The 127,714-nt window shown below is 32.1% G+C and overlaps 9 protein-coding genes, 2 long non-coding RNA genes and 1 other non-coding gene across 26 annotated transcripts; 9 read left to right on the top strand and 3 right to left on the bottom strand.

Moving 5' to 3' along the window:
* Window positions 1–7,056: 7,056 nt before the first annotated feature.
* Window positions 7,057–20,106, top strand: LOC103494146 (uncharacterized). Of its 14 annotated transcripts, none has more exons than XM_051081010.1 (5): window positions 7,165–7,241; window positions 7,452–8,115; window positions 13,639–13,850; window positions 13,980–14,147; window positions 14,232–14,558. In XM_051081010.1, the coding sequence occupies exons 2-5, from the start codon at window positions 7,467–7,469 to the stop codon at window positions 14,496–14,498; spliced, it is 1,296 nt and encodes a 431-aa protein (XP_050936967.1). In that variant the 5' UTR covers window positions 7,165–7,241; window positions 7,452–7,466; the 3' UTR covers window positions 14,499–14,558. The 14 variants fall into 14 exon arrangements, with proteins under 14 accessions (XP_008453438.1, XP_050936967.1, XP_050936965.1 ...); XM_051081013.1 differs by lacking the exons at window positions 7,165–7,241; window positions 7,452–8,115; window positions 13,639–13,850; window positions 13,980–14,147; window positions 14,232–14,558 and adding exons at window positions 16,278–16,389; window positions 16,620–16,644; window positions 17,821–18,681; window positions 19,342–19,509; window positions 19,643–20,106; XM_008455216.3 differs by lacking the exons at window positions 13,639–13,850; window positions 13,980–14,147; window positions 14,232–14,558 and adding exons at window positions 8,557–8,724; window positions 8,839–9,469 and having other exon boundaries at window positions 7,057–7,241; window positions 7,429–8,327.
* Window positions 20,107–39,661: 19,555 nt separating this feature from the next.
* On the bottom strand, window positions 39,662–52,817 carry LOC103494150 (uncharacterized). The gene is made up of 5 exons (XM_008455222.3): window positions 52,653–52,817; window positions 50,442–51,287; window positions 50,187–50,345; window positions 49,890–50,067; window positions 39,662–39,788 (listed from the first exon to the last, which is right to left on the bottom strand). The coding sequence occupies exons 2-5, from the start codon at window positions 51,276–51,278 to the stop codon at window positions 39,706–39,708; spliced, it is 1,257 nt and encodes a 418-aa protein (XP_008453444.2). The 5' UTR covers window positions 51,279–51,287; window positions 52,653–52,817; the 3' UTR covers window positions 39,662–39,705.
* LOC127148121 (uncharacterized) lies at window positions 45,716–49,424 on the bottom strand. The gene is made up of 2 exons (XR_007818781.1): window positions 46,381–49,424; window positions 45,716–46,285 (listed from the first exon to the last, which is right to left on the bottom strand). It is a non-coding gene; the product is annotated as an uncharacterized LOC127148121 (long non-coding RNA).
* A 13,132-nt stretch (window positions 52,818–65,949) lies between the features above and the next one.
* LOC127148312 (uncharacterized) lies at window positions 65,950–67,959 on the top strand. Its single transcript, XM_051081797.1, has one exon. It carries the CDS (start codon window positions 65,950–65,952, stop codon window positions 67,957–67,959), a length of 2,010 nt encoding a protein of 669 aa, XP_050937754.1.
* A 234-nt stretch (window positions 67,960–68,193) lies between these two features.
* On the top strand, window positions 68,194–69,173 carry LOC127148311 (serine/threonine-protein phosphatase 7 long form homolog). Its single transcript, XM_051081796.1, has 2 exons — window positions 68,194–68,993; window positions 69,074–69,173. Exons 1-2 carry the CDS (start codon window positions 68,194–68,196, stop codon window positions 69,171–69,173), a joined length of 900 nt encoding a protein of 299 aa, XP_050937753.1.
* Window positions 69,166–69,916, top strand: LOC127148310 (serine/threonine-protein phosphatase 7 long form homolog). Its single transcript, XM_051081794.1, has 2 exons — window positions 69,166–69,628; window positions 69,710–69,916. Exons 1-2 carry the CDS (start codon window positions 69,260–69,262, stop codon window positions 69,914–69,916), a joined length of 576 nt encoding a protein of 191 aa, XP_050937751.1. The 5' UTR covers window positions 69,166–69,259.
* Window positions 69,917–80,109: 10,193 nt separating this feature from the next.
* Window positions 80,110–81,398, top strand: LOC127148120 (uncharacterized). Its single transcript, XR_007818780.1, has 2 exons — window positions 80,110–80,795; window positions 81,091–81,398. It is a non-coding gene; the product is annotated as an uncharacterized LOC127148120 (long non-coding RNA).
* Window positions 80,338–80,519, top strand: MIR156B (microRNA MIR156b). Its single transcript, NR_120748.1, has one exon. It is a non-coding gene; the product is annotated as a microRNA MIR156b (primary transcript).
* A 3,704-nt stretch (window positions 81,399–85,102) lies between the features above and the next one.
* LOC103494152 (uncharacterized) lies at window positions 85,103–88,497 on the bottom strand. Its single transcript, XM_008455224.3, has 2 exons — window positions 87,710–88,497; window positions 85,103–85,882 (listed from the first exon to the last, which is right to left on the bottom strand). Exons 1-2 carry the CDS (start codon window positions 87,869–87,871, stop codon window positions 85,322–85,324), a joined length of 723 nt encoding a protein of 240 aa, XP_008453446.1. The 5' UTR covers window positions 87,872–88,497; the 3' UTR covers window positions 85,103–85,321.
* An 868-nt stretch (window positions 88,498–89,365) lies between these two features.
* Window positions 89,366–95,196, top strand: LOC103494153 (probable protein phosphatase 2C 8). Of its 2 annotated transcripts, none has more exons than XM_008455226.3 (10): window positions 89,366–89,831; window positions 90,140–90,248; window positions 90,795–90,831; window positions 90,930–90,974; window positions 91,685–91,737; window positions 92,340–92,501; window positions 93,539–93,622; window positions 93,948–94,037; window positions 94,150–94,197; window positions 94,810–95,196. In XM_008455226.3, the coding sequence occupies exons 1-10, from the start codon at window positions 89,524–89,526 to the stop codon at window positions 94,918–94,920; spliced, it is 1,047 nt and encodes a 348-aa protein (XP_008453448.1). In that variant the 5' UTR covers window positions 89,366–89,523; the 3' UTR covers window positions 94,921–95,196. The 2 variants fall into 2 exon arrangements, with proteins under 2 accessions (XP_008453448.1, XP_008453449.1); XM_008455227.3 differs by having other exon boundaries at window positions 89,377–89,831; window positions 94,793–95,196.
* Window positions 95,197–97,073: 1,877 nt separating this feature from the next.
* LOC103494154 (WAT1-related protein At3g18200) lies at window positions 97,074–99,928 on the top strand. Its single transcript, XM_008455228.3, has 7 exons — window positions 97,074–97,455; window positions 97,549–97,611; window positions 97,699–97,815; window positions 98,235–98,481; window positions 99,160–99,318; window positions 99,449–99,600; window positions 99,691–99,928. The coding sequence occupies exons 1-7, from the start codon at window positions 97,262–97,264 to the stop codon at window positions 99,839–99,841; spliced, it is 1,083 nt and encodes a 360-aa protein (XP_008453450.1). The 5' UTR covers window positions 97,074–97,261; the 3' UTR covers window positions 99,842–99,928.
* A 16,980-nt stretch (window positions 99,929–116,908) lies between these two features.
* On the top strand, window positions 116,909–125,274 carry LOC103494155 (DExH-box ATP-dependent RNA helicase DExH3). Its single transcript, XM_008455229.3, has 19 exons — window positions 116,909–117,633; window positions 117,811–117,965; window positions 118,071–118,158; window positions 118,306–118,554; window positions 119,293–119,388; window positions 119,478–119,666; window positions 119,766–119,925; window positions 120,051–120,181; window positions 120,882–121,055; window positions 121,174–121,446; window positions 121,573–121,767; window positions 122,088–122,291; window positions 122,443–122,512; window positions 122,600–122,748; window positions 122,937–123,245; window positions 123,434–123,493; window positions 123,653–123,805; window positions 123,904–124,014; window positions 124,142–125,274. Exons 1-19 carry the CDS (start codon window positions 117,238–117,240, stop codon window positions 124,625–124,627), a joined length of 3,648 nt encoding a protein of 1,215 aa, XP_008453451.1. The 5' UTR covers window positions 116,909–117,237; the 3' UTR covers window positions 124,628–125,274.
* Window positions 125,275–127,714: the final 2,440 nt, after the last annotated feature.

Here is a 127,714-nt window from a genome sequence, read left to right as displayed (position 1 = left end):
TTAGATTTGATCTATTATCTGTTGACAGTTGGGAAGTGTACGTTCTTCTTGTAAAATGCCTTACAAATTCCATGGAAATTCAGATTTAATTAGTTTTATCAAAATAAGTTTTCTAACCCTTTTGCTAACTTCCATACAAATAGACAATCTTTTTTACTCGTTTGTTTTTTTTCCCTCTTTAATTTTTATTCATTTTCATTTTATCTTAGGTGTGTTTAATTTATTTTCAAGATTCGAAAATTTCACAATCTAAAAAAATGTACGTTAAAAGTATTAGGAAAAAAGGACAATGATACCAATGATATATATTTTTCTCGAAAAAAAAAGAAATAGAATAAGAAGAAAGTAGATCTTGTGATTGAGAGATGAGGGACAATAGGAGAGATGAAAAAGAGGGAAGAAAAAAGTATTATAAATTGTGTCCATAAGGAATTGCTTTAAGTGTTGAGTTGAAATTTGAAGTTTGAAGTTCATATATATCTATATTTGGGTAGGGTTGATAACGTGATGAAGGGGTCCCTATCCTTCATTAAACATTCTACAATATTTAAAATTGTAAGATAATATGGTCGTAAGCAAGTATCATAGTTGCAAGATGAGATTATTTAAGGTTTTGATAGTTGCTTAGTTAAAGCATGCACTAGTTTTAAGTTGGAATAATAATGAATTCAAATGCATGTTGATGTAAGAGGTCCTTCATGGAATGGATTTGAGTAAATATATCATGCATAATTAACGTATACTTTCACTATTGAAGATAATATATGTTACTTATTAGTCTCATATCAAGATACAAAAGGTATAGATCGAGCACATAATAGACGACATGGATGAAACATTCTCAAAGATAGAGAGATGATTAGATATATATTTCACCAAAAAAAAAAAAAAAACAAGTCAAGAGGAAGAGAATCAATAACTTTTGAATTGACATGCTTGACAACGTTATATGTACAATATGATCGATGATAAAATTCATTGTTCGAAAAGTCCTTAATAACTGTGATAACTTTTAATTGCACTTTATTTCAACTTTTCTAGTTTAACTAAGTCCAAAGCCTAAACTATTTTTTTCTTTCTTTTTCCAATAATTAAATATATGCTTTTAATGCAATATCATATTCATTACTAAAGTAACTTTTCTTTTTAATTATCAAGTATATGCGTTTAATCCAATGTTGTAGATAAATTAAGGTTTTGTGTTAGTAAGCATTATAAGAAAAGTATTTGAGTGCATTCTAAATTACACTTACCTTTTTGCCATTCACTCTAACATTCATCTTTCCCAAATATATATAGTTGGTATTGAGTTAAGGAAAAGATGGAGTTGCACAACCGATGACACATCTAAATTGCTTATAATAGGACCAAAATAAATAAAAGATGAACGTGCTTCATATTTTTATACGATATATATAATATACCCACACAAAAAAAATTTAAACTTACCTACTAATAAAAGTATATAATTAAAATATCAGATGGATTATAAACATAAATAAGCATGTAAATAGAGGCAAGAAATTCAAGTTAAATCCTCCATCAATATCAGAAAAAGAATATACAAGTAAACATATATATATGTTTTTGAAACATGCACCACAAAGTAAATATATCTTAGCACATTTGAGTGCAAAATTATCCCATCTTTATGTTTTGGTAGAACAATAGATGATTGAACAACAAATAACCCAAGGAGATTTTGGAGATGATATAATAATTACTAAGCTTATAACATTAACCCTAAGATTAAACACAAAAAAAAAAAAAAAAAAAGAAAGATTTACCATTGTTGAGGAAACACAAACTTGTGGGCAAAACAAAGCATCATTGCTTCATAAGTAGCTATGAACCTCTTCAATGGCAATCGGCCTAATTTTGCTTTTCCTTCCATTTTCTTCCATAACTCTACAAGATTATTACTGCTTCTTCTTCTTCCTCCAAGTGTTATAGTTGTTGGATTATTCTTGATCTTGTCTTGTTCATGATCAACCAATTCACCAATATTATAATTTTCACTTCTTAGCCTTTCATATGATGATCTTCTTGATCTCCCCATATCCCCAATGGCTATATTATTATGCTTTTTGGGTCTCTCTTCAATAACTCTTCAAGTAAATGCCTCTTTTAATTTCTTTCTACTTTGTGGGTTTGGTTTTTCAAGGAAATGAGAGAGAGAGAAGTGAATCACATTAAATTTGTATTTAATGGCTAGCTAGAGTCTAGAAGGGAAAAATGAAAAAGCAATAATGCCTAGTGAAATTTTTTATCATAATTAATGAGTGGTTATATCCATGGCCAACCACCAAAATTAGTATCATTTATTTACCTTAATAAAAAAATACAAACGATAATTATATTGTATAACTTCTATTGGTTGGTTTGTTTCATACGTTTTGCTATGTTTATTGTTTTTTTTTACCATTAAACGTGAGTAGAATAGAATCGAGTGATGTTCTCAACGTATATATTGATGTCAGTTGAACTAATTTCTTATTGACTTGATAAGATAAATATTTAAATATCATATATATTTAATATTCATATTAATGAAACAACATACGATCAAAAATATTGTAAATGATTTATTGAAATTAATTATGCAATCATAATAATTGAAATTAAGTGTTTCTAATTAGTGCAGAGAAAGTATTTATATTAATATTAAAATCAATCCAAACAAACCCTACGACAATTTTGATAATGAATAATTAATTATATATAGTTTTTCATGTTCGTGAGTTTTTCTATTTTTTGTTTATGTATTATGAGTTTCATCTTTATTTAATTTTAAGAAGAAAGATAAAGTTTGTGGAAATAATTATTTCTTTTCTAATTTTTAAAAGTTTGATTTTCGAGATCACGAATAAAAAATATATAATAGAAGTACGTTGAAATAATATTAATAAATTTAATTTTCAAAAACCAAAAATCATACCGTCGCATCTAATATTAATAATAAAGAAACGAAACTTAATTTATACGATACAAAAATTAAATAAAATATGGAGTGTATAAAAGTAGGTGAAAACTTCACCAACTTATGGTGGATGGCATTTAAGAAGAAAGGATTTAGGCAGGAAATGCATAGCAGCTAAAAACCAGCTTTTAAGAACTTCATGTTTGACAATTTGAGTATTTAGGGCTTTAGTGTCCGCTCTTATTTTTCGAAAAAAATTTCTAGCATTACGATAGTATATATTATTATATTTATTGAATATTAGTTATTATATTAATTTATTAAATATTTATTGTGTTCATGACATTTGATACGTACTTATCTCGATTGGTTGACATATCATAGTGTTTTTAGTGCACACATATCAGATCAAGTAAAAAAAATTAAATACGGATACATAATAGTAGTTATGTACACAATGAACTAAAGGAGAACTTAAATACAAAAACAATGATAGGAAGTCTAGAAAAATACGCTATTCGATCAACTAACTAGGTATTCAAACATAGTTTCTTCGTTCATTCCAAAATATAATACGATTACTATAACCGTACCAACACATGCATTAACAAAATTCAAACGACTTTTACATATACCATTATCTTTTTAATTTCACCCACATCAACACAAGCTTAATTATAAATACAATTTTAATTAGCATTCAATAATATTAGGTTTTTTCTAACAAACCCTAGACCGCATCATGTGAAGCAATAAGTTTGGTAATTTATGAGTTTGGTTAACCATGTAATATGAGAAAGAGACCCATAACCTAATATGATTTTGCGAAGGATCATATTTGGAAACAAGAGTCAACATTTCTTTATTATTGATTTTGATAGAGCTTGGTTGTGGATACCAAGTTGACATGCCAACAACGTATCCATATCTTCATTCCCTACTTCAATTCACTTCCAATTCCCATATATTGGAGTTTGAAGAACATAATACCCTTCCTTCCTAAATACAGTATATATTTCATTATTATCCACAAATGAATTGATTAAGTTGTTTAATTACTTCTAGAAATATGAAGATCAATGATTAGGGAATTTAATTAACACATAATAAAGAAAAACAATTAACTAGTACCCTCTCCATAAAGAAGTGTTGAACCAAGACCACCAATTTGTGGATGAGCCATTCCATATATGATATAGCCACTACAGCTGGGAGATCAGAATTAGCCTCACCATTTTAGTATAGCATCACATTCATCATCATCATCAACGCCTTGTTTCTTGGAGAGCAAAACTTTACATTATACTCCACCAGTCCACCTATATACAAAACCACATAAAACCATCGCTAATACATTGAGTCTGATTAAAATTATAATATATCATTTTAGTTTCAAAATGTACATGCTCTATTTTAGAAAAATATCTAGCTCATTTATACGATTTTATCAGATGTTACCTAAATATATTCATTTCACTCTATGAACAAACAATATACTAATGTATATATTAGATTATGAGTTCTAAAATTATTATAAAAGGAGTAATAGAAATGGTTGACTTACAAGATATATAATTGTGTTCTTCTGAAGCATCGTGTTGAGTCAGTTTCATCAAATATATAAATCTTAAGAGGAATGACAAATTCATCATTCCAATCCACCCACTTCACTGTATACTATATTTCACATACAATTTCCTTTCCCCTTCTTCCTAACATTCTCTCACTTTACATTGTGTTTGATCATAACATCTCAAACCTCCTTTATGATCATCATCTTTCAATTCATCTTTGGTAACGTTATACAAATGGCATTTACATTCAATATGCAACCAATTCTATCCTTCAAACCTCTAGTATCAATGACATGAATATTAAGAATGCCCATTTCTCTTAATACCCTAAAAGAACTTCCTTTTCATTCCCAACTTCAATTTCAATATGGGTTTGAAAGAAAATTTGATGTTTTTGTTGGAATTTATGTCCTAAAACTCGTAGTTTGTAATCATATTCTATTCAATAAAGTCGTTATTGAGAAATTGAATACTATAATCTTAAATCCAATAAACTAAGATCCTAAAACTATTTTATGTAAACTTGAACTTTATGTAGAGACATAAATATGAATTAAGTTCGAGTAAATAACCTAAATAGTCTATAGTATATAAATAAAGGTTGGACGCTTTATTCAGAGATACTATGGGTGCGGCTTACTTTGTAGTTAATACAAACGATGTAATCCTGAATCGTTCATATAGAGACATGAAAGTGGGGGTCTCCTATGTAAAAGGTTTACATAAGACAGAACCATGAAATAGTCACTTTTACGTTATAACGCCGTTTACTGTTTAAAACTGATTATCTCGATTACTGATGACCAAGGTAACTTAATCTTAATCCTGAGCTAACTGTGAACTCCTGTTCACATGAGATTATCCTTAGATCTACATAGGTGAGGGCAACTCATTAGCGTTGGCCCAATAAGCCTCCAAGATCGGGTGGATAGTTGGGAACATATGGTGCAAGACGAAATTTACTCCTACCCGCTTTAGGGTTAGTAAATAGGTTGTTCTCTTAAGGACTGAATCCAAGTCTTGAACAATGGGGCCCCACCCTCTCATTGGTTCGAGAGGGATCGATTTATAGGTTGTACCTTAAAGCAATTGTTCAATAGTGGATCAGTGGGATTTAAGGAACAAGTTGTAGCCTCGGAGGTAAAACGGTCTTTTGACCCAGCCGAGATTACGAACAATTTGTGAAGAATTAACTTATTGATCATGGTTATATCAAATGGACACAAATATATCTATAGTAAGGGGAGTGCAACTACGAGACTTTAGTGGAATGACCCATTAGTTAACGAATGTTGATTAGCTCGGTTTAAAAGAGTTTAGCCTGTTAATCTCGGATCGTCGGAGCCCATGATCTATAGGTCTATTAGGTTCCCCTGCTAGCTCATATAGAATAAACTTAGAACATTATGATGGAATGAGTCGAATTGTTTGAATTAGGAGAGGAGAGAGAAACTGACAAGTATATGTGATATAGCCGTCGGTGTTAAATTACTAATAGAGCTTTATGTTTAAATATGATTTAAATATTAAAGATATGAATGTATATTCATACTCGGAAGCTCGAAAAAGATGAAAATAGTCAAAGTTGGAAAAAGTCAAAATGTTGAGAAAATAAATGTGGATTCATGCTCGGAAGGTCAAAATTAGTCAAGAAGGACAAAATTGTAAAAAGTCAAAATGTTAACTTTTTGGTTTGAAAAGTCAAAGTTTGACTTTGACCAAATAACAATTTTACCCTTTGACTAAAGTTAGTGGGAAAATCCAACATTTTGTTGGATAAACCCACTAACTATAATGGACTAGGTGTTAGCAAACTATAATGAGAAAATCACATTAAGCCCACTAATGGTTAGTGGATTATGTGTTATGAGTCCAGAGAATAGTAGGTCAGTCCTAGTAGTGGTTCAAGCATCAATCGGAGCTTCGAACGTAAGTTTTTCGTAAAAATCCTATTTTTAATTTTTTATTCGGTTTAAGGTTATTTTGTTAATTAATTGCAATTAGAGTAATTATCCGATCCTATTTTCGCTGAATTTGTATGCTTTTCTATCAGTTTTTGTTGGATCTACCCCAGTGTGCCATAGAATTGTGGAAGGGCATGTTTTTGGCACACTCCATTGTTGCCGACAATAATTATGAAATTTGGTTCTTAAGACTTGAGTGAAAGATACATTGGTGTTTGGATCTTTTGCATCTTTTTTTGTTGGTAATACGGGTTGAAAATTAATATGTTTACTGTATTTGATAAACGCGGTTTCATCTCAGAATCAATTAACAATAATAGGATTACAAATACTTGATTTCCTCATATACGGTCTCATCTTAATTTTAACGATATAAAAAATTAAGTATAAAATTAAATATTAAAATAATTTTGAATAGTTAAAAGCATATCTAAAAGTAATTTTCATCATTCAAAAATCACTGACAAAGCATACATTCACAGTGAGCAGTAAGAGTAACCAATCCCTTCATGACTTCTATACCTAATCCCATTACATTTACAGTCCAAATATTGATAAAGTCTAATCTCACAGTCAGGTGTTCTAATAATATTAGTTAATATTTCTTATGCCGATCATATGTGGTTGACAGAACTCGAGATTCACGTGGGAACCAAAATGCCATTTTAGATCCATTTAAGAAGAATCGAGTTCAATCAGAATTCGCACCTATCAACATCAGCAAGAGGCAGCTTCGGGGCTCTGCTTTAACACCATCCAACCTTCATTAATCTTCTCAAATATGTAAGTTTTGTTTAATTTCCATATTTACTATTAAGCTTTCCCAATCTTATTTAAACCTCTAATTTGTTATGATCATTCTTTTTTTTTTTCTGTTACCACAATTATTGAGTTATTTAAGTTTAATCCACCTTAACGAGTACTTTTGAATTATTTGTTATTAAGAATTATTTCTGTTTGCTGGGGAAAGATTCCCAACTCGTGCATTTTTAGACTTTGCAGAGTAAAATGTGGCTTCCTTTGGTACTTGTAATGATGACGATGATCTCATGCTTGGAAGCTGTCGTTGGAACAAACAATAACAACAATCCCATGAATATGGTAATAAAAACTCAAACTTTTTCATCTCCATCATTCACCATGACACCTGGTTTAGTAATCGAGAAATACTTCTACGATATCAACTTCCCAAAATCCCACATTGCCATAAAAAGCTTTGATGTTGAAGTTGTAGATGAATCAGGCAATCAAATCCCACTTCCACAAACTTACCTTCATCATTGGGCACTTGTGAGATATTACCAACACAAAAATGCAACAAACCCAACAATAAATACTGTCTATAGCGAGCTTCAAGAACCGAACTTTATCATTGCTAGCAACAATGGAGTCTGTGGACGGAACGTTTTAACGGCCTACTACGCCATGGGATCCGAATCAAGAAAACTATCCACATTTCTTCCACACCCATATGGAATTGAAGTTGGGAATCCAAAAGAAATTCCGGCAGATTATGAAGAGAGGTGGAGTCTCAATGTTCATGCAATTGATACAAGAGGAGCAGAGAACAAGTTGGGATGTATTGAGTGTCATTGCCATTTGTATAATATTACAAAAGATCGATTTGGAAGGCCATTAACGGAAGATTATAAAGGAGGTTTGCGCTGTTGTTATGATAAAACAAAGTGCAGAGTGAATGTAAGTGATGGAGAAGATTTCAAAGAAAGGAATTTGTTTGTGAGATATAGAGTGAGGTGGGTGGATTGGAATGATTTTGTGATTCCTGTTAAAGTTTATTTATTAGATGTTACTGATACTTGGAAGCCATTGTCAGACTCAAAGGAAGCTTCTCAACAACATAATTGTCTGGTAAGTTATACTCTATTGATTACTCCTTTGGATCCCAAATATTATTTTAAATGTTTGAGATAATTCAATTTTGTGTTGAAATTAGAGTGTGTCATCGTTAGTTGCTCTATTTTCCGTCTAACATCTATATGTCCTTGACTTATTCATTATTATTTTTATATATAATTTCATAGATGATCATATATCTAAGCATTTATATTGTTTTCTTGTATGCATATAATGTATATAGATTGAGTATGATGTAGAAGCAGAGTCTTGCTCCCACACAAATAAGGTTGATGATGATAAATGTAATGCTGTGAAGAAGTCGAAGATAATGTTTCCATCAAGTGGGTATCTCATCTATGGAGTGGCTCACCAACATATTGGTGCAACTGGTGCAACATTTTATGGAGAGGTAATTAATTAGCCAATTATTATGTTTACATATTTGCTTTTGCATTCATAATTAACATTTGGTTTCTAGTTTTTTGTTTTTGAAAATGGACCTTAAACACTTTGTTATTATCAGGATGGAAGAGTTTTATGTTCTTCATCTCCAATTCATGGGAAAGGAAATGAAGAAGGATACGTGACTGGAATGACAACTTGTTATCCACAGCCCGGCTCAATGAAGATCAAGAAAGGAGAAATGGTAACTTTTGTATCCAATTATAGTTCCACAATGACCCACAGAGGAGTTATGGGTATCTTTCATATTTTTGTTGCTGACAAAATATTCAAATCATCATCACCACTTTCGGAAGAAGTTGGCAATAACAACACCATCGTCATGTAAAGATCTAAATCTAAAGCTTAGTTTGGATTGTCGTAGCTTTTTGAATAAGTGATATACAGTATAGTAGGAAGTATATTAATATTTGGTAAATTTACGGTTTAGATATTAAAAAGTGGACGTTACAGCTGTTTGCTATATAAATATTAGATTATTATATTTTGTTGAGAATTCCACCAAAAAAAATTAGTGAGACTTCTCTCTAGGGGCGTAAGAATAACCCGAACAACCCGATAACCCGGACTACCCAACCCATATTATATGGGTTGGGTTGGGTTAGTTTAAAATGTGGATTGGATTGGGTTGAAAATTTTGGTTTTTTTCGGGTTGGGTTGGGTCTCGGGTTGGGGGTTGAAAAATTTGGATCAACCCAACCCAACCCGAATTAATAATTTTTATATATATTTATTTATATTTATATTATAGATATTTTATTATTTATCTAATATTTATGGATAATGTTTAAAATGTTGAACTTTTATGGATATTTGAAACTTTGGATATGAGTGTTTATCGACATCGTATAACAATTTTAAACCGTACAAACATCAAGAATGAAAAAATAATAATACAACCCGATAACCCAACTCAACCCATATTTTAAGGGTTGGGTTGGGAATATAATATGAGTTATTTGGGTTGTCAACTCAACCAACCCGAAAATATGGGTTGGGTTGAAAATGTCCCTCAACCCAACCCAACTCAACCCAACCCAACCCGTTTACACTCCTACTTCTCTCATTGTCAATTAATTTTGAGATGAAATTTCATACTATTAAATATGTTTCAGACATAACAACTAAATAAATTTACTATATATTTAAGATATAAGGTTATGAAATTGCCACAAACATATTTTCCCTAACACAACATCATACATAAATTGTAATGATCATTGTTCCACTAAATATCTAGAGTGTCTTTATTGTTGTATATCTTCTGTCATCCAATGGTATTATGTTTAAATGAGGTTTGTTAATTTGTCATTTCTTGTATTTCAAAATTTTCAAGAGAGATGAAAATCAATTTAAATTTACGTTTTAAAGGAAGACGCAACAAATCAAAGCTATTTTATCAAAGATTAGTATATCTATTTATAGTGATAATAGTGAAGTGTGTATAGCCACACATTTTTAAAGATCAACTAAAAATATAGCAAAAATCTATTAACTAATGATAGATAATTAGATACTAATATATTGTAAATAGACTACCATTGCTAGCTAATACATTAAGTTTGATTGAAATTTTAATTGTAAGTGGCTCTACGACATCACTTTAGTTTCAAAATATACATGCTCTATTCTAGAAAAATATCTAGCTCATTCGTATGATTTTTTCAAATGTTACCTAAATATATTCATTTCACTCGACGAACAAACAATATATTAATCTATATATTAGATTATGAGTTCTAAAAATATCATAAAATAATATAAATGGTTGACTTACAAGACAGTTGTGTGTTCTTGATCTGAGGTTCATGGTGAGTCATTTCAATCCACCCACTTCACTATATATTTCACATACAAATTCCTTTCCCCTCCTTCATAAACCTTCTCTCACTTTACATTGTGTTTGATCATAACATCTCAAACCTCCTTTATGATCATCATCTTTGGTAACATTATACAAATGGCATTTACATTCAATATGCAACCAATTCTATCCTTCAAACCTCTAGTATCAGTGACATGAATATTAACAACGCCCATTTATCTTAATACCCTAAAATAACTTCCTTTTCATGCCCTACTTCAACTGATCCATATGGGTCTGAAAGAAAATTTGATGTTTTTGTTGAATCTGCCCCAGTGTGCCATAGAATTGTGGAAGGACATGTTTTTGGCACACTCCATTGTTGCTTGCAATAATTATGAAATTTATTTCTTGGAACTTGGAGTGAAAGAGAACTTGGTATTTGGATCTTTCAGATTTTTTTTTGGTTAGTAATACCGATTGAAAATTAATATGTTCACTATATTTGATAAACGCGATTTCATCTCAGAATTAATTAACAATAATATGATTGCAAATACTTGATTTGCTCTTATATGGTTTCATTTTCATTTCGACGATATAAAATATTAAATATAAAATTAAATATTAAAATAATTTTGAATAGTTAAAAGCATATTTAAAAGTGATCTTAACCATTAAAAAATCACTAACGAAGCATACATTCACAGTTAGCAGTAAGAGTAACGAATCCCTTCATGACTTCTATACCTAATCCCATTACAGTCCAAATATTGATAAAGTCTAACGTCACAGTCACATGTTCTAATAATATTAGTTAATATTTCTTATGGTGATCATATGGGTTGACAGAACTCGATCGAGATTCACGTGGGAAGCAAAATTCCATTATAGATATCGATTTTAGAAGAGTTGAGTTCAATCAGAACTCAGACCTCCCAACATCAGCAAGCTAAGGCAGCTTCAGGGCTCTGCTTCAACACATCCAACCTTCTTTAATCTTCTCAAATATGTAAGTATTGTTTAATTTCCATATTTACTATTAATTAAGCTTCCCAATTTTATTTAAGCCTCTAATTTCTTATGATCATTCAATTTTTTTCTGTTATCACAATGATTGAATTATTTAAATTTAATCCACCTTTACGAGTGCTTTTGAATTTAACAAGCCTCTGCCTTTTCTAGACCTCTCCTTTAGTCTGTAAGCAATGAAGCACAATCAGATACATCATAGATAACGTAGCAATAACCCAGATAATTCCTAGATGGTATTTGATATTCGATTTGGCTTTCTAAAGGGGGGAAAAATCAAACTCTAGAATCATTTAATCTACATCTTTAAGTCTCAGTCTTCACAGAATCACGTTAAAAAGAAAAAGGAAAAAATAACCCACTTGAATTTCTTCAATACCCACTTGAATTTCTTCAATAGTTCAACAAAGAAGTTCTTCGTTTGTCTAATTGTCTGGGTACCTCTCCCTCTAATCTTATTCTTTGATCCATTTGTCTCTAGTGCGCCACCAACTTTCTATTCACACACGTATTTCAATATCTGTGATTGTTTCTTTTTGTATGGTATTCTAGGGTTTGTATTGTACTTCGTACTATTCTTATTCACTTGGCTTTGCATGTTTTTTTGGTGGATTGCATTTAATATCTTTATGTCTAATTTAGATATATCTTAAATTTGTTGTATTTTTCAAAAAAAACGTATCCTCAATGTATTTATAACCCAATTTTTAAAAAAATTGATGTAGTATTGTATCATAGTATTGATATTTATACTTCATATATAGCTGAATAGAAGTTCGGATTTTTAAGGAACTTTGGGTTTTGCATCATGACCCCGATCATAGTGGGTTTAGAGTTTGAATCCAAATAAACCAAGGGAAAATTGTGAAGTACAAACAGTGTTTCACATTGGATAGAGTGGGAGATCTGTGATATAGAAGTGGGAATAATTATATATGATACTTCAGTAAAGCCTCGAAGAACTTATGTTCATTGTGACCAATAATCATACTATCAGAGATATCAAAGAGATATGTGGAGAGTTTGTTATCATTGTCAATACTTGTTTGGAAAATGATAAGAGTACTATTTCAAAATGTAGAATATCAAAATACTAAGTTTTTTAATTCCACTTTCATAAATGCTGAAGAGATCGCATTCTAATGAATAGATCACCGAAACAATAGTAACTTTACAAATTTACACATAATATATTGGAACAAAGAAAGACCACAAAGAGATTCTACATCTTCTTCCTTTGAGTTAAACTATGACTATGGCAACCACAATATAATATAACTATCTTTTAACATTATCTGATTCTTGGGATTGTTTGTTGTTAAGAATTTCTGTTTGCAGGCGAAAGATTCCTAACTTTTACATTTTTAGACTTTGCAGAGTAAAATGTTGCTTCCTTTGGTACTAGTAATGATGACAATGATCTCATGCTCGGAAGCTGTTGGAATAAATAATAACAATCCCATGAATATGGTAATAAAAACTCAAACTTTTTCATCTCCATCATTCACCACAACACCTGGTTTAGTAATCGAGAAATTCTTCTACAATATCAACTTCCCGAAATCCCACATTGCCATAAAAAGCTTTGATGTTGAAGTTGTAGATGAATCAGGCAATCAAGTCCCACTTCCACAAACTTACCTTCATCACTGGGCACTTGTGAGATATTACCAACACAAAAATGCAACAAACCCAACAATAATACTGTCTTTAACGAGCTCCAAGAACCAAACTTTATCATTGCTAGCAACAATGGAGTCTGTGGACGGAACGTTTTACCGACCTACTACGCCATGGGATCCGAATCAAGAAAACTATCCACATTTCTTCCACACCCATATGGAATTGAAGTTGGGAATCCAAAAGAAATTCCCGCAGATTACGAAGAGAGGTGGAGTCTCAATGTCCATGCAATTGATACAAGAGGAGCAGAGAACAAGTTGGGATGTATTGAGTGTCATTGCCATTTGTATAATATTACAAAAGATCGATTTGGAAGGCCATTAACGGACGATTATAAAGGAGGTTTGCAATGTTGTTATGATAAAACAAAGTGTAGAGTGAATGTAGGTGATGGAGAATATTTTCAAGAAAGGAATTTATTTGTGAGATATAGAGTGAAGTGGGTGGATTGGAACGATTTGGTGATTCCTGTTAAAGTTTATTTATTTGATGTTACTGATACTTGGAAGCCATTGTCAGACTCAACGGAAGCTTCTCAACAACGTAATTGTCTGGTAAGTAATACTCTATTTATTTTTTGGATCACAAACATTGTTTTAAATGCTTGAGATAGTTAAATTTTGTGTTGGAATATACAAGATAATTTTATAGATGATGTTTTCTTGTATGTATATGATATGTAGATTGAGTATGATGTAGAAGCAGAGTCTTGCTCCCACACAAATAAGGTTGATGATGATAAATGTAATGCTGTGAAGAAGTCGAAGGTAATGTTTCCATCAAGTGGGTATCTCATCTATGGAGTGGCTCACCAACATATTGGTGCAACTGGTGCAACATTTTATGGAGAGGTAGTTAACCAATTATTATGTTCATATATTTGCTTAAAAATAGACCTTAAATAATTAGCTTGATAAATGCTATGTTATTATCAGGATGGAAGAGTTTTATGCTCTTCATCTCCAATTCATGGGAAAGGAAATGAAGAAGGATACGTGGTTGGAATGACAACTTGCTATCCACAGCCCGGCTCAATGAAGATCAACAAAGGAGAAATGGTAACTTTTGTATCCAATTATAGTTCCACACCGACCCACAGAGGAGTTATGGGTATCTTTCATATTTTTGTTGCTGACAAAATATTCAAATCATCGTCAGCACTTTCGGAAGAAGTTGGCAATAACAACACCATCGTCATGTAATGATCTAAAGCTTAGTTTGGATTGTCGTAGCTTTTTGAATAAGTGATCTACAGCATAGTATGAAGTAAATTAGTATGAATGATCTACAATATAGTATGACGTAAATTAGTATTTGGTAAATCTACGGTTTAAATATTAAAAAGTGGACGTTACAGCTGTTTGCTATATAAATATTAAATTATTATATTTTGCTGAAAATTATACCAAAAAAACTAGTAAGACTTGAAGTATTTTTCTTATTGTCAATTGATTTTGAGATGAAATCTCGTACTATCAAATATGTAACTAAATAAATTTACTATTTGAATTCTTATTTTTATAAATTTAGTATATATTTAAGATATAAGGTTATGAAATTGTCATGTATCAATCACTAAATGCATAAGGTGCAAACATATTTTTCCTAACACAACATATCATGCATAAATCGTAATAATTATTGTTTGAGTAAATATCTCGAACTTTTTTATTGATTATCTCTTCTGGCATTCAACGACATTATGTCTAAACGAGGTTTGTTAATTTTTCATTTAATGCATTTAAATTTTTTAAGAGATGCAAATCAATTTAAATTTGCATTTTAAACGAAGATGCAACAAATCAAACTACTTTCTCACAGATTTTTCATGTATCGTTCTTTTTTTTCGCTCTTTTTTCTCTTTTTGACATGAGCAAAATTAAAAAATAGTGGCCTTAATTATAGTTTTTTGATATCACGTTAATTAAGCATGAGCTAGCTTCTTCATTCTTAAAATTTTGATGGACAATTAGAGATGTTCCACCCACATATACATATCGTTTTAAAGATTTGCGAGGTCTTATTTTTATATATCTTATATATAACTTTTGCTTTAATCGATTGAAAATTACCTATCAACTTGATAGGTAATTGTTAAAGGTGTTCATGAGTTTGGTAGACCTAAAGTACTTGTTAGAGTCAGCCCAACCATTGAGGTTGTAAGTTTATTAAACCCGAACTAACCTTATTAAAATAATGAACCAACCCCAAATCAAACCTATCAAACATTTGGGTTAGATTTGTTTAAATTATTACTCGGGTCATTATTTAAATTTTTGTTTTTAATTAAATCATTTTACTTGTTTATGTGATATTTGTAATTCAAAGAGGATTTTATACACTTGTTTATGTTTTATGGTAAAGTTCGATGAAAATTAATTTATAATTTAAGATCCAAATTGGTACCAAAATTAGGGTTTAAAACTGATTTTTAATTCAAGGCTTTATTCATTTCATCATCCAATGTGCATCTCAATATTTCCATAATCTAACCCAACAACCAATTCCAGAATTTCAAACTAGACGAAAGCTCTATCCTCTATCACAGATCAACCGATTCCCAATGACCCATTCAATACTGAAAGACATGTTTATATGAATGATTCGGTCACATTTGAATTTCGACAATTTCATAATCATTTCAAAAACTATTTTTAATCTTTCGAAATCAATATTTGAAGGTATGAAAAATTAAGTGTAGAATTAAATATTAATTTTTTTTTAAATAATTAAAAGCACATATGAAAGTGATTTTAACCATTTAAAAATTAAACCGTACAAAACATGGATTGAATGAGTAGTAAGAGTAACGACCCATCCCTCTTCAGACCTTCTTTACCTATCCTATCACAGTCCAAATATTCATAAAGTCTAATGTCACAGTCAAGTATTTAATAATATTAGTTAATATTTCTTATGGTGATATGTGGTTGACAGAACTCGATCGAGATTCACGTGGGCAGCAAAACTCCATTATAGATAATCCATTTTAGAAGAGTTGAGTTCAATCAGTACTCAGACCTCCCAACATCAGCAAGGCAGCTTCAGGGCTCTACTTCAACACATCCAACCTTCTTTAATCTTCTCAAATATGTAAGTATTATATTGTTCAATTTCCATATTTACTATTAAGCTTCCCAATCTTATTTAAACCTCTAATTTCTTATGATTGTTCATTTTTTTTTTCCTGTTATCACAATTATTGAATTATTTAAATTTAATCCACCTTTACGAGTACTTTTGGTATTTGATATTCGATTTGCCTTTTTGTTTTTTTCTCTCAATACATGCACGTGTCTCCTGGGATGTGTTGGACCTTCAAGAGAAAGAAAGAAAAAAGAAACTCATGTAATCTTCTCCAACCCAAAACTATGTATATTGCCTATTGAAAACGTCCACTACACCAACCCAAAACTAAAGTGGGAAAAAGATCAAACCCTAGAATCATCTAATCTACATCTTTAAGTTTGAGTCTTCACAAAGTCACGTTAAAAAGAAAAAGGAAAAGGTAACCCACTTGAATATCTTCAATAGTTCAACAAAGCAATTCTTCGTTTGTCTAATTGTCTGGGTTCCTCTCCCTCTAATCTTATTTCTTTTGATCCATTTGTCTCTAGTGTGCCACCAACTTTCTATTCACACACTATTGTATTTCGATTTCTGTGATTGTTTCTTTTTGTATGGTATTCTAGGGTTCGTATTGTACTTTGTACTATTGTCATTCACTTGGCATTACATTTTTTTTAATGGATTGTATTCAGTATCTTTATGTTTAATGTAAATATATCTTAGATTTTTGTATTTTTCAAAAAAATGTATCCTCGATGTATCTTTATCCTAATTTTTTAAGATTTGTGTATTGTTATATTGTATCGTATTCATATTTATACTTCATAGCTGATAGAAGTTTGGGTTTTTAAGAAACTTTGGCTTTTGCCATCATGACCCCGATCATAGTATAGAGAAGAAAAACAAATTTTCGGATTGGAGTCAAATCCAAATAAATTACCAAGGGAAATTTTTTAAAGTACGAACAATGTTTCACATTGGATAGGAAGAAGGAAGATCTATGATATATAGAAGTGGGAACAATTGTATATGATACTTCAGTAGAGTCACAAAGAACTTAGGTTCAAAATGGACAATAACTATACACTATGAGAGATATCAAAGAGATATGTGGAGAGGTTTTTTATCGTTATCAAATACTTATTGGAGAATTTCAATGTAGAATATCAAAATACTAAGTTTTTTTAATGTTGAAGATCTCCCATCAGAAAAATGAATAGATCTCACAATCTTTGAAAGAATAGTAACCTATAAACTACAATATATTAGAACAAAGAAAGACCACAAAGAGATTCTACAACTTCTTCCTTTTACTTAAACTATGACTATGGCAACCACAATATAACTATCTTTTAACATTATCTGATTCTTGGGATTGTTTGTTATTAAAAATTTCTGTTTGCAGGTGAAAGATTCCTAACTCATACATTTTTAGACATTTCTCACTCTTTGCAGAGTAAAATGTTGCTTCCTTTGGTACTTGTAATGATGACAATGATCTCATGCTTGGAAGCTGTTGGAACAAACAATAATTACAACAATCCCATGAATGTGGTCATAAAAACTCAAACTTTTTCAACTCCATCATTCACCATAACACCTGGTTTAGTAATCGAGAATTACTACTACAATATCAACTTCCCAAAATCCCACATAGCCATAAAAAGCTTTGATGTTGAAGTTGTAGATGAATCAGGCAATCAAATCCCACTTCCACAAACTTACCTTCATCACTGGGAACTTGTGAGATATTACCAACACAAAAATGCAACAAACCCAACAATAAATACTCCCTATCACGAGCTTCAAGAACCAAATTTTATCATGGCTAGCAACAATGGAGTCTGTGGACGGAACGTTTTAACGGCCTTCTACGCCTTGGGATCCGAATCAAGAAAACTATCCACATTTCTTCCATACCCATATGGAATTGAAGTTGGGAATCCAAAAGAAATTCCGGCAGATTATGAAGAGAGGTGGAGTCTCAATGTTCATGCAATTGATACAAGAGGAGCAGAGAACAAGTTGGGATGTATTGAGTGTCATTGCCATTTGTATAATATTACAAAAGATCGATTTGGAAGGCCATTAACGGAAGATTATAAAGGAGGTTTGCAATGTTGTTATGATAAAACAAAGTGTAGAGTGAATGTAAGTGATGGAGAAGATTTTCAAGAGAGGAATTTGTTTGTGAGATATAGAGTGAAGTGGGTGGATTGGAATGATTTTGTGATTCCTCTTAAAGTTTATTTATTTGATGTTACTGATAAGCCATTGCCAGGCTCAACGGGAGCTTCTCAACAACATCATTGCCTGGTAAGTTCTACTCTATTAATTACTCCTTTGGATCACAAATATTATTTTAAATGTTTGAGATAATTAAAATTTTGTATTCGAATATACAATATAATCATAGATTTGAAAGTCAAATATTTGTGTTTGTTTTATTAATTTTGTGTATAGAAAGTGAAAACTAAATGTAAGAGAAAAATTCAGCCATTAAATTTAGCATTATTTAATATATTGTTGTATTTATTAATTTTTAAATCACTTAAAAAAATAAATATGTTTATATTAAATATAAATTAAACTATTTAACTAAATTACCAAAATAATTAAATTAATTGATAATATGAAATAATTATTTTTCATAAGTATGGTAGGTTTTAAAATTTCTTTTCTAAATAAAATCAAGATATATTAAATATAGGTTTGAAATCTCTAAGAGGAACGATCGATAATAGATAAATTAAACTTTTTAATTATGTATCTAATAGATGCCTAAACTTTAAGATTAAAAGTTTGTCATCGTTACCTTGTATCCAATTTAAATATAATAGTTGCTCTATTTTCTATCTAATACGCATGTCCTTGGACTTATTCATTATTATTTTTATATATAATTTCGTAGATGTTGTTCATATATCTAAGCATTTATATTGTTTTCTTGCATGTATGTAATGTATATATATATAGGTGGAGTATGATGTAGAAGCAGAGTCTTGCTCCCTCACAAAAAGGCTTGATGATAGTAAATGTAATGCTGTGAAAAAATCAAAGGTAATGTTTCCAACAAGTGGGTATCTCATCTATGGAGTGGCTAGCCAACATATTGGTGCAACTGGTGCAGCATTTTATGGAGAGGTAATTAACTAATTATTATGTTTATATATTTGCTCTTGCATTTATTAGCATTTCGTTTCTAGCTAGTTTTTTTAATTGGTTTTGGAAATAGATCTCAAATAATTGGTCTTGATAAATGCTCCGTTGTTATTAGGATGGAAGAGTTTTATGCTCTTCATCTCCAATTTATGGCGAAGGAAATGAAGAAGGATATATGATTGGAATGACAGCTTGTTATCCAAAGCCAGGCTCAATGAAGATCAACAAAGGAGAAATGGTAACTTTTGTATCCAATTATAGTTCCACACTAACCCACAGAGGAGTTTTGGGTCTCTTTCACATTTTTGTTGCTGACGAAATATTCAAATCATCATCATCAACACTTTCGGAAGAAGTTAGCAATGACAACATCATCGTTATGTAATGACGATCTAAAGCTAAGTTTGGAATAAGTGATCTGTAGTATAGTATGAAGTAAATTAGTATTTGGTAAATCTACGATTACCTTTGTTTGCTATATAAATACTAAATTATTGTATTTTGTGGAGAATTCCACAAAAAAAAAACTAATCATGCTTGAACTTCTCTTATTGTCAATCAATTGATTTTAAGATCAAATCTCATCTATCAAATATATTTAAGACATAATAACTAAATAAATTTAGTATATATTTAAGATATAAGGTTATGAGATTGTCATGTATCAATCACTAAATGCATAAGATGCAAACATATTTTTCCTAACACACTATCATGCATAAGTTGTAATGATTATTGTTCGAGTAAATATATCTCGAGTTTCTTTATTGTTGATCCCTTCTCCAACCCAACGACGTTACGTCTAAATGAGGTTTGTTAATTTGCCGTTTCATTCATATATTTCAATTTTTTAAGAGATGCAAATCTATTCACTACAAGAAATTTGACCTTTAATGTCGGTTTAAAACCGACATTCAAGGGCTTTAATGTCACTTGACAACCGACATCTTTGCGAGCGTTATTAAAGGCCTTTAATGTCGGTTGGACTTTAATGTCGGTTTAAAAACGACATTAAAGGCCTTTAATGTCGGTTTGGCTTTAATGTCGGTTTTAAACCAACATCTTTGATAGTGTTATTGAAGCCCTTTAATGTCGATTGGGCTATGATGTCGTTTTAAAACCGACATTAAAGAGGCCAATAATGTCAGTTTAAAACCGACATCAAAGGCTTGTTTTTGTCCATTTTTAGAAATTTATATTTATTTAATTGTTGTATTATTGTCCATTTTTTATAAACCAACATTGAATCCAACAAGTGAAATTAACTACAAACTTGAAACTACAAGTCACATTCCCTTGGAAACCATATTATTCAAGTCTGATTCCACCAACAATGAAAATGCTATTAGCACTTGCACATAAATCCCATTCATATCTTAAAGCAACAATAAATCCCATTCATATCTTAAAGCACATAAATCCCATATTATTCAAGTCTGATTCCACCAACAATGAAAACACGCTTGTAAAATTAACTGCAACCAAACAGAATTATATAAATTCAAAGATCACGACATTTTAAAGGTCTCGAAAATGCTTCTTCAAACAATTATTAATATTGGAAACAGGCACCAAATGCAGCAAGGGCTTGACATTCCTCTTCCTGAACTGTAGCTCAAACCTTATCTAGAAACTTATCATCCTCCTCTAGTAGAAAATGACCTAGAAAAATATACAGTTATCTACATTCAATCAAGCACGACAAAAACAATTGTTATCTACATATAATATCGGAACGCTCAAAGAACACTATTGTACAAATATCTAAATGATATCAAATATCTAAATCAACCAAAAACACTCTAAATCTCTTTAGTGGTTATAGGTAAATGATATCATCAAAGAAATTAAAGATGTAAATGTTTTGAGAAGCAAAATCTATAAACACTTACCAACATACAAGACAGTTATGAAATTGCACCAGCTACTAATCACAGCACCAACCCACAAGCTTACTATGGCCTGGAAATACATTCACATTAAAGTATCCACAAAAAAGTCGTCCAGGTTAAGATGGTTGTCACAGACAGCTTTCTAGTAGAATCATAATCCAGAACTTTTTACCTTGAGGGCAATTTGACGAACTTGGCCATTTAAATCTAAGCTTCGTCCCAGAATCCTTTCCCAATACAACTGAACAATACCACCACAAATGTTGGTATCTCCGGCACCAGCAGCAACAGGTACACTTTGGCCACTCTCCACAGTGTCAGGGCCAGCTCCATCACCAGCTTCATCTGTTCCCATTTGACCTTCCGCGTCAAGAAGGTAATCATACATATTTTGCAATGCTTGCATCTGCCCAGAAAAATAATTCAATCGTATGCCCATAACACTCAAGGACAACCAGAGGATATTATCCACTCACCTTAAGACGAACATCAGAACCAGATGACAATGATTCCTCTATAATTTTCCCAACATCTTCTTGAAGCATAAATTCAGGCCTCGCAATAAGAACAAATCCCAAAGCCTACAAAATATATACAAATTAGGATGCCTCAATACGGAAACAGATCAGAAATAATCCAACAGAAAATAACAAGTGAGAGGATACCTACGGCGCTCTAACCCTAATAACCAAATCCTCCGTCTGTAGGTACATCTTTAACAAGCTGAGGCTCTTTGTAATATCGACATTCTTATTGCTAGAATTGCTCAACAAAGGACTACCATAGCGAATAAGTAATCCAAGACAGAAGAGTGAGCGTCCTACTAACTGCAATTTCATAATTCAAATTTATATAACTATTATCTTGTATGCAAAAATATCTACTATATACACATAGAAAATCATTGCACCTACGAACTTCATAAAATTTGTTCTGATAGTTATAGCCAAAAGTATTACAAATAAAAACACAGTTATACTATAATTTAATTAAACAACATAATAAATGCATGTATAATAACCAATGTCATGGCAGACCTACACAATGGTGATAAAGAAAATCAACGGAAATGCAGGAATGACAAATCACACTTCAATCTCAACCATGCAGTCAGTCATTGCAATGTGACAGACCCTGAAGTTCATCCCAAGCTACTTAAAGAGACCTAGCAGCGCACTAGGCCTTAACAAGCAAGTACACAACGGGAGAAGAACTATAGGAGGGAGTTTGGAATGTTGAGTTGGTTATTATAGTATGTAGGTTATAATAGTTTGTAGGTTATAATACCAACTTTTATTAAGTGTTTTAAAAAACAAAGTCAAAGCTTAAAAACTAAAATTGATAGTCTTTACAAACTTGTTTTTGTTATTCGAATTTGGTTGAGAATTCAAATCTAGAAATCATGTGAAAAAAAGTCATTAGGTAAAAACCAACAATTATAATTGTAAAAGAAACTAAATGATTATTGAATAAGACCTAAGAAATTTTCGATCCTAACTTAGAATTTGTTTCCATATACAAGCGTTGGGAATGAGGATACTTACCAAGGTTGAGAATCTTGAACAGAAGGTGAACTTTAAACTTCTACTTCCATCCATCTTAGCAAACTGAAGGTTAACAAAATGCTATAAATTTCAATGCACAACCAATTGACTCTGTAGTACGCCATAGCCTTGATGGTATATGCAGATGAGTTAGAGACAACAGCTGTCGAGTTGACTTACAATCACGGTGTGACACAACATTCCAAGGGAAATGGATATTCCCAGGTCAAAGGCTGAGAAATATAAAATAAATTTGGAAACAAAATAGAATTCCATTAAGCTCTTTAAGGAGGAAGCAAAGGACTGTATTCTTTGGAAATTTAAATTACATTCTCCAAATTCCATAAGATCGAGAACTTGCTCAGAAGAAGCAACAATCTCTTCTCGCAAACCAGCAACATAGATTCTGAAAAATTACTTGGTCCACAAATGCATATAAATAAACTATCTACTCCAAAACAATAAAAGGGAAAAAGAAATTTCATACCTTCTTCTTCTTCTTCTTCTTCTTCTTCTTCAAGTTTTGTTTTGCAAACCGCAGCCAAAACAGCTGCTTCTTCTCCCATCCAATATATATTCCTCCAAATCTGCAAAGCCAGTAGCTAACAATCCCGCAAACCCAATCGACAGCATCCAAAAATCCCAAACAGAGTGGAAATGAAAATCCAGAATCTCGTAAAAAACTTAATACAATTCCTTAAAGCCTGCGAATTCAAATGCTAAACTTCAAAAAAACTAAGAAAATTCCTCAAAAAAACTAAGAAAATTCCTCAAACTTCAAAAATCCCAAAAAAACTTAATACAATTCCTCAAACTGTTGAGAATATGTGGTCCGATTGCCTTAAGAGTGAACTAAGAAAAAATAAGAAGTGATAATGTACATCTATAAGATATAAATGGCAACATTTTCGTATAGGGGTGAAAAACTACTCGACAATCAGCTTAAGTGAATTGATAAATGAAATTGGATGAGAAACTAGAAAACAATGCAAAACAGTTTGAGCTATATTGAATGAAAATAAATAAAAGTGGACGAACTTTTTAAGCTTAAATTTTGTTGAGGATCCCATACAAATTATTATCCAACAATTTACCATCTACAAACAAATTAAACAACATACCATAACGAAAGAAGCATCAAACAACGTATTATCTTTTTGGAGTTTCTATTTCTCATAAACTAACTTTGTTCTGCTTATTGCAACATCCCGGCTCATCCCACTCTATATGTGAGAAAAATTGTCAAACTGAGAAGTGGAGAAAGACATCAACACTCAATAAAGAAAAAGAAAAGGGTTGGACTTAAAACAATTCTCCATAATTCACTTGAAGATTTTGCCACTTGGTACCTGGCCATCTAAGTGTATCTAAACTTCAAAAAAACCTAAATTCATCAAAACAAAAAAATAAAAAAATAAAAGCATCAGAAAAACATCAATTCTGAATAACCGCCAGCGATTATCATCATCATCCAAAACAGAGAGTTAACGAGTAAAAATTAAGAAATCTAACCTCTAACACCTTTCTCGAAACCTGAAAATGAAAAATCCGATGAGAACAACTCGAGAATCAAAGGAAATGCGAGATGAAATCCAAGCCACGAACAAGAAAGCCACCAACTAAATTCGTAAGAACAACGGATCTGAGATCTGGGCGGTCAGAAACAGATTTCAGGTGTATAGAAAGTAGAATCAGATCGGAATACGACGAGGGGCGGATTAGTTAGGACCGAATTTGCTTGATGTCCAGTTTTATGAGATGGTGAGACAGTATCGACAGCGACGGTGATGGAGATGGAAGATGACCCATTGACGATGAGACAGTATCGGAGTAGTCGGAGCCATTGACGGCAGCGACGGTGAGACAGTATCGGAGTAGTCGGAGCCTCTGGAAGGCGGATTTCACGGCGGCGATGGTGAAGGTGGGGAATATGAAGGTTTTGACTGGAAGCCAAGGGGAGATTAGAAAGTGATGAGATTGAGAAAGGAAAAAAGGGAAGAAATGTTGAGAGAAAACCTTCTTTCGTAGGGTTTGGTAGAGAAGAAAGGAGAAAAGAGTAAAGTCTAGGGTTTGGTAGAGAAGAAAGGAGAAAAGAGTAAAGTCTAGGGTTTGGTAGAGAAGAAAGGAGAAAAGAGTAAAGTCTAGGGTTTGGTAGAGAAGAAAGGAGAAAAGAGTAAAGTAAGAGAGAGAAAAATTCAACTTTTTACAAAATTAAAAAAATAAAAAATAAAATAAAAAAGACCTTTAATGTCGGTTCTAAAAAACATGATGTTTAATGTCGGTTTTAAACCGACATTAAAGATAAAGCTTTAATGTCGGTTTAAAACCGACATTAAACATCCACCTTTTGAAAACCGACATTAAAGCTTATTTTTCATTTTTTCCACCCGACATTAAAGACCAGATTTCTTCTAGTGATTTTTCGTTTTAAGCATATATGCTACAAATTGATCTATTTTTTTTTTATAGAGTTCTCATGTATCTTGTTCTTTCTCTCTCTCTTTTTTCTTTTTTGATATGGGCAAAAACTTGGAAGTAATGGTATCACATCCAGGTTTATATGCGGTTTTGTTAAGAGAGAGATGCTCTCCTCCGTTCTCTCTCCTCTTCCTTTCCACCTACACAAACAGTTACTTCTTTTGCCAGAAGTTACAGAGTCACCTGCTACTGCTACTCAAAATGGCGGCTTGTTCCTTTAATTCAACCCCACCTGAATTCAGCAGATGCATTAAATCCAAATCTTACCTTTTATTTGCTGATAAAAGGTCCCCTTCAACATCAGTTCTTTTCACCTTTATTCACTTTCTCTTTTTGTCTTCTACCTACAATTTCACAAAAGATGGCCTACTTCAAATCACTTCCTAGATCATGCAAAATAGAAAGAAAGGAATTTGTCCTTCTCCTTGATAAATACGCGAAACACACTCACTACTGGCTAACCGAAACAGGGGCTCACAAAGCTTTTTCCATTGAAGTCTCCCCAAGGGATTTAGATTGGATAAGAAGCACCCTTAAATCACTGATTGAAACCCCAAGCTCGAATCGCTTCTTTCTTGAAAATCGTGATTCTGAGCATTGCATTTGGATCAGGAAAACAAGGAATGGAAAAGGATGTACTGCAGAAATCTTCAGAGTAGATCATAAAAATAGAAAATCTTGCATCCTAGTCCCGGAAGGCCCTGAGAAAAGTGGTTGGGTGTCATTCTTGTCTATGATCACTCCAAAAGTGGAAGTAAAAGCAAAGACAAGACCAACCTTCCTACCAAGAAGCAGCCCTGAGTTTCGTTTATCACCTCTCATAGATTACCACAAACGCTAATATGCAAAGGCAGTCTCTGAAGGAAGATCTTCCATTTCTAGTGACTCAAGCGACTCTTATGCCTCAAACGATTCAAGTCAATCTTCAGGTAATAGCCCCTGCGACTCCCCCTTTCCTGCTGTTCTAGAAAATACAGTGGTGTTAGTAAGACGTTTTTTTCATGATGATTGGCAAAAAATACTACAAAACTTGAGGAAACAAACAGAGGAATCTTTTACATACCATGCCTCCATGCTGAAAAGGCCCTGGTTCATTTCAACTCAAATGTACCCGCGAATCTTCTTTGTCAAAACAAAGGGTGGACAACCGTTGGGAAATACACGGTCAGGTTTGAAAAATGGGCCCCTGCCTCCCATGCCTCTCCAAAACTCATTCCTAGCTATGGGGGATGGACAACCTTTAGAGGAATTCCACTACACTTGTGGAATATGATGACCTTTCAACAAATTGGGAAAGCGTGTGGTAGTCTGGTTAAAGTGGCTGAGGAGACAAAAACAGCAAGAAACCAGATAGAAGCAAAATTAAAAATCAGATACAACTACTCAGGCTTCTTACCAGCTTACGTGAAGATTTTTGACCAAGAAGGAAACAAATTTGTTGTTCAAGTAGTCACTCACTCAGAAGGAAAATGGTTAATGGAAAGAAATGTTAGATTACATGGTACCTTCAAGAGACAAGCTGCGGCTTCTTTTGATGATTTCAATCCTGATGCAGAGCAATTCCTGTTTGATGGTCTGGAGGCCATTTCACCGGATCTCCTGAACACCATCTCCGGCAGCCGTAAAAGCATTTCTCCGGAACAGCAATCTGCATTAAAATCAGTCATCATTAAACCTGCCAGAGATGCCACGTCGCCAACTACTTTAAATGAAGAGGTAGTTAATGATAACAGTTTGCATGCAACGACTATTAATTCGAAGTTGAAGATCTTATCTGGGATATCAAATGATGGCTCTTTGGATAAAGGAAAGCAAAAGGTTGACATTCCGTCTCAACTAACTTCAGCATTTATTTTTGACAAACCCAAAAGAAAAGTCTCCTTTAATTCCCCCAATAATAAAACCACCTTTTTTAATCCGGATTCTGCCCCAGCCAATCATTCCCCTCTATTGAGCTCCCCTGAGAAAAAACAAAGAGTCAGTAGAGAGAGAAGTGTTAAAAAGAAATCATTAACCATTCAGCCTAAATCAAGAGCCAATCAGGGCAAAGGTGATTTAATCACTCAACCTCTTCAAGTTGTGGCACATGATCTGGATGCTTCCAAAAAAGGTCTCTCTCTCACAGTGGATTTGGGAAATCTGCCAGCTTTAGATCCGAGTAAATCCTGCGAAGATCATCACAGCTCTGACAATGCAGAAGTCATAGACATAACTAACACCGAAGTGGTTACAGAGACACCTGAATTGAAGATGACAGATCCAAAGAAATCAAACTCCTCTCCGGAAGTCAACTATAGGAAGCAAAAACATTCTCACCGAAGAAGACACTACTATAGGAAAAAGGAAGGCAAGGAGAAGGACACAAATTCAGAAGCCTTCAAAAATCAACTTGTTACTTGGCTAAAGGAAAATGGGCTGAAACTCTCTACAGATACAGACTCTTCTGGTGCAACAACTTCTACAAATGCTTTGTTTTCTCAATTGGGTTCCAGGTTAGATCCAAAGGGGGATGGGGCCCCGGGGACATCAAATGTAATATGAAACTTCTTACTTGGAATGCAAGAGGTTTAGGCTCTCCTTCTAAAAGAGCCTTAATAAAAAATACTATAATTTCCTATTCCCCCGACTTTGTGATTCTTACTGAAACAAGGCTCAAAATCACAAATAAGAGAATTATTAAGTCCCTTTGGCCTTCTAATAGCATTAATTGAATTGTTAAAAACCCTATCGATAGCTCAAGAGGAATTCTGATTTTATGGGACGCTCAACATCATTCTCTTTTAAGTCAAGAGGAAGGGAAGTTCAGCTTATCAGCAAATTTTTTGTCCTTCAATAATTCTTGGTGGTTAACTGGTTTATATGGTCCAGTCAAAAGAAGGGAAAGATTAAATTTTTGGGCAGATTTACATAATCTCCTCCATCTTAACTCTTCTCCTTGGATAATAGGGGGAGATCTAAATGTGGTCAGAATGAGAGAGGAATCTACAGCAGTCACTTCCTCTTCCCACAGCTCCAACATGCTAAATAACTTCATCTCCAACAATCTTCTGATTGACCCTCCTCTAACAAATAACAGATACACTTGGTCAAACTTGAGAAATCCTCCAACCTTTTCCCATTTAGACAGATTCTTGTACAACTCTAGTTGGGAGATTCTCTTCAATCCTCATATCACAAGGACTCTCCCGAGAACTACTTCTGACCACTTCCCCCTAGTCTGTGAAGATTCCACCTCCACTCTCAGATGGGGCCCTGCTCCATTTAGATTAAACTCCATAACTTTAAATGACCCTGAATTCAAAAGAAATATGGAAAGATGGTGGGAGCTCTCAATTCAAAATGGTCACCCCGGGTTTTCCTTCATTCAAAGACTCAAGTCTTTAGCAAACCTCATCAAACCATGGCAAAAGGAGAAATTTCACTCCCTCACTACTGCTAAAGAAAATATTATTAGGGAAGTGGATGCCATTGATAAGAATGAGTTGGATACTCCGTTGTCTCAGGAGGAAAGCAACCGTAGACTTGCTCTAAAAGCTGAGCTCAATGATCTTTCCCTTAAGGAATCCCAATTTTGGTTCCAAAGGGCAAAAAAGCTTTGGATTAAAGAAGGAGATGAAAATTATGCCTTCTTTCATAGAATTTGTTCATCAAGACAGAAGAGAAATCTCATTCACGAAATCCAGAATGAAGAAGGCTCGATTCAGAATACAAACAATAATATTTCTCTTGCCTTTGTCAATCACTTTTCAAGAATTTACAGATGTTCCACCAAAAAAGACCCTCTTTTCATTGAAAATCTTGAGTGGAATCCAATTGATTACTCAGATTGGTCTCTCCTTTGTGCCCCCTTCTTGGAGGAAGAAATTAAAGGGGTCATCAAATCTTTTGATGGAAATAAGGCTCCTGGTCCAGACGGATTTCCTATTTCATTCTTTAAGTCTTATTGGCATCTTCTAAAAGAGGATATCATGGACATCTTTAAGGATTTCTTTGAGAAGGGAGTGATCAATAAGAATATGAACAACACCTACATCGCGTTGATTGCAAAAAAGAAGGATTATTCTCATCCAAAAGATTTCAGACCAATCAGCCTAACAACGTCTATCTACAAGATCATTGCAAAGACTCTTTCCAATAGGCTAAAGCTCACCCTCCCAGATACTATCTCAGGTAACCAACTTGCTTTTATCAAAAATCGTCAAATAACAGATGCTATCTTAATAGCGAATGAAGCTTTAGACTATTGGAAAGTGAAAAAGATCAAAGGTTTTATCTTGAAGCTGGATATTGAAAAGGCTTTTGATAATCTGAACTGGGATTTCATTGATTTCGTTCTTGAGAAAAAAAATTACCCAACTTCCTGGAGGAAATGGATAAGAGGCTGCATAAGCAATGTCACCTACTCAATCGAAGTCAATGGAAAACCACAAGGGCGAATTAAAGCCAATAGGGGTCTGAGACAAGGTGATCCCCTTTCTCCCTTCCTTTTTGTTATTGTTATGGATTACCTCAGCAGGCTCTTAAGTCATTTGGAGTCCACTGGTGCCATCAAAGGGGTGTGCCTCGCCAATGATTGCAACATTTCCCATATCCTCTTCGCTGATGATATTCTACTTTTTGTAGAAGATAATGACAACTTTCTGAATAATCTTAGAATGGCTATTTCTCTGTTTGAAAAGGCCTCTGGGCTCAAAATAAATTTGTCAAAATCAGCTATGGTTCCAGTTAATGTCTCCTGGTTAAGAGCTTTGGAGTGTACTTCATCTTGGGGTATTTCGTGCCACACTCTTCCTCTTACTTACTTAGGAGTCCCCCTTGGTGGCAACCAAAAATCCAACCTTTTCTGGAGGAATATTGAGGACAGAATCCAAAAAAAGCTTAGCAACTGGAAATATGCCCACATCTCAAAAGGTGGAAGACTCACGCTAATCAAGTCTCACTACTACAACTTTGGGTTTCAACGACGCAAAATATGTGTCATAAAGAGTTTCAACGACACACTTTTCGCGTCATTGAAGCCACTGTCAAGAAAAGCTCTTTAACGACACTTTGGAAAATGTGTCGTTAAATATGATTCGATGACACTAAAATTGTGTCATTAATACCTTCACCTTGACGCAATAAATATGTCGCTGTCATCTATAAAACGACACCAATATAGTGTCATTAATACTCTTACATTGACGCAAATTATGTGTCACCGTTATCTATACCTTGACAAAAATATATTGTCATTAATACACTTACATTGACGCAAATCAAATGTCGCCGTTATCTATACCTCGACACTAATATACTGTCATTAATACTCTTACATTGACGCTGTAATTGTGTCATCGTTATCTATACATTGACACAAATATATTGTCATTAATACACTTACATTGACGTAAATCAAGTGTCACCGTTATCTATATCTCGACACTAATATACTGTCATTAATACTCTTACATTGACGCTTTAATTGTGTCACCGTTATCTATACCTCGACACGAATATATTGTCATTAATACCATTTTATTGACGCTTTAAATGTGTCATCGTTATCTATACCTCGACACGAATATATTGTCATTAATACCCTTATATTGACACTTCAAATGTGTCACCGTTATCTATACCTCGACCCGAATATATTATCATTAATACCTTTATAACGACACTAATATATTGTCATTGTAAATGTTTCGTTACACATAGTTTTTGCCAAGAAATGTGCTTTGACGACACTGTTGCTGTTTACTAAAGGCTTATATGTCGACACATGTTTGGTGTCGTTATTATTCTTTTTCGCAGCACGTATTTCCTGTCATATATTTCTTCCTTCAAAATAATTAATTACTACATTTTAACATTATGCACATTTGTTTGGAAAGATATTTATATTGATAATAAAAAATGTAAATTACATTGTCGGTAAAGGTTTTCCAATAATCCAAAAGATAAATGACTAGAGGATTTGGATACCGACCAGAAATGACTAGAGGAAATAATGTGGACCTACAACCTCAATGTTGGTGCAACACTTCCATCTAGCTATTATTGGAGATAATGCCTTGTGGCTTTTGCTTTTTTCTCTACACTGCAGGCTTGGTAAGTGAAACCATTAAAAGGGTTTAATTTCTAACCATCTCAATTGTCTCTCTGAAAGTACTAATCCAATTTCTGTCCTGTCAAGGTCAACTAGCATTTCAGGTTCAAGAAGAAGTTCCAACCAAGACATCTTTGTCTCATAAAGAGGGTTTTAATAATTACTCGAGTAAGAACAGAAAGCGAAGGTTCTTCTTAATGAAGAGTTTAATATACAATATGCTTCAAAGAGTACGGTTCTTGAAAGGTTAAAGAGAAATTATATTTTTCACAGAAAAGAACAGTACATTTATTAAAATCAAGTGTAATTATCATTCAGCTTCCACATTAGATAATAAAGAAACTCAAAACTCGAGATTGAGTTTCCAAAAACAAATTCTTTGAGAGCACAATGACAAAAAAAAAACCTCTTTTGACTTTCAACCATCTCAAATCAATCATAAATCATAAACTTAAATCGATACCCACGTCTAAGACCCAATAACATTTTCTAAGTTACACAAAACAATGCTCAAAGAGTTTACCGGAGCTATCATTTACTCTGAAACCATCTCAAACCTCATTCTTATAATACGAACCTAAACACAACAAAAGTTTAAAAGTTGGACCGAAAACCACATCAACAATAAACTCGAAAGGGATCAAAGTCTCGATACTCACCGAGAATTTACTAATTGAACCTTAACCAGGACAATATACTAACACCATTCAAAACTCGATAACTCGAATCTTAAGACACAGTACCATATGTAAATAAAACGAGTCAAATGGACTGTAGGTAACAAGAAAATAGCGAGAATAATGCTGAAACGCCACAACACGAGCTGGACATGGAAGATTAAATGAGATTATGAAGCGCGAGGAAGTTAAAAGATAGCAATTATACATTTACATATTGCCATCTTACTTTTAAAAATGAAAGGAAAAATAAAACACGCATTTTAGAATACTATGAAAAGTTCACACTGAAGCACCAAAGTTTAGAAAAGTTTCAATAGTCTTATTCTTCATACAGAAGAGAAGATAATCTTTGCATGCATCAATCACATTAGTTTCCAAGATGGTAAGTTCAATATAACATCAAATAAAAAAATGTGTCTAATGCATGAGCTGATGAGCATGATCTTGGCAGTTACTTTCTCTTGGATGGAAAATTAGAGTTTCCTTGGATGCTGGGAAACTATAAGAAACTATAAAAAGAAAGTTCCCAAAGAAGTAGAGGGGTAAATTTAAAACTGAAAACAAAACCCCGTATTAGCGTAGTTCATACGGTTAATAAGTGATGGTTAAGTTAACTATACAAGTTTAAACCGAGAATATTTCAGTTTATAGCTAGGAACCAAGCTATCATATTACTATACACCCTTTTGAACACCAGATAAGCAGAAAAACCATATCCATCTCAAGATCTTTGACAAATGTAACAACCAAGTAAATTTTCGCCTTTTTGGTGATGGTAAATTCAATAACACATTAAACCAAAATACAATGAATCTGTGACAAAGCTTTAGCATAATCTTCGAACTTGGATCATAGAAAACAAAATAACAGACCCAAAGGATGAAGCCAAAATAAGAATGATGACAACCACAATTGATCCACTAAATATGAGTGATGATCTAATGCAACCAAACACCCTGCATTCCAAGGAAGCCTTAACATGTTTGTGTAACCTAATTCCAGTCACAAGGAAGCCTTAACATTCCAAAGAAGCTTACCGGGTAGTCGGAACCAAATGCTAAGGATGCTTTGCAACTTAAAAGTGATCTAAACCAGAAGATGTTCGGGCTGCCAAGAAAAGATTAGATCATCAATAACCACATCTACTTTCATCAACTTTCATGTTTGTGTAACCTAATTCCAGTCACAAGAAAATTAAATAAATCAAGCAAAAGTATTTGAGTCATTCGGGCCAACTTCTCTTAAATCTAATTCTGGGAGTTGAAGATCTTTTTAAAATATGTATCTTCATATTACAATAGCATGCATAATTAGAGATATGAGCCGAAAGAGAACATCAATGGCATATTGAAAGAGAACAACATTGGCATCATAACATAACCTACTTGAACACCTTTAACTTATGCAGAACATAGTTATCAAAGAGCAGAAAAACCCAAATGAAAAAGAGGAAAAAACGAGATCTTAATTATCAATTACTCAGGCTAACTATTACTACTCAAGGTGGCAACATTCTTCTCTCTTATCTCTATCATTTGCAAGTGCTAGGATAAAGAAGAAAGTCAATTTTCAATATTTAAAAGTAAACGTATATGATAAACATCGTGTAGTAATCATATATGAACTTAACTTTCAGCATAAAAAATGCCAATGGGAGAAAAGAGAATGATGGAAACGAACCAGCAAAAAGGAGCGTTCTAGGAATGAGGATGAAAGTAGCACAGCTACAGGGAAATCGAAGAGAGGATGAACCTTATTATCATGTTTGTTTTCAGTCTCCTTAAAACCAAGATTCTGAGAGTTTGAAATTCCACTTCAAGTGCATTGTCAGTTAGCTATGTTTATTATATTGTGGTTTCGGGGAGAGGGAGGGAGGGAGAGAGGAAGGGAGGGAGGAAGGGAGGGAGAGGGAGGGAGAAGGAGGGAGTGAGAGGGAGGTAGGGAGAGAGAGGGAAAAAACCTATCTTCTTTTGGATTTATGAAAAAAGGTTTTGCATACCAAAGGTTCCTAGAAAGTACAAGGTGTTCCTTTAGTCTGCTTTCTTCAAAGGGTTTAATTCGATATGATTACGTTCAAGAAGTATCACCTCTTATTTGTATCCAACATAACCATTCTTTCCCAAAGTACACACCTCTTCTTGAACTCCCATATCTCTAAGGCTATAGGCAAAATTTACAAAAGTCTCGAACTTTAGTTTTGTTTGCCCTTATAATGTTATGGATTCTCTTCTTCCAATGTTGGTTGTTCAAAGATTAGGAGAACCTTACTTCATGCACCTTATATTCCAACTTTGAAAGACCAAGGAGAAAGCTTCCAGCCAAAGCACAAAGCCAAGGTTCGACACCTAGGGCCTCAATCGATGTGGCCATCCTTGCTACATTTTCAGACCAGCAAGATATAATAAGATTATTTCAACAAACAACTTTTCAATCTACAGAGTTATCTTCCTAAATGAGGTGAAAAGAGAGGGATCAAACGTACTTCTATTGAAATTCTTTTAAAATATAATTATTCCCTTTCAATTAATGGCGTGACTAAATCGAAAATATTAAATCTATTTGTGTGTAATGGTGTGACTAAATTGGAAATATTAAATCTAATATGTGTAAAGTGTGAACTTTGTGGTTCCTGACAAATGAAAAATGTACTACACTAACATTATAAATTTATTTTGTAAATTTGTTATTATGGTACAGTTAAATAATCCCCTCCACGTATTTAGAAATGTTTGTTTTCTTCACAGGAGAGTTGGGAACAAGGAATGAAAGAGTGGTCACAGCAAAAAATTATCCATAAGCAGAACTTTTCTGTTCCATCTCGTGGAAATACAAATCTTAAGGCTAAAGGTCTTTTTATTTTAATAATATGTGGCACATAGGAAGTGTGTTTGTTGAGCTATGTTGATCATTTTGCCAATCTTGATATCAAAAGTTCAATTACCTAACCCAAGTATTGCCAAATATGTGCATACATATATATATATATTGTCGTGAATATCCTAAGAGCTACAATCTTTTCTTCATTTTCTGAACGAGATTATTGATATCAACCATGACTACAAGAGATTTTAATAAGAAAGAAGGTTAGAAAACATGATCATAACTAATCGATTGACTCGATCTTAAACAGAATATCTATACAACAAACCTCAGCCGAACCACTTAGTTTTAGTTTCACACAAAACAAACACAAGTCAAAACCGAGCTCCTAGCTAGACCAAACCCACTACGAATTTTGGTCCATGTGATCGGATGTTACTCGCACTCTAAACTCAGCTATTGAAAATTGCATTAATTAGAAAAGGGTGTCAATAGATTTTGAAGAAATCCAAAAAAAAAACAACGATGAAAAACAAAAATTGCAGCCATAAGAGAAAGGTAACTAAGAAGAAGGGGAAGAAGAAGAATAAGAAGAAGAATAAGAAGAAGAAGAAGAAGAAGAATTGTTAAAATTATTATAATTTACCTTAGAGTTGAGTGTGGGATTACGAAGAAGTTGATAGAGGATTGGCATTTTTAATTTGCGGGATAATATTATGCTCTATACACAACCTTATAATTTACCTTTGCTTCCTTTTATACACAAATTTATAATTATGTATATGTGAATGAGAAAGGTGCTGTCTCACAAAGAAAACAACCACTAACTTACAAATTAATTAATTTTGCGATGCCTTGATATCTACATGGGATGAAACTTTGAATAAAAGATAAAGCATCGAAGTTAATTCTAAAAACGACAAAACAAGCAACTACACCAACCTTAGTTCCAAAGGGGCCAACAGGATGATTTATGTCAAGTATGTCTTTTCCCTGCAAACGTTAAACCAACTAAAATGAGACTTGCATCCAATACGAAAAACACATCCATCAGAAGCCAGCTTATAAAAAATATGAACATAAACCGCTCAGTTTTTGGATTGAGAGAGACGACGTCGGCGGCCGGAAATCAGATGCGAGCGGGGGATGATGGAGGGAGAAAACGGCAACGATCGATCGGGTGGTGGAGGGAGAAATCGGCGACGATGGTGGAAGGCTTATACGGCTGAGCTCGATCGGTTGGTGGAGGGAGAAAACAGCAACGATGGTGGATGGGAGGGAGAGAACGGCTGAGGTCGGACGACTTTGAGAGGTGGGTGGCGGACGGAAACGACGGCTAAGGTATGCGAGTGGTGGAGGACGGAGGGAGACGACGGCGGAGATTGGATTGAGAGAGACGGCGTCGAAGGCAGGGAGGCGGCGCGAATGGTGAAGTTAGGGCTTTTTTTTGACACTTGTAATTTGTGTCAAGAAATATTTTTTTTTTTACTAAAATTTGAATAACCTTTTAATGACACTTTAATTATGTCGTTAATTAGCGACGCAATATTTTTGTCAAGGAAAATTGTGTCAAGAATTAATAAAATTATTTTTTTATTTGAATAAGTTTTTAATGACACATAAATTTTGTCGTTAATTAGCGACGCAAATATTTTGTCAAGAAACATTAAATAACAACGCAAAAAATGTGTCGTTAAAAAGTCTGCATTTGTTAGTTTTAACGACACATTTTTCTTCCACCCCACTCTTTTTTACTTTTAACGACACAATAATTTGATTACTAGTGTCGTTGAAACTCAAATTTGTAGTAGTGTCTACTCTAAGCAGTCTCCCAATTTATCAACTATCTGTCTTTCAAGCTCCTTCCTCCACGTATAAAAACATCGAAAAAATTTGGAGGAATTTCCTTTGGAAAGGTAGCGGTGGTCTAAAAGGGTCTCACTTAATCAACTGGTCAATAGTGACTAAGCCTAAGGAGGAGGGTGGGCTGGGTATATCGAGACTCCAAGTAACAAATCAAGCTCTCTTATCTAAGTGGCTTTGGCGCTACCATTCGGAGCCTAATTCCCTTTGGAGGAGGTTAATCCATATCAAGTATAAAGGTAAACACCCAGGGGACCTCCCATCAAACATTTCCTCTAGCTCCTCTAAAGCCCCGTGGAGATCTATCATCAACAACATTGACTGGTTCAAAAGTAATCAAGGTTGGAACTTGAACAATGGAGATCAAATCTCCTTCTGGTATTCTAACTGGTCTCCAGAAGGATGTCTCTCTACTGCCTATCCCAGACTTTTTGCCCTCTCTATCGACAAAGAATCCTCAATCAAAGATGTGTGGAACTCAAACAACAATCAATGGGAAATAACTTTTAGAAGAAAGTTGAATGATAGAGAACTTAGCACATGGCAGAAAATTTTAGAGAATCTTCCTATTCCGAGAACTAACAGAGGGCCAAGTAAACCTACCTGGATTCCCGACAGCAAGAAATTGTTCTCCATCGCCTCTGCTAAAAGTTGTATCTCCCACCAGCCGGATCGTCCGGTAGCGAATCCTCGAGTAAAGCTGCTTGAATTAATTTGGAAAACTCACGTTCCTATGAAGATAAAATTCTTCATGTGGTGCCTGGTTCAAAGAAAGTTAAACACTATGGAGGTCATTCAGCAAAGAATGCCAAATACGCTTCTACAACCAAATTGGTGCGTTCTCTGCAAAAAAGATAGCGAAACGGGAGCTCACCTTTTCCTTTACTGTGATCGGGTGAAGCCCCTGTGGTCCCTCCTCCATCGATCTCTCAATTTCGCACCCATTTCCGACGACTTTGAAGCGATGTTCTCCTTCTTCCTCTCCCTAAACCAATCCCTCCCGAAGCACAAGGTCGTTCTTTGTGGGCTGATAGCTATTCTTTGGGGTATTTGGACAGAGAGAAATAATAGAATTTTTTATACTTTAAGTTATCAAAAATCTATTGCTAACTTATGGGAAGGCTGCAAAATTCTGATAGGAAATTGGTGTAGTAGAGATCCTACTTTAAAAAATTATTCAGCAGCTACTATTGCTCTTAATCTTAACGCCTTCTGTAATTAGCGTTCGGGCTTTTCTCTAGCCCTTCATTAATAATATTCTAGTCTGGTTTTAGGTTTGCCCTAAGGCCTAACTAGCTGTTTCCTTTTCAAAAAAAGATATGGGCAAAAACTTGAGGGGATGTGTTTTTTCTTCTTTTGTACTTGGAGGGCAACAACATAAATTAGCAAAAGATTAGTAGACAATTTTAGTTTTAAAGGGCAGGCCACAATTTTTTTTCTTACTCATATATCAAAATCAACTAATAGAGAAATTATTATGAATAAACAATAGCACAAGAATTGAAACTATTTATAAAATATAACAAAATTTTCAAATGGACTACAAAATTTTTTGATGAGTTTCGCTATATCTTATAAATAATTTTAATATTTTGGTATTTTTAAAAATTTCCCATCAAATTAAAATATTTAACCGATAATCCTCCAAATGTGTTGTTAGTGTAATTACAATTATCATATTATTGACAAATATTTTTCCTTTGTTTAAAAAGAAACATCAACAAAGAGTGCATGTAGAAGAAAAAATATTCTCAAAACTATTTGGCGTGATGAAATATTTATAATTCATATATATTATTTTAAGGTCTTTTCAAAAATATAAAAAACGATAAAATATTTACGTTGTATAGAACAATTTAAAAAAAAAACTCACAAACCCACAATGAAAAATACAAAAAATATCCCGTCAACAACGCTCATAATATATTTAGTACACGATCGTTTAGATTTAGTATTGTTTGGTACACGATCGTTTAGGTTTGACGTTTAGATTTGGATAGCCAAACCTAAACAATTTTTTTTCAAGAATTCTTTGTACACGATCATTTAATTTGGTTATACCATCCTATAGATTTGGGTAGTCAAATCTATTTGGTACATAATCATTTACATTATTTGATCATTTAACTAAATTTGACTACACGATCGTTTGGATTTGGCTAAATGATTTTTTCAATATTCTTTTAGATTATATTTGATTATAATTTTTTTAAAGATTATTTGATATACGATCATTTATATTTGGATTTAGCTACTCAAATCTAAACGACGTTTCTTTAGAATCTTTTATATTTAGTACACGATGTTGAACAACCAAATAACAGTTTGAAAAAAAATAAAAAATAGATATTTTATATTTGATACATGATCTTTAAACCAAATAAGAGTTTGGAAAAAAAAAATAGAGAAAGAGAAGAAAGTTGATGGAAAGACAAAAAATCACAGAGGAAGAAGAGAAGAAAGACAATAAAAAGAAAGGGCAGACATGGAATATTTTAAAAAAAATTGGTCACCTTCATAGATTTTTTTCATTTTGTTACACGGGCCGTAAATATTTTGTCGATTTTTTATATTTATGTTTATATATTAAGCATATTTATAACCTTAACTCAAAGTCATAATAATAAAGTAAATATGTAGATAATTTATATATATACATACATAATACATACACACATATATATGTATATATATATTTAATAATGATATTATTAAACACAAGCCAAATTTTACACGAACTATCATATATGTGAATACAATAAGTTTCACATGACTAAGGATTTATTTTATTTCTTAGGGTGTGACTAAAACTAAAGATTTGTTCGTACTTCCATGTGAGACAATGAGTTAGGTAATTTGGTAGCAACCACAATACTAAATATACCCATAACACCTGTGTGGTTTTGTGTATGATCATATTTGGATACAAGACTCCCTATTTCTCCTTTACTAATCTTCACATGCCCTAACTTTGGATAACAAGTTGACATTCCAACAACAATTACCCATCTTCATTTCCTATTTCGTCTCCTTCTCCATAAATTGGTGACGAGGAACATAAAACTTTTCCATCCTGTTTCATAATATCGTAGGACATAACTCGACTATTTAAAGATAATTAATTGAGTATGTGTAACTTAGGTCAAAATAAATCATTTGATTATGAAACAAAGTATAATTGATATTTTAGATCACATACCTCTCCGTAAAGGGTTGCACCGATTGCACCAATGTGTTGATGAGCCACTCCATACACAATGAATCCATTGTCTTGAAACATCACCTTTGACCTTTTGTTAGCATTACACTTACCATGCAACTTTGTTTTTGAGGGAGCAAGATTCTACATCATACTCAACCTATGTGCATATGCATTGAGAAGTTAAGTCACTAAAATCATAGTCAAATAATTATGAAACTAACGAGAGATCAAAATACGTATAGTTAAATATTGATGACGTACCTGACAGTCATGTTCTTGAGATATTAATCCCGATGAGTCAATTGACGGCTTCCAAGTATCAGTCACATCAAATACATAAACTTTAACCGGAATCACAAAATCATCATCCCAATCAACCCATTGCACCGTATATTTCATATACAAATTCATTTCCTCTCCGTTAAAACCTTCCTTCAATTTACATTGAGCTTTATCATAGCAACATTTAAATCCTCCTTTATAATCATCATCCATTTTATCTTTGTTAACATCATACAAATTACATTTACACTCAAGACATCCAATTCTATCCTCCACACCTCTAGTATCAATGGCATGAACATTAAGAACCCATTTCTCTTCATACCCTAAAGGAACTTCCTTTTCATTTCCAACTTCAATTACATACAGGTCTGGAAGAAGATTTGATGTTTTTCTCGATTCGGTTCCCATACCATAAAAATACGGCAATGAATGTGGTTGGCAAACTCCGTTATTACCCGCAATAACGATAGAGTTTGCAAAATCGTCATGTGATTCGTTGTTGTAGTTTTCTTGTGTTGGTAATATCTCACGAGTGTCCAATGATGGGGATATGTGTCAAAAAGCGAGACGGGATTACCTTGTTCGTCGACGATTTCAGCATCGAAGCTCTTTATTGCAATATGGCCTTTGGGAAAGTTGAGATTGTAGTAGAATTTTTCAATTACTAAGCCAGGAGTTAAAGTGAATAATGGGGAGAGAAAAGATTGGGTTTTTAGGGTTTGGTGGTTTATTTGAATGGTTTCCAAGTTTAGGAATAGTGTCACTATGAGTGTAAATTGGAGAAACCAATGATGGAATAACATTGTTTTTATCTGAAAAAATAACAAAATAGTAAAACAAGGCAGAAGGTCACTAATTATCACATCAAAACAAATTATTAATTATGATAAACAGTGGAAAATTTTAAAATGGTATTTAACTATCTAATGGGAAAAACTTCATTAATGTAAATATTTTATGTCAACAAATATACATTAGTTTCTAAAATTACAAGTAATTAATAATATCAAAATAATCAAAGAATAATAGAGGGCACTAATTACAAAAAGGTTGATCTCAGGATGAAACAATAATATCAAACAAAATAATACTAATAATAATACTATTATTATTATTATTATTATTACAATAGGGCCACTATATATTGAATATTATATGATGAACCTTTACTTTTACTTTTATGATTATATTAGTTTTTGTTTGAAATTTAATCTTTAAACTTGTAATTTAATTTGTTTCTGCATAAATACTTGGAACTTTTAATTGAAATTTTTGGGTCCTTTTAGATACGATATATATATATATATATATATATATATATATATATATATATTATTACAATTCAATATTCATTTAATAGATTTGATTTGTAAGTTCAATAAAATTTAATTTCTTATCTAGACTTGTTTAGTTTAAAAAATATCGAATATGTTTAGAGGGATTTATAAAACACAAAACTGAGAGTTGTTGAATAATGCATTATTATTTCTCTATTTGACACAAAATAGATTTTTTAAAAACAAAATAGTAAAGTTGGGAGACAATATACGTATATGAACATCTCACTTAAACCTAAATTGGGACGAAACTAAAAGTTGATGAACTTATTTACTTCTTGTTTCAATTATTAATTAAGTTATTTTATTATATCCCTATATAATATAGAAAAAAATGGTATATAGTTAAGCCTCTATTTCCTAAGTTTTGGAATGCTTAAACAAATTATTTTATTTTTTACTTTGTTTTACTCTTTCTATTTTTCCTTTTTCTCCCTTATCTTCTTACTCTCATTTCTTCCTAAATGAATACAACTTTTCTTTCAAAAAAAAAAAAAAAAGCAGAGTAGCTTGAGAGTTTGTAATTGATACCAAATCCAAACTTAGAGGACCAATATCTATAGCATAATATATATATATAGTTTAGAGCCAAATATAGTATAAAATTCAGTGATATAGCTCTTTTGGTCTCTTCTCAATTTAGTTCTATCGTTTCCAAAAGTACTCATTTTTTTTTTATTATTTTGGCATTAAAAACATTTTGATGGGATAATTTATCATAAAAAAAAAGTACACATAAATTGAAATTAAGAAAAAAAAAATATATATATATATATATATATATATATATATATATATATATATATATAAATATATTTGTTGTGTAAGTAAGTATGAATTGAGCAAAAATGAAAAAAGTGATGAGAAATTAAAATTAGGGTTTTAAACGACATACCGAAGACATGAAAGGAGAAACCGAAGCACAGATAGAGAATTTATATAATTCATCACTTTTTGCTTAATTACTTTTCCTTCTTAATTTTCTTTAATGGCTACAAAGTAGTATTTTGTCCCACTAACTATTGCCCTCTCTAGCTTTTGTCTTTTGCCCATTTTCTTTCTTCTTTTTCAATGGGAAAATGTGATGGGTCAATATGAAATGGGAGAGAAGAAAGAGGAATAAGTCAATAATAACAATCGTGAAAAGATGTATTTTTTGACATTTAAAGATTGAGGGTTTAAAATCATCTCTTTTCTATAATTAGCATTCAAGAATTAAAATCTGAAGTTTTAATAATGTACAATTTCTTAAAATAAATCTACTAGTACATATTAGTGCAATGGAACTTCCTATATGTAAAGCCATGATATATATATATATATTCTCTAGACATGGGTTACAAAATATATATCGTAGAGAAAAAAATAAATTAGGTTATATACTATTTTGGTTGGGTAATTGTTGAATTTTAATTATTGCTTTTTAGTAATTCTTAAATTTAGTTAATGGAATTAATTTTTTTTTATCTATTAAATTATTATTATTATCTTCATGAAAAAACACACAATATGTGAATAATTTATAAAATTTAGAGTGAAAATGGAAAATGCTAATGAAAAATTCACAACAAACTAATAGTGTATAAATTAAATTTAAGATTTATTACAAATACAAAGATAAATAATACCCCTTGAAAATATTGGAGCAAAAATTGAACACACTTCCAACCACTTTTATATGAATCAAAATGTTATTTTAATCATACAATTAGCAGAGATTAATAAAGTTCTATCTCAATGTGTTTTTTCTTTTAAGATAATGTTTCTTTATGTTCATAATTAAATTAAACTTGATATCATATTTGAAATTAGTATTTGGTAAATTTTCGGTTTAGATATTAAAAAGTTAACGTTATTTGCTTTATAAATATTAGATTATTGTATTTTGTTGAGAATTTCATCGAAAAAACTAGTTAGATTTGAACTTCTCTTATTGTCAAGAAATTTTGAGATGAAATTTCATCTATCAAATATGTTTCGAATATAATAATTAAATAAATTTACTATTTGAATTGCTATTTTTATAATTACTGTGTAGTCATGTATCAATCACTAAATGCATAAGGTGCAAAAAAAAATTTCCTAACACTAACATCATACATATATAAATTGTAATCATTATTGTTTGAGTAAATATCTCTAAGTTTCTTTATTGTTGCATCTCTTCTGCAACACTCGATGATATTTTCTTGTTTTTGGAAAAGATACTTGTGATATGGAGGCTCAAGAAAGCCACCAAACCACCGATTTTATTGAAAGATATTAGAGGTTACACAAGTTGGAGATAAGCCCACAATGAAGAACAAACCTAGTACAACCATGCTTTAATATTTAAGGGAATTGTGGCCTAGCTATAATCCTTAAGAAGTTTGTTTTTGGAGGACCAAATGCTAATAAAATTGTAAATGTTTTCCCACAAGTTCTCAAAGCTCAACCATAGAGTGGCCATTGCAGCGTTGAATTTGATTGTGTTCTTGACGTTATTGCATTGGATGCCACATAGAGAGAGACACAGATCTTTGGCACTTGATAAGTTCATAACCAAGCCAATTTCCAGTTGGAGTTTGCTCCATAGTTTTTGAGCCTCAGAGCATTGGATAAACAAGTGATTTAAATTCTCATTAGATGTTTTGCAAGAGATACACCAATCTGGGCTAAGGCACATATTTGAATTTCTCCTTTGAATAAGGTCAAAGGTATTTAGCTTTTGATAGATAACCGTCCACATGAAGAATTTGCACTTCTGTAGAATATAAGATTTCCAGAGGTTTTTGAAGGCTTGTGAAGGAACACTAGCATTTGCAATTAAGGAATCTTCAATAACAGCTCCTTTAATCGAGGCTACTGAAAAAGAACCATTTCCATTCAGTTTCCAGCATGGTTTGCTATAGCCTTGTCAATTGCAATCCTTGGAAGGGAACTTTTTAAAATTTGCCACTAAATAAATTCTCTGTCATTGAGCGGTCTTCTAGGCATGAATTTCCAGTCATTTAGCCTTAAGTCCCAAGCTTCTTTGACAGTAGCATGTTGGATATTGGATAAGGCATATAGCCTAGGAACTTTATGTATCAGAGGAATGTCATCACACTAGTTGCTATGCCAAAAGGATAAGGATGAGCCATCAGTTGGGATCCACTGCATTTTTGTTTCAAACCACTCCTTCCATTTTATGATGGCTTTCCAAGGAGCTTTAGCACTATTGAATTTTCCATCAATTGGAATATCTCCAAGAAATCTTTTGCTATACTTTGCATTAATAAGCCTTTTCCGTAGAGAATTAGGATCAGTGTGATATCTCTATAGCCATTTGTAAAAGAGGACTTGATTGATATCTTTAACTTTTGTGATTCCAATGCCTCCCCTATCTTTTGGAGATGTACAAAGATCCCACTTGATTAACTGTGCTTTATGCTTATTTGAGGTTCCACCCCAAGAAGTGGGGTGACTCTCAACGCATAAATACGTCGACGTAAGTGTTAATAACGTCAGGAACTGAATTCTCAATGCAGAACGCAACGTCAGGAAGATCGTCAGAAGAAACGCGTAGGGAGAGAGATTCTTGATGCGTCACCAACAAAGGCATCGAGAATACACTTCTCCCAACATTATCATTATCGATGTCTACCGTGCATCGACGACAAGGCATCTCTGACATCCATAGTTCCAACGTTAGCTATGCATCGAAAATGACTATTCTCGACGTTTTTATATCCAACGTCCTCCATGCGTTGACAATAACCATCCCCGACGTGACGTTTGCACTATATTCTCAATGTATGTACTGCATCGAGAAATATTTTAAATATGTATTTTTTTTATTTTTTTTCTGAAATATTTCCCTGTAATATTTTCCTATAAGATTAATCTTCCTGAAATATTCGCATTCGTTTTCGATTCAATTAAGAAAAATTCAAAATAAATTAGTAAATTAGTAAATTACGAGATACAAATAGAAATTCAACAAAAAATTAAATGTTCATAATATAGAGAAACACAAAAAATGTAACAAACTTCATAATAGAAATAAAAAACATTCCTCATTCCAAAAAAAGCACAAAGAAAGTCGTACGTCTCCTAACGAGCCTCGTATGTACGCCATTCTACACCGCGGGTCCTACAACGATACAAAAGTGACTAGGTTTATTACATAATGTATATCATCACTGGATATTGTCATTTCAAGAACTTAAGAATAATGGAAACATATATATGTATCGTAAGGCTAGGGATCATGTGGTGGTCCTTGCTGTGCCCGACTCATGTCTTCTTTGAGCTTCCATATTCGTTCCACTTCTAAAGCTAATGCATCATGATTTCTTTTCTGTTCTTCAATCCGTAGCATAGCTTCATCAAGCGCAGCTCGTAATTGGAGCTCTATTATGGATTGCGAACATGAGGCCATGGCACTGCTCGCACTGGTCGTCCTGCGAGCCTTAGGCTTGAATCCTCAACCAAGGCCTTTTGAGTAGCCCGGTCGTCTACCCAACACCGTCTCGCATATCTCATTCCCACTGGGGTAGGCTGGGACTGGAGTTCTAGCATTTGATTTTGCAACAAATTTAGAAACTAGCAACAAATTTAGAAACTATCTTAGTAAGTAAAGAATATATTATATATTAAAGAGGACAAATAAGAGCATAAGTGTTGCTTGAATAACTTACATGCGTATCTTCTGCGGCCTGCAACACAAACGTCTCGTCTCGAACGTGTGTTTTTCGTAACAACTCCATACAGTTGATTGATTTTCCTCTTTGCTTAGCAAGCTCGTACTGTCATTGTAGAAACGACTTCGACCCGCTGATAAAGAGTTCAGTTGCTCACCATAACTTAATTAACCACAAACAACTTCAATCTTCGCATCCTACCTACACCTTTCAACAACGCTACCTACAAGCTACCCTACTACCACCTCTTCAAACCTTTAGAAATACAAACAAATTCAAAACAAAAAAGACTACCATAACTGGAATCGAACAAAGTTATTCAAAACTAATAAGAAATAAACTACTAGAATCGAACTAAAGGCTATCATAACTGTAAGATGGTCAAAATGAATCTTAACATAAACTACATAATTTTTAAAACTGTAATAACCCTTAGGGCCCCCCCCCCCCTCAATTTTCAACCTATGCCCTTCAAATATTCAATTAAACCTATCTCACCTCCTTAAAAAGTTCAATTTATCAATTCCCTTTCAAAATTCCAATTGAACCCTCTATCCCCCTCCACACAGTTCAAAAATTCCAATTCAACCCCCCTAAATCAAAATTCCAATTCAAACCCCCTCTATTTCTTAACTCACCAACCAAATTTCTCAAATAAACCCTCCTCAAATTTTCAACCTACATTCCAAAACTAAGTCAATATCCTAAAACTAATTCAATATTCCATCTTAAACTAATTTCAAAAAACAAAACTATAAACTAACTAACCTAAACTAATTTCTAACTCATACTAAATTCAAAACTAATAATTGCTTTAAACTTACCAGAAAAGGAAGAACGCGGCGGCGAGGGAAAGCTTGGACACGACAAGGGCGACGGTTGACTCTTATCTTGTCTTCTTTCCTTCATTTCAGTTCTGTCTTTCACAAAACTGAAACGAAATATAGAGAAACTCCCGACGCACCACGAAGATGTCGAAAGTTCCACTGTATACCCAATGCTATTAGTGATGCGTCGAGAATGTTTCAAACTATTCTCGACGGTCACTAATGGCGTCGAAAATGGGTAACATATTTTCCAACACCATGCATGGACCGTCGGGAACCCCTGCTCTAACATAATTAATATACAAGTGTTTTCTGACACCTATGCAAGTCGTTGGAAAATATGTTACCAATTTCTGATGCCAGACGAGAATCATAGGGAACAAGTGTCACCATTCCCGATGGCTTGCATGGGACATCGGGATAAGTTAAATATTTATTTTAATTGTGAACTATTCTTGACGCCGTAAGCCTATACGTCGGAAATATCTTCTTCGACACCCTTCGTGAAATGTCGGGATAACGTAATATTAAAATAATGTTTTCGACAAGTCTTGACGTATGCAAAATGACATCGAGAACAGGTATCTATCCCCACATTCATTCTTCCGACGTCATTTAGTGCACGGAAACCCCCCGATTTCTTGTAGTGCTCCTTTCCAAAGAAAATTTCTCCAGTGTTTCTCTATTTCTTTAGCTTCTTATGAAAGTGTTCAATGGTTTTGCTCCAAAATGATTTTAAGTTTGGTTTGCCTCCCAATGGAACTCCCAAGTAGTTAACCGATAGAAGCTGAGAGGTTAAACCACGGAGATGAGCGACACTTTCAACTCTAATTGCAGAAACATTAACAGGGCTAATTGTAGATTTTGACAGGTTGAATTTTAACCCCGAGGCTAACTCAAAAAGAGAGAGAGCAACTTGAAGATTTTTGATATAGGTGTCGTTATCTTCCATAAAAATAAGTATGTCATCTGCAAAGAGCAAGTAAGAAATATTACAATTTTTGTTAAGAGAAGCTCCTTTTATAGCTTTTCTTTCTTCAAGATGGTGGAGCAACCTGCTTAAGTAGTACATGGATAGAACAAAAATGAAAGGGGAAATTGGATTGCCTTGTCTAATCCCTCTTTGAGCTTTTATTTTTCCATTTGGTTTCCCATTGATAAGAAGTCAATACTGAACATTGCAAATGCAGGCTTTTATCCAGCTTTTCCATTTGTTTGGAAAGTTTTTCTTAAGGAGCATATAGTCAATGAAACCCCATCCAATTTTGTCAAAAGCTTTTTCAATGTCCAACTTTAGAACAAAGCCTTTGATTTTCTTTGTTCTCCAAAAATATATAGCTTCATTTGGAATGAGAATAACATCTGTTATTTGTCTTCCCTTTATGAATGCTATTTGATTCTTTGTTATAGTATCAGCAAGGGTGGATTTGATTCTATTAGCAAGAGTTTTAGCAATAATCTTATAGAGGGAAGTTGTGAGACTGATAGGTCTGTAGTCCAAGGGAGTGATGCATCTGGTTTTTTTTTTTTTTTTTACCAATGAAGGCAATGTACGTATTGTTGACATTGTCGTTGATGATGCAATTCCTATGGAAATTATGAAAGAATTTCATCAGATCTTCCTTTATAATTTGCCAGTGTTTCTTGTAAAAGAGCATAGTGAAACCAACAGGTCCTAGAACTTTCCCATTGTTGAAGGACATTATGGTGTTTCTGACTTCAGTCTCAGCAAAAAGCCTACACATATGGAGTGCTGGTAAGAGGAAATAGGCTTCCAATCCAAATTATATATCAAAGCTTCCTCAGGATTATATTCATCATTGAGAATAAACCATGAAACTGTGAGAGGAAAACGTACAACACCCGACAGCATTACGTCTAAACGAGGTTTAAACGAAGACGTAAGAAATCTTGAGGGGATGTGTCTTTTCTTCTTTTTCCAAAGAGAGATGCAAATCTATCTAAGTTTTCGTTTTAAATGAAGACGTAACAAATCAACCTATTTTATCAAAGATTTTTCATGTATCTTATTCCAATTTTTCTCTTTTTTCCTTTTTTGACTGAGCAAATTCAAAAACTCGAGGTGATACGTCTTTTTCTTCTTTTGTACTTTGAGGGCAACAACGTGGATTAGCAAAAAATGGATAGACAATTTTAGTTTAAAATGGCATGTCACAATTTTTTTCTTACTAATATATGAGAATATTTAATCGATAATCCTCCAAATATGTTGTTAGTAATTATTAATTAGCATAGATTATTGACCATGTAGAGAAAAAGTATATTTTCAAAACTATTTGTCGTGATGATGGAATATTTATAATTATATATATTATTTTTTCTTCCATATTTTGAAGTAGTTTATTCAAATTTAATTTATATACTTCTAACACACATACAAAAACACATAAATAAGCATATTTATAACATTAACTTAAAGAGATAAAGATAAAGTAAATATGTAGATAATTTTTATGCAAATATAGATATTATTAAACACAAGCCAAGTTTTACACAAAATGTCATATATGTGTGAATACAATAATAAGTTTCACATGACTAAGGATTTATTTTATTTAGTAGGGTGTGACTAAAACTAAAGATTTGTTCATACCTCCATGTGAGACAATGAGTTAGGTAATTTGGTAGCAACCACAATACTAAATATACCCATAACACCAGTGTGGTTTTGTGTATGATCATATTTGGATACAAGACTCCCTATTTCTCCTTTACTAATCTTCACATGCCCTAACCTTGGATAACAAGTTGACATTCCAACAACATACCCATCTTCATTTCCTATTTCATCTCCTTCTCCATAAATTGGTTTCGAAGAACATAAAACTCTCCCATCCTGTTTCACATCATAGGACGTAACTCGACCGTTTAAAGATAATTGAGTATGTATGAATTAGGTCAAAATAAATCATTTGATTATCAAACAAAGTATAATGGATATTTTAGATTATATACCTCTCCATAAAGGGTTGCACCAATTGCACCTATGTGTTGATGAGCCACTCCGTACACAATGAATCCATTATCTTGAAACATCACTTTTGACCTTTTGTTAGCATTACATTTACCATGCAACTTGTTTTCGAGGGAGCAAGATTCTACATCATACTCAACCTACGTGCATATGCATAGAGAAGTTAAGTTACTAAAATCATAACCAAAATAATTATGAAACTAACGAAAGATCAATGTAGTTAATTGATGACGTACCTGACAATCGTGTTCTTGAGATATTAATCCCGATGAGTCAGTCGACGGCTTCCAAGTATCAGTCACATCAAATACATAAACTTTAACTGGAATCACAAAATTATCATCCCAATCAACCCATTGCACTGTATATTTCATGTACAAGTTCCTTTCCTCTCCATTGTACCCTTCCCTCACTTTACATTGAGCTTTATCATAACAACATTTAAATCCTCCTTTATAATCATCATCCAATTCATCTTTGCTAACATCATACAAACTACATTTACACTCAAGACATCCAATTCTATCCTCCACACCTCTAGTATCAATGGCATGAACATTAAGAACCCATTTCTCTTCATACCCTAAAGGAACTTCCTTTTCATTCCCAACTTCAATTCCATATGGGTCTGGAAGAAAATTTGATGTTTTCCTCGCTTCGGTTCCCATACCATAAAAATACGATAATGTATGTCGTTGGCAAACTCCGTTATTACCCGCGATAATAATAGAGTTTGCATAATCGGCATTCATCGTGTGATTCGTTGTTTTGGTTTTATGGTGTCGTTGGTAATATCTTACGATTGTCCAATGATGGAGATATGTGTCGAAAAGCGAGACGGGGTTACCTTGTTCGTCGACAACTTCAGCATCGAAGCTCTTTATTGCAATATGGCCTTTGGGAAAGTTGAGATTGTAGTAGAATTTTTCAATTACTGAGCCAGGAGTTAAAGTGAATAATGGGGAGAGAAAAGATTGTGTCTTTAGGGTTTGGTGGTTTATTTGAATGGCTTCCAAGTTTAGGAATAGTGTTACTATGAGTGTAAATTGGAGAAACCAATGATGGAATAACATTGTTTTTATCTGAAAAAATAACCAAATAGTGAAACAAGGCAGAAGGTCACTAATTATCACATCAAAAAAAATTATTAATTAACAACAAATAGAGGAAAATTTTAATAGTATTCAACTGCATAATAGGAAAAACTTCAATTAATAATGTAAATACTTGATGTCCACATATATATTAATATTTCTAAAATTACAAGTCATTAATAATATCAAAATAATCAAAGAATAATGCAGACGGCACTAATTACAAAAAGGTAGATCAGGATGAAACAATAATATCAAACAAAATGATAATAACAATAATAATATTATTATAGGGCCACTATATATTGAATATTATTCAACGAAGAACCCTTTACTTTTACTTTTATAATTACATTAGTTTTTGTTTAAAATTTAATTTTTTAAACTTGTAATTTATTTTGTTTTTGCATAAGTTACTTGGAACTTTGAAATTGAAATTTTTGGGTCTTTTTAGATAAAACGGAAATATATGTTTTATTACAATTCAATATCTAATAGATTTGATTTGCAAATTCAATAAAACTTAATTTCATGTCTAGATTTGTTTAGTTTAAAAAATATCAAATATATCCCGAGGGATTTATAGAACACAGGATTGAAAAGTTCAAGAATGCATTATTATCTCTTATTTTATAAAGTTTGTGAAACTCTTTGATACAAAATTGATTTTTTAATTAAAACAAAATACTAAAGTTAGAAACAATAGATGTATATATATATATGAACATCTCACCTAAATTGATACCTAAATTGACACGATTGAAAGTTGACGAAGTTATTTACCTTTTGTTTCAATTATTAAGTTATTTTATTATATCCATAATATAGTATAGAAAAAATGGTATATTGTCAGGCCTCTATCTCCTAAGCTTTGGAATGCTAAAACAAATTATTCTTTTAATATTATTTCACTTTTACTTTGTTCTACTCTTTCTATTTTTCCTTTTTTCTCCCTTATCTTCTTCCTCTCATTCTTCCTAAATGAATACAACTTCTTTTCAGAAAAAAAGAAAAAAAAAAAAAAACAGAGTAGCTTGAGAGTCTATCAATGAAAAAAAATCTATAACATAATAAATAATAGTATAAAATTTACAACAAGTTTATATGTATAAAATTCTTAGATTAGAGCTAAAAATAGTATATTTTTCTTTATTATTTTGGCACTACAAATATTTTGATGGGATAATTTATCATCAATCAGTTTTCGAAAAAAAAAAGATAAAAAAAAACCAATGATGAACACAACAACTAAACTGAAAAGAACAAATTATAAATAGATTTGTTGTGTAAGTAAGTATGAATCGAACAAAAATGAAAAGGTGATGAGAAATTAAAATTAGGGTTTAGACATACCGTAGAGATGAAAGGAGAAACCGAAGCGCAGAGAGAGAGAGAGAGAGAACAAAAGAAGAGATTTTAGATATCAATGGCTGAGATAGAGAATTTATATAATTCATCACTTTTTGCTTAATTACCTTTTGTTTTTAGTTTTCTTTAATGGCTACAAAATAGTATTTTGTCCCACTAATTATTGCCCTGATCTCTAGCTTTTGTCTTCTACTCATTTTCTTTCTTCTTTTTCTATGGAAAAATGTGATGGGTCAATATGAAACGGGAGAGAAGAAAGAGAATAAGTCATTAATAATAACAAAAGGATGGGAAGATTTTTTTTTCTTTTGGACATTTGATGTGTAATGGAGGGTTAGGTACAAATGTAACCACCCTAATAAACACACATCAACAAAATTTTACATTTGGGATAAGAAGGTTTGTTATTAATATATAATATAAAGTTACCATAGTTGGGTTATTGTTAAGGATGAACATCGGTAAGTTAGAGTCGATTTTTCGATCAAATTGTCATCGAATCGAATAGACGAAAGATAGAAAGTAAAATCTCAGGGTGCGTTTGGGGGAAGGGTTGATTTAGGGAAGGGTTAGTGTTAAGATAAAACTAGTGTTAAGTTAAACCTAGTTTTATCATAACCCTTGTTTGGGGTAAGGGTTTAAAAAGGTAGTTTTATGATAATATGTGTTTGGGGGAAGGGTTAGGTGGGAAGAGTTAATGAGGATTTTATGATAAAATGTGTTTGGGGGAAGGGTTAGGTGGGGAGGATTAATGGGGATTTTATGATAAGATGTGTTTGGGGGAAGGGTTAGGTGGGTAGTTTAATGGGAATTTTATGATAAAATGTGTTTGGGGGAAAGGTTAGGTGGGTAGGTTTATGTGGATTTTGTGATAAATTTTATTTGGGAAAATTGTTAAATGGGTTGGGTTAATTAATTTTTTATGTGGTATAATATTTTTAAATTCAATTGTAAATATCATAAAAAAATTATTGCATATTTTTTTACGAAATCCTCGAATCCGTATTATTCTCCTATTTTATTTGTTGTATGTGTAATGTTATTAAATTAATATATACAGTTGGCCAAATTAAAATAAATTTCTGAACATATTGTGATAAATTTATTACAATTAATTTCTTATAAAGATAAAAAAATTATTCAATATTTCTAATCGGCGATAGCGAAGTCATCCAATTTTAAACCTATATAAATAGTCGTTATAACGCTTTTGGAAAATTGTGACTATTTTCTTTCATTTAAAATAAACATTACCAATGAAGAAAAGAAGTTTTTGACAATAGAAAATGCATAAATAGTCAACATGATACAGAAAAAACGTAAGGAAATAATAAGCAACACAGGTCACTACAAACAGAAACTATCTCTCTATGTCTATTTAAATTACAATGTATGTAAAGTTCCCTAAAAACATGTACTATTTAAATTAGTACAATATCGATATATTGTGAAAAGATATGTAAACTTAGTAATATCCATATTTAGTAAAACTATAAACATAGAACAAAAAAATTAGATTATGACTGACGAGAACATTGAAAACCGAACAATAAAGAAGGTTATTTCAACAATTTTTACAATCTATTTTAGTTCTAAAATAAGTATTTTAAAAATAGAAATGAAATTGGTTGAAAAAAAATTCAACAAAACATAAAGAAGGTTAAAATAAAAGAAAAAAGTATGTGGTGAAAACATATTAATAAGTTTGTGGTTAAAATACAATTTCATACAAATGTGTGAGAATAAAATAACTTTAGAAATAGTTGAAGTTTCATTAGTTTTAAATTAAATATAAAAATTGGTATTAAATGAGGCTTAAGAACATTAGAATGGAGAATAGGAAAAATGTTTGAAAATCACCAACATTTATTTTCTTTCTTTAATGTCACAATATGCTACATAACCTATTTTCTTTTTTCTTTTTAGGAAAAAACCTATTTTCAATGTTTATATATTTTTTAACTAAATTAATTTTTAGATGAAGAGAATATTTTTAACTAATTTTAAATTATTTAGAATGTATATGAATTTTTTTATGACTTCTATATTGCTCATAATTACTAATCTCAATATTTGATCTTCAAATATAAATTAAGAAAATACCAAATATTTGAAGTGAAATAAATAATATATCATTTATGTTTTTTTATGAAAGAAATAAATACATTTTCCTTGGAGAGTTTTTGTATCTCTATTTTCTCAACCCATGTCCATTTTATTAGGTCTTACAACTTGCAAATCTTTTTATAAGGCCACGAACTCTCAATTGTATATACAATAGTTTTTATTAGACTTTTTAATTATTTGTTGGTAGAAAAATAAAAGTTAGAATTTATGTTTAAAACGCTTTGGACTAAATTATTAAAACAAAAAATGTGATTAAACTTTGGAACGTGTGTACTAAATTTTCAAAGCTTCAAACACATTTGTACAAACTTTATTACTATATAGAAAAAAAATTGTTAAAAAACAGAAAATTAAAAGGATACATTATGTAACAAAATTAACCCGAATGTTCTATATACAAAATGTTAATTATAAAATTATACAAAACCGAAAAAAAAAATGAACAAAAATAAAATACATTATCAAAGCCTACAAACGGCTATTACAAGAGTACCTCTTCAAATAATTTCGAACTCCTTCGTCGCAACGTCCTACATAAGAGAAGAATATGATTATTATTTGTAATTAAAACACAATAAAAAACGTATGAAAAAAAAAATTAAATATACATACCTTTTTAGGACGAAAAATTAAACTCCAAATAAAGATTCAATCGGGAAACCGTAAAAATAAGATTGATTTTAATTTAGTAGCCTCAGAGTTTTGATTCCATTCAAAATAATGAATGGAATTCCATCATAGTTATAGAAAAAGAAATAAAGGACAGAAATGTATAGAAAACATATCGCAAAAACCATACACTAAAAAGACATGGAAGAGACAACCTACATGGTAACGGTAATGAATACAAAAGATAAGTTACAAGCAGATAGAGGGTACAAAAGATACATGGTAACAGTAAAGAAGAAGAGGACTTACAAAATATAACTTAGAACCACAGAGATGATACAAAGAGGGAGAAGAATGCAGTGAATCAAAAGAGGAAAGGTGGCAATATATAGGGGAAAGATGGGGCAAGTTGATAGGACTTGGAGGGAGGTCAACAAAAATATAAAGACCAAAATAGCAAAGTACAGCCAACTATCAATAAAATACAGGCCCTATCTCTCTGCTACAACTGACATAAAGCATAGCATAGTCAAAGGCTATATACTGAAACCTATACCAAAACCATACCCTACAAAAACATGGAAGAGACAACACTGGACAGAAAAGAAGAAGAGACAACACTGGACAAAAAGAATACAGAGAAATAAATTAACAATGTAACAATACAGACAAACCAATTTTTGTAAATTAAAGTAAATGGAAGTAAATGAACAGAACAATAAAACAGAATAGAAGAGTGAAATAAATTTTGTAACCAAATGTGAAGTCAAATTCATACACTAAAAAGACATGGAAGAGACAACAGTAAAGCAATAAGACATGGCAAAAGAATACAAAGAATACATATAGAGAACAATACAAGAATTGAAAAAGAATGTAACAAATTTTAAAATGAAACAATTGTACACAGAGAGGTAATAATAAAACAATTGTAAAAAAAAACAACAATTGTAAGAAAATTGGTAAAAATACATAAAAATACAGAGAAGACAAGAATTGCAAATTCAGTATTACACAAATTCGAACTCATCATGGCCGGAACTACATACATTCATTAAAAAATAACACATAGGTAAAAAATTCAGAACACAGAATACATAGGTAAACAATAGAGAACAGACAACACAAAGGTAAACAATACAGAACACACAAGACATAGGTAAACAATACAGAACACACAAGACATAGGTAAACAATACAGAACACACAAGACATAGGTAAACAATACAGAACACATAACACATTGGTAAACAATACAGAACAATTCAGCACAAATTCGAACTCATCATCGGCTTTAAAAAAAAAGTGGATTGAGAACTCCAAACCTCCCTACCAAGCTCCAATGGCAGAGTGAAGAATCTGTCCTATTGCCAATCGAAGGACCCGAGAGCATAAACGAACCACGGCGGCAAGGAGGTTTGAAAGAGCCAAAACCCACGATTCCAAAAAGGAAATCGTGTTCGGAGCCAACGAATTCGTCGGCTTCAACGAACACAGAAGCCCTTTCGGAGTGAGAGAGACGGATGAGAGAGATTTAGAGAGAGATTCGGCGTAACGAAATCCGGTTTCATCGCGAAAACGCAAGGGCAGAATGCATTAAAGGTTGAGGGAGAAGACGAAAGGAACGATGGATTAAAGGATGAAACGGAAAAAACCAAAATCGACCAGACAAAAGAGAAGGAACAGAAACCCTAGAAAAGTTGAGGGAGAAGACGAAACGATCGAATGGATTAAAGGATGAAACGGAAAAAACCAAAATCGACCGGACATTCGATGAACGAACACAAACCCTATAAAACTTGAGGGAGAAGACGAAACGAAACATGGTTTCCATGAGGGAGATCACAGAAAGAAAGAAAAAGGAAAAAATATCGAGGAAGAAGGGTTGAGAAGAAGATGAAATCGGTTTGAAGGAAAAATCGAAGACGGATTGCGCTGAAGGACGAAACCGGATTCACGAACACGCGTATCGCCGTTCAAAGGGGAAGAGTGAAATCGTGTTAAGGAAACCCTAAAACTAGGGTTTCCTTAACATTGGGCCCAAACGGGGGTTAGGGTTGGGCTAACCTAACCCCACAGCCCAAACCCTAACCCCAAACACTCTCTCAGTAATTTGTATAAAGTTTTAAATTTTTAAGTTACTTTTAATAATTTATTAGTGATTTGACTAATTTGAAAAGGAAGGAGTTGGTTCGCATGCATGTCTACGATTATATAGAATGAATTCAAAAATGTAAATAAACTAATATAATTTAATTTAATCATAATTGTGTCACGTACAATTATTTATTTATAGTCTCTCCTTCTTTAAAAGTCGAAACACGTTTAATATCTCATTTCTATACAGTGAAAGTTGAAAAATGATATGATAACATTCAACAATGACTGTAAGAAAAGGTTGGAAGTTATCTTTCTCTATCTTAGATTTATTCAAAGATTTTGTATGATTTGAATTTGAAGAAATATCTTACCAAAATATTCTATGCCGTACATTTTAGATGGCAAATTCATGTAGTATGAAAGATACACTATATATATATATATATATATATATATATATATATATATATATATATATATATATATATATATTTATAAGTGTCCAAATTAATTAGAATATCTCCAAATTAATCAGACCTCACAAACTTCTAATTAATTTCAGTCCAAAATATAGGTAATGGCCAGTTTTAATAATGGACAGTTTCTTAAAATAAATGGAATAATAAGGGATATAGTATGCTTTTCATCGGTCATTTTAGAAAATGGCACAATCATTTTTGTTTTGATTTTTGGAAATAAGAAATTTTGGAACCAATCACATATTGCCACATCATTTATATTGCCACGTCATTTTAGTATTTGGGATTAATTAAAAATTGTCATGTGTCCCAAATTAAATTTAAAGATAAATTAGATAATTCTAATGATGTAATGTTTCTTTATTATGACAATTTGATCAAATTAATTATTTTGGTTCAATTAAATATTATTTACTTAGGCTAAAATTCATTTGAGCCCAAAAATAAATTTAATTTAACCCAAAATAAAATATGACCCAAATGCATGTGATTTGACTAAATAACATTAATTAAATTGTAATTTCTATCTATATTGGTTTGATGTCTATAATTGGATGTTCATGTGATTGAAGAAATAACATACCAACTAACATGATTTCAAAATATCAAAATATCCACATTCGCGAACCGTAATTATTTCAATATATGTGGTCTTATCAAAAGTCTCTCATCGTATAATTAATTGGTGATAAACAACCACTATCATAACCTCTTCCTAATATCTCGGGATTTAACAATTTTGTTGAAAATTAAAACAATTTTATTCATTTTTTATTTCAAAATAACCATTTTTTTTATTGGCTAAATCTCAACCATTTTTTATATCAAAATAACATTGAATCTTTCAACCTTGATAATTTGGAAATTAAAATTAGTTTTCTGATTAGATCTTAATTTATTTTTTAAATTTTAATTTTTTTTCCAACAAAATAGGTTAAGATATTGTGTTTTTTAGATAAAATCTCTCAAATTCCATGTACATTTTATTAATTAAATAATATAAATAATTTTTAAAAAAATCAACTAAAATTTTCCTAAGAGACAAAGAAGATGCAACTTTTATATCTTTGTTATTTGTTATTTCGGGTGAAGGTTTTTGTTCTTCCATCCAAAGTGTGATTGCAGGTTGTACACTTGAAAATCAAATATAGAAGATGAAAAATAAAGATAGTATTTACATGCTTGAAATGTTTATGTTCTTCTTCTTGAAAATGCATGATCGATGAAGTTGAAAATGAAACTGTAACTTCAAATGGAATGGAAATTTGCAAAAGGGATGGTGGAGATTGGGGTTTGCCCTCTTTAAGGTGGAAAGATTAGGGTTTGTTCGCTTGAAGAAGATGGGAGACAAGGAAGATGGAGAATCTTAAAATAGAAGATGGAGAGTCGAAAAACAAAAATAGAAAATACAGATCATTGCAATGGGTCTGAAAAATGGACAAGTATATAGCTGTGTAATTATGTTTCAACATTTATTAAAGTGTATTTATTTTATTTTAGCTTAAGGGTATTTTGAGTTTTTGCAAATTTTTATATATTGTTATTTTTTTTTCATTCTGCTATTTTTGAAAAAAAAAGGTTTTGCTATTTTTCAAAATGATAATTTTAAAATTGCTATTCTTCTAGTTGACCCTAAATTTATTAACAGTAGAGGTGTGAATGGATTGGGTTGGGTTGGGTTAAAAAAAAATATGAAAGTGGTTTTATTTTTACTGCTTAATGTGGGGCAAGGGGCTTGTGATTCATATCCTTATGTCACTTTGTTGCTTATTCTATAGCATTATTAACCTTCGAGTTTGATGACCTAATTAACTTTTGTTGTGTGTAGCTATTCCTGATATCATTATTTGAGCTTCTTTTTGCAACTTCTCAAACAATGAAGTTCATCTTGTTGTATAAAACTTCTCAAACAATGGTATAAAACTCAAACAATGAAGTATAATATAAATCACACAGGTTAAGTGATTTGAAAACCCATTCCCGATATAGTTGAACTAAAAAATTTGTAACTGGACTTAAGAGTCTTACATTTTCAACTTTTTGATTAAAAAACCTATTTTGAATTTTGGATTTCAGATACTTGATTATTGTTTATGATTTAATTAGCAATGTGTACACCCTCTTCTTGATTGGTTCTAGAAAATGTATGCTACCTTGTGATTTTTGGACGTAGAAAATTTCGGAATCTTTTCTTTGCAAATCTGGCATTTGCTTTGTTGTATCTGTCCTATTAAGAGATCATTCCTTGCCCACTTTTTTCTAACATTCCAAATACTAGATCATGTTAAGTTCATTAAATAATTATTGGTAGATAAACTTTTGGTCCCATTTAATAAAGGTTTAGTTTTGAGTTTTCTACTCTTGAAATTTATGTTTATTTCCAGCCAAAATGTCCTTACTATGATTTTCACATTTCTTTAAGAAACTGTTAGGTATTCTCTAGTATGGGGTTAGGGGTATAAAGGTAATTAGCTAATCGAACCAGCTTGTGAGTTTTACAAATCATGTAATTTTTTTTCTTTTTTTTCTTTTTAGTGTTTGTAAAAGGGAATATTATTGGAGTTTTGGTGTTGTGGTAGGAGGTGGAGAAAATGGGAGAGCAAACAATGCAAAATATACAAGGGAATTCTTCTAATGGATTCGAACGTGTTTGACGTGGGTCTTTGTGTTTAGTTTTTGTTGTTTGTTCTTATGCCTGCAAAGTGTTTGAGAAAATGACTGATAGAGTGTTTTTGGTCAATATGCTTTTGGGTAACATTCAGTTTAGTGACATAGTGAGCATTCTACATTTTTCTTCTCATTTGTTCTTCAAATTTGACTAGGTTGAGCACAACGTATGATGAGGTTATTGTGTATTCTATTCTTGCAGCATTTTACCTTGTCAAGAATTTGCTCCAGGTTTGTTTTTGCCCTTTTTAAAGCACTTTTATTGTTTTTATGTGCCAGTATTACATTTTTGCTTATGTGGATGCACCGAGTTATCAGATATTAAAGAATTTTAATATCATTAGCACTGGTATTTTATGATTATGGCGGGGAGTAGGAAGAAATTTTCCATCCTTTTGTATGAGCCATCTCAATCCAACTTCAGTAATTCTTCTCATACCTAATTTGTTAGTCTCAAGGTATATGAGAACTTCACGTAACAAGCAGCCATAGGTATGCTGCAAAACTCGTGGTCCACTTTGTGTTCCACTTAATTATATCCAGTGTTTCTTCCTACAAAATGTTGTCAATTTTTAGATGTTGTAATGCTTCATTCAATTGTTTTGTGGTTCTTTTTTCAGTGCATTATCATTCAATGTTTTGTGCTTGGTCTTGAATATATTCTTTTTCAAGAAGTTGTTCAAGGGAAGGGTTGAGAAAGGTGAAAAATTAATTATGGAAGATCTATGCCTTAGTAAAATTTTAAGTCTCGTAATATATATTTTCTATTTGATTTGGGTTGAGGAAATGAGTGATTTTGTCTTACTTAAAAGAGGTAAGAAGATGGCTAGGACATTGCCAATTGAAATTAGTGGGCTTTAAGTTTTGTTAACATAATTTTGTTTTACTATTTATGATTGACATATTTTGCTTTGAATTCTGCTATTCAGTACAATTTCTTGTAATTAGTTTTTGTTGTATGCTAGCAAGATATATCATTTGGAGTGGTTAGAAAATCTTTGGAGCGTCGTATTACATTGTCCTAAATTTATGTTATTGCGTTTTAGCTTTTTAATTGATTTTAATTAGGTTTTTGGATTCATGGGTTTGGATAGAATGCTTCTTGGGGTATTGGGACATTTGGATCTTTGATGTAGAAAGTTGGGACATTAGTTATAAAAATTGGTAAAAGTTTATGGTGTTTTGAGTAGTTTTGGGTTGCTATTATTTGGAAGTTGATTAATAATGTTTCAAGATTGAAATGGAATATTATTGAGTATTAACATTGTCTAATAGAATGCGTGTTTTTTTCACCTGTAATGATTTTCAAGCACAAGGTTGTGTGGTAGATATCAGCTTTTGACTCATTTCTTAGGGTGATACTAACCATTATCTGCACTTAAACAGTGTGTTGATGGTGAAACCTTCCTATTCAATTTTTTTCCAATAGTATTTTTTAGTTATGTACATAATATCATAGTTGGATTGACATTATTGTTTCCTTCTCCTTTTACAATATCATAGTAACTTGACAACGACCACCATTTTTCATGTTGGTTCCAGTACTCCTTGGCACACATTGTTTCCTTCTGCAGTTGATCTCTTGCTTCATCTCTTTCTTCATATGATGTCTGCAATAGAAGAAGTAAGCTCTTCACTTTCTCTTTGTTCTTAATACTTTCTTCATTTTCTTCCATGTAGTGGAATGTTATGGATCAAATATTTTTTTGTTTGCTTCATTTGCTTTCTTCATTTTCTTCTCATTTTTTTCGCTTTTCGATCTCGGTTTATTGTTTTTGGATTTTATTAAGTGGGGTTTCATTTGTTTCTTGGTTGCTTTCTTCAAAATACCTTGATAAATTCACTGCATCTGTAACTGTTAGCCTGGTTGTAGGGTTGTCATTTGTAAATGTAAATGTTTTGTGGAAGTGTTTATGTGCTGTGTAGTTGAAGTGAATATGCTGTATTGTTGAATCAATTTTGTTTCCTTTTATTTTCTTACTAGGTTTTGCCAGAATCCATTGGAGCAACAAAGCCATATTTGCGGCAATTCATTGATGTATAGGCATTTTTGTAGGTTTGGTAGGAAAATTTCTAGTTTAAATGTAGTTATTTAAATAGCTTGTTCGTAACAAACCATGTATGTACCAACACTTAAAACAATATTATAAAGTGTATGTTTGATCTTTATATTAAAGCGTTCCCCGTTTCTTTCCATATGTGATAGTATTGGTCTGTGTAATGGTAGAGCAATATGAAAAACAGGATTTAATAAAAAATAGTGCAAGAAAAAAGGTGACTAAAAACAAAATTATGACATTTAAATGTAAAAAAAAAACTGTCATCGAAAAATTTTTATTGACAGTTAATTAATGTCATGGAAAGTGAAATGATGACAGTTAATAAGTGTCATAAAAGATAAATAATGACATTTAATATCTGTCATACAATATTAACAATGACAGTTATTCGCTGTCATAAAATAAAAACAATGACAGTTATCCGATGACATAAAATATAAACAATGATAATTATTAACTGTCATCGAAAATAAATAATGACAGTTATAATCTGTCATAAGATATTGAATTCGTGACATTTATTCTATGTCATGAAAAACCACATTTCGTGACAGTTTGGAGAACTGTCACAAATACTTTCATGACTATCGCATCAATGACTGCAAAAAACTTTCACGAAAACTTTTAATGACAGCATTTAACTGTCACTGTAGGCCATTTTTCTACTAGTATGGGTTAGAGAGATTTTTGGTCCTTAAATGTTTGGATTGATCAAATTTTAATCCAAATAACATTTTTCATCTAACTCATGTTATTTATTTATTTATTTATTCTTATTTTAAGTATATTATTTATTAACTTAAAATACTTGAATTTATTTGCACCATATTTTAATAACTAAAATTTCATAAAGCTTAAATGAAACTCAAATGTTATATATCAAAATTCAACATATCTATTATAAACTTCAAAAAAAACTTCATAGTAATAAGTATGAATTAAGTTGTAATATAAATTTTAATACTATTAGAAATTCGAGTTGGATTGGGTTGGGTCAATTCAAATTTAAAAAAAAATGTAACTTGAGAACTCAATATTCATAACCCGAAAAAAACATAAAAAAAAAAAATCAAACCAAAGATAAAAACTAATCCAACCAAATTTTTACAATTTGAGTCGGATAGTCCGAATTGTTCAAGTTATTGGATTATTTAAACACCCTTAATTAATAAATATTAGTGCAACGGAGTTACCTATGTGTAAAGCCATGATATACCTAGATACTTATATATATGTATCTCTTTATTAGTTTGGTTATGTAATGATTGTATTTTTAGTAAATCCTAAATTATTATCATTTTCGTAAAGGAAAAAACCACATAATATGTAAATATAAGGATGATTTACAAAATTTATATAATATATAAACAAAATTAAAATAATATGTTTGATAGTGTGTATAAATCGAAATGTTATTTTAATCCTACAATAATTAGCAGAGATTGATGAAGTATCCATCTGATCAACATGTTTAAAAAGTGATTGTCTGTTTATGTTCATAATTTAAATAAACTCTGATGTGATATTTGAGATTACATCTTAAAATTAATTGGGAAATATACACACAAATCATAGACTATAAGATTCTTTCCCCATCCTTTTTATCATTTACCATTTTATTATTTAAATTTGAATATGATGGAGATATTTTGAAGAATTTTTTTTTAAATAATGTAGTTTATAAAAATATTATCAAAAATAGGGCCAATCGAAAAGAATTGTCAAAAATGGGGTAGTGAAGTCGTGTACCCGGTACATGACTTCACCAAAATCGTAAGTCGCGTACACGATTTGGGTCGGCGTCGTGAACGGGGGCCACGACAAATGACTGGAGTCGTGTACGCGATACACGACTTCTGACTGGAGTCGTATACCACGTACACGTTTTCCTGACACGTGGCAGTCAACATGACTGTTGACTGCCAGTTTGTCGGCTAGCGGAGAAATCGTGTACGACGTACACGATTTCCGTACTGCAGACTGACAAATGGCAGTCAACAGTAACGTTGACTGCCAATTTGTCTGGTAGTGCGGAAGTCGTGTACACCGTACACGACTTCCTTCACGTGAACTTCCACGTGTCGTTCATGCAGGAAGTCGTGTCCCACTTACACAACTTCCCCGCCTATAAAAACCCCCCACCCGATTTCATTTCTTCATCCTTCATTCCATTTAACAAATTTCCCTCTCCTCTCTTCCTTTTCTTCACTATCTTCCGAAACTTTGCTCCATTTTCCTCTTCTCTTTTACTCCTCAACTATCTTCTCTACCTTTCTTCTCCATCCAACTCCATCAAAGTGTGAGGTAAGTTTTATTATGTTTTATATATTTATTTATTAGTTATATATTATTTTTAGATATTTATATATTTGTATTTATTAGTTATAAATTGATTTTAGGTTGTTGTATATTTTTAGAATATTATTGGAATAATTATTATTAATTATGTATTGTTATTAGGTTGTTATATATATATATTTTTCTTTATTAGTTGTATATTATTTTTAGGTTGTTATATATTTTAGGAATATTATTGAAATAGTTATGTATTGTTTTTAGTTTTTGATATATTAAATAGTTATTATTATGTTGTTTTTATGTTGTTATAATAATAATAATAGTAATATATTAATAATAATAATAATAACAACAATAATTAAAATAATGATGATAATAATAATAATAATAATAATAATAATAATAATAATTACAGTAGTTGTAGTAATAATAATAATATATACTAATATAAATAATACTTTTCAATAATAATAATAATAATAACAACAATTACAATAATAATAATAATAATAATAATAATAATAATAATAATAATATATAATAATATAAATAATAATAATAATAATGTATAATAATAATCATAATTATAATAATAATAATTATAATTATTATTATTATTATTATTATTATTACGGTAATAGTAATAATAATAATAATATATAATAATATAAATAATAATAATAATGTATAATAATAATCATAATTATAATAATTATTATTATTATTACGGTAATAGTAATAGTAATAATAATAATAATAATAATAATAATAATAATAATAATAATAATAATAATAATAATAATAATAATAATAATAATAATAATAATAATAATAATAATAATAATAGTAATAATTACAATACTAATTACAATACTAATAATAATAACAATAACAATAATGGAAGGTCTGATGGAGTTATTCATATTGAACAGCTAATTAAATATGTCGTTGCGACTTGAAGATTTAGTTATTCTTGAACCTGGTAATCACGGAGATAGTGATATAGAGGTAGAAATTGATGAACTATTTGGTAATGAAGAAAATATGGAAGAAGAGAATGAAAGGATCCCTTCTGAGATATTTACACAGATAGATTGGGATATTACGAATTCTGTTTGTGAACAAGGGTCTACGTTGGCAAATAGGGATGAATTTGTAGACACATCATGTTTAATTCAGAAGGGAATGTTATTTGACTGCAAGAAAGATCTTCAATTAGCCGTAAAAAAGTACTGTGTCACCCAACACTACGAAATTGTTGTAGTCGAATCGAACCAAAATATTTGGTCTGTTCGATGCAAACAATGGAGTAATGGTTGCAACTGGAGGTTACGTGGAAGTAGGCGTAAAAGCCACGGATTGTTTGAGATCAGTCGACTGGAAGGAGAGCACTCATGTCTGTACTCAAACCTAACACAAGATCACTCACAACTAGATTCTAATTTTATGAGTATTGAAATTCAAAACATAGTCAGAGCTGATCCTAGTGTTACTGTGCTCATGGAAATGATAAAACAACAGTATGGTTACACGGTTAAATACAGACAGGTGTGGCAAGCGAAGAGGAAAGCTTTGGTTGCTGTTTTTGGTGATTGGGACAAATCGTACAATGAGCTCCCGTACTGGTTGAGTGCCGTTGTACATTATAATCCAGGAACTCGAGTTGATTGGTTTTTTCTTCCATCTGATGTACCTGGGACAACCATATTTGGACGCGTTTTCTGGGCATTTGGTCCTGCAATAGAAGGGTTCAAATATTGTAGGCCATTAATTCAAATCGACGGAACCCATTTGTATGGAAAGTATAAAGGCAAAATGTTAACTGCCCTATCTATCGATGCAAATGGTCATATATTTCCTCTTGCATTTGCTATTGTGGAAGGGGAAAACGCGTCCAGTTGGTCATGGTTTCTTTATGCATTGCGCCAGTACGTTACTGATCGAGATGGCATTTGCTTGATCTCCGACAGGCATAGGGGCATTCTTTCTGCCATTAATAATGAGGAGATAGGTTGGAGTGAACCACGAGCATTCCATCGATATTGTCTTCATCATGTTGCTAGCAACTTCAATAATAAATACAAATCGAAGCAACTAAAAGATTTGGTGTTTAGGGCAGGTAATCAACACCAAAGGCGCAAATTTATAAGAAACATGAAAGAAATAAAACAACTGAACCCAGAGTGTCTTGAATTCTTTGAAGATATTGATCTACAAAAATGGACACAGTCTCACGATAATGGGTATCGATATGGGTGGATGACAAGCAACGCAGCTGAATGTATGAATGGGGTATTTAAAGGAGCTCGTATGTTACCCATGACATCTTTGGTTAGATTAACATTTTATCGCACAATTCTGTATTTTGAACGCCGAAGAGCTGAGATAAGTGAAGCAGTTGACCATGGCGAAGTTTATACAGAATATGCGATGAAAAAGCTAAAAAGATGGGAAACACGGGCTTCTGCACATTCAGTGACATCCATTGATAGAGAAACCCAGACGTTTGAGGTTCACACGGGTATGAGTATGATTTCTCCATATAAAGGCCAGCACACACAGGTAGTGAGTTTGATGGAAGGGACCTGTTCGTGCAACAAGTGGCAATCTTTTAAGATACCATGCTCCCATGTAATTGCAGTTTGTAATTACATGCACTTGACGTATGCAGCATACATTGATGAATGCTACTTGTTGTCGAACTTCAAACAATGTTATGCCGGTCGATTCCATCCAATCCAACACCCAGATTATTGGCCTGAGTTGTCATTCACCGAAGTTCGCCCAAATGCAGACTTACTTAAAGGACCCGATCGACCGAGAACAACAAGGATCCATAATGAAATGGATTGGAAAGAGTCTGGTCAATCACTCAGATGCACTATCTGTAAAGTCGAAGGACACAACAGACGTACCTGTCCTCAACGTGCATCTTCTTCTTCAAGACACTAATTTTAGGATGTATTATAGGATTTTATGATGTAATTGTTTGATGTAAATGCTTCTATGTAATTTCAGAAAGCTTTAATGAACTACTTCTGTATTTTTATATATACATTTGGGTATACTTTCATAATAAATGTAAATTAGGGTTTAATGTATACTTTTGTTTTACTGCAATTACATAATGGTCTTGCTTTTCTTCTTCGTGTAATTAATGACATTATTTTTTATATTATTTGCAGAATGGATCCTGGTCCAGTTGATGATAGCCATCTATATCTACAGGCGACCCATAGATCACAGAGCATATGGGATACCTCCTCCATCGTCGTGTTGAGTTGTCGGAGGAGAGAGGCAGCGTCTCAGCGCACCATCCCCTTCGACCAGCGTATTGCACCCTACTTAGAGGCTGCTGGATTCCTCGGGGTTTCCCAGGTTGGGTTCATGCAGTTAGATTGGCATTTAATTACTGCATTGGTCGAGCGTTGGAGACCAGAGACCCACACATTTCATATGCCATGTGGGGAGTGCACGATCACCCTGCAGGATGTTGCAGTACAGTTGGGGTTGCCAGTGGATGGGGAGCCTCTAACAGGATCATTAAGGTATAATTGGATGCTTATCTGCAATGATTACTTGGGAGTCGTACCGCCTGACATGAAAGGTCAGCGACTGAGTCTTCCGTGGTTGGCAGAACAGTTCGAAGAATTGCCACCAGATGCTGATATTGTGAGCATTCAGAGATATGCTTGTGCCTACATCATGCAGTTGATTGGGGGCTTTCTTTTCGCTGATAAGTCAAACACCCTGGTCCACTGTATGTTTCTTCAATTCTTATTTGATTTTGACCAGGCTGGTACGTATGCGTGGGGCGCTGCGACTCTCGCATGGTTATATAGGGAACTCTGTCGAGCGAGTAATGCACAGTCCTTAGAGATTGCTGGCCCATTGATGTTGCTACAAGTATGGGCATACGACAGATTCTCCATTATAGCTCCACAGAGAACGTTGCAGCATTCAGATGGTCGACCTTTGAGTTTCAGGTACTATTTAATATATATGTTGTTTTTTTAATAAAATTTGCACTATCTATAATTTATTAATTGTTTATTTCACAAATTAGATGGAGCGATGTTCAAGTTGCATCTGAACAGTCAGGGAATATGTTGCTCATATATCGATGGACATTTGATCGGCTGAGTCGGTCTCAGGTTAAATATTAACCAAATGTTCTATAATTTTATTTTTTGTTGACTACTGACGTTTGTTTTTTGAATAGATTAATTGGACACCATACACGCCCGACATTATGGCATCGCTTCCTGTTAGATGTCAGAGTGGTCAAGCGGTTTGGACTTACGTGGGTCCATTGATTTGTTTCCATCTGGTCGAGAAACATCAACCAGATCGCGTATTGCGACAGTTTAATATGTTGCAAACGCCACCAGCGATTAGCTACACAGATCAGAGGTTGCATCAAATAGATTTAAGGGGTAAACATGATCAAGATTGGCGTCGGATTCATGCGGAACATATCGGAGTGTGGAATTCGCGATATGATTTTCGGGTTGAAGCACCCACTACAAGCGAACCGACGATATCAGAGAACTATTTTGTTTGGTATAGGTCGATTACCAGACGCTTTATCACCCAAGAGGGCGCTTTCTATCATTGCATGGTAAGGATTTAATATGCTTTGTTTTATACATTTAATCAAAATAAAACAATAATTTGGTTTGTATTACTTGCAATCTTTCAGTATGATTTTGTTGACGAAGTACAAACTTTCTCCGTGGAACACGATATAGAAGCTTTAGGGCAAATATGTGATAGAACCACAGAGCGCGTAGATCACATTATTCAACAGACTCGACGACTTACTGTTGCCGACACAGATCGTAGACGCATGCGACGTAGACGACGACGGCAAGGCGATGATGTCGTAGAGGGTGATGAGGATAATTAAAAGTTTGTAAATTAATTTTGAATTCTTGTTAATTTCAATTAAAAATGTATAAGACATTGTTAATTAATTTTTTAAATGTCTAACCTTTTTATAAGTATGGTAGTTTTTTACTAAGAAATTTGACTATAAACTCTTGAAAACTTACACATTTAGTACACAAACAATTTATCTCGATTCAATTGAAATTTATAACATATCGTTTACACCGAAATTATATTAAAATCTTCATAAAGGAAACTAACACAAGTATTTGCTAAACATAATTTGAGTTGTCATCCAATAATAATTCTAATTCTAATTCTAATTCTAATAATAATAATAATAATAATAATAATAATAATAATAATAATAATAATATTGATAAAAATAATAATAACATAACAATTACAATAATAATAATAATAATAATAATAATAATAATAATAATAATAATAATTACAATAATAATAATAATAATATATACTAATAATGATAATAATAATAATAATAACAACACTAAACATAATAATAGTAATAATAATAATAATAATAATAATAATACTAATAATAATAATAATAATAATAATAACATAATATTAAATTAAAACAAAGAAGTCGTGTACCTGGTACACGACTTCTTGCCACGTTGGACGGGACTTGGACGGTCAACAAGTCCAAGCTGATGTGGAAGTCGTGTACCCCGTACACGACTTCCATGCAAGTCGTGTATGAGGTACACGAATTCATAGTAAATCGTGTACCTTATACACGATTTCCTTCCAAATTTCCAGATTCACTCTATTTTTGACAATATTTTGCCCCATCACCCTATTTTTGCAATTTCTTTTCACCTCACCCTATTTTTGTCAATAATTTCAAAAAAAAAACCATATTTCTTAAAACACCCCTATTTTGAATAGAAAAAAATGAATTTAGATTATTTAATATTATCACTACTCCATTTTTCTTGTAAACATAAAAAGAAAAAGAAAAAAGAAAAAAAGAAAAATATTTGGATATTTCTATCTTCTACCTCGTTGGTATCACCATTATGTTTCCTTTTCCTCTCTATCTTCGTTCACATTGTGTCTAGCGTTGGCAACGGGGTAGGTGCGGGATGGGGCACTCTCCATCCCCTGGGAAGTCTCCATCTCCATCTCCATCTCCATCTCCATCCCATTCTTTGTTTTAAAGACTTGGCCGGTTCCAGGCAGGAGAATCTTCTTTCGGAGATCGGGACCTCACGAGGAAAAATTTCCCTCTTTTTTTTTTCTCTTTTAAATTATTTTTCAATTAAAACAAAATTGAATTAATAAGAACCACATTTCAACCATTTCTTATTTATAATTTAAGTTAATTTGATTATTAAATGAAATTAAGAAAAATACAGAAAAATGTGGCCCTACTCTAGGGGTGTACATAAGTAGCCTCGTAGGAAAGTTATGGACCAATCAAAAATATTCGAAAAAAATGAACTCTATTGATTCAATAGGTAAGGTCAACCCAATTTTAGGTTGGGTCAAGTTGGATTGGTGGATTTTTTTTTCTTCTCTCCATAATTTATTTAGACAAATTTTTATATTATTTTTCAATATGCAAAGCCAACAAATTGTTATTCAAGGTACAAACATATATATATATATATATATATATATATATATATATATATATATTATATATAATCGGATTGGGCTGGGTCAACCCTACCCCTAACTTGCACAATTCTGACAGCCCGATTCAACCTGTTTTTTCTTCAATTTTTTTAATCCCAACCCAATTCTTACGGTTTGAGTTGGGTAATCCGGATTGGTCGGGTTATCGGTTTTTTTAAACATCCTTACTAGTCCATGAGGATTTTTGTCTATCTGTAATTGTGTCAATGTGTCATGTATTTCTATTTATGAACTTCTCGTAACAATTTGACAATAACAAGAATTGGGTAAGAAGTTTTAATTGAGACATATTTGACAAAATGCATGAAAAAAACAATTTGTATAATATATATCGTCATGCATTAGTATATGTTATGTATATTTAAATTTTATTAGTACATTTGATATATACATGTGCAGTAATATTCGATTTTCAGCTAGAAATATAGAATAAAATAAATAAATAAAAAAAGAAAAATCTAAAATAAAAGAAAATATTAATTTGAAAAATGCTACATTAATTAAAGATTAAATATCAAGTAAAAGCTAAGCAAGTAATAACATGATTCAATGCTGTGGTCTTTGGGCTTCTTTTTCTCTTTCCTTTTTTTCATTGCCATTCTACAAGGCCCAATTATAAAGATCAACTAACTTTCTTCCCTCCTTTTTTAGAAAGAATTTCTACACATATATCTCATTTTAAATATCCTATTTTGTTACTCATTCCAATAAATTTATGGGGGAGATTTTGAACCTCGGATCTCTCGGTCGGATATACATATTTATTATCGGTTGAATTATGTTTATATTGATAACATATTGGATACTTCATATTCAAAAGGACGAATTTATTTACGGTACTTTACATATTTTAATTATATAATAGAAAATATAGTGGATGTATTAGTGAATTTAAACGGTCTAAAAAACCAAATCGTCAAATATCACAAGGGTCTATTTGGTAGCAATAAGAGAATTCTATTTATTCATTGAGTTTGATGAATTAACACACATTTAGTAGATGGTTTATATTGTTTATTTAAATTTTTGTTTTTAAATTTTGTGATCTAAATAGTGTAGATATGAAACAAACACTTTTAGGGTTCATATAAGCGTATTATAAAAGACGTTTTGAACCATCTTTAGAATTTCGTTTTTGTAATTACTACCAAATACGTATCTGAAAAGGGCATGGAATACTTTTGGTAACTATTTTAAATGCCAAAATTACTAAAAATATTTTTAATTATCAGCGAAAGATATCCATAGACACTATAAATTACTATCATCTATCGTTGTTTCTTAGTGCTAAATACTGATTAGCCGTCTATATAAGTGTATCGTTATTTACTGTTGATAGACGATAAAATTTATTTGAACAACCATTTTAATTTATGTTTTAAAATTAAAATGTGTTTTTAGAAAGGTAATATGTTTTTTTCTAACAAAAGATATTGGAAAGAAATCAACACATGATTTTAAAAAACATCAAAATTTAAAAATTAAACGATCATGAAACCAAACCATATAACATCTCACATGTAATTGGTTTTCTTATACTCTCATCCAAAATGTATCAAAATGTTGTCCCCCTTCCTTTTAAACATGTATGGCCAATGTGAACATGGGGAAAAAAAGGTGAAAGAGAGGTTTCATTTCCATTTTTGTTTTTTGTTTTTTCTTTTCCTTTATATACGTTAAAATAGTTTGAGAGTCCGAAAGAAATGATTCATTAAAGTCGTCGCAATATAGCAAAAAAAAATCTCACGTTTTATTATTGAGAAAGAAATTAAAGAAAATCTTCAAGACATTCGTTTGATAATCTTTTGATTTTTTGTTTTCTAAAATTAAGTTTGTTCACTCTTAATTTCTTATACCACGGTTTTCATGTTACTGAGTTAGATTTATAATTAAATAGAAAAAGAAAATTAACTTAAAAAATTACTCTCGTAGGTTCTCGTTTGGTAAAATTTTTACCAATATTTTTCAAAATCAAAAGCTAATTTAGTTTAACAAAAGCTGCGCTTGTTTTTTGAATTTGGTTAAGGATTCGTCACTTCTTTTACTGAAGAAAAATGCAAACAATGGTAAGAAATCGATAAAAAAAAATAAATTTAATTTTCAAAAACCAAATAATCAAATCATTACCAAACGGAACCTTTGTTTTTCTATTGGTAAGATTTCCAAAATAACTAGATAACATTTATATAGGATTTTATCTTAAAAAACCGAGAACTAAAAACTCATATCGTTATCAACCACGATCTAAATATTCTAGATCTCGAAAGATTACAGTTAATGAGACAGTTTTAATTCATTGAGACAATTTCATTAAATAATTTGTTAACGATTGTGTTGGGAGGAGAATCAATTAGGTTAAGTTTGATTGGACATAACTTGAAAAGTAGAAAAGTGAAGTGAATAGAAAAGGGACGACCTACATCCTTCGAAGAAGGTATAGAAGAGACTAAAGAATATAGAATTATACGATTAGGGTTTATTGGGTATCTATTGTATTATCTCTCTATAGGAAAAGTTTAGACAAACATTGAAAGATTTGATAATGCATTATTACCAATTTTGAATATATAGCCAAAAGAATGATCAAATCAAATGTCTATTTCCAGGACTGGGAAACCAAAAAAACAACTAATTAAAGTGCCCTTATCAATTAGTCAAATCTATATATTCCAAAGAATGGGAATATATCTCATCAATTTAATTAATCAATTACCAGCTCCCATGATCAACAATAATATGGATGATACCAATTTGTAAGAGAATAACAAATATAAATGTTTGTTGGAGGAATTGTGGGGAAGAATGGGTGTGTTCGGTGTTTGAGTTATAAATGTTAAAATGTAATCTCTTAGTTCTCATATATTTATAAGAATAGCCTTCTTTGGTTGTTAGAGTTTTCAAAACGTATTTCTTATTTTTCGAATTTGTTTTTTTAAAAAAATTATTTGAGTTTAAAAAAAAAATTAGTTTTATAGATGATATGATTTTTAAAAAAATTGTTATTCTAATTTAAAATGTCATATAATTATTTAAATAAAAAAAATCAAATTTATTTGAGATACTAAAAATATATATTTTGAAAACTCGATCCCACATTTGTCATGTTTATTTTGTGTGGTTATCTATTAAGTTCTTTTTGTCATAATATCTTTCTAAAATTAGTCATAATAACTTGTTAAGAAAAAGAAGAGAAATTCAATATTTAAATAAAAGATTATTAGTATATATATATTCTGTAATTACAAAAAATTTGGATTCAAATCTATTTAAATAGTTGTGAAAGTGGAGGTACAACAACTGCGCTACAACCATACTTTGTTTAAAATAGAGCATTATTTATTAACTATTGTAATCCAACACTTCAAAATTAATATTAAAATACAAAAATCAATAATCTGAAAGAGGCACGGGATGCGACCTACATTATGTTTGGGCCACTTTACAGGGCCAAAATTGTCCAAATCCGATCGATAACCATTCCTTTGAACTTTACAATGATCAAATTGGACACTTTGGCTATAGTAATTGATTGGAGATTGACATGTTTGATCGACCAAAGATATATCTCATTACAAGAAAATTTTGTTTCAGATGGCAGCTTACTATTATTGAAAGAAGCCATTTTGGTATTATTGTTGCTCAAACACATGTTTAGCTGCGAAGTTATGATGACATCCCATGCATTATTTTTGATATGATTCCTCAAATCAATACTTATTTTTTAAACTGCGTGAAGACAGATTATAAATTTAACGAAGTCTTATATACCTATCTTTCTACTATATCTTCTATGTACCCTTCAACAAATGCACTAAGTTCAATATGATCGAGAGTTATAAACTCAAAACAAAACCCAATCGCTATTAGATGATTTATACAGAAATATGATCAAAGGAGAGATGTTAGGCTTTGTGTTAATTATGATGATCATTGTTGAATATTTTTGTTTTAATTTGATGTTATATGTGTAACTAAGCTATCAATGGTGTACTCATTGTGAAGGGGCATATGAGTTGTTATATTATGATGAAGGGGTGAAAGTGGGGTGTCGACACGTGTTGTGTTGGAGGTTTTGGATCACCATCGTCTTCTTCTTTCTGCTTTCTTCTTTCTTCTTTCTTCTTTCTTTCTTCTTTCTTCTTTCTTCCTTTTCTATATGGTTTATATATGTATGTGAAAATGACACAACCCCACCATTTCCACTAATTTATTCAATAAGGCTATGTTGTGATTAATAGAAAGACAACATATCTATATATCTTAAAAATCAAAGGATAAGAAATGTGTGATAATTGAGTGGGAATTGAATGAGCCATTTTGAATCTTAAACTTTTCTTCTTTCTTTGGTTTTTGTCAATGTTTTCACCTCCCAAGTTGCTACCATAGGGAATTAATCCATAGCTATACATATGATGTATGATATATCTCTCTTTGTCTCTACTTAATGGGGGAGGAATGTTACCTTCATAAATACCCAAAATGCCATAATGTTTCCAAAAGAATATGTATATAAATGTTTTATTTTTAATGCCGCTTGAAAATTGTCAAACAACCGTGCATTTTTTTAAAAAAAAATTGAATTGAAAACCTCTTGTCCGCGAGAACATATAAATTAAGCTAAGTTCATATGGGCAATAACCAAACATTTAGATATTTATTTTTTAAGTTTTAAAAACTTAATTTTTATTTACGATAAATATGTTGGCTATAATTTTAGTCATAAAAAAACAAAAAGAGATTCATCGGCGAAATTAATGTTTGATAAATTCAATATTAAGAATTTCAAAAACAAAAAATTCAGTCAATATATCGGTTTTTTGTTTTTGGATGATTCGGAAGCTAAACATATAAACATCTCTTCAGCCTCTTGTTTCGAAATCTACTTTTTAATCTATATTTTTAAAAATTAAGTCAAATTTGGCTAATAATGCGACTCTTCTATTTTCTTTTTCAGCTTTTTAATACAAGCTAAAGTAAGACAACGAAATTAAAGGAAATAGTCTTAATTTAAATAAATAAAAAAAAAAAGCAAAATGGTTATCGAAGGGACTGTACTTTGATGAGTAATGGTTTTAAATTGCAAATCTGAAAAATATAATTATTTATCGGTATCTATCATTGTCTATCATATAAAGTGATATCATTATTTATTAATATCTATCATTATCTATCATAGAAAGTGACATTTTACGAAATATCCTTGCTTTGGACTCAACGACGTTAAGTTGATAGAAAATTCGTTTCGAGATTTGTTGATACATTTTACCACCTTAATGAGAAGGTGAATTGGTTGAGTGTTGTTAAACATAATTTGGAAAATAAAACTTAGTCAAAGTTTAAACCTTGAGGGAGAGTGATTTAACATGACATTCCCCACTACACATAAATCTCTTTTATGAAAGCATATAATTTGAGTATTCAATGTCACTATTCTTAAGGTCTCCCACTCGTCACAAAAGAATATTTATAAAAATAAACAAAAACTTAGAACAAAGTATAATTGAGATACAGGGTCTGATATAGGTTTCTAAAAACTTCGAAAAATTATCTTTTTAGTCGAGTTTTTGAAGAATATATTTGTGCTTGGTCCTTAAATTTTAAAAATATATTTTTTAATCCTCAAATTTATAAAAATAGACTCGTTTTCGTTTCCAAATTTTTAAAATATATCTCTTTACTAATTTCAGAATTTTATTTTAAATAATTATATAACATTTTAAATAAAAAATATCTCTTTTTTTTCTCTAATTTTAAATATCGTCTAATTGTTTTAAAAAAATCAAATGAAAATACTTTAATTGATTTTTAAATTTGAAAATCAGATGAATCCATTCTTATCTTATCATCGTCACAATAAGATTTTGAAGCCAAAAGTTTTAAAAAAAAAATCATAATCCCCCGTCTAATTTCTCCATCCACCTTTAGATCCATCACCACCACCTCCCCTATTGTCACACGTCCACCACTATAACCATCACTATCTTCAATAAGTCTATTTTTACAAACATAAAAAGGACTAAAAGGGTGTGTTATCTTTAGAACTTATAGGTTAGACGGAGTCGTATTCTCCCGAGCTTAGACTTTAGAGAAGTACATTTTTTAAATTTTATAAATAATTTGGTAAGGGGTTTTTTAATATCCAATGTTGGAGGTGAAAAAAAGAATTAAAAAATAGAGAAAAAATATGATTAAGGGTGTGTGTGTGTGTGTGTTTTAATTAGTGATTATGATGTGAAAGTGACAAGTCCAACCATCCAATTAAAGATATGATAGGTTGTTGTGGGTGTGATAGAATGTGGCTGTGTCCAACACACATTTTAAAGTTGATTTTAATTAAATCTATGCTTTCTTCAAATAACTAAGGTCCCTTTCTTCTTCTTCTTCTTCTTCTCCTTCTCCTCTTCTTCTTCTTCTTCTTCTTCCTTCTTATTCTTTAATTTGAAGGAATAAATTCAAACACAACATGTCACATTGTATATATATATATCCTCCTAATTCACTCCCTCCCTTTTTTTCCCTTTACTTTTTCTACAATAGTATTCGTATCTATTATAATTTCTTTCACAATTGTTTAGTATATATATATATTGAATTTTGTATGTATTCAATTGTTGTTCTTCTAAGTGTTGATTTAACTAAATTTACCGTGATCTAAAATTCTAAAAGTAAATGTTAAGATTTGATTATCGTTCAACCTAATTAGGAGACATTTTCTTAAAGGGTGCTTGTTGAGGATACTATATACAACGAAAAAAATATATATCAAAAAACTTAACCATAGTTAAATTTCATTCAACCCACGAGATGATCAATAAGGTTAAATGGTTGTTATCGTTAAATTTAAAGGTAATTGTCTTAAATGTCAAAACCTTTTGAAAATATGTACGATAGTTGAATTTTACTATATTTATAAATAATTGAACTCATTTTACAATATTTGAAAATATTTCATATGTCTAATTAATTTTCTCAAATATATATCTTTAACATGAAGAAAAAAAATACTAAATATTACATTTTCTTCTCATATGTATCTATTATAAGTATTTCTATATAAAAACCTCAAAATAGATGTTTGATTGATCTCTCCTTGGGGATAATTTAAAAAAAAAAAACCTAAATTTCTTCTTTTAGACCTAAAAAAAGGTACAATTCACGTAATAAACCAATCAACCCTATTTTCTGAAACGAGGGATACAATCAAAATTTAACCTAATGGAAAGTGTCGAAAAAGCATATTAAAATTTGTAGTATAATATATTATGGACAACTTTGTTCTCTTCTCTAGATTAGATTTAACAAAAAAAGTTGGCTCGATTCCGACTCGACGACTAGCTAAACCCTAAAGTTAGGTTTTGGATGGGAGGGAATGAAAATGTGGGAATGGGTAAGTAATTTTAATTTGATTGTTGGAGTAAGAACATTAATTGAAGTGGGTCTCACTCACTGCAAAGAATGAGTCAATAGAAAAAGAAAAAACAAGATGAGAATCATAACAAACTATATTGGATCAGATTTTATGGCAAAACTCTCATCAATATAATCTGTACAACTCATAGTACAATTCAAGATTTTATATCTTATTATTCTCTCAATTTTTTTTTTGAAAAAATAAATTTAATTAAACCCATTTTTTCCCTCATATTTTTCTTCTCTCACTGCCTAATTTCCCGATTGTTATTTCTTCTCTACCAAATTATTCATAAAATTAAATAACTTAATTAGAAAAAAAAAAAACGCACACACAAGGATTTGGTAAGATATATAATTTAAGAAAGAAATATATATATATATATATATATATATATATATATATATATATATATATATATATATATATATATATATATATATATATACAGGGTTTGGGGTATCTTTTAAATATATGGAAAAAGGAAAAATATCTTTTTGGTAATTAAGTTTTTAGTTTAATTTTTATTGGGTCCCCTAAGTTTTAAAATATTGCATTTTTAGTCCTTATTTTGAGCTAGAAACTATATATTGTTATCATGTTAATTTGAGTTTTAATTTTTTCTTTCCACTTGGTCCTTAGGTTACAAAATTAATACTTTAAACGAACCTTTAATGCAAATTAAATATTTATTAATTTATTTAAGACAATTATGAAAGTAAAATTCTAAAGTTAGTTTTAATAGGGATGATTTAAACATAATTAATTATATGTATTTTAAATTATTTTATTATTAATTAATAGACAATAATTACATGAAATATTGAAAGTGGGTATCTAGTAAAAAAAAACTCTGTAAATCTGAAAACTAGAGACTTAAATTGAAATAAAAACCGAATCTTGGATAAAATTGTAAGTTTTAATTAAAAATCTAGGGAGTAAATTGAAATCAAACTCAAAATTCAAGGATTAAAAGTGCAATATATAAAAACTTAGTGGACCAAATCGAAACAAAACCTAAAATTCAAGCATCAAACAAGCATTTTTCAAAATAAAATATCTTTGAAGCGAAATATATATATATATATAACCATTCTTTTTCTTTTTTTTTTCTCAAATTCTTCTCAAAGTTTCCTATAAATAGTGACCATTTGTGTGGAGACCATTAATAGGCTCTCGATTAATCATTCTTTTCTCTCTTTCTTTCAACAAATATCTCTTTTTCTTTTCTCTTTTATTCTCTCTTTTTTTCCTTTTCTTATTTATTTATTTAGAATTATTGGATTTATTTTTTCCATTTTTATTTCCCTAAAATGAAGTTTAATTTTGTTGGGGGGCAAAAGAAGGAACATATGTGATATATGTTGTTGACAGAAGATAGAGAGCACAGATGATGATATGCAAAAATTTCATCAATCATTATTATTAATATCATTCTTTGTTTTTTAGGGTTTAGAACTTTAGAGAGAGACATTATTATCCTTATCACTATGCATTTCACTCCATTTGTGCTCTCTATGCTTCTGTCATCACTCTCTTCACCCCTTCCTTTTATATACCCCATCCCTTCACTACTTTTAATTTACTTATATTTTTCTAATCTCCTTCCCATTTCTAATCACTTATAATTTATAAATCTTCTACATATATACAGCCCTAAGAAATGTGTTGATTTTTCTATGTGTTTAGGTGCTTTGTGCAGCAGTTCAAACAGCCTAGGGCAAGGGAGGATGAGAAGAATTATTAAGAAATATGCTTAGACGTTGAGGTATTCGGATGCGTCTACTCATCTTCGTATTCTTGTTTCCTTTAATTGGTAAGGTTTTTTTTTTTTCTGTTCTCACGTTCTTTTTACTTAAACACTTTCCCTTTTGATTAACTACTCTCAAAAAATAAATTATAACTTTTTTGATAAAGCTTCAAATTTTTAGAATTAGATTGAGAAGAAGAAGCTAGAAAAAAAATTAACTGACTTTTGGGTAATTAAATTCTGAAGAAAAAGGTCTCATTTGATATATACTTGAGAAATTGATGAGCACCAGGAATAATTTTTCCTTAAGAATGAGTTATTACTGATAATAATATTGTTCTATTTTTTGAAATTAATGCAGGAAACTAATGAAATTATGATGAAGGGGTTGAAGATATATGATAATTACCAATTAAGATGCCTATATGCCAATGAGATATTAAAAGAGTAAAGTGAATATTCCTCAAAGAGGGGGAAATGAGGCTCACAACTGCCACTTGTTTGATTCATTTATATTTGTGGGTGAGAATGGACATTACTCATCTTCCCAACATTATGTATAGATATTGTGTTTTTTGTAATACCAAAAGTAAATAAATATGGAGGCAAAAATTAAAGGAGGGGTTTGGAATAAATCCTCACCTAAAAATGAAGCCATTACTTTTCATACATTCTCATAGATTATTATTCCATTTATATATTATTTTCAGTGTACATTCCATAAATAAATTATATCTTCTCTCCTGATCTCTCCTCCCACTTTGGTCCATTGGATTTTAAGACATGGGATTGAATTAAGGAACAAATTAAAGCTTGGGTTTTTATGGTGTCATAAAATTGTATTCAATTTTGGATAATTACCTACATTTAACTAAATGATAATGTCTCACAACTAATTGTTATATTATGTGGGATTGAGTGATGCAATAATCTAATTATTCTTTGTTATAGTAAAATTAAACTGGTGTTGTCCAATTGATTTTGGTTTTGTTGTTTTTTTTTGTATGTTATTATAGGAAAGCACCAACTTAAGAATATTTGGGCTTTTATAAACAATAATGTCTAATAGATCAAAGGCTTGAAATCCCTCAACCTCACAGTACTTTTTGGCTAAGAGAAATAAATATTATATGTGCAAATTTAGAAAGTAGAGAATTTCATGTTGAGAAAGGGCTAAAAAGAGGCTTTTTTTTTCTCTTTTTAAACTTGGCATATATGATAAAAACCCTCAAACATATACATATGATCAAGCATTTATATTGTGTTGTGATTAAAGGGAGATAAATTCTTAATGTGAGTTGGTGTGAAGATCATATGTAAGTTAATAGGCTGATTAACTTTAACCAAATCTTTCAACCAATATAGGCAAAAAAAGAAAGATGAAAAAGGTGAAAACAATCCAAAAATGATTGGATTGACATGATGGTAAAATATCTCCAATGGGAGAGGAGAGAGATTGAGGTACTAATTTAAGGGGTGGGTGGGCAAGTGGGGCAACAGTATTTGTGTTCGTATGTCTTTTTCTTCTCTTGAATAAGGCATCGAAATATTATTCGATCAAATTATCTTTATCAGCAACAATATATTTGTCTAAAGAGTGAGTCATAACATTACAACGGAAGAACACAATTCCCTAACTTTAAAATAACTATGTCACCTCACAATAGATGACACCAAAAGAAGAGAAAGAATTAGATAAGATCAACGACACCATCCATATTTCTTACCATCACCCCCAAGCCAAGCCCCCCTTTGAATGAGGAACATCATCAACATTAATTTTCAACCAACCATATGTATTTATGTTTGTTCATTGCACATAAAACGGCGTTATATTTTAGAAGTCTCTTAAGATAGAAACAACCCAACTAACTACTCCATCGATCAACTCCTTGTCACATCGATCAACTCCTTGTCACAAACGAGAGAGTACAGAAGATACAATCGAGAAAGACATCTTTCCACATCAAAGGACATGAGAGGGAACCAAAGCTATAATATAAGCATATTTGTTTATGATATCTCAACAAAAATAATATTCTCGAAGCATCCTTTTTATTAACAAGATTGATTGCTTCCACCCTATATCGACGTATCGTTGGTTTCGAGCCATTCTCACTCAGTGCGATCACCCCTCGTGCCCTGAGTTGATGAGGGTTCACAAGTTTTTTGATGGGTTGATAGGTAGTTTATAGGTTTGACACTGACAGCCCATGTCTTGTGGAAGTAAAGAAACACACAAAAGAGGAAAGATTCCAATTGCACTTGCCCTTGGGTCTCCCCCTTCCTCCCACTTTCAACCAGCTCTCTTAGATACACACATATACCCTTTCCAACTCCTATCCCCACATTAAAAGTTTTATCTTTGATCTTTTTTTCTGGGAAAATGATGCTTCATAGCTTATATGAAGCAAGTGAGTACCAAACAAACTAAAAAGAATAAAGTTAATGAGTGCCAAATTAAGGGCGATATAAGAATATATGAATAATTGAAGGGAGGAAGTTTTGAAAACTAATAAAATGGTAAACTTCCAAATGGTGTTTAAGGATCTTAAATTGTTATTAAAAATGTGTCGTTTTATATGAGTTGTCTACTTCTTACCTTGGAGGAATTTATTTTATTTGATGATTGTGAACATAGATGTATGAGAGATATGTCAATGTTTTGAATCATATCAGTGTTTTATATATTAGTTTCGATCATGACAACCCTTCTTGATTTGCCAAGAAAGTTTCTGCATCGAAAGTAAATAAAGAATTCGATTAAATTGTTTTCACAATTGAGTTCATGCTACATGGCGTGCAACATTAAGACACCATCTTAAATAGCTTATTTAAGATTTCACTTCAATATTGATCTAGTAATGAGTCTTCGCTATGTATACAAGATTCTTACGAATTTGTATACGGTCGATTTGGCATTAACGCTAAAAGCATCACAATCAAGGTCTTAACCAGAAGATTTAATCATGAGTTTCAAATGACACCTTAAAAGTTAAACGATAAATTTTAAATAATACTAATAATATACATGGAGAAAGATGGGCTACATATGTAGGTCAACAGAAAAAAATCAATTATGAATGTCAACTCCCTTTGTTACTTAAATTCATCAATCGCCAAACCTCTTCAAAATCTACAATAACTGCTAGTTAAACCACAATGATACATCTTGCAAAATTGGCAAATGGTCTTACCCAAAAGTTCTCATTTGAGTTTCCCATATTTTAACCCAAAAACATTAAGTGCTCCACTATCTAGGCAAACACCACAAAAACAACCCTCAATATCAGAGTTCCACTCCCAACTACACATATTACTATTATACCTAGCATGCAATACAATATATTCAAGAACTTGGGCCACTCCATGAAAAAACCTTGAAGATGATGATGATGATGATAAGAGCGACAGCCCTAAATGGACTTTGTCGAGTCAGAATCACAGAGAATGTGTTTGATCCAGGAGAAAAGGATGAATAAAAAAGCTTGACTATTTGGCTCCCCACAGGGGATTGTCAACGCCATCTTATTGGCCCTGCCAAAGCTGGCTGCAGTGTACTGTGGCACACTGTTGTCAACCACAAAACCTGAATGGCTGCATTTGGCCATATTAGGCAGTTGGTTAAACTTTATGGAAATGGAAAATGAGAGAGAATTCAACAGGATATTTCTGAATTGCAATAAAAGAAAAAGAAAAGCATCCAAATTGACTTCCACCCACTTCACTGTGTTACTCACCCAGTTATGTCCTTTAAATCACAAACAAAACACATTATGTTGTGTTATTTTCAGCTTACCTGGCGTCTCTCTCTTTGTCTCTCTCTTTGTCTTTGTGCTTTGACAATTAAAACAGATGTTACTGATCTGTACAAATTAAGCTTGGCCATTATTGAATGTCTACTACAATATAAACCAGAATTCAATGGGACAAAATGTTACCAAATTACAGCCATAGCTTACCTGTAATGGAAGCACGATAAAGATATGATGACTCTCTTTTGAATCATCAACCGTACACGAACAATATTCATTTTGTAGAGATGTTGGGCAAAGGTTCAAGAGGTAATTAGTGAGTTTGACTTTGTGTTAATTAAGGTGTGGGAGTTCAGATTCATATCCTTAGAATGAATTTAAAATTAACAAAATTAGTGCACGACTTGAAAGGTAGATTCCAAATTTATTAAGTTCGGGCATATAGAAACATCATTAGCAGGCAATGAGCTTCCTCCGATGGATGATAGAAGGTGTGATAGCAGAGGTAAGGGATAATAATGTTTTACTACAGGGAAAAATGAATGATACAAACAAAACTAAGTGCAACTTGAATTAGAAACGTTGAGAAAAAATGCATTCAAATATATTTCATTCCAATTTGGAGAATAAAACCAGCCCTTCATTTATTGGCACTTCGTCAAAAGTTGTCATTATATAGACAAGTTAATCTATAGTCTTCAGCAATCAGGAATTCAGCTGAAGCAAACATATTTAATGACTATATATTAGACTATGTTGGATATAGGTTTGGAACATTGAAAGATATATATTCATAGAACTGCCTAGATCAAGGGTATTACGAGACTCAAACAGTACTTACAACACCTGACGAGGTGATTCCAGATCGACTTCCTGGTCCTCCTTCAGTGATCGGCTGTGAAGTTGCCGTGTAAAACTAGTCGTTGTGTCCAAGAAATAAAGAATACATAACATTATACAGCAACAAGCAAACATAGGAATTGGCCCAAAAATCCACAGAAAGAGAGGGAATGAGAAGTAAAATGCTCGCAATCCAACGGACCAGAAGTGGCTGCCTCGATTCAAGTTTCTGGCAACATACTGAATAGACTCTTTCTGATCTCTCCACGTAGGAACAGTGGCCAAGAAACTTATATGAGCATAGTATCTTATTGACTGCACATTGCATAGAAAAGCAACAAGGAAGCACAACAAGATTGAGAAGTACTTGATTGAAGTACAAAGGGCAGACTTGTTGCCATAAATTAGATGCAATTTTGCATTACTCATGTCAGATGAGCTGCTCACAAAAACACCAATTAACGAACTGAGAGTTATTGCTGTTGTTGCTAAAAGCGTAGATGCCATTATGTTGTTTCGTATTGTCTGAACAGCTAAAACACCATTCTTCAATGGATCCTGAAAATCAAATATTGCATCATGTTCAAGCCTCAAGCATACAGAACAGAAACCTTGAACTGAAGAAAATAAACTGCCATTATCTAACATACAGATATGTGTTGGTTATGTGAAAACAACAATGCAAACCGTAGTCTCTGCAAAAAATAAGTGATTCATTGAATGGTGAAGAGTTCTACTTTAAAGGAGCATAGACCTCTGTCTAATAGTACAATTTCTGCACAAATAAGGAGCGTCTAAACTTCTAGCTTGTTGTTATAGAACTAAACTTAGAAGGAGGTCAAGTTAGAATTGCATTGAAGAACTTTCAGTTTTCACATGAACTTGTGGTTTTACTAAAGAAAGGAAATATCCACTCAAGAAGATGATTTTCCCATGATATCATCTGTATTTCATAAAATTATGGCCTTATAAGACTTGTTTGCTTGATAGTGCCTATAGTTTCAACTTACATGTGTATATTGCTCCAAGGGTAACAAAAAAGAACGAGAGAACGAAAGTAAAAGAAAATTATTTATGTATGATAAATTAGAAGAAAAATATGGAACAACAAGAAATGTGGAAACATAGTGGGATGTATTTCTCGAACTACACCCCTTGTGTCATTTATACGAAAGAGAGCCATAAACACCTAACTCAAAGAAAAAACAAAATTAGACTCCATTAACATAGAAGGATAAAAGTTGTATACTTTCTTCCAAACTACTCTTCACATCACAAGTGTAGATAATAACATTTTTTGTATTAGCCTGATCTTCCATATATTGATCTTATGTTCAAACAAATTGCATCCATCGTCAAAAAAATCCAAATGAAGTCACTTTTCTCATTTCACTGGAGCATTTTGAATACTAAAAGCCTGAGTTTTTCTAATTGGCCAGGTTGACCTGATTGAAACTTGTATCATTAAAGTTGGTGGCAGTTCACATGGAGATCCTCTATGATAATTAAACCCCTAAACCATCATGAGGGAGAAACATATTTGAACTTATGTACAAGATGTTCTTTGACCGGGTGTTACCATCTAATTAAAAGTCTAACTTGGTCAATGCTGAATTTGAGTTGCCAAAATGAGCATTGTGCTTATAGTATCAATCTCAAAGTCAGAGGTTCCATTCTCCTATAACAATGAATTTGCGTTCAAATTAAGCAATCAACATATGAAGCTGAAGTTCATGTTCTATACTCTTTGGGAGTTGGGGAGAACTCAATGCTTTTTGGACAAGGATAATAGGCACTTATGGCTTCAACACGGGTGTATTTCATTCCCATTTTAGTCTGTCACATGGAGGAACGGTCCTAGCTAAAGCAAGCATGCTATAGAATTGAAAACAGTAGCATAATTTTGGAAAACTCCGCTGATAAAGACTGGTCAAAACTGGAGTTTTTTAAAAGTTCCAAGCTGACTCAACCTAACAGCTAAAGATGTTGAACTCAAATAACAGAGAAATCAGTGTTGAAACAGCGTACTGCTACAAAGAGGACATCCATCTGTCTTTATCTCAAATACAATTTCATGACTATAACAGTGACCACATGAGCATGAAAGAAACCATTGTCAAGTTATAGTGATCATTCAAGTGATAAGATTTCCATTTGCTAACCGTGCAAGGAATTCCAAGGACGTGCTCAGTACCAATGCCCCACCAAAAATAGAATCAAATCATTACCCAGCAGATAATATACAGTTTACCCATCACAATTCAATTGTCAAGGCATCTAATTCTCACATAATTGTCTAATTAGATAAAGATAGTATTCATAACCCACAATTGCGAATAACAATTCCCGCCCTCCAAAGAAGTTTTTGAAACTCAGGGAACTTACAGTCATCACGCAAAACACCCATTGGCGGCGAGACTCGGCGTTGAGACCAATGACCGTCCGTCTGGGATTCCGATAAATGGTAAGAACCAACCATAAGTGATAGACCACCAACAAACAGAGACCTAAAGGAACCAGAAGAAAGTCAATAGCAGCCTCCTCCATTGAAGCTCAACACTCAGCTTTCTCTTCTCGCTTCTAATACCCGATGGAACCTAAAGGACGCCGAATAGAATAGACTGAGATTGAAGCAAAGGAAAGACAAAGGAAAGACAAAGCAGAGCCTTGCAGAAAAAGGAACTCGAATAGTTCCTATCAAGAGGTCTCAATTCACAGACAACGGAATCAGATCCAGCAAGCTCGAACAAGAATCGCCTATATTTAAATTTGGAAAAGAAAAACGTACAAAACGATTTTAGTTTTAAAATAGTGATGATGAAATCGATCCTGTTCTATAAAGCTATCCACTACAAGTAGTGGAGGTATTTCATATTTGGACACAAGTATCAATGTTGCTTCTCCACGCCATTTTTTAAGAAGTAAAGAAGCTGAGTACTGTTTTTATGGCGAAACCCTAATGTTGATGATCTTCAACCATGACAATGAAGGAGAAGAATCGGAGGGGAACTTCCCCAATTGGTTCATCAGTGGCTGACCTTTAGCTGCCCCCCCATTGGATGATGAATCAAAACATTATACTTTTGTCATTTTTTTTAGGGACAAAACAAAAAGGTGTATTTTAAATAAAAACAAACTGTAATCGAAGAGCTTTGATTAAGATCAAATTTCTATAATCGAATGTTATTAAACACTATGAACTGATTGCATAGATGATGGATTCCAGAGTGATCATAGTGTTAGAGAGAGAGAGATTTGTTATTTTAAGGACTCAGTTCAGTTGTACATTGTTATGTTATACCATAAAACAAAGATAAGGATATAATGTTTACCCCAACTTTCTTAACACACACATCTAAATGCTCAAACCATTTTAAGTTGGAGCTTCCATACACCTTTTAAGTATAATTTTTGGTGGATGGACAAAGCAGAAGGAAGTCATCTCGATCCTACTCCCACCTCGTTTACTTCTCTAATTCAATTTTATTTGTATTTATTCAAAAAATACTATTTGAAAAAACATATTTCTAACTCAAACGTCGACTATGAGAGAAGACCAAAGTTACTAAAGCATGAAAAAAATGTATCTTTTGGTGACTAACTTATACCATGTGTCACCTTATTTTCGCACATTCTTTTTTCTTTTTTTGTCACAAATCAACTTTTTAGATAGTGTTTGGTGTAAAATGTTAACAGTTGAATTATAATAGTTTAGGTTTAAGATACAAATTATTACAATTTGAGTTATAATATGTAAATTTCTTTGACTTAGAAAAATATAGTAAAAATTTTAAATAATAATTAGTAATTTTTACAAAAATAACAAATGATTTTATAAAAATAGAGATCATGTCATTACATTCTTTAAATTGTAAAAGTAACATATTGAAAAATGAATAACACTTGATAACTAGCGTTTGGTAGCCATCATATTTGCTATATTCACGGGGCTGTTTTTTCAAAAAAAAAATTGATGCAATTTCTCTGATATTTATGAAGAGTATATAACCAATAGTGTAATAGTATTATGATTATTACACTGTTGGTTATGTTTTAAAGCAAATAAATAAATGAAAACGGCCCTCTCCGTCGCGGGAAGTCATTGTATTAAATGATTTCACTTCTCCGGTGGCGATCCTGAGATAGGGTTCTCCATTTTCTTCTTCACTTTTCTCGAATTTTCTTTGTACTACAATACAATGGCCGATACTGCTAAATCAATTCTCGAAGAGGAGACTTCTAAGTTCGAACCCAAGTCCAAGCGCGGCGCTGATGTCGAAGATGCTGATGTTACTTTGAAGAAGTTTAAAACTGAAGCTGCTGCCGATAAAACTGGCGCTAGGAACTTGGAAGCTGTTAATGGTGATGAGGAACTTAAGGTCATCAAGAGGGAAGTCGAGTTTGTGATTGAAGCGGATGCTGCGGAGGATAAAGGGTCTAGGCATACAATGGAAGATGCCTGGGTTTTGCTCTTGGATGCAAGCTTGGATTTTCCTGGGAAATTGAGGTTCTTAGTTGTTTATTACGGTTTTATTTCATTTCTGTGTGCCCTTACTGAGTTTTTATCATATGTTTCATGGGTATTATCATGAATTGACGAACTGGTATTAGGACGAAGTTGCTCCTTTTTTATACTGTTGATGGAATTGATTAAGAGTATTGTTTTTAATAAAAAAAAATTAGTGCTTGACAACCAATCAGAATACTTTTGAAGTGTATTTAACACCAGTGCTAAGACGCGGTACATTATGAACTTCAGTGGTTTATTCTGACAAATTGTGAAAATTTTCAATTAGTTCTTTGTTTCCTGGTCAGATGTGCACATTTTGCTATCTACGATGGACATGGGGGTCGGTTAGCTGCCGAGCACGCTCAAAAGCATTTGCATAAGAACGTTCTCTCATCAGGGTTACCACGTGAGTTGGTGTGTTTTGCCTAGTCTGTTTTTCAGCATATTAGATTAGTTAATAGAAACAAGGACCTCGTAGGTTGAAGCTGTTTTAAACTGTTTATGTTAATTCATGCCAAATGAAGGAACAGTGGCTAATTTAGTCCATGATGTCCATCTAGACGTTAAAATAGATATTAGAGAATATACTTAACATGTTGATTAATTTCTATCTAGCAGATAGCATTTTTTCCAGAATAACCTGAATTAACTGCAAAATAGTTGTACTACTTTGATAAATAACTCAAAAGGCACTACGACTCACATGCTAGTACTTTTGGTGATGACATTGTTTTTAATCACCAACTTCAATTTTTGGGTACGCTTTAGTTGATATCTGCCTGGCTGGCCATGATATCCTATAACTTTTTATCACACTATCCATTTCCTTGGCAGTTTCTTCACATGCATTCTAATCTTGGTATTGAGATTTTTATGTCATCTTGTCCTGGTGCCCTGCACCTGACTATATCCATATTGTCTGACTCCTGCCTCTATTTTTACTTGTTCATGTCGATCCAGTTGGATGTAAAAGCAACAAAAAAGGCAATACTTGATGGTACGAATGGTTCTTTTTGTTTTTGTTTTCATCAATGACTTGGGATTTGTTGTATTTGCAACTTGATGTATTTAATTGCCTTTTTCTATATATTGTAGGGTTTCGGAAAACAGATGAGTCTCTTCTTCAAGAAAGTTCTGCAGGTGCTTCTAACTTTTGAGTTATGTGGGCTGGTTACTTTCATAATTATGTTTATACTATAAAAGAAACCTTAGCTGTTCTATTTGTATCAATGGGAGTATAGAAGGGTTCAGTCTAATTGTCTTCTAGTAATAATCATGTATATAGGCCATGGCTTTTCATTTTGAAAAAAAAAATTATAATGATAAGAAGAATAACTCATCAAGTAGGAAGACAAGATTACCCATTTCTGAGAAGGCAAGAAGTTAAATAACTACAATTCATTTGGATAACAAAAAGGTGTAGTTGAGTGAGGCCCCTTTCAAGTCAAAGAGGTTCCATTCACAATCTTGTGAAATTTTGTGCTTCTTATATTAAAAATAAATAAATTAAGTTAAAGACACAATCCTTTGTTCACTAAAAAACATCTGTGTGCGAGTCTAGGCTAATTGTATACAGGCCACACTTCCCAAAGCACATGTCTCTTGACTGGTCTGCAAGACTTTTAGTTGACATGAAAACCACGGCTCAAAGGCAAAGGCACTTGCAGCAGAAATCAATTTTAATTTAAGCAATTATTTGAAAAATAAATAACATGCTGTTGCATTACTGTGGTTGAAGATAGAGATAAGTTCCAATCATACCTCATGAGAGCAAATCCAGGTGCTTGGAGATTTCTTAGGCTATGGTTAAGAGCCTTAATTACATCTTGTTGTTTGACAAATTGTTTCAGGGGGATGGCAGGATGGTGCTACTGCTGTTTGTGTTTGGGTCTTAGGTCAAACAGTAAGTTCATTTACTTTTTTACTATTGACCTGCTGGAAAGCTAAATATTTTGAGATAAAATCCATGTATTTGATTCAGATGGTTATTTTAAATTTGAAAAGGTTGGATGGTATGTGTTAAGTTGCTTTAAACTAGAGCTTTTTAAGTAGATCTTTAAAACTATTTTCCTTGTATGATTGTTGCTACTTGAAGACAGTCTGTGTACTATGTTCTTCTTAGGTTGACTTGGATACTCTCTCCTTTTCAATCAATTCCTATTTTCTCATCATCACAGTTTCTCCCCCTTCCTCACAGAAGGATTTGGTTGAAATAATTTGATAAAATTAGGATAAAGTTGAAAGTTTTTAACAGATAAGGACGAATTTGGACAACACCGTATATATAAGGCCTAAGGGACCAATCTATATTGTGCCTAAACGGTTTTTGTAATTTCTTTTGCAGGGCACATGCTTTTAGAACGGCCATTTTGTAATGATCATAAATGTTGTTGTCGTTTTTTCCTTTTAATGGTCCAACAGCTTGCTTAAGTTATTGTTCTTTTTGTTTTTTATTGATTTCTTTGATTTTCAAGATAGTGTTTTTCTGACTAAGGGATTTTGTAGGTTTTTGTTGCTAATGTTGGTGATGCTAAAGCAGTTGTAGCCCGATCTTTGACTACTGATAAATCAACAAATAACTCTAATGGTGGAAGCTCTTTAAAGGCTATTGTTTTGACAAGGGAACATAAGGCAATCTACCCACAGGAGAGAGCTCGCATACAAAAGGTAAGAACCTTTATTCTTTTAAAGAAATAAACATTCAAAAGGTAAGAACTATGGAGATCGATTATATGTGTTACTAAAGAAAAGAACAATAAAAGAAAAGAAGGCACTAACTCGAAGGGTAACAGCGAGCTAGACATACAACACAGTGAAGGATTTAAGGTTCAATAGCATTATAATCTTTGTGTGGTCAATGAGAGATATCATCTGAAGATTCAGAACTATACCACACTAATTTGATAGTTGGAGCGTTGTATATGATATCTTATCATTTAAATTTAAAGATTCCTTTTATCAGAAACAAGAAAGGTTCGGAATGTCTTTCAGCCATTTAGTCTTTACATACATCTCCTGAAGAGCTTAGGATATTTAGTGTTTCATTGGCAACAAAGAAGAGATGGAATAAGGAATGTTTTTGTTTTTCTTCCCTCCGCTAGCTCTTTGTCAACTTGCTTCTTGGCTGATAAGAACCAAGAATCAGACTCTTACAGTCAAAATGATGACCATTGTACGAGTGAATCAATTTTCTCAAGTGAACTTTTTGGCAAATGCACAGTCGATAATAATACCCTTCAACAAGAGAAGAAATCTATGCTCAGTTCCTTTGTGATGCTTAATTATCTTCACTTATGCTGTCTATGATACATGAGATCAGACATGTCTACTGCCTAGTGAATCATAGAGTTTAAAAGTTTCATCCGTTGGGTGAACGTTTTGGGTTCTCAAATGGACATTTTTAAGGTTTCAAGTCACATGGATCCATGGAGGGGGCATCCAAATTTCAGGAAGGGGATGCTCCAGTGGAAGTTTGAAACAAAATGAAATAGTATTAACTTAGGAAGAATCTTATGTGAATTTCAGATACTCATGAAATAAACAGCCTTAATAAGATGTATGAATGTTTGATGTTGTGCAATTTTAAGTATGTATGCAGCTTGGTTAGTGCATCACAGAAATGTTGCCTGCATTTATCATTGTGCATCAAATTGCGCTAGTCTTTGTCATCCTGATTAGATCTAAAAAAACATGAATTATTCCAGGCTGGTGGTGTTGTTGGTTCAAATGGTCGCTTGCAGGGTCGTCTTGAAGTTTCTCGGGCATTTGGAGATCGCCAATTTAAAAAGGTTTAGTGCATTGATTCATACACCCTTTTTATCCAATAATTCCTGGTTTTAGTTGTTTACAGTATAAAATCTCACGGCAAAGATTAAGATGGATGAGAAACATAGCATCTTAAGTGAAATTATAACAAACTGAAATCTTTTAATTGACAACCTTTTTTCTGTGATAGACCCCAATCTGTGGTTGACCATTTTCCCGTATGAGCTACAACCAAATGTTCTCTTTTAAGCTGCTTTTATGCTTAGCTTTAATTAAACTATAGCCAAATGTTCTTTGTTTGCCATTTTTTTAACTGAAATCTGAGCAGCAACCACATAATACTTGCAGTTGGGTGTTATCGCAACTCCGGACATTCATTCTTTTGAATTGACTGATAGGGAACATTTTATCATTCTCGGATGTGATGGACTTTGGGGGGTTAGTTTGACTCTGAGTGCTATTGATACTTTTTTCCTATCATTCCTGTTATTGTTGTCATTTCCTTATCTCTTTTTCTCTTTCCTTCTTGATCTCTTTCAAAAAAATTCAGGTTTTTGGACCAAGTGATGCAGTCGATTTTGTGCAAAAATTATTGAAGGTAGGGGCACTATGAAATTTGGTTGGCTATTTCAAAGTAAAACTATTGGAGCAACATTGACATTGTTCTTTCTTTTACAAAGTATATTTTTGCATTCTTTCATGATCAGGTTGAGTTGTTGCGTTGATAAATTTTATTTATTGTTATTGGTTGTTTTCATTTATTTTACTTTTTCAAATGTAATAACTTTAATGAGGAAAAATGAACTCTAGATGGAGAGTCTTATTACTATTTTAATGTTTTAAATTACGGAGATGCTCAGTTGGTATTTTGTTTGATGACATTGTTTATTTCACAACATAATCTTGAATCTAATTTCACAAAATAACCTCTCTCTCTAATTATATCTTCATTGCTATCAATCTTTACTCAGTGAAGGTGATAGATACCATACAACATTGACTTGTATTTTGTTTGAAGACATCGTTCGCTGTGTTTCAGTGACTTGAGCATAAAGAATTTGAGCGTTATATAGATGTACAACTTCCATTGCTTTCAATTTTTACTTGGGCCATCTGTTAGTTAAATTTTCGTGAGAATCATGGTAAGTTGTTTAGTGTTATTAAACACTCATGTTGATCAAGTATTACAAAAGATATCCTTGTTGAACAGGATGGTTTGTCCGTAGCATCAATAAGTCGACGTCTTGTGAGGGAAGCAATCCGTGAGCGACGCTGTAAAGATAACTGTACTGCAATTGTCATTGTGTTCAGGCCCAAATGATAAGGCAAAGGAATAATTCCAAGTCTGAGATTTCTGTTTGACTAGTGCTGTATAAGCGAGCTCTCAAGATGCCAACTTTTTTGTACAAGTGGACTGCTTAGCGAGTTTGTGGAATTCCCAAGAGTTAGAGGTATGAAGTATTTGGAACTGATGTGGAAACAGTGACACACCAGTGTATAAATTTATGTGCAACTTCAGTTTCAAGATTTTGTAAGATACTGATGTTATTACCTTCCAACAATATTGTGCAAGTAAAGATTTCCTTAGTTGTTTGTATGTTGGTGGAAATATTTATGAACACAACTATAGTGTTGATTTCATGCTTAGATATGTATTCTTGTCTATGACCAAACAATCAGGAGTGATGATTTCATGATTGGAACTCAATGATATTCAATAACTAAAATAACTTCAAAGTAGGGACATCTTGATTGCAATATTTTGCATTGAACTTGATTATGTACTTATTCTCCTCTACTCTGTTTTAAGCTGTGATTGTCAGGTTGTGCTTAAAGTTCATGGGCAGTTGAACCAATCAGTATGGCTGAGATTATTAATGATTAGTTTCAAGGGAATCTATTTCCTTTCTTGATTGTATAATGCAAATCAATCTTCTTCCCATGAATAGTCACATTGTTCTTTCTCATTGATTTAAGTTGCAATTTTTCTTTTTTAATAAGTTTTCTCTCTTGGTGGAAGAATCTCATGATTGGAAAGGTAAATAATTGGTGGAGATTCGTTTGATTTGTATTGTAATAAAGAGATCTATGTGTCGCTTACTTGTCATCACATGAATTTATTGTATGCATTTCTCTATTGTATTGTTTGATAATATTTATATATTCTAAGAGATGGACCATTAAGAACCACTCTCATTAATTAAAGGGATTATAATTTGAGACATTAAAACCTCTAGTTGCATATACATGCATCATAATTAAAGATGGCTTTCATACTTTTCTATTATTTTGTAAGACAAACAATCAGAACGCAGTGAATTCTTAGGAAAGGGTTAGAAATAGTCCTTTTAAGATTTTCATAAATCATATAGTCCTTTTCTAATCGATAACAATTTACGTTTCATTCTAGTTATCATGACCAAAATCGATATTGAGATCAAACCAAAATGTTAACTTATTTAGATGATACATTCATACCAACAATTTTTTTATTCTTGAATCGATATTGAGACCAAAACAAAAAAAAAATTAGTAGGAAGATTGAAACTCGATATTGTTTTGTACATAGTCATTAAACAATTAGCTAAGAAGGGTGCTATTTGTGACAAATACTCGGTTTTCTTCTCCTTCTTAGTATGGTGATCAAAACTTGACATTATTTCTCTCCTTTTGAGAATTAGATTAACATTGACCGCACGTTAAAATCGTATTTTTTCTTTTTTTTTTTAATCTATCTCAGAACGAGAGAGCAATTTTACAACTTTTGAAACATATCCTAATTCTGTAAATGAAATGACTGAGGAAGAAATCTTTTAATTCCGAACCAATTTTGTAAAAATTTTCATTCTAAATTTCCCTCTATATTCTTCACAGATTTAAATAAAAGAAAAATAGCAACATATAAATTGTCCCAACAATAAATAAAAAAGGAAAGGAAAAAAAAAAAGAAGAAGAAATTGTCCAATCAATAATCACAAGCACATGCCAACCCTTGGTTCTTCCCCTCATTTGATTCGTTCCACTAACAATAAAACCAGTTGATCAATTTTTCTTCATTTTTAACAAACACCAACATCATAATCAATATGGTTATCCTAGTTGCATAATTCAACTGTTTATCATCACAATTATTGATAATATTACATAATGTTTCCTTTTATAAATTAAACTAATATTCCTGTCTAAACAAAACAATTAGATTGTTAAGCAGCAATATAATTTGCTCATTATGATAATACAAACACATCAGGAGACAAGAGTCAATATTTAACAAATATAAAGATATAAAATAAGTAGTGGGATCTTGCTGCCAAGCCAAATGAAACTGAGATCATCCTCTCTTTCATTATCTGGCTAACATGCTTAATCCCATTACTGTCCCCCCAACAAAATCCATTTCAAAAGTCAACATTCAGACCCTTTTCAATTTTCTTATTTATTTTTTTTTTTTTTGGGATGTTTTAATCACAGTTAGTACCTAAAATTCATGCAGAAGATTAATTTTTTATGCCTATGGATATTGCCAATAATGAGAAGATTCATGATTGTGACAGGCCCTTTCATTTTGCCTACAAGTATCAAATAGTATAAATATATGGAGTACTTTTGTTTAGCTTATTGTGACAGTTAAGGCAAAAGAGAGTGAAAAAAGACTAGCAGATATGGCAAAGGGAAGTCTTGTTTCCGAGAAAATAAAGCTTCTTCTTGGATTGGTTGTTTTGCAGTTGTGTTATGCAGGATTTCACATTGTGTCAAGAGTTGCTTTAAACATTGGTGTTAGTAAAGTTGTTTATCCGGTGTATCGGAACGCGATCGCTTTAGCTCTATTGGGTCCTTTTGCTTATTTTCTAGAGAAGTAAGTTTATAAATTGTTGTATAAAGTTTTGTAATGTGAGAGTTTATCCTTTCATCTGTGCTAAAATGTGGTTTTATTGGGGTATTTTCTCAGGAATGAAAGGCCACCTCTTACTTTCTCTTTGCTCTTTCAGTTCTTTCTTCTTGCTTTATTGGGGTAAGAGATAAAAAAAGAGCTTTCCATTTCTTTTGATTTCTGTTTGCCCTTTGATCTTTAAAATGTATGAAACTTGCCTTGTTTTAGGATTACTGCCAATCAAGGATTCTATCTCTTGGGGCTAAACTATGCATCCCCAACTTTTGCTTCTGCAATGCAAAACTCAGTTCCTGCTATTACCTTTGTGATGGCTTCTGTTCTGAGGTACACCTACGCACTGCACTTCTATAGCCTTTAATGGCATTTTCTTTTCTTCAAGTGAAATGTTCCATTCCTTCGATGAATTGATGGCATTGTATTGAATTTACATTCCCTCGTTAGGCTTAAGTTTTTTGGTCAATCAATGCTTTAATATGGTATCAGAGTAGGAGATCCTATGTTCAAACATTTACAATTTTATTTTCTCTATAACTAATATTGATTTATATTTGTTTGATTTTCTACCTCCTTCAACCCCATCAGTTATTTAACATGGTATCAAAGAAAATGGTTTAAGAGGTTCAATGTTCAAACCTTTGTTAGATGATACAATATCAAATTTACCTTCACTCATCAAGTTAAACTTTTGAGATAGTTGGTAATTTAACACTAACATCTTTTGTTTCAAAACTTCTCTATTTCAGGCTAGAGCAAGTCAACTTCAGAAGGATAGATGGTTTGGCAAAGATTTTGGGAACCATTGGGAGTGTTGGAGGTGCAACTGTGATCACTCTCTATAGAGGCCCTCCACTTCTCCACAACAATTTCCTAACTCAAGGAAGTAATAGCTTAGAGATGGATGACCCTACAATTAAAGTCCAAAATTGGAGATGGGGTTGTATTTACCTGCTAGGCCACTGCCTTTCTTGGGCTGGTTGGATGGTTTTTCAGGTCATATTCATTTTCCTTCCCAAAACTATATCCATATTACATTTTTTACAGTCCCAAAGGCTCATAGATTTACAACTAAAATATAATAATACATCTCCTGCTTTTTGACCTTTAGGTAGAGTTCAAAAATAAAGTCAAAGCTTCATATCAGATAGAGTCGGGAAACATCTTAGATTTGTAACTAAGAAGACACCTTTTTCATTGGTTTAAGATGATTTATGTAGAGTTCAAATGTGATATTAAATTTACTCTACCCGTGAGATTAAGCTTTAGGGTTACAATATGGGTGATCTAACATGATATCGCTACAGTTGGTCGAGAAAGTCCTCAATATTGTTTCTTCCCAAGTTAACATTGATTTCCACTTGTCGAGTCTTCTACATATTTCAAGCCCACAAATGAAGAAAGTATTAAATGATATAATATTAAATTTACTTTCAACTATCAGCTTAAACTTTTGGATCAATCAATAATTTAACATGATATCCTAATAATTGATCAAGAAGGTTCCAATGTTATTTCCTCTTCGACTAAATATTGATTTCCACTCGTTAAATCTTTTACGTATTTCAAGTTCAGGAGTGTTAGATGATATCCTTTCGCCTATTAGTTTAAACTTTTGAGTCAATTAGTGATATATTAGCTCTAAACTCATAATTTTTTCCTCACTTTTTGCAGGGATCTTTATTGAAGAAGTATCCAGCAAAACTAACGTTAACTTCATACACATGCTTCTTTGGTCTGATCCAATTCCTAGTCATAGCTGGCTTTGTGGAAACAGATTATCAATACTGGAAAATCCAATCTGCTGAAGAACTCTTCACAATCTTATATGCTGTAAGAACTCACTCTCCAAACTCTCAAGTTTTCCCATAAATTTCAATCCATTTCTTTCCATTATAAAACCAAATGAAAACAAGAAATCTCCCAACTGATCTAAGTTTCTTCTTCCTTTGGATTTTTATAGGGTATTGTAGCCTCTGGCATTGTCTTTTCTCTCCAAACATGGTGCATCCACAAAAGTGATCCTGTCTTTGTTGCTGTTTTCCAACCTCTCCAAACTTTCCTAGTAGCCATCATGGCGTTCCTCATCCTCGGCGATCGGTTATTCTCCGGCGGGTAAAATCGACAAACTCAAAGACCTTTTTCCATAGACATTATATGGAGACTAATCTAGATTTTTTTCTTCTTCTCATAATTGAAATGCAGGGTTATTGGTGCTGTTCTTATAACACTTGGGCTTTACTTAGTTTTGTGGGGAAAAAGTAAAGAAAAAGCATTGGAAGAAGAAGATAAGTGTTTGAAACATCCTCTTTTGGATGACCAAAAAGAAGAGAATGTTGTGTTAGACATAGCATGAAGAGACTGTAATGTAATTTCATGAGATATGAAAGGAAAATGTATACATAATTTGACAAGAAAGAGTTGTGATTTTGTGAAGAAGAAGAAGAAGAAGAAGAAGAAGTGGCTGATCCTACAAGATGAAGGATATATGTTTTGTTGTCTTGTTAGAGATAAAAAGGCCAAAATTTTCAACTTGTAAAACAAACTGCCTTTGTTTGAAACAAGAAACTGGGAAATGTTGTTTTGTAATCAATCTTAAAGCATACTCAATTGTGAAGTACATTTTCTCAAAAGAAAAAAAAAATGTGAATCTCTTTTTTCTCCTTTGATTTTTCTTTCTCCTTTCTTCTTTTCCATATGCTATTTAAACCGGATTAAAGTGTTCTTTTTAAAATTTCAAACCGTATCGATACTAAATTCCAAAACTTAAAAGTACATTTTTCCTATTTTATTATAGATACTCGTGTTTGATGCAAACAAATAAGATAATGATAAAGTTGCTGAAAAATAACACACTCTAAAATTGTTTATTAACTGAAACTATAGCAAAATCTAATTCAAAGATCTAAAAGTCATTTAACCTAAATTACTAATCTCACATCTAGAACCTCTCATCAAATTTCTCTCAGTTTGGTATAATCGTCGTAGAACTAGCTAAAAGGCACATTTTCAAATATAACAAAACAAAACAAAATATTTTTAATTTTAATTCATGTATTTTGAATAAAATTAAATTTAGTCACTAAAATTATTTTTGCTATTAGAATCGGTAAAATAGAGAAATACAATATATATTTTTCTAAAACATGTTCAGTAAGATTACTAATAAAAAGATTTATTTAAAAAACATTAATGTTAGAAATAATAATTAAAAAATGTTGTGAAAATGAGTTACAATCGGAATATAGAAATCGAGAAAATATAATATTAAAATAATAAAATATAATAAATAAATAAGAAAATAAAGAAATTATAAAAATCTCCAAATTTTCCACTTTCTCCAAGAAACTTGGAAAATTGTGTGTATGGATAAAGGTGTATGAATACTTAACAAATGGGTAAAGGAGTTGACTTTATTTGAACATTAAGGGGCGGTTTGGTGGAAGGATTAGTGTTATGATAAACCTAGTTTTATCATAACCTTATTCAAGGGAAGGGTTTAGAAATGTAATTTTATGATGAGATGTATAGGGGAAGGGTTATAACAGCGTTATGAATAAGATGTGTTTGGGGGAAGGGTTATGTGGGTACGGTTATTATTTTTTTTTTTACTTATTAATTTTTTTACCAATTCACATTGTACATGAAAAAAATTCTTATTGCATATTGTTTTATTACGAAAACGTCGAAAATTTGTTGTAACAATTTGGCTTACTCTCTCCAACGGTGACGTTCATGTCTAATGTTATTAAATTAGTAAATACAGTTGATCAATTTCCAAATAATTTCTTAACAAATTCTACTAATTTTATTCTAAGTCATTTTTTACAAATAAAAACTAGTTATTGCGTATTTATGATCGATAGCATCGTACATTTTTTTAATATCTTTGATTACGTGCTCTAACGTATACGTCCAAATTTATATTTGTGAATTCAATTACTTATTACGTAGCACTTAAACGCCATATTTTTCGAATTGTTACACATACACTATACAAATTGCCTTAATTTAAACCAAACTTCTTAAACCGAATTTCGATAGTAGAATATTAAAAAAAACATATGTATAAAATAGTAGAAATCATATACACATCGAACTACCGTACATATGAAAAAAAAGTTTGATAAAATAAAATTACAAACAATAGTAAAAATCATAGTCCAAGTGAAGTAAGACAGCCAAGGTAGGACAGAAACTATCTCGAGACATCTCTAGGAGGACTCTGCAAAAGTTCTTCCTCTCTTCGTCAGTAATCTCTACGAAACCGTACATGTCGTCCATACTGCGCATGAGCTGCCTTTAGCACAATGCCCTATCCAAACTGCTTAGGTCGGGCATCTCACGCAATAGGCGTAAGAATTCCTAGCAAACAAATGTCTCGTTGGCAAGGGCGCATACATGCCACTCGACAATGGTCCTGAGTTGGTCATTCGTACACTCTAGGGCCATATGTATCACGTCAAGCTCACCCTCCAGTCGGCTTCCCCTCTTTCGCTTGGATCTGCTCGATCCGAGCCTACCATTTGATGCACGAGCAGGTCGTGATGCACGTACATCATCCTCGAACATTTCAATCCTCTGGCTGTACATGGATGGGAACTCCATTTCCTTTCCATCTGATATGTCAAATCCCTCATACTCGACAAGCTTGTTAAACTCGACATCGGCGAACATCTCTGTAAAGCGACCCAACGTCCTATCCCACCCGAACACATATGCAAGTTCGTTGTAATAGGAAAATGATTTTTTAAGGAGGCCATTTGTTGTAGGATGCGATTGCATAAAAAACAAAACCACTTTAAACTACCAATACGAATAATCTAAACTAAAAGTACAACGCGCAAGTATTTTCACGTTTTGATTTGTTTTCTTACCCTAACCCAGTTGTCGAACACTTCCTTCTTAACAATGATGCACTTTGCCTCATCTTTCCATCCGAACCCATTACACGTTGGCATATGCATTTATGCAATAGCCTAGAAGATCCGTTTAAGTCTTAATTCTGCAGTCTATTATAGTGGTGGCTCGAACACGACATCCAGGCAACTTTTCTGTCATCATGCATACAAGTTGGGCCAGGTAACCTGACCGGAACGTACCATTATAGGACTTCCATCCGTCAGTGGATACCAACTCCATTAAACACTTGACTAAAGTGTTATCCTACTCCTTCGTCCATACATGTTTGGGGGCACGGGACGAGGTTGTCATACTGAGAATGAGAAATGACAACAAATACATGAAACTCCTTAGCAATTTCACATTACCACATTCAAGAGGTACAGTAAACGCCAAACAATATTAGGACATATCATTATAATTTTTATTTCCTCATTTATGTAAAGCATGCACACATAAACTCGATATTCAAAATAAAGAGTATAGGTAATTTAAATTGTCATACAACCCAAGGGTTCTAATTTCAAATGGTTTTAGCTATGCGTTACGCAACTGCCATTCGACGAAATCGCTTCAGCTAATTTGTCCCACCACTGAGACCACTCGTTTGTGGTCTCAATTTACTGAATGTCATGACAATCATCTCATGCGGTGGTCGTCGCATACGCAGAGTCCCCCTTGTCAACGTCATCTATGTCTTCGTAATTTGTCATTTCTCTATTTATCAAATTGTGCAGCAGACAACATGCTAGGATGGTGTGACACTGCACTTGGAGGGGATAGTACGACTTCCTACGAAGTATTGCCTACCAACCCTTCAGAAGACCGAACGCACGCTCAATTACATTCCTTGTCGATGAGTGTTTCATGTTGAAGTATTCTTTTGCGGTGGTTAGGGCATTTTCAGCGCCACGCCATTATTGCAAGTGGTACCTCTGGCTTTTGTATGGGGCGAGAAATCTCTCCGCGTTTGGATAACTCACATCGCATAGATAGTAATATCTTGTTATAAGAACCAATGGTTTATGCACGTTTAATATGGAATTTCAAAAGAGCATGGTGGGATTAAAAATCGTAAATACCCTTTGGCACTTGCAGTCTGTTTAGTCGTGCAAGCGAATCTCGGAGAATCCGCGAGTCTGCTGAAGATCCTTTCCAACCGGCCAGTACGTATACAAAATCCCCTTTTAATTTGTATCGCAGACACCGAGTGCATTAATGGAAATATCTCCCTTACGTGTTCTAAACGTAGGGCAATTGATTGCTGGCACGTTCACCTTTATGTACGTCCCATCCAACACCTCAAGGCAATTCTGTAGGGTTAAACAAACATGCATACTAAGTGGGACGTACTGATACGAGACATACAGATGACTTCGACTACGCGTACCTCAAAACACTTCCACCGTGAATCCATGTAGTTGTTTGTTACTGGCACTGGTTTCTTTATCAACTTGTTGTGGAGTCGTACCACAACCAACAAGACGAGGTTTAAATGTTGTGATACAGTCTCACCGGACCATACAAATTCCCTTTGAATAACGTGGTTCTTCACTTCATGAACAAGGACGTGCAAGAACAAGGCAACAATTTCCTCAAAATGATGAATTTTAAAAATTGTTATTATATTTGTACAAGTATGTGTCATAATGAATGAAATATTTTAAAAAAAGAATGTGCTACAATTACAACTTCACTATGTTTTTAATCGTTGAAGTTGGACTTTCTTCGCAACTTAGGACAATTAGTTAAACACTTTTTAGAATGTGGTGAAATTTGAAGTATATTACGTCTTAAATTTTGTTAATTTAATTACTTGGACAACTTAGAGGCATCTTTAAAAAACTACCATTTCAAAGTTTGTAACTTTTTTAAAAAAATGTGAAGTTATCATTTCTATTCCGTTTCAATTAACGAAATTCACGTTTGACGCCTATGATCGTTATGATAAGGTATTAGGGAACTTTAAAAAAAATTGTAGTCAAATATTTTGTTACACTAATGTGAGTTGTACTAGTGAAAATCTTTACATTGGGATGGTAATTTTCAAAAGAAAATGTAATGCCCATGCATGTGAAAAAATAACACAAATTTCAAACTTTGTAATCATAGAATAAAACAAAATAATACCAAATTTATTGAATAGGTCAAATGTCCATAGAAAACAAAAAATTACAAATTTACAAAACCTAAAGTTTGTAACCTACAAATACAATTAAATTGCTCAAGCCGGAGAGGGGCGAAAGCCGCTCGACTGAATGAAACAAAAGTAATACAAATCGACCTTTGAATCTACAAATGGCTAATCCGTAGTACCTCTTTGAAGGATGGGATGACTGCGAACGTTATGCATAAAAAAGTAAAGAAGTTATGAAACGAAAAACGTTGAAAACACGAGAAGTATTTTAAATGCAGCAGAAATGAAAAAAAAATAGAAAAGAAACGATTACATACCTTGTACATAGAAGAAAGGATCCAAAATGAAGATTCCAAAATGTAAGACGTTAAAAAAATAACATTCAAACGTAAAAAGAATTTTTCGAAAAAGATGTTAAGGAGCCTCAGAGCTTAGAAATCAGTTCAATAAGTTGAACCAGATTTCATTGTAGTGGAAACATCAATTAAGAGGGCAAAAAAAAATAAAAAATACAAAGCATATGAAGAGATAAAGTAGAAGGTATAGAATGCAAGCAAAGAAAATGAATAACAACAAGTAAAGTTATCTAACAACATTAACAGGAGATTTGTAGTGGTCGAAACATCAGTAAAAATATTGCGAAATAAGTAAGGTACACTAATATGCAAAGAAACATACATTAGAAGAGAATGAAAGAAAAAAATCACATAAGACAGAAGAAAATAAGTAAGGTACACTAATATGGAAAGAAACATGCATTAGAAGAGAAGGAAAGAAAAAAATTACATAAGAAAAAAATTACATAAGGTAGAAGAATCGTATAAGGAAATATGGAAATATGGAATGTACTTAGAAAACAAGGCAGAAACATACATGAGAAAACATCAAACATACGTGAGTACACTACTACAAAAACAAACTCTCTTGACGTTTTTAAACTGTCAAGAATTAATTTTAATTCTTGACGATTTTAAACCCATCATTGAAGCCAGTGTCAAGAAAGTCGATATTCTCGACGGTTGATAAAAACGTCAAGAATAGTGAACGTTGACATTTTATAAACGTCAAGTATACAAATTTTCATGACAGTTTAAAACCATCAAGAGTATAGGTGTTCATGAGAGTTTAAAACTTCCAAGAATATGAGCATCCATGACAAAAATCGTCAAGAATATGAATGTTTATGACATTTAATAACCTTCAAGAGTATGAATTTTCATGACATTTAATAGCCATCAAGAAAGTGATTGTTTATAACATTGAAAAACCGTCACGAATGCAATTATTTATGATATTTTAAAATCGTCAAACATTTTTTGAATTTTTTTAAAATTGTAATTGAATTATATTTTTGTTCTTGTATTATGCTTTTATTGGTCCTGTATAATAGTCCAACAATTGTTCTATCAATACATATAAATGACAATATACATCAAATATTGTTTCAAAACTTGAACATATATAAATATATAAAACCTTTCATCATATCATTTTTAACTTTACATATCATATATTGCATATCATTTACAAGACTAATATAAATAATTCCATCATATTGCCAAAAATTCAACTCAACATCCTCTAATTAACTAACTTAGCCCAAAAGTATATCTATCTATAATAAATCAAATCTCAAAAGTATACTAGTCAACCTCCCTCTATATGAACAATTCAAAAAATTCACCTATATTATCTATATATATAAAGTTTCAGAATGACAACCAACAACTTCAGAATCATAAATAAGTTGCAATCATTTGTACGAACCCAAAAAATCAGCTAACTCAACTCGCACCTCGTCTAACTCAACCTGTGAGTATGATTTTCGTATATCAATCTGTAAACATGCAAAATAAATGAATTAGTATTCATGAAAATTATTATACCCATAAAAGAAATAGTTTGATACATGACTGCAAAAATTCAAATAGGATATTAAATAACAAAAAAGAGCAACAAACTTTAGGAAAAGAAGAAAAGAATTGAATGTCTTCTGTCTTTGAAGACATTAAACATACAATCTTAAGATGTTAGTTGAAGAATTTATGGCTTTATATGGTATCCAAATTCTACCGACCATTTAAAATGTTATTGATTAAGTGTAAGTTCACACCTGAATGCTAAAACTTCCACAAATTTTGTGTCAACCTACAAAAGCATAAACTTGGAAACTTTAGAATAATTTTTTATTGGAAAGAACATGATAAACAACTGATGACCAGATGATATAGCTTATTCGATCAGGTAACTTATTTAACATAAAAAATAATGATAAGGAATGACACTTTGATTCTTCTACATCATCATCTCTCACATACCATTAAATTCAGCAACAAAATTATAATCATGAAAAATCAGTATTATTTTTAGAGCTTTAAAGTGAGTTTAGTTTAATTACCATAAAAATCAGCAACTATTGTGTTTTGATACAAAGACAGTGAGAAAACAAAACATACATAATCAGTATGAACGGACTATGAAAAATTTCCCCTACGTCCACTTTTCTATCTTCTTGGCTTAAAAATCATTTTTAATCTCTAACTTGGCTTAAAAATAAAAGACTGAACAAGTTAGAAGAAATAACTAAAAAACCAACCGCGTCCACATTATCATTGTAAGTGCTATGCCTCATCCTTTGAAGTCTTAAACCTCGAGCTTTTTTGATGTCTCCCTATTTTCTGGAACTGAATAGAAATAAAAAAAAAAAAAAAGTAAAGATAAGCGTAGAAAATAAAAGGTTTCACTAGTTCAAATTTGGGTTTTAACGACACTACAAATCAAAACATTGTGTCGTTAAAAATAAAAAAAGGGTAGAGTATGAGTAAAATGTGTTGTTGAAAATAAAAGTGACACATTATTCCTTAACACAATTCTATTGTCACAATTTAGTTTTTCTTGACACATTTAAAGTGTCGTTAATTAACGACAAATTCTTTGTGTTATTAAATAAATTTTGAAATAAAAAAACCAAAAGTTCAAAAAATTTCAATTCCCTCTTTGGGCGACATTCAAAAAGAGTTTTACAATTTGCTCAACCTTTTCTCTCTCTCCCTACCAAAAAACGGAAAACAATATAACTCATCTCCAAATCTAAGAGACTGTCGTCAAACCCACTAATCTCACATCGTTGAACAAGCAAACATTGTCTAAGGGACTGCCGTCAAACCCACCAATCTAAGAGACCGCCATAAAATAATCTTGGCTGCTCTGATTTCTCTTCTCCCCCGACTACTAGAAAAATGGGTTTTAATGAAACTACTAATCAAGGTATTGTGTCATTGAAATAAAAAAGATGGGGTGATTTACAATTCTGTCGTTGAAAATTATTTATTGACACAATTCTATTGACACAATTTAATTTTTCTTGACACATTTAAAGCGTCGTTAATTATCAACAAATTTTTTGTGTCATTTAAAAAATTTCAAAATAAAAAACCTCAAATTTCAAATTGTTAATTCCCTTCCTCGGGCAATTAAAATTATATGACAATAACATATTTTCTCTCAACATTTTCTCTCTCTACCAAAAACGCGAAAGCCTAGGCTCTCTCTACCTATATCATGCATATATTCATTATTTTTATAATTTTATACAGAATTAGAATCTATACTCTATTACTAACCCAATGCAATGAAAAACACTTAAAACAAAGTCCGAACAAATAAAAACGGGTAAATCGAAGATCGGAGACCAATTGGTAAATAACCAAAAAGATTCAATACTTCCACGCGCGTAAACACCTCAAGGTCGTGAGTTCGAATCCCAGCTAGCCTGCAAATCATTTTTTCTCACATATTTTCAATGGAAATCTTGTAAATATATAACAATTTTCCGAAAATCCTCTCATTTTCGTTAAATTGAGTGTGCGCTGGTCCTGAAGTTATGAGTTCGAAACCCATGAAGCGGTTATTTTCATTTCTTTTCTATATATAACTCCTTTTTCTGTAAATATTAATCAATTTTTAGTTATATTTGATCCATTCATAAATCCAACTCCAATTTTCACCCAAATTCTCTTTAAATATCATTTTTTTCAGAACTCTCCCATCTCATTCTGTCAGTTTTTCTCTAAAAAAGATTCTGTCAATCTTTTATTCCAATAGAGGGGTAATCTTCTAAGAGGTAAGATGATCATGGATATTCAATTTATTTGAGAGTTTCTTCCATTTTTCTTCTAATTTAGCATGTTGATTCTTTAATTTTTGTTCAAGAACGAATTCAATTCCATGTGATCTCTATGAAACAATCTTTTAATTTGCTCTCGATTGTTTAATTATTATACAAGATACATTTTGTTTAGAAAATTAAAGTGCAAAATTCAATTGATTATCTTTGTCTACAAGAAATATTTTTTAATCCAATGGATGGGTAATCTTCTAATAAGTTGTAGATACAACCTTTATTTATTATTTTTTTATTTTTTTATTTATTTACTTTATTTTACTTTATTTTTATTTTATTTTGAAAGTTGGATTTGAATTTGAATTTAACATTTTCTTTTTAAAAACAAAAACAAAAAGAAAATGAATATCGGTCTCTTCCTTATTTTCCCTCAACTCCCTCAATTTTCTCTCCCACTGCCACCTTCTCCGCTTTTTTTCCCTCAACTAACCCAATTTTCTCTTTCACGCTACCTTCTCCACTATAAAAACAAAGGAGGATTTTTTTTTAGGGTACTTTTGAGATCAATTGGAAGGGTTGAAAAAAACCTAAGGAAACTAACTTTTTTTTTTTTTTTGAATTTCCTCTCTTTTCCTTCCCTTTTGAGGATTGAAAAAAAAAAGCTAAGTAAAACTATCAAATTGGTCTTTTCAAATTTAGGCCAATTGGGTTTAATATGCTTTTATTGTTAATTCAAATTTAGGCCAATTGAATTTATTGTTGTTTAGGTCAATTAATTTAAATGTGGAGTTTGTTAGATTCAGTCATTTGAGCTTTTAATTTTGTTAGATTTAGGTCAATTGAATTTATGGTTGCTTCAAATTTAGTAGATTTAGGCCAATTGATTCAAATTTGTTACATTTAGGCCATTTTATTCTATATTCTTTAAGCTTGTTATGTTTAAACCAATTGATTTAATTTGGCTATTGTTATTTTTTGGTTTAGTGTTTATTAATTGATTAGACTTATAAAAAAGACAGAAAGTTTGTAGGTTTAATACTTATTTCACAAATCTGTATTATTTCTCAACTTTGTATATTATATTAGATATATTATTTTATATTATATCCGATATATTATTTTATTTTATTTATAATATATTATTTTATATTATTACCAATATATTATTTTAATTATTTCCAATATTTTTTTATATTATTTTCAATATATTATTTTATATTATTTCCAATATAGTATTTCTCAACCGGTATATTATATTATTTCTCAACTTATATAATTTGTCAACTATATTATTTGCTGTATTATTTGCCTAATCATTTGTCAACCTGTATTATTTCCCAACCTATATTTGTCATATTTCACATTGTTTTGCTAATATTATTATTTTTTTTTATTTTTATTTTTTCAATTTCTATAATTGCAAAATGTGTGAAAAATTCATTTGTTTTTTGCCATATAGATATAAAAATTTGAGACAGAAAGAAATAATGTTCATTTATGGATTTTATGGTTCTTGGCTTGCAACTAATATTACATTTTTCAATTAGTAAAAAAATTTCATTTTTCCTCACTTAGATGACTTTTTTTGCTTTTTCGAACTTCTGCCAATCTATGAAGTATCATGCTATGTAAGTTTCATTATCATCTAATTTTAACATTTACGAATAATGATAGACTAAATTAAAAACTATAAGAGGATAAGATACAAAACTAAGACTTCTCAATTTAAGTCATTAAAGATTTGCTTATGTGTTGAATGTCAATGATGATGTTTTCTTGTTTTATGGTTCCCAGGAAAAAAACAAGGATTATTTAGATCAATATATTGTCTACTCGATTTTTTGGGTTGAATTTGATAGAAGAGGAACTACAAGAGATTTTTGATAGCAACACTTCCCAATCTTCATGGTAAGAAAGTTTTGAAACTTACTTATTTTGCAATTGGATTTTATATATTATTTGGATTTTTGGAGTATGTAAAATTTTAAAGTGTTTGTTATTTGTTACATTGTGTGTTATTTTCTCATAACATTGGTTGAAACTTTTGTTATTGGAATAACTTTGAAAATGATGTTAACTTAATTTATCATGAACTCCGATAGGAATCAAATAATGAATTAATATATTGCATATGAAACAATAATTGGATAACTTACGTAGTTTGCTACTCATTATTAGGGCTTCCGAACTTGCAAGAAAGAAGAAGCCTCTGTGGAGGGTAATCAAGATATTGGGGTGGAGATTTAGTAAAAGAAAGAGGTAAGCGTGCTTTATGTTTTGTAACGTAACTTAACTATTTTATTTTAGGAATCATGTTAACATGTATTTAGGAATGTTGCTTTGACTATCCTGTAGTGGTAGTCATTGAAAATTTATTTTGTGCGATCCACTTAGACATATGTTTTAGGAATCATGTTGACACATACTTAGAAACTTGATACTTTATTGTGTTGACTATTCTGCAGTTATGGTAGTCATTGAAAAACTATTTTGTTCAATCCGCTTAGACATATGTTATAGGAATCATGTTGTTTTGTATTTACTTTGGAGGAGGGGGGCTAAAGGTAAGTTTATGCTTAAGTTTCAATTTGATACAAACTAGAACATTGCTTGGTCTATAAAAATTAAGTCGAAATTTACATTTGCAACATTTATATACTATGCTTATGTCTGTGCTTATGTAGTCGGTGTTTTTTTTTTTTAATCTTTTGCATTCCTTATGGGTCTTTTATTAAAAACTTTGGTTGTATGAACTTTGGACGTTTATTTTGAAAAGTTTATTAGTCTGCTTATTAAGAAGGTGATTTTTGTTTGACATGTACTTAATGTTTATGCTTATGCTTATGCATTTTTCGTAATGAATGTTGGCTAAGGTTCATTTTCTTCAAATTTGCAGGTAGTTGAAGAATCCATGAACCACGGTATCGATCAAGTTCTCATTTATGCGTCAGTTTGATTAGATTAGGTCACACATACATGTTACAGTAAATTTATCTTTTGGATTATTGTAAAATCTTTATCGATAATGTAAGTTATATTTTTTATTATCAATATAAATATCTTTCCAACATATGTGGGTAATGCTAAAATTTAGTATTTTATTTTTTTGAAAGAATAAATATATGACAGAAAAATATGTGTTGCGAAAATGAAGAATAACAACACCAAACATGTGTCGACATATAAGCCTTTATTAAATAGAAACAGTGTCGTTAAAGCACATTTCTTGACAAAAATTTTGTGTAACGAAATATTTACAACGATAATATATTAGTGTCGAGTTATATTGAAAGGTGACACACTTAAAACGTCGTTATAAGAGTATTAATGACAATATATTGGTGTCGAGTGATAGATAACGGTGACATATTTAAATTGTCAATGTAATAGTATTAATGAGTACAATATATTTGTGTTGAGTGACAGATTACGGTGACACATTTAAAGTGTCAATGTAAGGGTATTAATGACAATATGTTTGTGTCAATGTATAGATAACGGTGACATATTTAAAGCGTCAATATAAGGTTATTAATGACAATAAATTCGTGTCGAGTAATAGATAACAGTGACACATTTAAAACGTCAATCTAAGAGTATCAATGACAATATATTAGTGTCAAAGTATAGATAACGGTGACACATGATTTCGTCAATATAAGGGTATTGATGACAATATATTGGTGTCGAGTTATAGATAACGGTGACATATTTATTGCGTCAAGGTAAAGGTATTAATGACATAATTTTGGAATCATTTAAGCATATTTAATGACACGTTTTTCAAAGTATCATTAAATAGCCTTTCTTGACAGTGGCTTCAATGACGCGAAAGTTGTGTCATTGAAAGTCTTTATGACGCAAAACTTGCGTCGTTAAAATCCATATTTGTAGTAGTGTTTGGGGATGAAAAAACAGTTGTCCAGAGCAATAAATGAGAATGAGTCCAACAATACGTTAAGAATGTTCCTAATTTTTTTGGAATGTATGTATAAAACAAGGCAGAAACTTACATTAGAGACAAAAGTATGGAAAAAGCAAAATAATTTACCTACGAATGAGAAAACACCAAAATAAAGAAAGAAGGCAACCAATCATAAATGCAAGTGGTAAATGAGAAGAGGAAATGATGTTTATATAAGGGAGATGGGGGAGTAAATAATGACATAAATGACTACACCAAAAAAGATCGAGGGAATCTCTACCTCTCTGCAAAATCAGGATAAAGGAAGAGATAAAATCCAAGCATAGTCAAAGGGTAGCTATTGGAAGCTACACAAAAAGTACAGCAAGAAAAGATAACCAAATATGTTGAAAGGACAAAACAATCTGCACATCTAAAATGGTTTTTTCCCAATGAGATTAGTGAGTAAAGAAAATTTGGAAAAAAAAATTATAATAGTGAAGCAGCCAGGGAATTCATAGTCAATCAATTTTGAGAGCAAACAAAATAGTTCTATAAAGATCGTGACACAATAATTCTGCTTCTTTGCTTTCCAAGAGATAAGACCATCACCTATGAAGATACAAAAGCTTGTGGTTGACTTCTAGGAATCTAAGCAAGATGTCCAATCAACAATCATTGTAGGCCTTAAGATGACAAGATGATGATTTTGGAAGAGAAACACTTTGATTTGAACATCCCTTGAGATAATGCAACAATGTACGGATAGCAAGTAAATGTGGCTGACAATTTAGAGTTTAGGGTTTAGGGGGTTAGGGGTTACGGTTTAAGGTTTTAAAATTTAGGGAGGGTTGCACAACATATTGGTTCAACTTGTGGAATGCAAATTAAGTGATTTATGGTCGTGACATTATCAAATAAAGTGACATGCCAGATCTTAGCTAGCCAATCTTCCTCAAAATGAGATGAGAATTATCAACAAATGGTACTATGTATGGTAATTTTGCAGTCAAGGCACTTATAGATATATATATCAAGTTGAATCAAAAATAAAATAGCAGATCTTCTAGAATAAGATCAGGTAATAGACTTAAGTTTCAGCAAATTTCACAATCAATCGAGAATGACTAGAAAATGAGATATTGAAGTCAGAGGTAGGTCTCAATGAGATGAAAAGTGTTGGGTTTTATATCATAAAACAGATAATAAAGGTAAATAACTGACCATTATCAATAAAATGTTATTGTTAATAATTCAATAAGAGTTATTTATTATTTAATCTTATTCTTGTTTTAATAATCTTATATCCAATAAACTAATATCCGAGACAGTTTAATGAGTCTTAAATAATACATAGATCAATGTTCAAGATACAATCTAAATGGTCTATAAGTATAAGAACAAGGTTGAGTACCTTATTTTAATAACACTAAGGGGGTGTTTGGGAGAAGGAAAGGAATAAGGGGGAAAGGAATAAGGAAAAGGGGGGATTATGAAAAAAAAAGATTATATAATCCTTGTTTAGAGAAAGGAATAAGTGAAAGGATTATGAAAGATTATTTATAATCCTTGTTTGGGAGAAAGAATAAGTGAAAGGATTATGAGAGATTATTTATAATCCTTGTTTTGGAGAAGGAATAAGTGGGAAGGAATATGAATTTTTTTTTTATTATTTCCTTTTTTAAAATTAGTACAAAAGGAAACTCTTGTAAATGCAACAAAACACCAAACTATTTATGGTCTGTATAACAAAGCCCATAAAATTGATCATTTTTTAAATATTCCAGGTTTGTCCTTTCATCTTTCTTTTCTTCCTAGCGATTCGTCTTCCTCATGTTATTTCTTTCATCGTCTTCCTCGTGCGATTTCGTCTTTCGTCTTTCGTCTTTTCTCTATTTTTTAGCAATTTCTTTCCATCATCTTTCTTATTTTTCAATTCTTTATTTACGTCGTTTAATCTTTCCATCGTTTTTCTTCTTTTTTTTCGCTTTTCCATCATCTTTCTACTTTTTCTCTTCTTTTTTTTCACTGTGATTTCTTTCCATCGTCTTTCTTCTTTTCTTTTTGTTTTTACGTCGTGTATAAAAAATAGCAAAATCTAAAAGATCGTGTATAAAGAATCTTTAAAAAAATCATTAGATTGGAGTAGCTAAATGTAAACTATCGTGTAAAAAAAGTAAATAATAGTGTATAAAGAATCTTGAAATATATTATTTAGATTGGAGAAGCCAAATGTATACGATCGTGTAAAAAAGTAAACGATCTTTAAAAAGATAAAGATTGTATATAAAGAATCTTGAAAAAAAAACATTTAGATTGGAGTAGCCAATACGATTGTTTAAAAAAAGTAAGCGATCGTGTATAAATAATATTGAAAAAAAATCATTTGAATTGGAGTAGCAAAATCTAAACGATCGTGTAAAAAAAAAAAAGTAAACGATCGTGTAAAAAAGTAAATGATCGTATAAAGAAATCTAAACAATCGTGTATCAAAAGAATTAAAAAAATCGTGTACCAAATTTTGAAAAAAAATCATATCTAAACGATCACATATAATTTGTAGTCATATCTAAGCGATTGCGCATAAATTGTAGCTATATCTAAGCGATAGCGCATAAATTGTAGCCATGTCTAAACGATCGCGTATCAAACAATAACTAAATCTAAACGATCGCAAATATATTACTCGCTCGTTATTAACGGAGCATTTTTGGTATTTTACACGATGGGCCTCTAGGTTTTTTCCGTTTTTGGAATTGTTTTATAGAGTATAATATTTTGCCGCTTTTTTTATAGTTTTGAAAAGACCCCTAGTACAAATGTATTTTTTAAAAAAAAATTATATTGTAAATTCAATATACAAATATTCGTATTTTATTTACCATAATTTGATTTTTTTTATAAACATGTTCCATTAGCTTCATACAATGTCAATTTTGAACATTTTGTAGGCAAGTTTTCTGTGCCAAAAAATTAATTGATACGTTACATATGAAAGAAATTACATGTATTTTCTTTTAAATTGATGTTGTAAGTACAATATCGAAAAATTACATATTGTTGACAATTGATTTAAAAAAACGATGACCAACGTAATAGCATTGAAACAAAATGAAATATAGGAAACAAATGTTTTTCTTTTCGAATACAGTTAAACGACGAACATCAATTATATCGTACAAATCTATTTTGAAATATAAAATTAAAATAATAAAAATATTATTAATAATAATAAATTTCTTAATTTAAAATAATAGTAATAATAAATTTCTTTATTTAAAATAATAATAATAATTACTATTATTATAAAATAATATTAATAATGATATCACATTTTTTAAGTAAGAAAGAGAAGGAATAAGAAAGAATAAGAAGAAATAAGAGGGGATTGAGAGGAAGAAAGATAGTCTTTTCCTTTCTTATTCCTTCTCCAAACATAGTATTTTCCTTTCCTTCTCTCAAACGGGGCCTAAGGATAGGATCCATTTTGTATTTGATATAAACACAATGATCAAATGCGTTCATGTAGGTAACATACGAGTGAAGGTATCCTATGCAATGAGTTTGCATAAGATCGAACCATGAAAAAGTAACCAGTAGATATAATTTCGTTGACTAGTTAGGTTTTTATTTCAATAAGATAACTTATGCAACTTAGTCTTAATCTTGAGTGTATTATGGACTCTTGTGCATTAAGAATTGTCATTTTTATTTCAATAAGATAACTTATGCAACTTAGTCTTAATCTTGAGTGTATTATGGACTCTTGTGCATTAAGAATTGTCATTTAATTTGCATGGGTGAGAGTGGTCAGTTCGCCAACTCAATAAGCAGACCATGTTGGAGGTAGACAAGACTGTGTGGAGAGCTTGACACATAATATTACAAGATAGAATTCACATTTTCCTGACTTAGGGTAAGTAGATGAGTAGATTTCCCTTACTTGAATAAAGAGTCCTACCCTCTCACTAACCCAAAGAGGAGTTTATGTTTAATGGTTATATCGTAAATGTGTTGTTCATTAGAGAAACACTAGTATTTAAGAATTTAGATGTAACCTAGGGGTAAAACAGAAATATGACTCAGTTAGTGTTATGAGCACTCGTGAATGGCTAATCAAATTGATATTTAATAACTCTAATACTCTCTCTTCTCCTCTTAGTTTATCGATGATTGATTTGATTTATGAGCATTGGAATAAAAAATGATGAACCAAAGGGAGAAAAGAGTATCATGGATTGTGGGGACTTTTTAATGCATCTCTTGGTATAGACATGCAACCAAATAAATTTAGTATAGGTTTGAATTGACTTTTTTCGAAAGGTTTAAAAGTATTATCTATAAACAATGTATCCCTTTGTTTGGTCCCTTGGTTACAATTATCGTTAAATCTTGGGATTTCATGTCTCACACATACAATTTTTTTATAACAAGAAAAACCCTAAAACGTTAAAAATGAAAATAAATAAATAAGGGAGAAAATATAACGAAAGAAAGAAGATGAAAATGGTTTGAGCGTTAGAACAAACTAAACAAAGTTCCGCTACAAAGAAGAAGAACGTGGAGCTTCTTCAATCTCATCTCTCCGCCGGAGTTTCCTTTTTCCAACTATCCAAAACCCCAATTTCAGAAAATGGTTCCCAACTTCTTCAACTAGATTTTCCCCTTGTCACTTCCATTAATCCAATGCCTTACTCATCATCCTTCTTCAACTCCTATTTCAGGAGGACTTCCATGTCCATCTCCTTCAAACCCACTTCTCCTTTTCCATTTTCAACCCGTTTCACACCTTGGATTCCTCGTCTTTTCACCCGGAGAAACATTTCAATGGGGTTTGTCAACTTGCACCACTCCCGTCCGGCGACTCTTTCTGGTGTTGTTCGTTGTTCCACCACCCAATCCAAGTGGGTTGAAGTTGCCTTGAAGGAGAAACAACAGGACCATGTTAAGGGTTTCAAGCAAAGGAATATTGCGTTCCCACTTTGGCAGCATCAGTCCTGCTATAATTATGGTCGCTTTGCGTGTGACGATGTTTCTAGTGATGAATCTGATGTCGAATTTGGCTCTCCCCAGGCCCAAAGGGTATATGTTTCTTTTCTTTGCTTCTTCATTTTTTAATGATTCTATGGCTATCACAAAAAGGTTAGATTTTGGAAAAACCCAATATACATACATACATACATATGCTTGTATTTGGGAGCTTCAGTTCATGAACAATGGAACATTACTTACTTGTTACATTCTCTTAATGATTTCCAGAGTTCATCAACCCTTGATAACGTAGATGAGTGGAGATGGAAGTTAACTATGCTTCTACGAAACAATGAGGAAGTAGAAGTAGTGTCAAGGGAGAAAAAGGATAGACGTGATTTTGAGCAACTTTCAGCATTGGCAACCCGAATGAATTTGCATAGGTATTTCAAGTTTATGGTTTTCTTTTGAATACTGTTTAAATATTTATTTCAGTACCCATGTTATCATATGACGCTTATTGACATTGTTTTCAATTACTCTGGCAGCCGTCAATATTCCAGAGTTGTTGTATTTAGTAAAGATCCCCTGCCGAATTATAGGCCGGACCTGGATGATAAGCGACCACAGAGAGAGGTACATATCTTTTCATACCCAAATTTTGTAGTGTCGTTTCGACTTGCAAGGATGAGTATACTAATTGAGTTGAATGTACCTTCTTCTTCTTTTTTATTTTCTATCCATCTTGAGTGAGGAGTTATTCAAATTTCTTTTTATTTACAGGTGGTCTTACCTTTTGGTGTCCAAAGGGAAGTTGAAGGTCATCTAAGATTGTACCAATCTTCTCACAAGTCTGTGTCAAGAGGATGTTTTTCAAACAGTTACTTGCCAAATTCTGGCATTGCTGAAAACTGTGCTAACAATAATGGACTGTTTCAGCACCAGGAACCTTCAACAACACAAAGCATTGTCATGGAGAAAATTCTTCGCCGCAAAAGTTTGCTATTGAGGAATCAGCAGCAAGATTGGCAGGTATTTTTTAAAAATATATTATAATTATGTTTTAAAATAAATTATAACTTCCTTATGGAATGTAAAAAATTACATATTTTTATCGTTGATTTGTGAAGTCTCATTCTATTTGTTTGAATTATAAACTAAAAATTTATGCTCCTGAAAATTTATAGTTGAATCTAGCCTGTCATGCTGGTAATGGATGATGAGAGGTTAACTATTTTAGATGATAACTGCTCGTCATGCATTTCTTTCAAAGCTAATTTCAGTGGTCAAACAGAAATTCGAAAGATGATAACTGCTCGTTCATGAAACCAGTGGTAATTTCTCATGTGGTATTATTTGTTTGGAAGTTACATACAACTAGAAGTTAAATGGAAGAGCATCCTTCAATTACAAAGCTAATTTCAGAAAAATTGCTCATTTAAAATGAGTGAGGTAGCTGTAGGGTTTAACACTACTTGAATTAATCCCAATGAACTAAGTTAGGCTGAAATTTTTCTTGTATTAAACTGTTCAATATTGATGGTAATGTCATGGATGTGAATTTTTTCCATAATAGAAATTGAATCCTCATTTCACTTTAATATGTCAATTTTCGGATTTTGTGCACAATCACTCATGATTCATAATTTTTCTACTAGTGCTTGTCTTCTTTTGGATTGTCTACTATGGGTCTCCTTCTCGTTTGCACCGGCATTTCCTCCTAATCATTTTGTTGAAGTACTGCTTGTTCGACATGTGATAATTCTTCAGGAATCTCTTGAGGGCCAAAAAATGATGGAATTTCGCAAGAGTCTCCCTGCATTCAAAGAGAGGGAAGCATTGTTAAAGGCCATTTCACAAAATCAGGTATGTAGTCAAGTTAAATGATTAGCATAAGTGATGCAGAGGTTTAAACATGTTGCTATTATGAACTGACTGAAAGAAATGATATGCAGGTAGTTGTTGTCTCAGGTGAAACTGGTTGTGGCAAAACCACACAGCTTCCTCAGTATATTTTAGAATCTGAGATTGAAGCTGCTCGTGGAGCTTCTTGTAGTATTATCTGTACTCAGCCTAGACGTATTTCTGCCATGACTGTTTCTGAAAGAGTTGCTGCAGAACGCGGAGAGAAACTGGGGGAGTCTGTAAGTTGCCGAAGTGGTGTTTTGACTTTTTACTTTTCTGGATAATATTCTAACTTGCTAAATACCGGAATTCTATTTTTTTTTCCCTTTTCCCAAAAGGTTGGTTATAAAGTTCGGCTGGAGGGTATGAAAGGAAGGGATACTCGTCTTCTCTTTTGCACCACGGGTGTACTATTGAGAAGATTGCTTGTTGACAGAAATTTGAGAGGTGTATCTCATGTTATTGTTGATGAGATTCATGAACGTGGAATGAATGAAGGTAATAATGAGATATTAAGATATCGTAGTCATGGATTAACTTTTTGAAAATTGAACCAACAAATATCTTTATACTTTAATGAAGTTGACTTGATTTAAATTAACCCATTTATATCTTTTTACCAGATTTTCTTGTTATCGTCCTGAAAGATCTTCTTCCTCGACGGCCGGATTTGAGGTTGATCTTAATGAGCGCAACTCTAAATGCCGAGCTTTTTTCTTCTTATTTTGGTGGTGCTCCAACAATGCATATCCCTGTAAGTTTATATTAATTATAAGCTTTAATGGATAGAAATGAATTGCCATATCTTCTTGCCCCCCTCTCCCAGGTTTTAATGTTCTAGGTTCAGATTTCCATTTTACTTACCAGATAAATGTAGTATAGGATATCCATGGATGTTTACCCGTCTTATTTGCTTGTGTTATTATAAATTTATAATTAATAAATGGATACAACATGCATAGACTTTCCTTGATGGTATTTCCTGTTTATATACATGTGTGTGCGCGCGCGTGTGCGCGCATTTACATTTGAATAGAATATTGAAAAATGGTAGTTTTCTTTTGTTAAAGATTTTTTTTAGTGTTTTGTTATTGATTACATTATGCTTTTAGGCTTTAGCTCAAAGTTATCTTATCTTAGTTTCCTTGTACACATTTTAATGTAGGGGCACACTGTTGTATATCACATTACCATTTTAAGGCCTTTTGATATTTTAATATTCTTGTAAAAAGTACTCCTTTCAAATGCTATATTACTTTCTATTGGGTCTTAAATCTTTGTTACACGCGTCTTTTTAGTGGGGTTTGGACCTCTACTGGTAATTATGGCTAACTTAACTGGTTATTATAAGCAAACCTAAGGGCACTGGAAAACAGCTCACTGAAACGTTCTTCTAACACATTAAACATAATGCTCACAGGAGTAAACTTTCTTCTAACCCATTCTATTTTCAGGGTTTTACATACCCAGTTCGTGCACACTTCTTGGAGAATATTCTTGAGATTACTGGCTATCGATTAACTCCATATAATCAAATTGACGATTATGGTCAAGAAAAGGCATGGAAAATGCAAAAACAAGCTCAAGCTCTAAAGAAAAGGAAGACCCAGATTGCTTCATCTGTGGAGGTATACATACATTCTCCCTCTCATATATCATAGTTTATGGAAATTCCAGTAGCGGATGTCTCATTCTTATTTTCTATATTCTTTTCTGCACATGCTAAACCTTCTTGTTTTGACATAGGATGCATTTGAGGCTGCTAACTTTTCAGCATACAGTCCTCGGACTCGGGAGTCTCTGTCCTGTTGGAATCCTGATTCAATTGGTTTCAACCTCATTGAGCATGTCCTCTCCTACATTGTTCAGAAGGAGAGGCCAGGTGCTATATTAGTTTTTATGACCGGTTGGGACGATATAAACTCTTTAAAGGACCAGCTCCAGTCTCACCCTTTATTAGGGGATCCTAGCAGAGTCTTGCTCCTTGCATGCCATGGTTCGATGGCCAGCTCTGAGCAGGTAACTGTGTTACTTGCACATGTAATCGCCAGTAATATGAAATACTGCTTGGCATCTTTGAATTTGAAAGCTGTCTTTCATCTGACAATAACTATTTTGTGTATATTTTATCATCTATTGAAACAGAGATTGATATTTGATAAACCTGAAGAAGGAGTTAGGAAAATAGTTCTAGCTACGAACATGGCAGAGACTAGTATCACCATCAATGATGTGGTTTTTGTTGTTGACTGTGGAAAAGCAAAGGAGACATCCTATGATGCCCTAAATAACACTCCTTGTTTGCTTCCATCCTGGATCTCCAAGGCTGCTGCACGACAAGTAAGAATAATTTGATATCACTTGATTATGTTCGTTGGTCTGCCACGAACTCATGAGTCATATCGTAGTTAAACTTCATATATGTTTTTCCTTTGCTATAAAATTTTGAATACAATATTAGTCTATGAACTCCAACACAATGGTTTAAAAAAAGAAAAGAAAGGAAAAGAAGGATTCACGCTTCAGAAATAAAAGAAATGGATTCATGTTGTACTGAATATAGTGTTGCTGTGTTTTTTTTTTTTTTTATTCTGTGTGTATAATTTAATAACATTTGCATTAATCACTGACTTGGTTGACCTATTTCCCCCACCAACCAGAGAAGAGGTAGGGCTGGTCGTGTCCAACCTGGCGAGTGTTACCATCTCTATCCCAGATGCGTATATGATGCTTTTACTGATTATCAACTGCCAGAACTTTTAAGGACCCCATTGCAGTCGTTGTGTTTGCAAATCAAGAGTCTGCAACTTGGAAGTATATCAGAGTTCCTATCAAATGCATTGCAGCCGCCAGAGCCTTTATCAGTAAGTACAACTTTAATGAATAAGCCTTAGTATTATAGTAGTGATCTTACATGGAAATAAATTCGATGAGCCTTTCCTACCAAATTCTCGAAATTTTGCTTCCATGGACTCTTATTTGATTCCACCTTATGTGTTATTTTGCTCCTTGAAGGTTCAAAATGCCATAGATTATTTGAAGACAATTGGAGCTCTGGATAAGAAAGAAAATCTGACAGTTCTTGGTATGGATTCCATCCTCTTTTCCCTTGCGTTGAATTTTTTTCTAATTATTTCTATTGTTACTTGAACCCTGGTTTGTCATCCTTCAGGGAAACACTTGTCTGTTCTTCCAGTTGAGCCTAAACTAGGGAAAATGCTTATATTAGGAGCTATTTTCAACTGTCTTGACCCAATTATGACTATTGTTGCTGGTCTTAGTGTCAGAGATCCTTTCCTTATGCCATCTGATAAAAAGGATGTAAGTTTGCTAACACATAATTCTAAAGCTTTTGTTACTTATTTGATGAGAGGTTGTTTTCCCATAGTGACTGTTACAAACGTAATTTGTGACAATCATCTGTTAAATTATAATTAAAAAATTTCTTAATTTAAATAATTATTAACAAGAGGAATTGGTTCTAATTGGTTTTTTTTTTCCTAATTCAGTTAGCCGAATCAGCAAAAGCACACTTTGCTGCACGTGACTGCAGTGATCATCTTGCCTTAGTTCGAGCTTATCAGGGTTGGAGAGATGCTGAAAAACAGCAATCCGGTTATGAGTACTGTTGGAGAAACTTTCTCTCTATGCAAACTCTTAGAGCCATCGACTCTCTGAGGAAGCAGTTCTTCTTTTTGCTGAAGGACTCTGGTCTAGTTGATTACGATTCAGAAAAATGTAACAACTCAAACTACGACGAGCACTTAATCCGTGCAATCATCTGTGCTGGTTTGTTTCCCGGAATTTGCTCTGTTGTGGTAAGTTATGTTTGGTATTCACGAATTTACCTGATACATAGCTTTAGTTGGTTTGATTTTTCATTTCCTAAAAAAAACCTTTATAAGAATAATTATCTTTGTTCAGAATCTTTTTCAGCAGATTAACAACTTCATAAAGCTTTAATAATCTATTGTAGCTAGGCACTGATTATAATCATTTTGAACAGAACAAAGAGAAATCAGTAGCTTTAAAGACAATGGAAGATGGTCAGGTTATGCTATACTCGGTAAGTTTTTCTCATTTCATGGCTGCTTGGTTTCAAATTTTTTTCCAATCATAGTCTCATTCCAACTCATTCTACTGTACTTACTGAATGAAGGGTGTTCAGCATTAAGAAAAAAGATTCATTTTGTTTTTTTCTTGTTATTATTTTCTAATTGAACAGAACTCAGTTAATGCTGGCTATCCAAAAATTCCCTACCCTTGGCTGGTGTTTAATGAAAAGGTGAAAGTAAATTCAGTCTTTCTTCGGGATTCTACTGGGGTATCTGACTCTATCCTGCTTTTATTTGGAGGAAATATTTCTAGAGGAGGACTTGTACGTGTTCTATTTCAAACTTTGCTTCAGCATATTACTCTTTTTCCATTTCTTTTCAAAATTGGAACCTGCTTAACCAAATATTTAAATTCATATAGGATGGTCACCTCAAAATGCTGGATGGTTATTTGGAATTTTTCATGAAACCTGCATTGGCCGAGACTTATTTGAGCCTTAAAGGGGAGCTTGATGAGCTTGTTCATCAAAAAGTAATTTCATTTTTGTTTTGGAATTTCATTTTTTATTTCAGTTCTCCCCTCTACTCCACATTTCTTAATCCTCCAAGTCTTGAGGGATGCTGTTGTCCTTTTCTCAATTTGAGTTTTCTTTCTGCAGCTTTTGAATCCGAAGTTGGCTATGGAGCCACACAATGAGCTACTCTCAGCGTTAAGGTTGTTGATTTCAGAGGATCGCTGTGAGGGTCGGTTTGTCTTTGGTCGACATATGCCCGTTCCATCAAAAAAAGCAATAACTGACAGTCCACCTCGACAGAAACATGGTGATGGAGGTGGGGGTGATAATTCCAAGGGTCAGCTTCAGACCCTACTTGTGAGAGCTGGACATGAAACACCAACTTACAAAACTAAGCAATTAAAAAACAATCAGTTCCGCTCCACTGTTATTTTCAACGGATTGAACTTTGTGGGCCAACCTTGTGGCAGCAAGAAACTTGCGGAAAAAGATGCAGCTGCTGAGGCTCTTCTATGGCTACAGGGTGAGACACATTCATCTTCCCAAGCTATCGATCACGCTTCCATACTTCTAAAAAAGAGCAAAAAGAAAAATACTAAGCCGTCATTTCATGGTGCCAAATGGAGTTGATTGGACAGTAAGAAGAGTACAAAAGCAAAAAGATGATAACCATTAATGATTGTTCAGCTCGCTCATCTTTGAGGTTATGATATTTGAGAAAGAGGAATAATTTTCTGGCTATGGCTAGGCAACAGTTGATCTAGTTCTATCACTAGTACTAAATCTTTGACATGGAGCCATCCGTTTACAAGAACTAACCTGCATTATTCTTCTCAAATGAACACGCAAGGTTTAAAGCGATTTGTACTTTGAATCAGCCATGCAGCGAGTTACAGCAGTGGCAAGAATCTGCAGCCATAATTTTGCACAATGATTGTTAACCCTCCATAGATTTGAGGACTAGGCCATAGAAATGTTCCAGTCTGAGTAATTAGGTAGATGGTTAAAAGCTGCTTGAGAAGTTGTTGAATGAGCCACATTCCTCTGCTTAAGAAGGGTTTAGCAGAAGCCAATTCTTCAGGTTCTCTACGAAACTTCTTGATTTTGTTACCCTTCCTTACAGGCCTAGGGGACGGGCAATGCACATCTGAGCTTCTGGCCATATACTTGTTTGTTCACCTAATTTTACTGGTGGTCTAACATATTCTTAGGTATTAATGCTAATCTTATACACAGGGATTTGTTCAATAATAGATCTGGATTGTTTTTCAGTTTTATTACTGAAGGAATTTTTGTTCCCTTATGTACTTTGCTTTTCTAGTTTAGGGTGAAGATTTGAACTTGTTGAAGAGATGTAATTGAAAATGACTTTGATCATGAAGGGATGGAATTGAATTGATTTAATTAAATTTTATCAATAGTATAAATAGTCATTTGAACTTGTCCTATTATTTACATTTTGAAACGTGGAGACTAAATTAAAATTAAAATTTAAGTAAAGGTAGGACAAAGAAATTAATCTAAAATCTAAAAATAAGAAAAAATGGATTTTCTTTTCCTTAATTTATGAATTTCAGAATTTGGAGGGAATTTTAGTTTTGGTTTACAGAAGAAATAAATGATGATGTTGATAATAATAAATCTGGAAGGGATTCACCGGCGTTTTGGGACAGGTGGGAACAGTCTTGTTTTCTAGCATCCTTGGCTTCCCTATGAACAGACATTTTTGCCCATTACTCCTTTCCCTTCTGATCTTGCTGACATTACGGTCAGTGAGTTGCCATTGGGTGATGGGTCTTGGAATGTACCTAAATTGGAATGTTTTCTCTAGGATGAAGATGTTCAGGTGATTCTTCCTGTGCATGTGTATCGTACTGTGATTCTTGATTGGTCTGTGACATTATTCAAAAAGTGGGTTATTTTCCACCCATAGTGCTTATGTGTTGGCTATCCATTCGGGTGAGGGAACCTCCTCTCCTAATGAATATGGAACAAGGAACTTGTGGATTAAAGTTTGGTGCTCGTATCTCGAAACAAAATCAAGATTTTCATGTAGCGACTGTTTCGTAACATTCTTCCAACCAAGTTGAATTTGTTTCTTCTAAAGGTTTCTTCCAATTCTTTTTGTGTGTGTTTTAACAAGGAGTTTGAGTATGTGTCTCACACTTTGTTTGGTTGTTCTCGAGCTAGGAAAATTTCAGACATTGTGTTATCCAAAGCTCTTCGAATTGTTGATAAAAAGATTGCCTATTTCTGATCTGTTGTTGCATGCGGTTGGTTCTCTGATGTGGAAATTTTATTTTTTCTATGGTGACGTATTGGATGGGGTCTGTGTGACGTGTTGCCTATTTTGGTGGAGTATGATGCTAAGAATATCGTTAAGAAGTTCTAGTTCTTGAATTCTATTTCATATCCTCGTGGGTGTTTTGCTTTTTATTATAATGATTCTTTAATTAGTGTTATATACGTGATTATCCCTAACTTTAAAAATATGATAGTGTATCAAAAACTGATCAATCGATATGTATATTTTCCGAAGCCACAATTCTGAAAAGCTTTTTCGAAGTTTAGATTTCTATGCAACCTTTGGAGTCAAGTGATTCAAGGCTATTTGAGTTAATCTAGAGGGTCTCGCATTGGCGACCAGTGAATAGCCATATGATGGTATAGTTTTGCATGGGTAAAGAATGCTCTATAATGTCATTGTCATAGCTGATTGAAGTTTTTGTTCGTAGAAGGCATTTTAATTTTCCAATGGCTTTGGATTAACTTCCCAACCAGAAGGAATGTGGAGTTCTTGGAGCATCTCTTTGTGATATTCTTTAATTGGTTTAAAATCTACTAATTTTAATCTTTGTTTGTCCAATTGGTCAAATTAATTGATATTATTACTTGTTTAGTCTTTGTTTTTGAGCTGTTCTTGTAGTCCAGTGTCTAGGGATGCTCTTCATCTCTTTGACAGAATCTTTGGGCTTGTCGAGAAAAAACTACACAAGCAAATGCTAAAATCACAAGACATACTTCACATTAACAATTTTGGTTAGATGCATAGTTAAAAGAAACATATCAACTGATATATCGTCAGAATAGCGGGTGAATAAAAAAAGGCCCTATACTACCCTCTCTTTCGGAATGTTTTGAACTAATTCAAACTCATCACAATCATCAACACTGATGATTCAGTACTGGTCTTGGAGGCTCGAACCCCCTCAACTTCATGCTCTTGAGATAATACTAATACCAATTGTTAGTCCTATGATAAAATTGTCATTCAATTTCTCTCTAAACTCATGTTAAAGCTATATAACGGTCCGGATTAACTCCAAAATGCCTATGGTCTATGGTCTCTGTGGTGGGAAGCCGTTTGTGGTCTTGGTCTTCACTCAAAAGGTGGAATGAAAGCATCTAACTCTATTATCACCCTCAAAGTCGAAGTACAAGTCGTGGAAGATTGAAGTTAAATTACATGAGCCACCAACTTATTTAATTAGATTGTAAATTGAAAAACAAAATTGCCGATTTCGATTGATAGTTGCCCTTCATAATTGAGTGTTAATTATTTTTTAAAATATAAGTGAGATTTATAAAAATAGATATGAGAGAGGAAAAAAAGTAGAAATTGAAACATACTAAAATAGATTACAGAAAAATTGGATGGTTTTGGTTATATTTTATAATTAGTTTCAATTTTTGTAATATTTGAAAATACAACAAAGA

This window comes from Cucumis melo, chromosome 2, assembly GCF_025177605.1.
Source record: "Cucumis melo cultivar AY chromosome 2, USDA_Cmelo_AY_1.0, whole genome shotgun sequence".
NCBI lineage: Eukaryota > Viridiplantae > Streptophyta > Magnoliopsida > Cucurbitales > Cucurbitaceae > Cucumis > Cucumis melo.
The sequence above is the reverse complement of the archived record's forward strand: the minus strand, read 5'-3'. Positions and strand labels throughout refer to the sequence as shown.

Excerpts from the sequence above, each read along its gene's own strand:
- LOC103494146 (XM_051081010.1), top strand. The coding sequence starts at position 7,467 with ATGTGGCTTCCTTTGGTACTTGTAATGATGACGATGATCTCATGCTTG. Across the intron at positions 13,851-13,979 it reads CTCAACAACGTAATTGTCTG|ATTGAGTATGATGTAGAAGC; the intron begins GTAAGTAATACT and ends TATGATATGTAG. Across the intron at positions 14,148-14,231 it reads GTGCAACATTTTATGGAGAG|GATGGAAGAGTTTTATGCTC; the intron begins GTAGTTAACCAA and ends TGTTATTATCAG.
- LOC103494150 (XM_008455222.3), bottom strand. The coding sequence starts at position 51,278 with ATGTTATTCCATCATTGGTTTCTCCAATTTACACTCATAGTAACACTA. Across the intron at positions 50,346-50,441 it reads CTCAAGAACACGATTGTCAG|GTTGAGTATGATGTAGAATC; the intron begins GTACGTCATCAA and ends ATATGCACGTAG. Across the intron at positions 39,789-49,889 it reads TCATACACAAAACCACACTG|GTGTTATGGGTATATTTAGT; the intron begins GTGTTATGGGTA and ends AAAACCACACAG.
- LOC127148312 (XM_051081797.1), top strand. The coding sequence starts at position 65,950 with ATGTCGTTGCGACTTGAAGATTTAGTTATTCTTGAACCTGGTAATCAC.
- LOC127148311 (XM_051081796.1), top strand. The coding sequence starts at position 68,194 with ATGGATCCTGGTCCAGTTGATGATAGCCATCTATATCTACAGGCGACC. Across the intron at positions 68,994-69,073 it reads GGTCGACCTTTGAGTTTCAG|ATGGAGCGATGTTCAAGTTG; the intron begins GTACTATTTAAT and ends TTCACAAATTAG.
- LOC127148310 (XM_051081794.1), top strand. The coding sequence starts at position 69,260 with ATGGCATCGCTTCCTGTTAGATGTCAGAGTGGTCAAGCGGTTTGGACT. Across the intron at positions 69,629-69,709 it reads GCGCTTTCTATCATTGCATG|TATGATTTTGTTGACGAAGT; the intron begins GTAAGGATTTAA and ends GCAATCTTTCAG.
- LOC103494152 (XM_008455224.3), bottom strand. The coding sequence starts at position 87,871 with ATGGAGGAGGCTGCTATTGACTTTCTTCTGGTTCCTTTAGGTCTCTGT. Across the intron at positions 85,883-87,709 it reads GGGTGTTTTGCGTGATGACT|GATCCATTGAAGAATGGTGT; the intron begins GTAAGTTCCCTG and ends TTTGATTTTCAG.
- LOC103494153 (XM_008455226.3), top strand. The coding sequence starts at position 89,524 with ATGGCCGATACTGCTAAATCAATTCTCGAAGAGGAGACTTCTAAGTTC. Across the intron at positions 90,975-91,684 it reads TCTTCAAGAAAGTTCTGCAG|GGGGATGGCAGGATGGTGCT; the intron begins GTGCTTCTAACT and ends AAATTGTTTCAG. Across the intron at positions 92,502-93,538 it reads AGAGAGCTCGCATACAAAAG|GCTGGTGGTGTTGTTGGTTC; the intron begins GTAAGAACCTTT and ends GAATTATTCCAG.
- LOC103494154 (XM_008455228.3), top strand. The coding sequence starts at position 97,262 with ATGGCAAAGGGAAGTCTTGTTTCCGAGAAAATAAAGCTTCTTCTTGGA. Across the intron at positions 99,319-99,448 it reads TCTTCACAATCTTATATGCT|GGTATTGTAGCCTCTGGCAT; the intron begins GTAAGAACTCAC and ends GGATTTTTATAG. Across the intron at positions 99,601-99,690 it reads GATCGGTTATTCTCCGGCGG|GGTTATTGGTGCTGTTCTTA; the intron begins GTAAAATCGACA and ends ATTGAAATGCAG.
- LOC103494155 (XM_008455229.3), top strand. The coding sequence starts at position 117,238 with ATGCCTTACTCATCATCCTTCTTCAACTCCTATTTCAGGAGGACTTCC. Across the intron at positions 119,667-119,765 it reads GAGAGAAACTGGGGGAGTCT|GTTGGTTATAAAGTTCGGCT; the intron begins GTAAGTTGCCGA and ends TTTTCCCAAAAG. Across the intron at positions 121,447-121,572 it reads CGATGGCCAGCTCTGAGCAG|AGATTGATATTTGATAAACC; the intron begins GTAACTGTGTTA and ends CTATTGAAACAG.